The sequence below is a fragment of the Antechinus flavipes genome, chromosome 1 (genome assembly GCF_016432865.1).
Source record: "Antechinus flavipes isolate AdamAnt ecotype Samford, QLD, Australia chromosome 1, AdamAnt_v2, whole genome shotgun sequence".
Taxonomy (NCBI): domain Eukaryota; kingdom Metazoa; phylum Chordata; class Mammalia; order Dasyuromorphia; family Dasyuridae; genus Antechinus; species Antechinus flavipes.
In genome coordinates, this window is record NC_067398.1 from 707,866,972 (window position 1) to 707,992,707 (window position 125,736).

The 125,736-nt window shown below is 45.0% G+C and overlaps 1 protein-coding gene across 2 annotated transcripts; it reads right to left on the bottom strand.

Moving 5' to 3' along the window:
* Positions 1-4,576: 4,576 nt before the first annotated feature.
* On the bottom strand, positions 4,577-103,021 carry CORO1C (coronin 1C). 2 transcript variants are annotated; one of them, XM_051972976.1, is made up of 11 exons: positions 101,928-103,021; positions 48,942-49,141; positions 22,364-22,486; positions 12,480-12,609; positions 11,076-11,257; positions 10,106-10,225; positions 9,682-9,786; positions 8,458-8,603; positions 7,343-7,400; positions 7,011-7,259; positions 4,577-6,553 (listed from the first exon to the last, which is right to left on the bottom strand). In XM_051972976.1, exons 1-11 carry the CDS (start codon positions 102,874-102,876, stop codon positions 6,434-6,436), a joined length of 2,382 nt encoding a protein of 793 aa, XP_051828936.1. In that variant the 5' UTR covers positions 102,877-103,021; the 3' UTR covers positions 4,577-6,433. The 2 variants fall into 2 exon arrangements, with proteins under 2 accessions (XP_051828936.1, XP_051828937.1); XM_051972977.1 differs by lacking the exon at positions 101,928-103,021 and adding an exon at positions 87,222-87,338.
* Positions 103,022-125,736: the final 22,715 nt, after the last annotated feature.

The following is a 125,736-nucleotide window of genomic DNA, read 5'->3' on the forward strand; positions in this document are numbered from 1 at the left end:
TAGTTGCCCCCCTTGTAAATGTCTATGACTAAATAGCATACATCCCTTAACAGCAGATATCTGACATCTGGACTCAAAAAAGTCCCTTACCTTTTGAGTCTCAATTCAATATAACCTTTATTAAGGGCCTCCCATCATGAGTCACTGGAAAGACAAGATCTGAATTTGAGTCCTCGCTGGACATCTTAAATGATCTCGTTTCCTTATAACACCTATGAAACACGATCCTGTGGTTTGCTTATACTTCAGCCCTAGTTCTTTGGATCATCGCATGTATTTTGTTGTTCCCCCTTTTCAATAAACCTTAGTGGTTCCCTATCACCTCTAAGATCAAATAGAAAGTCTCTCTCTGGCTTTTAAAACCCTTCAAAACCCAGTCCCCTTCTACCTTTCCAGTCTTCTCACACTTTCTTCCCAGAGCTCTGCATATGCTATAGTCCAATGACACCGGACATCCCCTTTCTTCAAGAACCTTCCCCATTCCCTCTAATGCCAGTGATTATCTCCAACTTTAACCTGTCTATACTGTTTGCACTGTGTAGCCTCCCTTATTACAACTGGGAATAATTATCTCCAACTTTAACCTGTCTATCCTGTTTGCACTGTGCAGTCTCCCTCATTGCAACCGGCAACTCCTGGAGAGCCATGGCTGCCTTTTCACATTTTTTGTTAACATCCCTCCCCAAGATTAGTCCGCTATAGGTACTTATGTGGTTTTTTAACTTCTATCTTCCCATGCTGAGCACATTTCTAGACATATGATTGCTCAACAATATAATAATACATTTGTCCACAGAAACGATGTCTTACATCGGTTTCCGGGTCAACTCACAAAATCCAATTTATTCTAAAGCATCTGAAAGCTAGTTTTATGAAAATTATACTTAGGCATAATTTATAAATTTATAATTTATAAAATGACTTCTAAGGGATCAAAGCATCATGGAAAATTCTGACTCAGAATAACAAGAAATGATCCCCACCCCTTTCACTCCCCCCACCCCCCACTTCCAATCCCCAGACTAGGAGGGAAGACAAGTCAGGAATGATAGGGCAGTGTCTCTATTCAGTCATTACCTCCAGGGATTCTAGACAGTAATATAAAAGGTGTTTGTACTCATCAAATATATTGTACATCTACCTGTAAGCCTCCCACACACAGGAAGTACTATCTCTATTGAATTTGTATTTGTGCCGAAGAGCTTTATTTCCCACAGCCCTCTGACCCCCTCTCACCAAATACTCTTACTGGTTCCATCTAGTTGACTCTTGTTAAGAGCTTTCTTCTTCCAACTCTCCCACCCAAAATAATTGGTCAATCTGTTTTTCAGTCTCTCCTCCAACACCGTATGACTGTAGTTAGGAGTCACACTCTATGAGCCCCAGTTTCCTGACTTGTAAACCGAGGCAACAGCCCTGTAAATATTTACCTCAAAAAGCAGGTGAGAAATTGAAATGCGTTTTACTAATTCGAGTCACACTTACACACATGAGTGATTATCAGTCATGGTTCTTATGCTTTCTAGCTCTAGTGCAAACCACAGCTTAAAACTTTTTTCCATTCACGACATTTTTCCACCAGAGAAACTTTATGGGAGCTCAGACACAGAGGTATATAAACTAGGCACACAAATCATTTACTGACACTAAATCATCATTTTGTGATCCCCATTTTCAGTTACAAGACCCCACTTGAGGTTGCAGTTCAGGCAGCTCGGGTTAGAATATAAACACTTGTGTGTGATGATAATTTTCCCTTTTTCTTCTCAACACTGATCATGCCGTTCCTCCGGAACATTTGACAATTGAAACCGGTTTCCTCTTAATATTAACCTCACGTGGCTAAAATCAGATGATAAAAGAAATGAAGGTTTTTGACATTACTGAGAAGAGAAAGAGGGGGATACAGCATCATCTTTTTTTGTGGAAAACTTCTTCTGGCCAAGCTTTTGGTTATTTGTGACAAGTAAATGCCCTTTTTTTCATTAAAATGTAGCCATGTAGTTTTGCAAATTTAACATTTTGCAAATTCAGTATTTAAATCACAGTTGATTCATTTGTTCCAACCTTAAAAACACTGAAGAAAACATGGGATTATAAATCTGTATAGCCTGAACAAATCAATAATATTGAAAAACTAATTTTCCTACCATAAAGCCTTATCTGAAATTCCAAATTTAGTCCAAAGTTATGTTTCAGAATCCTGAACCGGTGGCTTAAGCATAATAAAACCTAGGGCTTTACCTCTAATTTCTACTAGACTTGTTCAGTAGCAATAATCTGCCCCATGGACTTGGAGGGGATTTTTTCCTGTTACATTCTCAGAACCCCACTTTCTGACAGGTCTGTTCTTTCAGCCTCAGCGTCTGAACTGGATTCCTTTTTCTCCTCCGAGTTAGAGCAGAGAGGGCAACGCCAGCCCTCTCACAAATCTTATTTTTTAACTTCCTTGCCAATGGGGAACCCTGCTCTCCAGTCCCCCCCCTAAAGTCTGTTGTCCTGCATCCTGTTTGTCCTACCCTCCCACTTATTTCTCTAAGCCAATATCCCAGTCCAGTTCTCAACCTGTGGTGAGTGAGCGGGTGCCGGTCCTGCTGCACAACCTAGTATCCCTCATTTCCCTTTGTGTGGGCTCCGTTTTCAGTATTTTCTAAGGGCCTCTCCCTCCCCGCCCCCCCCCCACCCCATATGTGGGGTCTGTTCTAGAATTTAGGTTTCTGACTTGGGTATCAAATTCTGAGAATCACTTCGTCCGTTTTCGGCCTCCCCCCTGCCAACTCTAAAGGCCTAAAGGAAGGACTGGTCCAAGATCACACGGGCACCGCCACGGATGGGATTCAGGCCAGAATTCTTGACCTTACCCACGCGACTTCTTTGAAAGCCGTCTCCCTTCCCCAATTTCCATCTTAACATGGGCCTCAAAATGCTACATTTCCCAAGGTCTCCGTGCCACAAACTGGGGTTCCTCGCACTGGATTCCAAGGTTCTCTTGCTGACTGGCACCCGTCGCCTTCCATCCCTCCTCTCTCTCCATGGCACCTCTCAACCTCCCGTGGGCCCCTGGTTCAGAGGGAGAAGAGCCGGAGGCCTTGGGAATTCACCTCTTGGTCCCGACACTCGGCTCCTCTCCGAGGTCACTGATCCTCCGTGGATGATCCGTGAGCAATATGTGGCTGACCCGGGGAGCGGATCCCTCTGGCCGGCTCCCGCCGGGCCATGGCTGCCACTAACCCCCTTCTCCCACTTCTGTCCAGGTGGGAGGTTCTGCTATTTATCCTGGCGTTTGGGGGCTGATCTACACCTGGCCCCCGGACCCACGTGGCTCCGAGGGAAATGATGTTGCACAGCCCCCCTCCCCCTTCCTGCTCCCCTGCCAGCCGAGCCATCCCCTTGCTGATCCCATCACTCCTTTTGGGCCTCTATTGCCAAAGTTAGCTCAACTCTCCTCTCCAAGCCCCGATTTCCCTACATCATAACCTCTCTCCAAGGAGAGAGGAGAACTAGGGAACTCCTGGAAAGCCTATGATTGATCTCACAGCAATGATCGATTAGGGGGGAAATGGGGGCAAAGTCAAGGGCTTTCTCTGCCTTTATTGGGCCACAGTCTGGAACGAACGGTCCCTAAAAAGCAAACGCAAGCAGCGCTGGCCAAACAGCCTTTTAATAGAGGGGGACTTTAAACATAGCAAGGGAAGTAAACCTGAGAACATGGAAGTGCTCCCCAGACGAGCTCTGCCCGACCGTCTGGCGCCCATGGCCAGCAGATTCCCTGAGGCAAACACCCCCTGGCCCAGAGCCGAGTGGGCTCCGAACCGGCCCCACTTTCGGCCACATTTGACCCTCAGAGCATCCCAAGGGCCCTGCCCGACCCTTCACTCGCGCCCGCCCCAGCACAGGCAGCCACAGATATTAGGGCCAGAGTAGCCGTTTGTACCGCCATCCATCCCATCAAACCAAGACTAACGGTGGGGGGGGGGGGGGGGGGGGGGGGGGGGGGGGGGGGGGGGAGGATGTCCTGCTACATCCTTTTCTGAGAGATTGCACAGAAAGCACCGACCGGGCGAGGAGGAAACAGGCCGCCCAGCGAAGCATCCTCTGCAGCAATGCCACGACATCCCATGTTCCTCCTCTCCCTGGATCCCTGCTTGAACTTCAGAGGTCCAGTCCCTCATATTTACAGATGGTGGAACCAAGGCAGGGTTGACCCTGCATCTGTCCCCACAGAACTCTCTTGAGCCATCGGGGTGAGAGCAGCAGAGGGGGCCTTCGCAGCCAAGACCCTGGACACTGGCCCCTTAGGGCTTCCAGGCCGGGGCTGGGGCCCCCCCACCCCGTGGTCCAAAGAGCCCCCGTGTGGCAAATGCTGACTTGGCTGCTTCGTGTTTCTTGCTCCTTTCCTCCCTGTCTCCCCAACTGTCCCTCTCTCTCTCTCTCTCTCCCTCCCTTCCTCCCTCATACTTACCCTTAACAGAGAAAAAGTGCAGCCGGCGTTCTTGGAAGCCCGAGAGCCGCTTCTCAGAACAGAGGCGGCGGCCACAAAAATCACAGCGGGGGCAGGAAATAAACACGGAGACAATTTTGTAATCAATGATTTTATCGTTGAAAATGGAAGCAAATATTTTGACAGAATACTATGGCCGCTCTATAAGAGCCGATCGTGGAATAATTCACTGGTTCTCCTCTGGGCTATCACAACTTAAGAAAACAAACAACCAGCCATCCCCGCGCACTCCCCTCCCGCCCCCCCGGCTTCAGGCACTGACTGTTTGTGCCTAGTTAGGCATCCATTCACTTAAATAAGACACAAGCAACAAATGAAAATCAGAGTGACTTTTCCTTGCCCTCTTCGCACCTCAGAACCACGTTCCCTCGAGCGCCGGGCCCCAGGCTGACCAGGCCCGGCCCAGCACGCACCTCTCCGCACCCCAGTCGCTCCACGGACTGCTTCCCTGTCACACGCCTCATCAGCCACTTCCGTACACCGGGGGACGATGCCCCGGCCCGTCCCCACGGCCCCCACCCCGCCAGCGCCCCCGAAGCTCCCTTTGCCGTCCCACCAGCAGACTTTCCAGGCCCGACCTGAGACACTCAGTCCTTCCGCAGAAGCCCGGCTCCCCACGCTATGAGACAGATGAACGCGGCCGGTCCCCGCTGCCCTGAGCTCGCCCCCCGGAAAGGCTGAGTGTGCCGGCTCATGCAGGCATGCGGGGCTGGGGGCGGGAAGGGCAGGAGGGGCCCCACCGGGCGCAGCCACTTTCTCACTCGTGTCACAGACCACTCGCTCCGACATGCATCAAGCACCATCTCCACGGATCTCAGAAGCTTAATGGGAAGTCTGTTTGAAATAGGGGGAGGGAGAACAAAATGCAGGGGGAGGGGGCCCTGAGTACAGTAACTTGTATGTGTGGACTTAGCAAAGGGAAGGGCGCTCGGTTAGTGGAAAGACAATTCCCTCTGGCACGTCATCAGAGCAAGACAGCGAACAACAGAAAAGTCAAGCCTACAGGATCCATGCTCCCCTTGGAGTTTCATGCGGTTGGTGCCCAAGCGCTGGGCAGGCGGCACTCGCCGCTCACCCACGTCTGTCCTGGGGCGCCCACGCCTGCCGGGCACTAGCCCCGAACCTGAAAACATGATGCTTCAAGTAAGAAACGCTCAAGATGCCAGCACCTGCGCCAGTCTGGGCAGAGCCGAGAGCCCAAGGCCTGGGACCCCCGGCCCCGCGTCTACAGCAGGAGGGAGGAGGAGAAGGGGGACCGGCCGGCTTCCCCCGAGGGCAACGAGAAGAGGCCCGTCCCGGGAGCCCAGAGGGGAGGCCGGGAGGGCGGGCCAGGCCGCCCTCGGGACTGCTCCCGGCACTGCTCCCGGCTTCCTTTCGCCAAGTCCTTCCCCGACTCCCTTCGTGCCACAGACGAGGCAGCACAAAGTGGCTACTGCTCTGATTGTTCTAAGATGAATGTTTATATAAAATAATATTTTATCTTCATTTTATAAACATACACAGTGCTGTCCCTTTCAAATTAAGGAAAAATACACACACACAAATACTGCAAAGTAGCAAAATACAGAGGGAAAAAAGCTACTTTTGGTTTTGGCAAGTTTAAAAAAACAAACTCTAAAGAGCGACGTGGCATCCATTGGTCCCTATTCTGCAACGACAACGACAACGATAATGCTAAAAAGAGGCCGGGCACAACACTGAATCTGAATGGTTTGGTTTCCAAAATTCAGAATATCTGGAACTTTAAAAGTAGCACTTTTTTTTTTTGTTTCTTTAAAGTTCAACAAACAGTCACGGAACACTTAAAACATCAGAAAGGCTTTTGATAAAAAGCTCCCCTTTTTAAATGGCGGATCCCTGGTGCGCGGGGGAAGGTGACCGATGGCTGGCGGCCTCCCACGCCTCCCGCCCCCTTTCCCGACTCTCGGGCCTTCACGCGGCTATCTTCGCCATCTGCTGCTCCAACTTGGAAATGCGCTCGTCTTGATTGCAGATCGTGTCTTTGATGGACTTGATCTCCTTCAGGATCTCATCCAACTTGGCTTCGTTTTGCTAAGGAAGGAGAAGACAGAGGGGAGCTTGTGAGATGTCGGGAACACGGCTTCGTGAGTGGGGAAAAGGCCCAACTCTGATATTCAAAACAGAAATGAAAGCACGGTCCCGCGGGCCTTGGGAAACCGGACTACAGGGACGGGGGAAGCTCCGACAGTTAGGAGGAAACTGGAAGGAGGAGCGTTTTTACGGGTTTCTGGAGGCAGGGCCCTGCACTACACACCCAAGAGTCTCAGTCCTTGCAGACACTTCTCCTCCCTGCACCCCACCATGGGGGGGGCCATGGGCCCAACAAGACCCCACACTGCACTCCACCAGCCCGTTTCCTCATTTGTAAGATGAGGCTGATGGACTCGATGACCTGCCCAAGGTCGCTTCTGGCCCTCGTGGTCTAGGTTGGGGTGGCCCCAGCCCCGGCGGCCACACCCTCCCTGGGCCTGTCGGCCCACCCACTCACCATGGCCCCGACGCCGTCGGCCATTCCCTTGGCAGGGCCTATCAGGCCCCCCTTTTTGTTGACCGCGGGCTTGTTGTCCAGCAAGTTCTTCTTGACCACCTTGAGGTCGCGGTTCTTGCCAGGAACGTAGCCGTGTTTCAGGGAAATGAGGAGCGGGTCGGCATTCTTGCCCTCAAACCACTCCTCCGCCTCCAGAGAGGCCTCCGGTCCCGCCGTGTCTGGGTACAGGTCATCCTGGAAAAGGTCGGACTGCAAGAGAAGCAAGGTGGGTGAGCCGGGCATCGGGGCAGAGCCGCCTCGTCACACCCACTGCCCGGAAACAGCCCCCTCACCTTCCTGGGAACAGTCATGATGATGGGCTCACACTTCCTCTCATGGAGTTTGAAGAATCTTCAAAGAAAGGAAAAGAAAGATGTTCAAGAAAGGGCGGCCACCGTGCCCCCAGAGCTCCCGCCGTGCCGAGGGAGGGGAGCGGGAGGGGTACGAGGGGGGGAGGGGGGGAGTCAGGCTGCAGCAGCGCCATCCCAGAGACAGACAGGAGGGGGCGGGGGAGCTGCAGTTTCAAGTCCAGGATCTCTTCAGAGCCCCGTGGCTGCTCAAGCTTTACTGATGTTCACGGGCAAAGAAAGCCCCGACTCCTCCATCCTGACCCCCAGAGACCTCCAGGCCGCCCTCAGCACCCGCCCTGACTGACAGTCAAACCCGGGGCGCAAGAAAACAAGGCTTTCAGAGGGTGGATCAACGAGGTAAAGGCCACTTCACAATCCCACGCCCAGAGACGATGGGGTCACACAGCCAGGAGCCCGCCACTGAGCGTCCCAGCCAGCCTGACCACCCAGGTTGTATCCCCCCCTTTATTCAAATAGCCGCCTTTTATTGGTGCTTTAAGTTTGCAAAGCACTCTGACATAGCCAGCAACAGGGAGGTGGTGCCTCCCCTGGCTCCATTTTACAGATAAGATAATTAAGGCAGATGGCGATGAAGTGACAAGCACAGGGTCACACCCCCCGGTGTCGAGGCCAGATCTGTACCAAGGCCCTCCTGCTCCTGAGCCTGGTCCTCCCCTTTGTCCCTTTTGGCAGAATTTCTACCCCAGTTAGGATGACAAAGGGGCAGCTGGCGGGCAGCAGCGAGACTGGGGTCCCAAAGACGGACCGTTCCAATGGCTCAGCCCGGAGCCCGGCCCCCGGGGGATCCTGGCCCATCTCCTGATGGCCGGCACAGCACCTCGCACTCAGTGCTCGGGGCCCTGCTGCCGGGGGCCAAGGAGGCAAAGCACGATTCTCCGTGAGATCAACTCAACCCAGACAAGAAGGAAAATCGCCGGGCAGGGAGTGTGGAGCCGCAGGGGCCGCGCCGGGCAGGGAGCGTGGGGGCCGCAGGGACCGCGCTGGGTGGGGGCCGTGGGGGGCGGGGAGCGCGGGGGCCGCGCCGGGCGGCCTCTTACCTGGCAATCTCACATTTGTTGACGTCGAGCCCTCTCTTGGGCATGTAGCCCATGCCCCTCTGGGGCTCTTTGCTGCTGAAAGTGTTGAGGTAGTGGACGTAGGGGGATTCATCCGTGATCTCGAAGTAGCGGATGCTGCTGTCTCCCTGCGGGGGCAAGAACAGGCCGTGGTCCCGTCAGCGGGCGAGGGCCAGTGGGCGGGGCACCTCTTCTCCCGGCGCTCGGCCCGCTAATCAGGCCGGCCCCGGGAGCCCCGGAAGAAGCGGCCACACAGACCCTTAGTCCGCGTTCAGGATGTTTAAGTGGGACACGGTTCTTGTCTTTTCAAAAAGAAAACGGGAATTAAGGCTGGTCACATAGGAAGGGGGCTCTGTTTGGCCCCGTGGGGACAAGAGGCTTCTGAAGACACCTGGCCAGGAGGTGACGCCATGACCTGAAGGGGAGGGGCCTGGGCAGGTCACGTGTCTCACCCTCCCCTCCAGAGCCATTGGGCTCCCCAGGCCCTATGGCATCAGAAGGCCTGGAAACAGCCCAGAAAGCTGGGGAGGCCTGGAAACAGCCTAGAACACAGGGGAGGCCTGGAAACAGCCTAGAACACAGGGGAGGCCTGGAAACAGCCTAGAATGCAGGGAATGCCTGGAAACAGCCTAGAACACAGGGGAGGCCTGGAAACAGCCTAGAACACAGGGGAGGCCCTGGAAACAGCCTAGAACGCAGGGGAGGCCTGGAAACTGTCTAGAACGCAGGGGAGGCCCTGGGAGCTTAAGCTAAGGTCTTTAAGCGTCTCAGTCAGACCAGGTGAAGCCCCTTCAGTGACTAAGGCTGGAAAAGAGACAAACAGCCCCTCACACTAGTCACACACACGGACACATGAGCCCATATATTCAAAATCTGGGGGGAAAGGCCAAACCAACAATCACTACTCGGATTCCCTGAGTCAGTCAGAGCCCCAGGACCCAGTGGGCGTGGCCCGGCCCTCTGGCCCCACTCAGAGACGAGGGATCGGAGGCGGAGTCCCAGCCCAAGGGTGAAGGCGAGGCCCGGGGGGCTGGGGGGAGGAGGCGGGGCTTGTGCTCGGTAGGGGGAGGGGAGGCACACTTTGGGAGGGAAAGTGTCCTCCCCGTGCTTGGGGGAAGGGAGAAAGGGCGTTTTCCTCCAGACTGAGCCAGCAACAAGGATGGATCAGACACCATCGCCCCCCCCCCCACGCCCACGCCCGCTCACCTTCCCACACAAGTAGATGATGCTGGTATCAGGGTCGTAGAAGGGCAGCAGGACGCCGTTGCTGGTGTCCATTTCATGAAGGGCAATGGGCTCCTGCATGTTTTTCTGCAAATAAACAGCTGAAGGTTAAGAGCGGCCGCTCGGGCCGGCGCAGCTCAGCCGGGCCGAGTGGGGGCGGGCAGTCAGCGGCCCTGCCTGGGAGCCTCTTCCTTCTCCGGGTCGCGGTTTTCCTGAGAGGACCCCCTTGGGCGCGTCTCCGACAGACCCTGACCCGCTGGGGAGGTGGGAGCCCCTCCCAGGGACGGCCGCCGTGGCCGGGCCGTCCCACTCGGCTCTAACGTTGTCTGCAGCAAAGAACCCTGCCGGCACCTGCTGCAGGGCAGAAGCAGGGGCCGGGGGGAGGGGGGCCTGGGGAGGGCCTTACCGGGTTCCAGAGAGCCAGCTGCCGCTCACTCATGCGGCTGAAACCGGTGGTGAAGACGTTGCCGTCCGCCAGGAAGATGGCTCTCATGGGCCGGGCTCCTTCGTGGGCCTTTTCCTTCTCCTGAAACACATTCACCAAGGAGAGTCAGGAGCGGCCTCCGAGAACGGCCCGGCAGGAGAGGCCTCGGCCGCCCGGGCAGGCGGGAGGAGGCCCCGGGGAGCGGCTGCTGCTCAGGGCCTAGTGAAGGCGGGGCAGCCCAGGTACGAAACCGGGGCCCGTCCTGGGCCGGCAGCCCCGCTCCCTCCCCCCCAGGTGGCAGGGCTCACTCCGCCTCGCCCCCGGCCCGGCCCAGATGCTGAGCAGCCGTGACAGACGTTCCCAAAACCGGCACTAACGAGACCAGCCCCTCTGGGAACCATCGGGCCGCTCCCGCCCTTGGACTCGGGGGTCCGTGACCCGGGAAGGCGACCACAGCAGCTCATGGCACGGGCAGAGGGAGGGACCGAGAAACGTGACCGGGCGTAGGACGGGGTAAGCCCAGCGAGGCTGCCCCCAAACCCACAGAAACAAGGCCGGGCCCTCGCTGGGGTCTGGAGGCAGGGGCGGGGGCAGGGAAGGGCAATTCCCATCCAATGACTGTCTTTGAGGGGTGGGGAGTTCCACTGTTTAGACTCCAATGAAAAAGAGACATGAGTAACTCCTTCAAAAGGCCGTGAGGAGAGATGGGCAGAGAGGGAGCCCAAGGGAAGGGGCGTCCCGGTGCCCCAGGGAGACCCTGCGAGCCACGGCGGGACGGCTCGGCTGCCTCGGGAGGGTTCCCACTTATGTTACGGCGACAGCAGGTGCCGACAGCTGCCATCACTACGCTAGGCAGTGACGGGAACTGACTGATGTCACATCAGAAATGGGGGTGGGGGGTGGGGGGAGCAGCGTGTGCGCCCAGGCAGGCGGCTCCCGGCCCCATACTCACAGCCACGATCTCCTGCTTGCGGGGGTCGATCACTCTCACTTTTTTGTCTTTGGAAGCCGTGCATATGAGACTCCCGTTTCTGTTCCAGCTCACGTTGTAGATCATGTCCGAGTGCATGTCATCCAGGTTTATGAGGGCTTCCCCCGTCCCCACGTTCCAGATGATGACGGCGTTATCACAACCTGAAGGGAACATCCTCCGTTAAAGAGGGAGCACGCGTGAGGGAAGCCTCAAGCAGAAAAGGAAGGGTCACAGGAACTGCAAAGGAGAAGGGCTCCATCACCAGGCTCTGGGCCTCCATTTCCCCAACGGTAAAAGGGAGGGCGGGAACCTGATGGTGTCAAAGGGTTTCCCAGCTCTTCTAATTCTGCAGGACCGATTACTCTGGTCTCAAAACAAGGACTTTTGTGAAGGAGAAGCCAGCGACGCTTGAACCATCCAATGTTCTTATTGACTCAGTTGGATATTTCTTGAATGATTAAAGGAGTTTTTCTGAGACAGCGAGCTTTATCTTCAGAGCAAAAGAAACATTGGAGCACTAAAGACATGTGTGTGTCTGTGTAAGTGTGTCTGTGTGCGTGCGAGTGTGTGTGTGTGTGTGTGTGTGTGTGAATGTGTGTCTGTGTGCAAGTGTGTGTGAGTGTGTCTGTATGTGTGTGAGTGTGTCTGTATGTATATGTGTGTGTCTGTGTGTGTGTGTGTGTGTGTGTGTGTATGAGTGTGTGAGTGTGTGCACGTCTGTGAGTGTGAGTGTTTACAGAGAAAAGAAGCAGGGACTGAACCACCACTGGAAGCCACTCAGCAAAGGGAAAGGGGACCTCGCCATCAGTGGCAACAGTCTCAAATGAGGCAGGGGATCAGTTATTTCTGAGAATGAATACAAGACAAAAAAAAGTTTACGTTTTGATTCACAATGGATCTCATTTTCAATCAGAGAAAGGAAGGAGCAAACTGACAACGGACAAGAACCCCCAAATTAATCTGGGAGGACTAGAACTGTCAACCATGACACCCTAAGAAATAAGCAACCCTAAAATGCCACGACTGACAAGCATTCGGAGAGCCTGTCGTTGTCGGGATATGAGCACATGGGACGGGGCAATGAGCAGGAACTTATTTCCAGCAAGACATCATCACCATGTGCGCAATGTACCTGCTATGTAACATGTTAAAAATTATATAATCAATGTTAATAATAAAGGGGCGCACTGTGGCAGTGATGAAGGAGACACTAGAAGGGGGTGGTCTTTGTTCAATGACAGCAAGGGAACACTCAGCCGTGGCCCAGAGCTCTGGACAGGGAGGAACTGAAAAAAAGAGCCAGCCTTCTGCCAGAAGGGAATGGAGCCTTCAGCAGCCCCGTGCCCGCAGAGGGCAGCCAAGCGAGCTGGCAGCAAGGAATACCTGCGCTGAGCAGAACATTGCGTGCGGTTGGATGCCAAGCCACTATGCCAACCCGCTTGGAATGGCCTTCCAGAATCACCACGGGTTCGGTCAGGGAGAGGGTGAGTCCATTTTCTGGGATCTGCCACACCTGCAGGAGACAAAAAGGACAGAAACACTGAGAAGGACGGCCAACGAGGCTGGAGTCTTCCTTTTTAGGAGCACACATGATCCCAGGATGACGCCACCGGCATGAATGGCGGGACTGGGCTGTGGCCGATGAGAGCACCAAGGCCTCCGCCTGCTGCATTAATACTGGTCAGGGGCCGCCTGAGAGCATTCCGCTCGGCTAAGGGCTCCGGCTTTGGAGGCCGGGGCTGGTCGGCGAGGGAGGACAAGGCCCCAGGCCCCTATGGCTCATGTAACAGCCCCCCATACGGGACACCGTGCAGCCTCAGTTAATATTAAGCAACGTGACAAGGCCGAAAGACTGCTCTACGCTTACCACCGACATGTGTGTGGCTTATTTATGCTTCAGTTCAAGAAAGAAATAAGAAAGCAGGCCCCGCTGATTCCGGAAACATCCAGGATCGCCTGAGCACTGACACAGGTGACCAATGCCTTGGGGGGCACAAGCCGCTGCTGCCGCTCCAGCATCCTAGCGCTCGGTGCTGGCAGAACAAGCTCCAAAGCCCTTACGGGAAGCTGCGCTCCCTGAAGCACTCACAGCCGAGCCCAGCGCTAGGCCCGATAACCCCCGGCCGCCTGCGTGGATACACTGACAAGGAAAAGTCGCCCCGTCTGCAAGAATCCAGGGTCACTGCCTGGGAGGGAAGGACAGAGAGGGCGGCCATTTTTCTTCCACGAGGAAACCCAGTCCCAGGCCCAGTTCTGCCGGCTGTTCACCAGTGAACGAGCGAGCACGTGGTCCTCCTTCCCTGGCCCACATTTTCCTCCCCTCGGTCTCTTCCAAGCTCACCGACCTCAGATTTGTGGGCTCCAGGGGATTAAAAGAATAAGCAGACTCAGTGTCGCAAGAACTTTGGGTGGGCCCAAGGAAGACCCTGCTGACGGCTAAGCTCGTTCCAAACTGATGGCACGGCTCTCCCGACAGCCTCGCCATACCCAGGTAATTAGACAGCAATTGTACAGTCACCTTCTGAAGCTACTCCCGTCTTACACACACTGAACTTTTTAAAAGTCCCTGATCCTGAAATGTGGGGAAAAGGAGCAGCTAGGGGGCAGCTAGGGGGCGCAGTGGATGGAGCACAGGTGAGCACGTCCCTTAACCCCAACTGCCTCATCAAGAAAAAGGAAAATGTGGGAAAAGTCTAGAGTTCACGTGACTCCTTTGTTTACGGCCAGATTCTAGGAGGCTGCACAACAGGCCACCCGTGGCATCCGTGGTGTTTCTCCTCACTCGTCTCTGAGACCGAACGTGGCTCCCCTTGAGCTCCCCTCTGGCTTTCTGCTTGAGGCCTCCGCCGTGGCCTCCTTGGCCCCTCCCTCCAAGCAGCAGCCTCTGTACCGCTGGGCAGCCTCTCATCCCAGCTCCGGCCTCTGCCCCCACGCACGGCTCCCTCTGCAGGTCACAGTGTCAGGGGGCGGGTGGAGAGATTCAGGAGACTCAAGAGCCTGAGGCTGCTGGAGAAAATAGAGCTTGCTGTGACCCAGAAGGGGATAAAGATCAGCGTCTTGTGGGGGCCGGAAGGTCTGGACTCCAATTCATAACCCCTGGTTATGAGCTGCATAACCCCGGCCAGACCCTCCCCTTGCTCAAGGGATGGAGAGGACCCCAGTCCTGCAGCCCAGCACTTGTGCTACAAGGCAACAGCCTCACAAACTTGGGAGGGGTGGTTCTCTGCCAGGCTCGCCCTGCTCTGCTCAGTGCCAGCCCACGTTTCTCCACCGCGTCTGGCACAGAATCTACAGGCACAGGCCCAGCAACCCGCAAGCTCTTTGTTGTGCCCAAGGCTCGAACCGGGCGCTGCCCCGGGGACATCGGTCTCGGGCTCTTCTGAAAACGAGGGTAACATCTGGAAGGAGCACTGGCTGGGAGGAGGGGCCGGGAGCCTGGAGGACTCGGGCCCGGGAGTCGGGAGGACTCGGGCCCGGGAGCCTGGAGGACTCGGGCCCGGGAGCCTGGAGGACTCCTTCCCCAGCACAGAGCAGGACTCAGAAATGATCTGGCTGTTCGGCCTTGGACGGGTCACTTCACCCTGCCGCTGGTCAGCTTCCTCATCTGTAAAACGAGCTGCAGAAGGAAGGGGCAGGTCCTTGCTGAGAAAGCAGCCAAGGGGGACACAGAGATTTGGGCATGTGGGTCAGCCCTGGGCCGGACACGACACCGTCTCCCACAACCAACGGGGAGCACCTGGGCAGCGCCTCAGACCCAGCGGGCCCCAGGGCTGTCAGCCTGGTCATGGCGGCCGGTGGCCTCCAGGGGGCAGCAGAGCTCCATGCACACTGCAGGCCGACTAAAGGCTGGTCTGCAGGCAGGAAGGGCGAGGGCCTGGGCCGTGGCGGGGCTCAAAGGGTCCTATTTGTTTGGGGCGGAAGTAATCGGGGCTCACTTAAAAACAATCCCTCAGCCCAGAAGGATCAACCTGGAGACTGTCAGTTCTTGGGAAAGTCGCCTTGTTAACCTGGGCTCCAGACCTTGGTAATCCCTGCTCGGCAGAGGAGCCCACGGGGTAAGCAAGGAGACAGCGGAGGGGGCCATGGGGCCTGTCACAAGGAGCCTTCAAGCAGGGCGGAGCCCAGCAGCTCCCCAGGCCCTTCTCTGGAGCCCCCAGACCGGCTCGCTGACCACCAGGGCACTTGATGAGTGCTGACAGGCCCCAGACAGCCCATGTCCAGGAAGCCTTCTACCCTTCTCTCCCAATCTAGTCAGTCAGCGCCGTTAGAAAGGGGATGTCAACTGACCATCCTAGACATCAAACTTCAGGTGCAATTGCCTTCTCGAGCTCATTTTACAGATGAGGAAACTGAGGCAAACAGGGAGAGGTGACTTACCAGAGTCACACAGCTAGTACGCATCTGGGGCTGGATTTGAATTCAGCGCTTCCTGACTCCAGGCCCGTGCTCTATGCTGCCACCTAGCTACCCATAGGAAAACGACATGCAAGAATTCGGTCCGTCTGGCGTGAGGTGGCTCGGCTCAGATCCGGCTCCTGCCCACCCTCACTCAGCCTCAGCTCCCGGATGACGCCTCCTCCGATGCCATCCCCTCAGCCTCCTCCTCTTCAGGGGCCCCAAAGAGTGCCCCCCGAGCCGACCAAGCGTAACCCCGGACCCCGGGGAGCTGATCAGTTCCCTTGGGGGAGAAGTTTGGCTTGGTCTCTGTCAAACAAGCAAACAGGCCGCGTTTGTGGGGACCGCCCGCTGAGACTCCTTCCCTTCTGCAGCCGTGGGAGGCGCGAACAGCTAAGCTTGTGCATGAAGAAGCTGCCCTGCTGCCGCCCCCGTGGCCACGGAGGCAGGCTGCCCAGGCTCCCCAGGCTGCCCAGGGTGGGCTGTCTCCTTTTCCGAGCCTGATCAGGCTGGGCCGGCTACTGAGGCTCTCCGGTAATCCTCCCTGGAAATAGGTTACCTGGGGTTACAGCTCAGACAGGAACAGCAGAAAGAGCTAACAGGGAAATCTCGGGGGAGAAAACTCTAGATTTGCTGAATTCCAGCCCCCAAACACAGATCGCTGCCCTTTTCATGATGGAGGCCGTGGCTTTTTCCTCTCACACGCAGAGTCTTCATGGAACAACCAAAAACATAACCCAAGGCCCCGGGGCCGAGCACAGGGGGGCCCAGCTCTGGCTTGTTTCCTCACCTTCTAAATGGGGACAATGACCCATGTGCTCAGTCGGCCTTAGGCAGAGACCCAGGGAACATCCTCTGCCCACGAGAGAGACGGCAATCACCTGGCAGGCCTGACAGGCCACCCAAGCCTCTTCAGGGTAGGAGCCGGCCAAGCCAATGGGAAGGCTTCTGATAGAAATTGTTAAAAACTGACACCTCCACGGCTGTCTCTAATAAATTTAGTGTCTTTTTTAAGACTCAACAAGCTTGTGAGGCAAGTCCTACATCAGATAAGGAAACCAAGGGGGAAAGGAGCGTACACCTGTCTCCTACCAGTAAGTCCAGTATTCTCCCCACTATGTCACGCACTTAATTTATTAGCCTTTCTTGAGAGGCAACGTCTCACAGGAGAACGAGAACTAGCCTCAGAGACCGGAAGGCCTGGACGGCTTCTTCAGCTCCCACTCGGATCAGTCCTGTAGCAGGGCAACCTCTCAATGCATATAAAGCCAGTCACTAAGACTCTAAATTACAGAGAAAGGGAAATAAATACCAAGGGCCAGCAAATTTGTGGGTTTTGCATTTTTCAAATACAATTTTATTGTACCCGTAACTATAAAAACCTTCTTTGATTATGTGCCAAGTAGGCGCTATTGCAGCCCCTGGTGTGTAGCTGCTAACCCCTGCCCTCACCCAGCGTGGGCCTGGTCCATAGCAGCTACTTAATGCCAGGCCCCACAGGCCGAGGAAATCACGAGTCCAGAGCCACTCCTCTACTGAATTTAAGTTCAGATATTTGTCATTCATCATTGTCTTATTATTCATACTGGACTAGAACCTCCTTAGAGATAGGACTCTGATCTTATCTCGGCCCCAGCGCACGCAATCACCAAGCAGTCACACAGGCAAAAGAGCACCAAGAGGATTCGCTCATCTGTGTGCTCTTCCGGCTTCGGGCTGCACATCGAGAACGGTCAGATTTCCTCCCTAGCTCGGCTTCAACTTCAAACACATGATTCTGTGTCTTTAATACGGAACACAGCTCGTTCTAGCACAAGTCCAAAAGCTGGTGTCTGCTCCAGTTTGGTGAAGCCCAAGTTAATTAGCCCTGGCAATTTGAGGAGAGTGCAAACGCGGTCAAGGTCATTGCTCTGCGGGTCTGTCCGAGCCTTATGTCACTGGCCTGCACTCACGTCCCATCTTTAAAAACAAGCAGTCCTAAGTGGCAGAAGGGGAACTGGAAGAAGAAAATCTATCGAGATAATTAAGATTTTTCTAGAGACATGGTGGACCACTATTATCTTTATCTACCAAGGTCAGAGGAATGAGAGAGGAGAAAACAAAGCAATAGTAGTAGCAAGACATGAAAGGCTCCTCCGGGTTGAACTTCAAGAGATTTGTGTTGGCCTCAATGGCAACATCTTCCAAAACTATTCAGATCTCCCCTCTCCCCACACACACACACACACACACACACACTCACACACTTTTGGGTTTCCTCTTTGTACACAAACTCTGGTTTCCTCTCTGAACCGTTCCCAAAAAATTACCTATTGTGAACATGCATTGGATTTCAAACTAACCCTGCCAGCCTTCAAAAAAGGTCTAAAACATAAAGCACAGCCAAGAAGAAAGCTTGAAACATGGTGAATCACACATGTGGCACCTTGTCGCAGCTGCAGATTGGTCCCGTCCCCTTTTGAAACCACCAACCTCATAATCTTCTTAGAAGTTAATTCCTAAATTAACCCAAAAGATTTCTTCGTCCGAAGGGTGGGGCCATATCTCTGAAGTTTCCAGGAAATAATTTTGAGGGGTGGGGTCTATGTAAGTCATCAATTCTAACATTTCCAGGATTTTTAGTTCTTGCCAAATAATATTGAAATAAATATTTTAACAGTGAGGATAACGATATAGTCAAACTGATTCTCCACATTTATTGGTGGCACTTGCCATGTATATCACATGTACGGTGTTGACACTTAAAACAAAGGGATTTTCACCGAATCAGATCATGGCAAGCGCTTTACAGATGAGGGGACTGCGGCCCAGAGAGAGGCAGACTTTTGCTCAAGGTCAAGAAGAGAGGAAGGACCGACAAATCCGAAGTCCAGGATTCTTGCCACTATATGCAGTATCTCTTGTTGGAAGGAGACCGTGACTGAGAGGACAGCTGTGGGCAAAGTACAGAAATCACATCCCAATTGGCCATGTCTCAACCCTGGATGATTCCCACCACCTGCTGATTCTGCTCAGGAAACTTGTGCTAACAAGTTAACAAACTTAACTTGTGTTAAGCTACAAATCTGGGTCAGATATTCACAACTGGGCCCTCACTGCTGCCAAGCAATCCCTTCCACCTTCCTCTCTAATCTCCCTCTCCCAACCGCAGCAGCTTTTCCAGACTTTTTCATCCTTCCTCAAACCACCCAGCATCCCCCCTGTTCCTCTCAAGAAACACCACCTAATCCGTAGGAGAAAACTGAGGCTGATCACCAAGATCCAATTCCAGCTGGTCTTTTCCTTCTGACTCCAGGCTCCCGGTACTGCTCCCCCTCCCCACTATCACCCTTTATCTCTTCTCCCTCGGCCGGCCAGATTCCTTTCCATGCCTCCACTTGCTTCTCTCTCCAGTCTGGCTTCCCATCCATCCGTGAAGCTGCTCTCCTCGGTTACCAACGACCTACTCACCATGTCCACTTCACAGGCTTATGTTGTGAACAAAGAGCTGAGTAAACTTTAAAACCCTCTAAAAATGTGAGGAAAACCTTTTATCAGCCGCAAAGTCCTATATTCATGTGACTTATTAACAAATACTTGAGGGAGCCTCTCCAAACTTCAGAAGACCCGAGAGAAAAATGCACCTTGGCAGGCCAGGTGGGTGGGGGCTTTGGGGGCGAGGCGAGAATGGCCTGAGCTTGTGTTCCAGGGCACCCTCCCTCCCCGTGTTCTGAGGGAAGACGGGGCCCGAGAGCCCCCTGGCAGACCACAACTTGCAGCAGAGGGGGAAATCTTTTGCTTTCATGTCCCCAGTGCCTGGCACAGGGCCGTGGCGTTTCTGAGTCTTCGTGACCATGTGAGATTTTCTTGGTAAAGACACTGGATCACCAGATCATTTTACAGGTGAGGAGACTGAGGCAAAAAGTGTTAAGTGACTTGCCCGGCATCACGCAGCTGCCAGATCTTCTGGACACCAGTGCTTTATCCGCCATGTCACCCAGTGGCCAACTTAGCACACGGGTTTAGTGAATGCTTTTTTGATTGAGATAAAAGTGATCACTTGTTTTCACATTTAATTAAAACAAAAATACAAAGCATAGACTTGGAAGGCAAGAAAGAAAACAATGGTGATTCCAGGGCCTCATCTCTTGAGGAGTGCTAGATTTCTGAAGGCCAGTGAAGAAACATCTAAGTACTTCATTTTTAAAAGTATTCATTTCCACTATTAAGCAACAAACTTTCTTTTTTGTGGCCACAGCAATGACAACGTATGATTTCTAAGTAATTCAGTTAGAGAACTTAGTGGGATGGCTAAAAATAAAAATGACTTTTTTCAGACCAAAAAAACAAACAAAAAAAGGAACTCATCAAAAAATCAAATGCAAGAGCAAAATTCTGAATCATACAAATCTCCATTGGGGAAGGGAGAAGCGGGGACAGGAGAAGCGGGACATCAGCCCTCACCAGTACTTGTAAGGTGGAATTTCTCCTCCAGCTTGGCCCCATGTGACCACTGACTGCCTCTATTGAACCTCTTTTCTTAAGAGATCTTTTCTGCAGGTGGCAGACTACCCTGCCTAAAGGACGCCTGTAAAATGAAGAGTTCTTCTGGAGAAGAGCAACCTAAAACTTTGCATGTTTTCACTACTGGTGAAGTCATCTAAGAAATACTCCATGTAGAAAAATGGAGAGTTGGGATAACTTCTCTGAGTCCACAAGACTTCAACCAGTAAAGCCTACAAAATGATCAGTAAATGTGGGTCTATATTCACAATGTAGAGAATAAGGGGACTTGGGGTCCATATCTGAACATGTTGCCCACCTTCTTTTTTTTTTTTTTTTTTTTTTTTTTGGAGGCTATTTTTTTTTATTTTTATTTTTTTTGTGTGTGGTTTTTTTTTTTTAATTTAATAATTACTTTATATTGACACTCGTTTCTGTTCCGATTTTTTTTTTCCCTCCCTCCCTCCACCCCCTCTCCTAGATGGCAAGCAGTCCTTTATATGTTTGTTGCCCACCTTCTGAGGCAAGAGGGTCCTCTGAGCATTAGGATCCCCATCTCACAGATGTGGAAACTGCCCGAGGTTGTGGCCCAATGGCTGCCATTATAAGAGGCAGGATGAAAATCCAGAAAGGTTTTCCTTACTCCAGGTTCCCCCAGGAAGCCCGTCCCCACACCTACATTTCTTCCTATGGCAGCTTTTTGAGCTCCTGCTCCTCCAAATGATCCCAATAAGCATTTTTTTAAATTAGAGCAAACCAATAAGGAGCTTACAAAAATGTAAGAGGAATGACAGACACCAAAGTCTTGGAATCATAGACCTAGTAACTTAGGGCAGCCTATACACCTCCAGAGAGACTAGAAGTGTAAAAGACCTTTAGGGGGTGAAAAAAATAGGAAAAAGTTGGGAAACTTTTAATTCGCTTTTACACAGAAAAAGAATGAGGCACATGGAGACCCATATCAGAAGCCTCAGGGTAAGAGGCACCAGCCTCTGGTGAAAGTCATGGCACCTTGGGCTCCTCATCCGTAAAATAAGCAAGTTGGCTTAGCTCATCCATGTCCATGCTTCCATGGCGGGGGCAGGAAATATCTATCCCGCGGACCGTATGGGACCTGTGAAATCATTTGCTAAGGCAACTGCAGGGGACGATGAGGTACAAGCTAGGAAAAACAACTTTCCACTCTTTTGAGTTCGAAGATGACAGTTTTGTACCTCCCACGAATAATTGATTAATATCCAAATGGCCCTGGGCAGAAAAAAAGATTCCTAAGCCCTGATCTATGGGAATTGCGGAAATGTGGAACCAGAGATTTTTTTTTTCTTTTCACAACACAAGAGTGCTCTATCGAGTGAGAAATGTCCCACTAAACACCAGTCATGAAGTGAGAAGACCTCAGTTCAGAACCGCCACCATCTTTGGCCCTCTCCTATACTACCTTAGGTGGAAGTAGATTTCTAAAAGCCTATGATTTATTATTTCAGAAGGAAAAATATCAATTGCACCAACATATTCTTGCAGGACCCTTGTCACACTGTGTAAAGATGACTGAATGCTATCCAGCCCTGAAAAATGACTTGCCCCAGATGGCACAACAGGGAGGCATCAGACGTGACCTTCTAATTCAGGCCCGTGGCCTTCCCGCCAACAGCACGCCGTGCTACAGGGCTCGCTGTGCACAGCTGTGTTCCCACAGCCACAAACCCTTTTGGAGGATAGGGGGGTGGGGGGAGGGGTCAGCTCCCAGAGATGGTCTAAATTTCAGTTTGGCCCAGCTTGGCCATCTCTACCTAACCTCTGCTCTTAACAAACTTTTGCTCAAGCCCCCAGCACCCCAACTTTAAAGATTCACTTAAAATTATGGGTTTTAGAAAGAGGAAAGTAAAAGTAGATTTTTAAAAATTCAGGCAAAGTCACTCCCACGTAACAGACAATACTCACATAATCACCTCTCAGAACTTTTGCCAGTAAGAAAACTTTAAAAGTTCCTTAGAACCAATTTGGGTGGGTATCCCCTGGGCTTAGGATAGTGTAGTCTTGTACACAGTAGGGCCTTTATTAAAGGTCTGCTTTGTTGAACTGAATCCAGTCCTTTTCTTTTCCCCACGCGACAATCTCTGAATCCTCCCTCACTCTAAGCGAAACTCTGAGAGCTCTGGATTTCTTTCCTATTTCCTGGCGATACCTGAACCAAAAGATGCCCAAGGTCCTTCCTAAGGCTCCTAGCGGGCTCAGGGGCCCTATAAGCATCCGGTCCTACTCGCCCTCCAGTGGCTGGCATGTTCATAACTGAACTGGCATTACTCAACATTATAATTAGGCAAAACATGGTCACCCACTTCAGAGGCCCAAAGGCCATGAAACGGTCCAGACCTAGCTGCCGCACTCACCATCACTGTGCAGTCCTCCGAGCCGCTGGCAATGACCTGGTCGTTGTGTGGACACCAGTCGATGTCGAGCACGGGTCCCGTGTGGCCACATACTGTTGGGTAGGATTTGTCGATTCTACCAGTCTGCGGCAAAAGAGAGAAAATCGTATTATAGAAATCTTTTCTTTATTTTGGATTCCTGTCAGGTACACATGCCCCGCCCCTGTCCCAAACCTGTAAAATTGTAATTAAAGGGGAGGAAGGGGGGAGGAAACACTTGAGGCAGACCCGCTGTTTAGATGTGGTGAAGATCAATAGAAACTATCACTGTCCTCACCAAGTCCTCAGTTCCTATGACCTCCTACGAAGACATAATAAAAACCAAAGGCTGAACGCCAAAGTTTTTACCCCAGGGACAGCTGTGCCCAAAAGGACCTGACTCCAGGGAGAGAGGGGAGCCCCGTTTTATACAGAGAGATGACCAATCTTTCTAGGGTCAAACAGAGATTCAAGCCAAAGGCCTCAAGGGCCACAACAGACCACAGTTGCCATTAAACCAAACTGTCTCACATAGAGCTAACAAAAAACAATTAGCATAAGTGGATATTACGCACAGAAGAGTTGCATCTTATAATTCACTGAGGGTTGTCGAGGACTTTTGGTTCTGGTGACAAAACGATGGAAAACTGTCAACAAAGAGCATCAAGTTCGCTGTCCCCTGGGTTGTCAATCTTCCAATCTATCCCCCTGCCACAACCTGCCCACTCTACCCACAATCTAGCGGCACCTACAAACCCAAATGAGGTCACTTGGTACCTTTTCCTAAATTACTAATGGGACATTTTTAAAAGAACAAACTTGAACACAGATCTCTAGGGTAATCCCCAGAGACTCTCAATGACGTTAAACCACTCCAAACACCTGAGCCCAACATCTAACAAGTTCTGAGATCACCTAAATTGTAAAGCATGACCGCAATAGATTTTATTTTACAAGAAAAGATTCTGAAAACCGATATCTCTTTTTGCCTGAACAAGTACAGGTGAAGGAAATTAAAAACAAACGAAACAAAAAACAGACAAAAACCAAGCTTCGATGAGGGGTGAAAAAGAAATGCAAGTGTCTCGTTTGTTCAGTCAAGCAGACTGCCAGTTAGCTGGGCCAAGAGCTGTACTTGAGATGTCCTCCATCACCCGATGTCAAATCTCAACCAGATTGAAATGAGTTCATGTTCCTAAAAAGGATCATTACCCTTTGTAGGCACCTCAAACGGCAATCTGTCCCACGAAGACAATGTTCCCATTTTAAATGTGACATCTCTAGGAACACTGTCACCAAATAAGAATGGTCTTCACACTAAAACAGCTAATTCTATCCATTAGATTATAAAGATCAGTCGAGGTTCTTCCTTGTGTATCTTATGTATCCAACATCCTGAAAGACCATGATGAAGGAAGGTAACTAACTCCTAAAGGCAGCCAGCAACACACTTAAAACGACCACCTTCTGGTCAGATTATCTTTTTTTCTGGTCCCATCTTTTTTTTTTTTAAGATGATATTTCATTTTCCAAATAGATGGCAATGTGTCAAAACAATGAGGCATTTCTTCTTGGCAATTCAAAACCTTTTAACATCGATAACAATCATTAAAGGGGAAGGGAAATAGAAGCTATCATCAAGTATAAATCAAAAGGGATGAAGAGACCTATCAAGCCTTTCACCCCAGATACCTGCAGTAAAAACAGAGCAAATCCTTCTCTTCTTCTCCTCCCCATTCGCAGGGGAATGAGAAGGAAAGGGACGGCCTTGCCTCCACTCTTGAAGACCTACCCTGTTCTCCTCCAAGTCTGCCCAGGCCACTGCTCCTCTGGGCCACAAGAGACTGGGTTTAAGTCTTTCACTCTCTCTTTTCCCTCCCCCAAATCCTGCTCTCAAATTTACATGAAGATAAGTGAGTTAACAAGATTCCCTGGAATTATTTGCATCTTAAAAGAGGTCTGTAATGCTTGGCCCAAAAGGAAGAGAGAGGTTGAAGCACAATTTATTCTAACTACCTTAAAAGCGGATTCAGATCTCATTAAAACTCTCCCTTCCCAGCTAGATCCGAGGGGTAGGTGGAGTAAATGGGAGGTGAGGGAATGTAAATTTGAATTGATTGTGGGAGAAAATCGGGGTAATCTAATTCAAAAGGGCAATAATCAAGCTCAGCAAGCCCATCAACTTCCTGTTAGGGAAATGTATCCTAAACTTGTATATTTATTATCAAGTCTAGTTAATGAACCATGTTAAGGACAGTAAGTTTTTAAATCCAGAAGCAAAAAGAAGGGGCCCTTGGTCACAGTCTTCTTCTAACATTACAAGTGCTTTAGAATCAACAGAAACATTGGAGATAACTACAGGCAAAATTTCTTCCATTTTAATTACAGTTAAAACTTCAATTGCCCCTCCCCCTCTCCAATCAATGTATTTTTAGAGCTTACAAAGCAAATACATAGAATCAATTTAAAACAGGGGCTTGGCAAGTTTCCCAAGCAGAAGCATTTCCCGGCATGCTCCTGGAATGCTCACCTATCTACAGAATACTGGAGCTAGAAGAGAGGCAAAAACCAGGGCTTGGGCCACAAGCCCGTGTGATCTTTCCATGACTTGTCTCTTAAGCAAAACATCTCCCAATTAAATGTGAAATTCCATTGGATTCAGACCACTTCCCTCATTCCGCCAACTACCAGATGACCTGGTGTTTTGGAAAGTCCTGAACAGAGTTCTGACCAATTTCAGTTCTGTTGACCAAGATTTTAAACTTCCTAATATATAAAATGACAGCCTTGACAATCTCTCCATCCCTTCCCAATCCTCAATCTGAAACCACCAAGTGAGGGTGGGCATTCTTTCTGGCCTTGGTGGTGCAAAATCAATACCGATAATCCTCATCTCGAAAAATATGTTCGTCAGCAGCATTCCCTTGAGAGACATTTAAGGACCCAAACTGTACCCTGGCTTTGCAATGGAAAGGATTCTGCCACCTGCCATATTTCCTAGATAAAACAATGGAGCAGCACCTTTGGAATAGAGAAGTCCTGCGTAGGTCAACTGGGGCCATCTCCAGATCAGAAGTAGAAATTCCCATGGCTAACTCCCAGATCTCCTGAAGAGCTCCCAGGAATCCATCCACAAACCTTCTTCTACAATGAACCTTTCCTTCTCTCACCTTCAATCATCTAAGCCTGACCAACCATTTCTAGTGCCGTTCATTAGCAGTTTCTCTCCCAACCTGGCAAGCTTCACGAGGGTAAACAAGCTGGATCTTCGACAACTGGCCTTTCTGTATTTCCCAGTATCTATCTCGGTACTTCGGTATAGAGGCAAGACTTATTAAGGGCCTCTGAATAATGGATAGGTAAGAAAAACAGATACAATTAAACTATCAAATAAAGTTGGATTTCTTTTTTTGTTTGTTTTTTTTTTTCTTTTTTTGCAAATGAGCAATTTTATATTTGGACAGCATTATTTAGAGAGGAAACGTTTAAGCTTGGGCTTTCAGGCTGAATATACTGAATAAAATGACCAACCTCTGCTAACACCAGTGTTCAATTCCCAGACTCACCCAGTTCCCAGTCTTTTTCAAAGCGGCAGAAGTAGCGCTGCCAGTTCTGCCAAATCAAGTCAGAGACTGCTCTCCAATTCATAGTCTGGAGGGGGTTTGTTCTGAATAAGGCTGCTCATAGCCATGTTCCCTAGACACAAGTTAAGGTCAAGTGACCAAGGATGAATCTTATTATTACATGAAAATAAGCTCTGGGGCATCTCAGAAACAAGAACATCTCGGGAAACAGAAATCACCCAGTTTTCTGAAATAAGTAGCGTGAATGAATGACTTGGGGGGAAAAAAATGCAGGTGTTCTCTTTTAGAAATGAACACAAGTGCAGTCCACAAATGCCATTTCTATGATTTTCAGAAGGGAGGACCTGCATCTCCCCCTCCATACTAGGGGTCCTGCTCTGACCCGCACCACTTCCCATTACCACAGAAGAGTGTAGATCTGCCCTTCTCCTGACAATCCATAGCTCATCCCATGGCCCTGGCTCCCAGGGAAGCTCCTTATTAAGGACAAATGCCACACTTAAGCCTTAAGCCTCCACACCAGGGAGCTGCCACCCCATGGGGCAAGTCTGTTTCAAAATGAGTCATTTCCCTCCCAAATTTTGCTTAAACACTTACACCATAGGACAAGTTCGGACCTGGAAGTTAGGAATTCTGGTTCTACATCTAACTGTGTAGCTAATGACTTTATTTCACATCTGTAAATAGGGACAATATCTACACAAAGGACCTGACATGGATCTAAGATTAGAATCCTAAAATTAAAGGGATGAAAAGGAAATTGCCACGGTCAATCAATCATTAAGCATACATTAAGAGCTTACTTTGTGCCAGGCATTTGGCATTCAAATACCAAAAAAAAGAAAAAAACATTGCTCTTGAAGAATATAAATTCTATAGAAGCGACAACATGGATAAGTATATCCACAATAAATACAAGATAACCACCAGGCTGTTAGGAAGAAGCCCCTGCTTTGGATAAATGGCTGGTGCTTGAGATGCATCTTAAAGAAGTATGGGAACCCAGGCAGACGGGCAGCAGAGCTAAAATACAGACAGAAGCTGGAGTGTGAGAAGGGAATGCTGGAAAGATAGGCAGGGGCTGGGTTGCAAAGGGCTTTAAAAGGCAAAGTTTCCATTTTATCCTGGAGATTACAGAAAGTCACTGAAGTTTAACAGTGTTATTGTGAGCTCCATAATAAAGAAAAATCCTGTTGGTTGCTGAGTGGAGGATGGACTGAAGGACTGAAGGGAGGAAAAGCATAAATACCAACTGAGAGTCCCCTGAAATGAGTCTAAGCAAGAGGGGATAAGAGTCTGACTAAGTGCAGCAATAATTGTGTATAGTAAGAAGGGGTCGGAAAAGAGAACCGCTGTGGAGTTAAAAGGGCAGCGATTTGGTGAGGGACTGGATGGACTGGGAGCTGAGGTTACAGACCTAGTAGCCTGAAATAATGGTGCTGCCTTCAACAGTCATCGGTAAGTTTAGCAGAAGAGATTTGGAGGCCAAAACGAGCCTTTTTTGACAGTTTCTTTTGACGTGACATTTTTGACATGATGCGAGGTTTGACGTGCCTCCAAATAACCCAGTTTGAATATTCAGTAGATGGTGATGCAGGACTGGAGTGAGGAAAGACTTGGCCTGGATATAGTTACCTGCATATTCTTTGCATAAAGATGATAATTCAGGAGAGAAAGAGAAGAGAATGATGGGGAAGCTCTCCACCAGTCTAAGGGAGCAGGGAGACTCAGGAAAGAACAGTGCCAGGTGGAGGAAAGGTGGAAAAGGTGACCAATAGTCCAATGCAGCAGAGCCAGGTTAGGAGAGCTCATCCCAACCCAACTCCCAAGCTCCCTCAGTAGCAAAGGAATGACAGCATTTGGGTCTTCCAGGCCCAGTAGAGGGCTCCTTCCTCTGCTAAAATATATTTAGGGTTTTGCATACAAAAAGGACTATGAGCAAGAATTATTGTTGGTTAGGAAAAGAGAACAAAAGTCCCAGGGCCCCAAGTTTTACCAAAGGCCTGGATATCCTTTCCTTGGCTAACCGACACCTGTGCTCTTCCTCCTGGTAATCACCAAAGCATAAAGGTTTAAAAGCCAGAGTCCACACTGGAACATCTAAAATCAGGGCTTCTTAAAGTTTTTCTACTAATGGCCCCTTTTTCAAGAAATTTTTATGCAGTCCTGGGGATCTAGGTGTACAAACCAGGCTTACATCTCAATTACTTACGAGAATAAATCAGAATTTCGTGACACCCCCACATACACACATTTGGTTACACAATTCCATAAGGGTCACACCCCACAGTTTGAGAAACTTTAATCTCAACCAGGCTGGGGAAGGAAGAAAAAGCCCAGGAAATGGGGAGTTAAAAAGATTGGCAGCCCGCCATCTCAGACACAGAAGGCCCGGGGTTAGAAAAACTATTTCCACTATTTGTTGATGGAGAGATTTCAAAAGCAATTGGGGGGGGGGGGGGGAGAGGAGGGAGAAAGGAGAATGTCCCCACAGTGTTTGATGGAGTAATTGAGTAATTGATCTGATCAGTCCTCCCAATTCCTGCTTGCTTTCTGTAAAATGGGAACACACAAAAATCAGCTATACCTCATATCCCTTACATGTGGCATTCTTAATGAAAGCCCCCATTCTGTGGATGAAAAAACTGAGGCACAAAATGGTTGTTACTGGCTCCAAGTCCCAAATCCAGTAACAAGGAACAACTACCTACACAGGAGCTGTAATGCTTGAACCACCCTTTCAAAACAGGTCACCCAAGTATTAAGGGCGGGTTTGACATTTTGAAGCAGAGGTGTGTGTGTGTGTGTGTGTGTTCATGTGCATGGTGTGCTCTCAATGTCTCTGGAGTTCTACCTGGCTCCAGATCAGGGATTTTATAAGCTATTTCTCAAATCCTCATTCTACTATTTTTTCCAAATCTCAAGTTTCCTCAGCTAGAAAATGAAGAGGTTTAAGATCCCTCTCAACACTAAGCCCTGTAGTTCACATTTTACAGATGTTGAAACTGAGGCGCAAATGTTCAGCACTTTCCCTTACATTCTTTACAATGTTACCTCCTCTCTATAATGAATCACATGGCCCAGTCACAAAGTGAATATACTAACTGGATGCAAAATATTCTACTGCCCAACTCTGCCCTTTCTACCTTACTAGGTTTCATTTCATTAAGTCAAAAAAATGGGCAGAAAAATGCAGAACTGGGCAAATGAACTGCTTAGGACATCCTCAAGCTAAAGCAAATCACTATGGACAAAACCTAGGAAAACTATATCTCCAGGATACGTCTACACACAGCTGGCTCTAAGGAAATGACCCAGCTCCCGGGGTGACCATGACAAATCTTTGTTATCACCCAGTAACTACTAAGGCATCTGCAGCTAATTCTGGAAATTCCAAAGGGCTGCCCCCTCCCCCTGGGAAACAGCCACTGGCACATGTTAGAAGAACCTGGTCGCTTACTCCAACCTCTCCATGGCCAAACCCAGCAAGTGCAAAATAAGATTTCGCTTCGGAGGAGTATTTATGGAGTGCTTGACAATGGTTTTTAGAATGTTTCCCCACTAAAATAAATAGGGTCATTTGTGTACAGAGTAATTTCATTTTACTTCCAAACTAATCTATTTTATTTTATTAAAAAAGACCTTTGACCCAGCAGGGTTCTCCACCAAGCCTGTATCCCAGAGAGAACCAAAAAAAGGGAAAAGGACCATGTGTGCAAAAATGTTTGGAGCAGCCCTTTTTGTGGTGGCAAGGAACTGGAAACTGAGTGGATGCCCATCAATTGGGGAATGGCTGAATAAGTTGTGGTATATGAAGGTTATGGAATATTATTGTTCTGTAAGAAACGACCATCGGATGATTTCAGAAAGGCCTGGAGAGACTTACGTGGAACTAATACTAAGTGAAATGAGTAGAACCAAGCGAACATAGTAACAACAAGATTATGCAATGATCGTTGTGATGGACATGGCTCTTTTCAACAATGAGGTGATTCAGGTCTATTACAAAAGACTTGTGATGGAAAGAGTCCTCTGCATCCAGAAATAGGACTATGAGAACTGAATGTGAATTGCAACATAGTATTTTCACCTTTTTTGTTGTTTGTTTCTTCTTTTTTCTTTCTCATTTTCCCCTCTTTTTGATCTGATTTTTCTTGTAGGCCATGTTTGGCTTATATTGGATGACTTGCCGTCAAGGTTTTGCAAGGGTGAATGTTGAAAACCATCTTGGCATATATTTTGAACATAAAGAACTATTGTTTTTTAAAAAGCAAATATTTATTAAATATCATTATACTATATTGCAGTTTATTTTATTTTCATTTTGTATTACCTCACTTGCTCATCACAACCATCCTGGGAGGCAAGTGCTATTTTATCATCCTCACTTTACAAACGTGGAAACTGAGGCTGAGAGAAGTTCAATGCCTTGCTTGGTATCAAAAAAGCTAGTAATTCATCTGAGGCAGGATTTTCATTCAGGTCTTCCTGACTCCAAGCCCAATGCTGCCTTGTTGTCTAGCTATGAGGACTTTCTGATGTTAAATATCAATAACATGACTGCTTATCTCCACAAAGTGCCTTACTTACCACAATTCTCTCAAAAGAAGGAAACATGATCCTCACTCTATAACTGAAGAAAACTGAGGCTCGTTTAGCTTCAGTGACTTGCCCACAACCACCCAGCTACAGTAGCCTAAGGCCACTGACCAGGGAATGTGAGCAAGTCTGGTAAGCAAGCGGCTGCGATCCAGCCGTCAGATTCTCGGAATTGTATTTGCACTGATCAAAGCCCTTTCGACACGCAGGTTTATGTAAAGGCTCCTGGGAGACAAAATAATTATACAAGTCAAAATGACTTCAGCCTCTCAGCCCTGGATTTACAACTGACCTAAAAAGGAAAGGACTAAGAACCCATAAGAACAGTGTTGTTTTCAGGAGACGACCAACTGAAATGACTGGCACGGGAGCCCAGGCTGATTTTCCACACAGATGTACGCAAGAGAAGCCCTTTCCAAGTAGGAATCGCATTCTAAACCGTCCAAGGTCCTCCAAGATGCTCTGAGCCAGCTGCTACCTAAACACTCTCAACAGCAGCACAGCTGACAGATGATACACAGGCAAGGTAGCAATCCTCCACCCAGGTTCCCCTTTATTTCTTAGCTAAAAAAAAAAAAAATCACATTTTTTGAAAAAAGAGGCCTCTTTGAGATAACCACATTTTTAATTCCAAGCTTTTATAGCATAGACACACTCCTGAAACAGGGAGGAAAATAATCAAACATGGCCCCAAGTCAAGAAAGTGTCTAAAAGAAGTTCAAGACTGAATGGAAATAAGGTCAGTAACACTGGCTTGTAAGAAGTATCAGAGAGATCCAGTGGCCTGGCCGGTGCACTGCAACCTGATCTTGCGGGGGATCGGATCGTGCAGCATCTCGGGCTTAAACAGCACAGCTGCTCAGCCAGGAGACAGAGACAGAGACAGAGACACAGAGAAATAGAGACAGAGAGAGAGAGACAGACTGTGTCTGTATAATTACATCTGTGGCTGGGATCCCTTCAGTCCTTGAGTATAGTGACCACAGCTCTTAAATACAGGTAGCTAAAAAGAAAGATGTCAAGTGACAAAAGGCATTTATTAAGTGCTTACTGTGTACAAAACATCAGGCTGAGCACTGGGAAAGGATAGTCCCTGTTAACAGAGCAGATGTAGCACACAGGGGGCAGTAACTTTTTGACAATCATCTCCCTGGACTTCAAAGTTGTTGAAAACTAAGAAACACTCAGACCTCATTTGGCAACTTCTCAGACAGAGACAGATACTTTAACAAAGCAAAGCTACATGCACAGGGGCAAAGCCCAAACAAGGCCCGCAAAAAGAAAATAAAGGCAAGAGTGGGAACTAAGAGGGCATCACGGATCGGAAGAGAACAAACCGTTACCAAGAGCTGGGGTTTGCTTTGGTGGGAAGGGGAGGAAAGCTGCCCAGACGCAGGGATGGCATAACCGGGTGCAGATGTTAAGCAGGGAGCTGCGAGTTCCCAGAAAGAGCAGCTGGCATCATGAGGGTCTGAACTATTAGCTCTGTCTGCCAGCGAGGCGGCATTTCTGCCATTCCACACCTGCCTCAGCCTCCTCACAATCACAACTACTAGAAACAGACAGTTCTCACTTTACATACATTTGCATGGCATAATTCCACTTTATGTAACTAATTCTCTAAGAAAGTCTGGTCCCCAAAGAGCCATGCTGACTTTACTGCATAGTACTGTGCTCCCTCTTTGTTCCCCTCCCTCGGCTCAGCACTGAGGCCCCTCCCAAAGCAAAAAGATAAGAATCAATCATTCCAAAGTCTTTCACATGAGAGCAGAAGAATGGAGCCCCAAAGCCGGAGCCCTTAGCACTATTCTGCCCATATGTCCTGTATCCGTCTTCCGTCTCTCCCGTGTCTGCCCCCGTCCCCCGTACTCCTCTTGCTTCGCTATCCCCAGCCCCGACACAGCTTTGAACCATGTGCAGGCCCCCTTTCTTCCTCTCACCAATGGGCAAACACATTAAGATTATTTTACATAGAGGTCTACAGAATGGTCCACTTGCATAAAGTGAGAACTGTCTATACCTAGAAAAGAAAGTTCTCAATGCCTTGTAACTGTGAAGATGTTTCAGCTTCAGAAATGACAGCTAAGAACGGAGAGCCTGAGCTGATGGTGAGGGAGGGAGCCTGCTGGCATACGTGGGACAGGGCGGAGGTACCAGGTACAAGTAGGCTCTGCTAGCTGGCAGGACTGCTGCACAGGACGGGGGCAGACGGGAAGCAGCAGAGCTAAGGACAGCAGGGGCCAGATCTGTGGAGGACTCCGGGTGCCAGGTTTCAGCTGAGGGGCAGGTGGTAGAAAGACTCCAGCTGTTTCCATTTACATCCATAAATCAGCACAGCCTCTCCAACCTGTGAACAGCTGCATGGGACCCCTGTGCTGAACCAGCAACTACTCATTTTTTAAATCCAAAGAGTACAAATATATAGCAACTGTCATTCCCTGGGGTTCTTTGCTAGAAGGTCTGCTAGGATCTGTTTTTTGAAAGCGCTGATGATATCTGCAACAACTTACACAGGTAGCCACAGAAATGATCACTGTCCCAATCTTCAAGGAAGAACATGAAGACATTAGGAACGTGTCCCTCACGGAACACGGTGGCTCATACGAAGAGGGTGAAAGGTCAATTTTCAGTGACCAGCCGTGTCTAAAAGTTGCCAGACAGTAGGTCAGGAGCATATCTGCACTGATTCAATTACAAGTTCCTGCAAGAGGGGATTTTATTGATTTATTTTTCTATTCTGAAGGACCTAACAGGAAATCTAGGCAACATAAAAACAAAGATTATCAATAAAAATCTCTCTTTTTTAAAGTAATAAGGTAAGCCCAGTAAGGGTGAACATTAAAGCTTCCAAGCCCTTTATTATTTACTCTACAGGGAACCTTGTTCTTTCTATCTCCTGTAGAGTTCAGTTAACATAAGGCCCAACTACTTCTGACAAAAGATACAAATCCCTCTCTCCGCAGATATCACAACTCCTCTCTCTTCTTCCAGTATTTTTCCCAGTTACGAACAACTGACACCTGAACTTCTCAAAGCTACTTCTAAATCCCAAGATGCTCCAGCTCCCTCAGGCTTCACTGCTTCCTGGATAAGACCCCATCATCTGGTTGGGCACTACCCCACTCCAGAAATAAGGTCCATCTGGAGGATGTTTTAACTAGTCATCTACACTGGGTCCCTTTTCTGACAAATTCTGATATTTAGAACAGTTGATGGTTCGAGAGTCACTGAGGCAGACCACATTTCAATTTAACTTTGTTAAACTATACACCAAACTGGGGCCTTTTGTTAGGTCTCAACAATAAACCCTTTGGCATTCGGGGCCATAAATTGTATAGAATTGTTAAAGTCCTCACAAAGAGAATAGCGAGCCAACATGTGCTGCGGAAATAAGAAGAAAATTTCTACTCAAGCATAAGGGCTCCATTCACATTGTACCAAGTTCAAAGGAGTCAAAAGGATGTCTATTGAAGTTGATTTTCCTTCTCCTCCAACATCCTTTTCTTCTTACAGTACTATTCATACTGACAAAGGTCATGCTCAACTCCAGTAAGGCAGAATCCGAGCTGGCTCTCAGGCCTGCTCCAAGGAGCCAAAGCGACTGAACGTCCCCAAATGTGCAGCAGAGCAAATCCAGCTTGGCTGCCCAAAGGGTGACCCTGAAGTAACATCTTCATAATTTACAAAATCCTTTGCTTACATCTGTCTCATGTGATGCCCTCAGAGCTGGCGGACCAAGTCTTGATCCTGACTATCTTTAAGATGGAGGGAGATAATTGATAAATGATGGACAGAAGCAGCTACACCCAAAGAAAGAACACTGGGAAACGAATGCGAACTATCTGCATTTTTGTTTTTCTTCCCGGGTTATTTTTACCTTCTGAATCCAATTCTCCCTATGCAACAAGAGAACTGTTCGGTTCTGCAAACATATATTGTATCTAGGATATACTGCAACATATCCAACATATATAGGACTGCTTGCCATCTAGGGGAGGGAGTGGAGGGAGGGAGGGGAAAAATCGGAACAGAAACGAGTGCAAGGGATAATGTTGTAAAAAATTACCCTGGCATGGGTTCTGTCAATATAAAGTTATTATTAAATAAAATAAAATAAAATATTAAAATAAAAAAAAGATGGAGGGAGATAGAAAAGGAGGGAGTGAAAGAGGAAGGAAGGAAGCAGAGAAGAAAGGAGAGGGAGGGAAAGGAGAAAAACAGAAAGAAGGAGAGAGAGACTGGGGGTAGGGGGGAAGAGGAGGGAGAAATCCAGCTGCAGCATCTCTGTTGCATTTGAATTCTAGGAATCTGAATTCTTGTAGGCTCTGCAGTTAAAGTACAAACTCTCTCAGGCCCTACTACATACACATGGGCCTGTCAATCCCCCTAACTAACCTTCAGAAAGATACATCAAGATGAATTCATAAAAAATGAATCTTCCTGAAAACAATCTATCTGCTGCGCTGTAGGGGGGAGGGGGCTATCTGCTCAGTGGAGTGGAGGAGCCCCAGTGATGAAATCGTAGAGCTCTCAAATATTCTAAAGACACAGGGGGTGGCCAGGGAAGGGAAGTGACCCACTGGCAATGACATGTGTTAATAAATGACACATCCAATGCTGTTTCAAAAGCCCCCAGAACTGAAGGTAACTGAAGAGACCTTGGAATCTGGGCTCTGGAAGCCATAAAATTCGTGTTCTGGGAGAAGTGGACAAGGAAGGAAAAGAGCAAGGGAAAAAGTCCCTACAAAACATGGGCCCCCTCAAGGCCAGCTGCCAAGAGGGCCACAGCTGAGGTTTCCTGGGAGAAGCGGAGATCAGGAGTAGGAGGCAGCAAGGATGAGACTTGTGCATTTGGGGATTAAGTCACTTGGTACTGCTGCTGCTCTGGGGGGAAAGGGGATTAAAAGAACTGCATAGACAGGCCATAAAGTTCTTAAAGAAAGTGCCAGAAGTTGGCTGTAAAAGCTCTACTACCCAACTTCCTTGCTTTAATAGACGTCTGAAAAAACGAAGGAGCTATTTTCCTGCACATTGTTTTATTTACACACACACTGCATTTCCATATGATGCCTTTGTGCAAACAAAACACCGAATAAAAAAGGAGGAACCAAGTCAAAATAAACTTTCCCCACTCTCGGAGCACGCTGGCCACAAAGCTACAGACTTGAGCAAAAACAGGAAATTAAGACAAAGTGTTCGGTATTAAGCCAGGAAAGGAAAACAAGCAGCTCTACCCAGCGGGCCCCGAGTGACCCGGCACTGGGGATTTCTTTCCCTGGGAGCCCTTCGTGACATAAGAGCTCCTTGTGGGGTTTGGCAGCCATCAGCCTCAAGACAAACCTTTTTCCTCCCCCTCCCCCCAGAGGAAGGGGTGGCCAGAGAAACTCCCAGTCCCCGGCGGGCCAAGGTGCGGAGTTAAAAGGAACGGGGAGATGCTTCTGGTGCAAGCCCTTCACTTGGGAAAGTGGGAAAGCGGGTCCCGGCCCCAAGGTGCGCCGCGCGCTGGCGGGCCGCTCCTGGCCTCCTCGGGGAGCCGCGGCTCTCAAGCCCAATTAGCGCTGCCAGGCCGGGGCACGTTCCGAGCACTGATCGCCCCGAGCCCTCCTGGGGAGAGGGAGGTCGGCCCCGGCCGCTTCCCCCGGCAGGGATCCCGCCAGCTGCGGGCGCGCGCCCGCCGCCGAGCTAAGCCGCTCTGGGCTCCGCACAGGAGCTGTCCCGCAGCACGCGGAGCGGAGGAAGCCGGGACCTCCGCGGGCGCCGCCCTTCCATTTCAAAGGCTTTTGCCCACAGGCCCGAAGCAGGAAAGGGTCCAAGGGTGGCCTGCACTTGACTCAGGGGCTCCCCTAGATCTCCCCAGCCCTAAGGCCGGGCCAAGAACAGCCAATCAAAGGCTCGGGAGGAAACCGCTCGGGAGGCGGACAACCTCCGAGCCCTGATGCCCATATAAGGTAAAAAGCAGGGCCAGAAGCCCGCAGGGCCCAGGGCGAGACACCAGGCTGCGGCCGGAGAGAGGGAGCCCCGAGGGAGGGGAGGGGAGGGAAAGGGAGGAGGCCGCTGTCTTCCCCTCCCCACCCCCCAGCAGCCCAAGGCCGCCGGGCGCATCCCCCGACATCCGGGGTCAGCGGGGCCAGCATCCTCGGGGTGGAGGAGAGCCCCCCGCAGCTCTTCTGAAGGCGCAACTCGAGGTGGCCCGCACCCCGCTTGCAGCTGACGTCATCATTCAGTAGTCATTGTTCTGCGCCCCGGCACCGCCCCAGTCACTCCTGGAGGCGCAGCCCACCCCGTCGCCCCTCGGCGCCCAGTTTTCACACCCGCCTACAAAAGAGCGCGGCGAACTACCGCCGGAAATGGGCTCCCCGACCACCACGAGGAGACCCCGGCACTGGGGGAGCCAAGACACCGGCTCCTGGGGCCCCCGGCAAAGGGGGAGGGGTGGACTCATTCAAGCCCCCTCCCTGCTCGGGACAGCCTGGAACCCTCTCTCACAACAGTTTCTGAATACAAAAATAACATACATAAAATGACAAAGAAAACCAGTCGTCCGGTCATTTTCCTCTCTGTGACCCCATTTGGGTTTTTTTGGTTTTTTTTTTTTTGGCAACGATACTGGCGTAGTTTGCCATGTGCCTCTCCAGCTCATTTGACAGATGAGGAAACTGAGGCAAACAGAGTGAAGTGACTTGCCCAGGGTCACCCAGCTAGGCAGTTTCCTCAACCAGAAACGAAGATAATAAATAATAGCATCTATGCCTGAGGTAATTAGGAAGATAATATGAAGACCCAAACTGTAGAAGGTTTATCAAACCTTAAAGTGCTAGATTTATTGTCATCAATGATAACAAACGTGATCTGTGACCCGGAAAGAGTGGAATCCGATCTCACAGAAGGTTAGCTCTCAAAGTTCAGCTGCTTCTCTACATAAGGGGGGGAGGGCATCCTCAGTCCCTGCCTTCCTCAAAGGTGTATGGGGGGGGGGGGCGGAAGAGGGGGAAGGATAAAGGGGAAAATTTCATGTCAATGAAGGAGAATGAAGGAAGGAATGCTCTAAGAACTGAGTGGAGGCAAACATTACTTACTATTAGGCAGGCCAGGGACTAGGATCTTGGAAAAGCAGATTGGGGGTGGGGAGTAGGAGGAGGTGGGGAGAAGAGTTCCCCGAGGGAGCACAGGATCCAGACAGGGGTTTAGAATGGAAGGCTTGGGTTTTTTCTCATCTTGCCTCTATAGGATGACCTCAGACACTCCACTTAAGAAGGGCAGTGACAAGATAATTACAAGGGTCCCTAATGCTTGAAAGGTTATAACCCTAAAATTATGAAGACCTAGAGAGATAAGTGAAAGGTATATTATTATGGATGGCTCCTATAACAGAACTACAGACACACACTTCCCCCAAGAAAATGCTCTATTGGTTTGGGGTAAGCCACAATTCTTCAGGATACACAGCCAAGGCTGGGAGGGCTCTTGGAAAGGAGCAGGCTGGATGTCTGGCTAATGCTCCTTTACCTAGCTCTTGCCCAGTTTCACCCTAGCACCTCCCTTGGAAGCCAGAAGGGAATTGAGCGACAACTCTTGAGACTTCACAGCCCTAGGTTTTTTTCCTCCAATTTTTAAACATTTTTATTTAAAGTTTTGAGTTCCTGATTTTATTCTTCCCTCCCCCTAAGCCAGGCAGCAATAAGATAAAGGTTATCCGTGGACAGTTATGTAAAATACTTCCATGTTCGTCATTTTGTACAAGACTTGAATAAAAGAAAAGAAAAATGAGAGTGAAAAAGTCTGCTTCATCTGTATTCAATCAATACCAGATAGTCCGCTTTATCATTGGTCCTTTGGGACTGTCTTGGATCACTGTATTACTGAGAACAGCTAAGTCATTCACAGTTCTTCATGGAACATTAATATTGCTTTCACTGTTCCACAGCCCCAATTAGCAGTCAAATAAACTACTAATCAACCCCTCCTCCTATCCCTTCACCTTCACCTCCAATATCCCAAATACTAGAGCCAGAAAAAACAAGCTAAGCTCCTCCACCCTCCCCCCCACCCCCAAGAACACCTAAGAACTGGTAGGAGGAAGGAGATTGAGGCTGAGCACCATAAGCCACCCAATAAGCAGGGGGACGTACCAGGAGGAAGGAAACACAATTTGCAGTACTCTATCAATAACATAATTTTGCAACAGTTCATATAATTTGAATTCAATTAATCAATGAACATTTGTTAAACATCTCTCCTCTGTGCCAGGCAAAATACTAAGTACCAGGGATCCACAGACAAAAAAGACAGCCCTGCCTTCCTTTTACAGGCAGGAATGGGTCCATGTTCATGTGTATGGATGGACAGATGGATGAATGAATTAACAGACTGATGTATGGATGGATGCACTTACCTACAAAACAAACACATTATTATAGGACGAATAATCAATATTAAGCATAGCACTATTGCGTCTATATCCCAAAGAGATCAAGAGGGAAAGGGATCCCGTGTGCAAAAATCTTTGTAGTTGCCCTTTTTATAGTGGCAAGGAATTGGAAACTTAAGTGGATGCCCCTCAGTTGGGGAATGGCAGAATAAGTTATGATACATGAATATAATGGAATATTACTCTTCTATAAAAAATGATGAGCAAGCTGATTTCAGAAAAGCCTAGAAAGATTTCCGACTTGATGCTAAGCGAAGTGAGCAGAACCAGGAGAACACTGTACACGGTAACAAGAAAGTAGTGATCCAAGACAATTCCAAATAGACTTGGGATGGAAAATGTCATCTGCATCCAGAGGGAGAACTATGATGACTGAATATGGATCCAAAGCATAACATTTTCACCTTTTTTTGGATGCTTCTTCTTTCTCGTGTTCCCTCCTCTTCCCCTTTTGGTCTGATTTTTCTTGCATAACATATCAAATATTAAAATGTGTTTAAAAGGATTCATGCTATACATATTTTATACATGCATATATAATATATTTATACACACACAGATGTACATGTATAACTTATAGCAGATTGATTGCTGTCTTGGGGAGGAAGGAGGGAGAAAAAAATTTGAAACTCAAAATCTTACAAAAATTAATGTTGAAAACCGTGTGTGTGTGTGTATGTATGTGAGTGTGTACAAATAGGATACTATTTACAAAAATTTTTAAAGAATGTTAAACACAAAAGCAGGTTTTTCTACACCTTATTACAAATGTTTAAAACAAAATCATATGAAACCAGTTTTGTCACATGGGCACAGGATTCCCTCTTGCTGTCAGTAAGACCCTCTGCATCTCCATTATAAGTGTCCCTTGAAGCTTTTTAACCAAGTGTCTGCTGCTATTTTGGAAAATAGCCGTTAAGAGACTCCAGATGTTGGAGGTTCCAGTAGCAGGGAAGCATGATGGGACAGGAGGCCCCCACACTATCAGGCTCTCAGAGGAGCTGGGGAGCTGCAGCCAGGCCTCTCCTCACCAGCCCAGTCAGAACTGAGCATCTCTGATGAGCAGAAAGGACAGTTCTAAGAGACCAGTAAAACAGGTTTCAATGATTGTAACAGACAACCTGTTATAAATAAATAAATGAAGGCAAAGGAGCTCCTGCCTGCTCTGCACACTGGCACAGATCTGTCCAGGGCACATGTGATGGGGCAACGAGTCAAAAGAATGAGGCAGGTGCCAATACCACACCCAAAGTTACCAGAAGGGGAGCAGTCAGGAAGGAGGTGATTCTCCCAGATGACTAACATGGATTTTCTATCAATGTACCTTAAGAAGCAGAGCTCATTAATGTCTCATCCTGACACACTCCCGGCAGGTGGGGGAGCAGGGAAGAGGAAAGCGGAGGCCAGGGAGGAAGCAGCCATGGGAGAACACCAGACATGCCCTTGCACTTCCAGGCGGAACCACAAAGTCCAGAGCAGTCTCCTTAGAGTCTGAGGGTGTGGAAGGATCAGCGTGCTATCAGGCTGCCCTATCTGCTCTCCTCAGTAAGGCACGGTGGTGAGTCAGGCCTATATCATCAACTCTAGCTACCTTCCATACAGGAAGAGACATGTTGCCAGCCAAACGAGGAAGAGTCCAGAGGGGGCTGAAAACCTGCTTATTCTCAGAGGAACAGGATTCTGCAGTTTTGGCAAAACACAAACAAAAAAATCCACCACCTAGATTTCAGGAGAAAAAGAAATCCCTCATGGCCAAAACAAAACCACAGATCAGAATTATGGTCAGGAGACCTAGACTCATTCAATGAAAATTATAAAAGTGTTAAATGCTTGCCATCTGGGGGAGGGAGTGGTGGGAGGGAGGGGAAAAATCGGAACAGAAGTGAGTGCAAAGGATAATGTTGTAAAAAATTACCCTGGCATGGGTTCTGTCAATAAAAAGTTATTTTAAAAAATAAATAAATAAAAATAATGGGGGGTGGGTGGGAGAGGAGGGAGTGTTAAATGTTTAAGTACCAGGTCTAAAACAGTGATCTTAAGTAGATTCAATGGGCAAAACACAAGGGGGGGGGGAGGGAAAAGAGCAAAGGGAGGGAAGAGAGAGAGGTATATAATGCATGTAATAAAGCCTTTTGTTCACAAAGTCTTCTGTGCTGAGCCAAAGCAAAATGCCTGCCTTCACTCCTCTGGGTGGAAGTTATTATTGGGAGAATATGAACAAGAACAGAAATCTGGTCTTTAGCAAAGGTAGGAAAACCAATACCAAGAAAACCGCAGAGCCACAGAAGTGCTCGTGCACAACCTTGGGTCTCCTGGCCTTATGGAGTCCAGGTCTCCACACTGTCTGTGTTTTTAAGGCCAAGATCCACTTGGACCTCTCAAAGCACTTGGCTACACAATGAATTGTTTATGGAAGTTACCATGCCAGATTTTGGACAAAGGAAAAAAGTCCCAACATTCAAAAAGTTTGTATTCTACAGGGAAGGGGATTTATAATCGTCAATTCCATCCAATATTTTTGTTTATATTTCTAGACCTTAAAATTATTTATTTTGTGCCTTTAAAAAAAAAAATAAATATTGAATTCCAAATTCCCTCCCTCCCTCCAGGCTCTCCCCTACTCAATGAAAAGGCAAGCAATATCAGTCATACTCGCCAAAAAAAAAAAAAAAAGAAAAAAGAAAAAAGAAAAAGGAAAAAAAAAGAAACAAAGTACAGGAAAAAAATAAAGAACAATTATACTTCAATTTGCACTCAGAGTTCATCTATTTTCTTTGTGGCAGTGGGTAGGATTTCTCATCATGAGTCCTTCAGAATTGTCTTGGATCACGTCTTTTTCAGAGTAGCTGCTAAGTCTTTTACAGGTAATCACTGTCCAGACTTGCTACTGTTGTGTTTTCTAGTTAGGCTCACTTCACTTTGCATCATTTCATATCCGTCCTCCCGGTTTTTCTGAAATCATCCTACTCATCGTTTCTGAGGCAGCACAACAGTATCCCAACACAATCAAATACTCCAACCTCTTTAGCTGTTCCCCAGTGGAGAAGCACACGGACCCATTTCCAATGCTTTGCCATCACAAAAAGAGACACTACAAATATTTCTGTACATATAGGTGCCTCTTCCTTTGGCTTTGAGCTCTTTGGGAAACAGACCTACTAGTGACATTGCTGGGTCAAAGGGTATGCATAGTTTTGTAGCCCTTTGGGCAGAGTTCGAAATTCTTCCCCAGAAAGAGCTGGACCAGTTCACAACTCTTGCAACTGTGCAGAAGTGTCCCAATTTCCCCTCTGTCGTGTTAGTCGATACAATAGATGTGAGATGATACTCAAAGATGTTTTCAATTTCTCTAATCAACAATGACTTAGAGCATATTATTTTAAGTGTTGATAGATTTTGTTTCTTTCTCAACAAATATTTCTATTAAGCACATTTACCATGTACAAGGAAGAGAGGCAGTGGAGCATTGTGGGATCTTGGGTCCAAGGCCTGCCTCTGATTGGACAAGTCCATGCCAAGCAACTGGATAAATTGTAAAGCTGATAGTCAGTATGAAAAACTTCCCATAAGCACGCTCCCACCAGGAGCACCCCTGCTTTTCCAAATTGAAAAAGCGCTGGCGCTGTGCTGGGCAGGAGATATTTTCTTCTATCTTTTCTTCTTAAAGCTTTTTTTTTTCTGGCTTATTAGTTTTTCATTATATTATATCTTGCTTTTAAATAAAGATCTCCTTTCTCTTCCTCTTACCTTCTCCCATTTCAAAAATCCCATAGTTAAGCCCCACCCCACCCCCAAAAAAAACCTATAGAATTGCCAATTGAAAAATTCCCTCCCCAGGGGCTAAGTGGTACTGTGTTTAAAGTACCAGCCCTAATGTCAGGAGGACCTGAGTTCAAATCGCCTCAGACAATCGCTACCTTCCTAGTTGTGTGATCCTGGGCAAGTCACTTTAACCCCAATTGCCTCAACAAACAAACAAACAAATAAATAACTCTCTCCCCTCAATTCAAGAGAACTGAAGCTTCTACCCAAACAATACCCAGACAAGTATGTATAGGCTAATTTGGAGAAGAAAGCACTAACAACTAGAGGGAATTCTAAGCAAACATGGCAGTGGGAGCCAAACATGGAGTTTGGGCAAGGCAAATAAACCAGTTTGGCCAAAACTAAAACAGTGAGAAGGGGAGTTAAGAAGAAACAAGTCTGGAAAGGAAGGCTGGGCCAGGTTTAAAAAAAAAGAGCTTATGATACCAGGTTAAGGAGTTTGTGTTTTATCCCAGAGACAATCAGGAACCCTTGAAGATCCTAGAGTCAGGAAAACTGGGGCAGAAGAGAAAGTACTAACCACTGGGGCCAATCGGGAGTGCTTCAGAGAAGAAGAGGCGTCCAAGCAGAGCCTCAAAGACAGACTGCTTCTGAGGAGGAAGGAAAGCTGGGATGTGGATTCTAGTTCCTAAAGAGCTGATGAGGGGGAATCATTCATTTGGAATCAAGACTGGGAAGGTCCTTCAATGTCAGGCAAAGCAGAGCCACAAAAGGTGTCAGAATAAGGGAATGGCAATTAGACCTGTACTTTAAGAAGACTGCTTTGGAAGTTATGTGGGAGGTAAACAGGGATAATGTAGACATCAATTTGGGGGAGACTAAATTGGAGTAAAAAGAAGAGGATGACTGCAAGAAGTGGCTGGGAGGAGGCAAGGACATTGAGGATAACTCCGAAGAATATGAAAGGGTAGTGAGGAAGCAGACGCAGACAATTCGTGGGTATCTGGCATTGGAAGGAGAGCTATAAGACAAAAACTTAAAAGAATGGCAGGGTCAAACAAAAAGGGGGGGGGGCAGGGAAAGGGGGAAGAGAGTGGCAATTATGTTGTAGAGAGAAAAACCTGTACATCTAAGTCACTGAAAATGGCAAAAAAGAATGGCCAGTGTCCAAGCCCCTAGATGAGGGAGGAAGACACTGGACAGTAAACTTAGCATTGGAAGATAGAGGAACATCTCAGAGATAGAGATAATGGAGAGGATGATGGTGGAGATGCAGAGGCGGGTTTAGGGGTAGGGAGCCTGGCTTCTATATCCTCCAACATGGAGATGTCTGGGAGTTGGAGGAGAAAAGGGGTGGGGAGTGGGGGAAGGGTGACAGACTATGAAGAAAGACCCTTTGCTCTATCAACTGAGAGCCTAATTGAAAAGAGATCCCATGAGTTGTGGCAGACTCATCGTGGTAGTGTGACTTCCTCCAGCACCATTTGGCAGCTTGGCAGATGGGCTCATCAAAGAAACCCATTCAGGCTCTCGCTCCTCGACCCCGATGCTGCCTGTAATAGCTACAGAGGTCACGTGCGTTGATCATGAGGAATGTGTTGCTATAGTATCACTATCTAATATATCCAGAGAAAACAAAGTCCAAGTGCCTAAACTCTAAGACGAGTATATTCCTTCTGAACAAGCTTCTGGTCGCTGGGCCCTTAAAAAGGGCAAGGGAATGGAAATCATAAAAACTTACGCTCAGGTACTTTGAAAAGGAAAGAACCTCCTCTCTGCCCCCAGCAGAGTCAATCCAAATAGAGCCACAGAACGAATGGTCTCAGTGATTTTCTTAACAAACCCCTACCTGAAGCAGAAATGCCCTGTAATTAGTCCCCAGCCTGCAATCTAGCTTCCCACCTCTTCACTCCATTGAAACTGCCTTCTCCAATGAGCTGTCACAGATCTAATGAATGGCCTTTTCTTGCAGATCCCCTTCTTCTTCAGGATACGTTCTCCTGTCATACGTTCTTACCACAACATCCCCTGGCTCTCCCCTCAATCTAAAATTTCCTCAGTTTCTTTTGATGGCTCTTCATTTGTCCCAACTACCTGTGAGTCGAGGTTTCTTCACAGCTCTGGTCTTTTCACTAGGAAAGCTTGGAAGTCTACAATATCATTAAAGGTTTCCTGTCCCCCTCTAATGCTACAGGGTTTTTTCTGGGTCCGTTATGGTCCAGCTTCTACTCTGATGCAGACTCTCATCACTTTATGGCTAGACTATGTTGCCCATGGTTCTCCCTGCCTCAAGTCTCTCCCCATTTCAATCCATCCTCCATTCAGCCACCAAAGTGATTTTCCTAAATACAGGCCCTCTCATGTTACCTCCTACCAATAAACTCCAGTAATTCCCTATCATCTCCAAAATCAAATACAAAAATCCTCTGTTCAAAGCCTTCATAACTTTCCAGTCTTCTTATACCTTATTACCCTGTGGTTTATGTTTTGGTCCAGCAACACTGGCATCCTTTGGTATTCCTCAAACATGACACTCCATCATCCTCATCTTCAGGCATTTTCCCTGTTCCCATGCCTAAAATGCCGTTCTCATCATCTCCACCTACTGCCTTCCTTGGCTTCCTTTAAGTCTCAATTAAACTCTATCTTTTAGAAGGGCTTTCCAAACTCCTCTTAATTCTAGTGCCTTTTTTTATTTTTAATTTACTCTTTATCCTACAAATGCTTTGTTTGTGCACATTAGTTTCTTTAGCAATCTGAGAAGGGCCTGTCTTTTGTCTTTTTCTTTTTCTTTTTTTTTTTAAACTCTCTAGGGCCTATCTCAGTGCCTGGCACACAGTACTGAGTGTTTAATAAATGTTTACTGACTGACGGCCCATATTCTTTGCCTTCTAGAATATCACATTCCAAGCTCTCCTCTCCTATGAAGTTGTGGCTGCTAAATAATATGCAATCCCTGGCTGTCAACTCTTCAGAGCCTTAAAGACTTTCTTTCTAACTGCTTCTTTGACCTGGGAACTCTGAATTTTGATGATGATGTTCCCAGGAGTTTTAATTTTGAAATGTCTTTCAGGAAAGGACTAGATTCTTTCTACATCCACTTTGCCCTATCCTTCTAAAAGTGCTAAACAAGTTTTTTGTTTTAATTTGCTTTTATTTTTTAAATTTCGCAAAACAGTGTCTGGGCTTTTTTTTTCCCCATCACAGCATTCAGATAGTTCAATGTTTCTTGCACTTTTTTTTCTCCTTGCTCTTTTTTCCTAGTTAGTAGTTTTTTGCTTGGGATATCTTATATATTCTTTTAGTTTTTCAGCTATCTGACTTTGTTTTAAATATTTCTTTGGAGTCACTCCAGGAGTCACTGTTTGGTTCTTTCTAATTTTAAGGGATTTTGTTGTCTGGGCAAGATTTTATGCCTCCTTTGACAAGCTGTCCAAGTATTTATAAATGAAAATTTTAATTTTTACAAAATTCTTGCTTCATTTCTTCCAAGGATTCTATTCGACTAAATGTGCCCAAGCTGTAATTTTTCTCTGAGGTTTTTGCTTGTAGATAGTTTAGAGTCATTCAACTCCTATCAGCCAATTATAAAGCTTTGTTGATTCAGTAACAGAAATGCAGCTTCCTCTTTGGTCTGAGACTTCTGGTCCTGGTTATTCCACTACAGGGAGGGCTAGATTCAGCAAGCTGGACCCTGCTCTGCTACAATACTACTGCTATTGATGCTGGCTTCTGAACTTTCTCCTTTCTCCATACACAGTTCAGGCAAGATTTTCCCATCAAGATTCAGTCTTAGTAATCATTCTTGGTGGTTGTGAACTGATCCAACCATTCTGAAGAGCAATTTGGAACTATGCCCAAAGGGCTATCAAATCATACATATCCTTTGATCCAGCAGTACCACTACTGGGCCGGTATCCCAAGGAGATCACAAAAAAGGGAAAAGGACACCTATGTGTGCAAAAACCTTTGTAGCAGTTCTTTTTTGAAGTAGCAAGAAACTGGAAACTGAGTGAATGCCCATCAGGTGGAGAATGGCTGACTAAGTTAGGATATATCAATGTTATGGAATATTATTGTTCTATAAGAAAAGATCAGTGGGATGATTTCAGAGAGGCCTGGGGAGACTTATAGGAACTGATGCTAGTGAGGTAAGAACCAGAACATTCTGCATGGCAACAGAAAGATTATACGATGATCAATTCTGATGGACTTAGTTTTTTTCAACAATGAGGTGATCTTATGGTCTTGTGATGGAGAAAGCCATCTGCACCCAGAAAGGACTGTGGGGATTGAGTGTGCATCACAATATAGTATTTTCACCTTTTTTCGTTGTTTGCTTGCATTTTGTTTTTTCTGATTTTTTTCCCTTTTGTCATCTGATTTTTCTTGTGCAGCAAGATATTTGTGGAAATATGTATAGAAGAATTGCACATGTTTGGCATATATTGGATCACTTGCCATCTAAGGGAGGGGATGGGAAAAAGGGAGGAGAAAAATTTGGAACACAAGGTTCTACAAGAGTGAATGTTGAAAATTACTTATGCATGTTTTGAAAATAAAAAGTTTTAATTAAAAAAAAAGATTCAGTCTCATATATTTTCTACATCTGTTTGAAAGCTTTTGTGGACAGGAGCTCACAGCACTACTTTCTAATAGTGTCTTTACTCCTTCTAACTGTGAATACCCCCCAAGGCTCTGTCCTGGGCTCTATCCTCTTATCTCTATACCACTTTGTAGCTTTCCCCAGCTCCAATTCAATTAGCATCTCCATGCAAATGATTCCACATCCAGTGTCTCTGCATGTACCTCTAACTCTCCAGGACAGGCTGTGCACCAGAGTAATAAGAAAACCACAGTCCACACAAGGAACCCCCACTCATATTCTCACTGCAGTCCTGTAGCATCAACTGCCTGGTGGACTGATTTCTCCACGCTAGCTTCTCAACAAACTTGAAAGCATTAGCCTGAGACTACTGAGTGCAATACCAACATCCTAGCTTCTTAAAAAATTTTCCACGTGAAACACACACAAAAGAACATTTTCTGCTGCGACCTTTCTGGGGCTTGATTTCATGCAGCAAGGCATTACCAAACCAAACTTGTGCATCTTGTTTTAGATATCAGAGATAAACTTCTCTAGAAAAGATGGGCCAAGTGGAATGGAAGAACGAAGATCAAGCCTTCAAATGCTATTCTCAATTGTGTAACTCACTGGTGCTATATCTCTAAACAAAATCCTTTTACATGGTGATAGCATTAAGTCCTTCTACTTAGGGATCATCTTGCTCCCAACTCTGCCCTCTGGGACAATATAGAAGGAGGCCAAATCTCCATTTCTCTACAAGACAACCAGCCCTCCATTACAATTCACTTTCCCACTTTCCATAGGCTACACTTTCCATTCAGGATACAAGTAGACATTTCTGCTCAAGTTCAGCAGCACAAATGACAAATTCATTTTTTCCCCTTAAAATCCTCAAGAGATCTTTCCTTGGCTCTCTTTTTCTTCACTAATTCTTCCATCATTCAATATTCTCTCATTGTTTCTAACTGTGGAAGCCAAAATAAATCTCGCTCTGAATGTCAGCAATTGTCCACGTGAATGCACAAAAACTGTTTCTCGAAAGCCACCTTGACTCTGAAGAAAAGGATGGAAAGTATAAAACAAACTTGGATTAAAATGAGCACCAGGCTTCTGCACTTTAACGTGGCTCCTCGCTGCTTCACAATAACAAATAAAGACAAAACTACAATCTCCAAGACAGCTTTTGGTTCCTTTCTCAAAAAGAAGCCTATTCTTTGTCCTTTGTGGAACTCCCTAAAAAGATGCTGACGGGCCCGAGAGAGTCCAACTCAATTTTATTGCATCCAAATGTTTTAAGATTTTTAAATTCAAAAGAAAAACATTTGTGAAAAGCAGAAGAGAAGTAACAGAAGCAGAATATTCCTCAGACTCAAACATTATTTCAATAAAGAGATGTTTTCATCTCTAGAACAAAGCTCAATAAACCACTTAACAATTAGTTCTATCATAGGAAAGCAGATATAGCTTCCAAAGTGCATGGAATTCATCCATCAGCACCATAGCACCCATCTAGGGTTCTCAGCATTCAATCAACTTCAAATATCATCCCCAAGACCCACCTGGGCCAGAGCAGGAGCTGACCCAAACAGCACCTACCTTGTGCAAGGGCAGCACGAGGAATGCCCCGCCCCCGCTCGCTTCTACGATGATGGCAACAAATCGAGGGTTGACCGCACAAAAGGAGCTATCCCAGGTGACTCGGGAGACCCGGATGTCATCATAGCATTGGTCATTTTTCACAGCCTGGCCAAAAACGTGTCTGAACTTGCTCTGTCGTACCACTCGCCTCATGGTGTCTGTGGAGGAAGAACAGGGGGTACATTGGTCAGTCAGCACCCCTGAAGGGCTAGGAAGTGGAGAGGAAAGGGGGGAGGGGGCAGAGGGAAAGAAGAGGTGAGGGGAGGAGAGGAAAAGAGGAGGGACTGAATCTCTCCTTAGGCTCACAAAATGCTCAACTTGCCACCTAAACTTCTTTCACTAGAAAATGCAATAAGTGAGCATTTTCTAAATTGGAATCCAGAAAATTCACCAGCAACACCACCCTAGAGAGGATCAGAGAGAGAAAAGAATCCAGGGGAACCTGAAAGCAAGGAGGTGGGGAGTTCTGCGGCTGCCCCGCCTCCCACATCCTGAGATAGCCCTTGGAGGATCAGGGTTCCTAACCCAAGTTTCTAAGGATCTCCCTCATGGGCCTAGCAATGAGCTCCAAATGTTAGAGGACAGAAATGAGTACAATAAATGTCCCAGCTCTAAATCACTTATGGGTAAACTGGGCAGACAACAGAAAAGCATGAAAAACAGAGATTAAAAGATTTAGATTCAGAGGCTGTGGCAGCTCAGAGGAGGAGGAGCTGGGACTGTGTGGGGTGGAATAAGATTGGAGCTGGGGCCTGAATGACAGGAGAAAGAAGGGCCTAAATCTACATTTGACTTCTCTAATGGTTGGTCAAAACAAGTCTTTCCTCCTTTACTGGCTAAATTAACATGAAGAGAAAGGGTTACCTAGAAGCTGGATTGATAAGAAATCAAAAACAAAATTTTTTTTTTTTAAAAGCATAAAATTAAAATCCTCCATCTGGTCGCTCCCATCACTCCCTCACTCCCATGAAAGGGACAAGGAGAGATAGCTGCCTTTCAATAAGAGAAAGTAAACACAATGGTGGAGTTTAAGAACACACACATATACACTTGGGATCCAGTCTTTGGATTCTCTTCTGAGATTTTTCAGTAGACTACCGTATACCCACTCTAAAGCAGATCAATTATTTCCACTCAGGCCTCAGTGTCTCAATTCGGAGTCAGGTACAAAGCAGGTCCTCTCCACTCGGGTGGCATAAGGCTGGGCTGTAGCCACAGATATGAGGGCAGGGAGCCAAATATCTGCTTTTTTCAAGCCGCTCAATGAGAGGATTTTAAAGTTGCCTACTGTCATCATATATTTTAAGTCCTTGGTAGCCAGGGGCTGCAGGGGACAGAGCACTGGGCCTGGAGTCAGAAAGACTCAACCTCCTGGGTTCAAATCAGGTCTCAACACTTCCCAGCTTGTGACCCTGGGCAAGTCACATCACCCTGCCTGCCTCAGTTTCCTCATCCGCAAATGAGCCAGAGAAGGAAATAGCAAACCATTTCAATATCTCAGCCAAGAAAACCCCAAATGGGGTTACGAAGAGTCAGACAAAACTCAAAAGATGAAAAAATGACAGTCAATTATAGACTTAAACATGTTAAAAATGACTTCTAATAAAAAGCACTGCTGAAACACAAATGAGTGAAACAGACCAACTTGCAGAAAGCCAAAGTCTGCATGGATCCACACACTCCAACTGCAAAGGGTACAAGGTAAGAGTCAGTTCTGAGCTACTGTGGACCTTCCATGAGGTACAGGCACACTCCTGGAATGAAGAAGGGATGTCTTTGGTCCCTCACAACAGACAAGCGTCCTTAGATCTCAGCCCGCCTTTCACAAGGATCCAGGTTCCACCTACAGAAAGCCTTCCAAAGAGAGTCAATTAACAAACAGCTCTAGTACAAAAGGGCAGCTGGAGTTCTGTGGCCATCAGCCCCTTCGCTGAAATCAGACGTGATGCTGGATGAACATTAGCTTTTGTCAGCACTGGCAATTCTGTTTAATTTCCTATTTCACAGCCATCACAACTGCCGAAGAGGCACTCTCTCACCACACTAGGCAAGAAGTGAGCTGATACAATGAGAAGTCAGAAATGAGAGGCCTTCTCCCCCAGGGCGAATACAGCAAACACATGTGACAGTCTCCAGTTATCCAGGAGCACTATCTCCATATTCAAAAGGCCCTTGGTCTCCTGGGGATTCAGTGCTGTCAATGATTAGGAGCACAATGAGGTGGCTCAGGTCACATAAGAACTACCAGAGAATGGCAATCGTCACCAATGGAAACCCAGAAGAGAAATGGTCCATGCTAAGGGGTCAGCAGCATTCTATTCACACAGGAAAAAGATGTGGACTGGAGCATGATGGGCCCTTCACCAAGTTTGGGACTGCCTCCTCTGAGCATGAGAATAGAGCACTCCAATAACTTTTAAGCCAAAGAGAACTACCCCCAATCGGAAAAGCAACATGGACATGCATGCAAAGAATGGAACACTCCCCACTCCTCCCTTTGCTAGGAAGTTGACCACATCTGAGAGTTCATTTTGGAGATTCCCTGTTTTTACTTAAAAATCTTTAGCTGCAAGAGTTGATTACCAGGAGACTTCCCAAGAGTCCAGTTCAACTTCCCCTAAACTAGCAGGGTCATGCAACGAACTAGGCAAATCTGTTTCTCCAAATTTGTCCCCTAATTTTGAAAGAAAATGCTACAAATGGAAAACAAAAAATTCTGAATCCAGAAAACTGGCAGATCTGGGGATGTGGCAGAACCATTTCAACCCACACGAGCTAATGTTCTGAGGGATTACAATAGCCTTCTCAATTTGCAATTTTCCAGGCACTGCCTCAAACTTAAAATTGTCCAACTCAGTCTTTCTATGGTTTTCTATTCAATTTGTTTTCTAGTTAGAACAAAGATTGAAAAAAAGATCGCCCTCATTTTTACCAATTAATTAAAATTAAGAAACCTAATTCAATCTGAAGAATGGTACACAAAGTACATACTGAGGTCGCCTACCCCCACTTACTGTTCTCTATAGGAATCTTGTACATTAAACACCAGCTAGAAAGATTTACTGGCACCAATTTCCATATCAAAGAGAATGATACTTGGCTTTGGATCAAGGCCATCTGGATTTGGCTCTTCTCCAGGAAAATAAAACAAAACAGAAAAGATAAGCAAGTTCTAATAAGTCCACTAATGAAAGGTCATTAATTTGATGGTCAAGATAACTAAAAATTGTTGGCTTTTAAGAGTTTTATTATTTAAGGTGATACTGCAAGTCAAGAAAGAGAACAGTACTGAAAATCCAGGAATCACCAATTTCAAACCAGGAGATAATCCTGTTCCTATTTTACCTTCAGCTAAAATTTTTTTAATCTCTAAATTGTCACCATTTTCCTCAGTCTTTAGAAATTATATATAGAAACAAACTGAGAAAGACTAAACATTTTTACTCAATAGAGGCCACTGCAGCTAAATGACAAAAGAACTCTTGCCTTTACACATGAAACTAGTTTTTATGTGATTTAACTTCTGGCAATAGCAGTTTCTTTGAGGAAGTGACTCAATATGGGTCTTTTTCATTTCCGGGACACTCTGCAGTCTTTCCATGCATTTCAGGAGATCCAGAAGAATATCAGCAATGCTCTAACAGACCCTAAGATATCAGCTTTGTCCAACTCCCCACAGGGACCAACCTCAGGGAAGTGACTTGCCTGAGTTCCCAAAGCTGTTCCCCAGCAGAGCTGCTACCCCGGCTGTCTGTACCTCCTAACCCAAGCCAGGTTAGATGCTGAGCCCTTACTTCTTACAAATCAGGGGCCATGAATCTGGTTTGTTGTTTAAACACCTCGATAACTGCATTTCGATAAACTGAGTTTCCGCTATAATCACACGTATTCTACTCTGTGGACTGACAGCCAGAAGAATTTAAGACAAAGGAAAAAAAAGTTAAGAAACCCTTGCTTTGGAAAAACATATGTGGGGGCAAGACAATGATCTGTCTTCTCTTAAACTGCACCAAAGAAACTACAAGCACCTGATGGCACATGTCTGCATATCTAACTTCCTTCTCTTCCTTCCTTCTCCACTTCCATCAAGGAGCAGAAACATGGCCACTGCTTCGCTGATTTTTCTGTTAACCAAAAATGTATCCATCTAAAGATTCAAACAAATGTACTTCTGGGGCTTTGAGAATTTTTAGTCTGTTTATTACAGAGGAAATGCATCCTGCTAGGAACACACACAGGAAAACCCCTCAGCTAATGGCAAAATCCTGCTTAGCATCCATGTCATTATTCCAAAGGTTCAATTATTCAACAGCACACAGCAGCAGGCTAAAAGGAGAGACTGGGTCGATAGTTACATTAGGTAAACCCCAAATCGCTTAAAAAGGAAAAAGTGCATCCTCCCTTCTTAAAAAACAAGCAGGACTAATCCCTTTTGATTATAAAACACTTTAAAAATGGAGGCTTATTTTTGTACACTCAGAGCAAGTGTGTATAAACATTAAGATCACTACTATGAAAAACCGATGTGAAGATCTGACATGTTACTGAGTCAAGAAGCAAAGAACACGATGAGATAGAACATTTTCCCATCGAGAAAAAAGGACTGAAGTCAGCAAGAGCCAGATTCCAACCTATCTCGGACACTTAGTGCCAGGACTGTGCCGCCCTATGCAAACCCTTTCAAATCTCCCAGGCTCAATTTTCCTCATCCATAATAGGAGGACGGTAATGGCACCAACTTCTCTGGGATACTAAGAGGTTCAAGGGAGTTGTATGAAAAGTATGTAAAAGCTTTGCAAGCTTTCATGCTAAGTAAAGGTAAAACTGCTATTATTCCATTATCACATCTGAGCTAGGGAACCCTGTCAGGTAGTCGACATCTGGATCCTCATCATTCAAATAAAGAAACTACAACACAGAAGTTGTAGTGAAACCCAAGAGTTCTTGGCGCCGACCAAGCAGAACCGGAGCCAATATGTGGAAGTTCCAAGAAGGCAGATTTTGGCTCAACGAGGAATCACACTGAATCCCGGAACGTCAGATTTGGAAGACCTCGGGGACACAGCGTAACTCATAGCTCAAAAAGAAATCAGTGACAACGTTCTCAAGAAGAGGCTCTGCTTGGAAACGTGAAACCTAAGAGCCCGAGCATCCCCTCCTGCCAGAGGCCGCCCGTTTCATCTGCCCACAGCTCAAAAATATCAGGAGGTCCTTCTTAACCTTAGACCAAAACTGATTGCTTTGGCTTGTAGCCAGGGCCTTATCAGTAATACTATGCACAAAGTGAACTTATCAAGGGCCAATTTCACCTCCCGTTATCCAATCAGGGCTTTCTGCCCCTAAGCCAGGGAGAGTAGAGCCATGTACTCCTCAGGAGAGACTTCTCGGCTGGCCTCACTTCCCACAGGGCTGCGCTCATTTTGGATTCATTTGAGGTTCTTCCCCCTACTCCCCCTTCAGTTGTCTTTTGGCTGTGGCCTAGTCTTCCCCAAGTGGAGGCGCTTCTGTTTCCTGGCATGGCGCTGGTAGACCATCCAGGTTCTAAAGGCATAATGAGGTCAGCACGACATCTCTGTAAACATCAGTCTGCATCATCTCAGGAAGACTGAAGATCACCTGGCAGGACAAGACACCAGGTCCTTTCTCAAACCAAACCACCGAGCATGCTAATTCTACCACAGAGAGCACAACTCCATTGGGCTGGCCACATTGTTCGCCAAATATACACTGGCAAAAACACGGCAAGGCTTAAAACAAGGTGGTCAGGAAAAGCAATTAAAGGAAACTCTCAAAATCTCTCTTAAGAACTTTAGAACTGACATGGCATACTGGCACAGTACCACCTGCATGGGGTGTCCGCCTCAGAGAAGATGCTGTGCTCCATGAGTAAAGTGGAACCGAATTAGCTCAGAAAAAACTCGAGATGCACAAAGTTGGAGAATCCATCCCAGATGTTCCTATGAACTATGTGTGTCCAACTGGTGGCAGAGCCTTCCTAGCTCGAACTGGTCTGGTCACAGTCGGACATCCTACTAGAGAATCTAACACAATGAGGTCACTTTGAGAATGAAGGACAACAACCAACTAGTCTTCCCCAACCATAAGTTCCCAGAAGGCAAGAACTGTTTTGGGATTTTTATGCCCAGGGCTCTGCATAGTTTATGTTTACTGACCCATACTTACCTCTAGGGCAAAACAAGTCAATAAGCAATTAGGCACCTTTCCCTGTACTATGCTAAGGGCTGGCAATACAAATAACAAAGACAGACAGTCCCAGCACCCAGCAGGAGAAACGAGAAATGGACAAACTGGAGACAATCCACAGAGAGAAGGACTGCACATGTATGGGATCGGAGAAACCGTCCTGCAAATGGCTAAAGACATACTTCAAGTTCCTCCAGGCTTCTCCACAGAAATGGAAGCCTTCCAGCAGATCCCCCTCCAGCACCGTTTCCAGGCTCGTAGCCCTCTCCACATGACCGCCTTTCCTAAACTGATGCACCCCCGGAAACTTCTCACAGTCCAAGCTGTACAACAATGTACTGGAGTGGGACAGACCTCTTGGAGGTGTGGAAGCAGTGGCTGAATGGCTCATTATTTATCCCAGGGGATAGAAAAGGGATTCAAGAGTAAAGCAGGAGTTTGGTCTAACTGAACAGCCAACATCTCTTAGGCTAAAGAGCATACAAAGGTAAATCCCCTAAAGCCAGTCAGAATTGTAAGTTCAAGTAAACACAAAAGAACATTTATTTATTAATTTTCGAAGATGGAATTTTAAATATGCTAAGACTAAATACGTTAAGACTATTCTGGATGGTGGAGTGTGGTTGTGCAGGACAATAATCACCATGTCAGGAGGCTCAAGAGGTTGGGGTAGGGGGAGCAGGAAGAGCCTGCTTGGGAGGGTTAAATGTGCCCCAGGATGGAAGAGCTTTTCAAGCCAAACATTCCTTCAGGAGACCCAATCTTAGAAAACAAAAAGATTATACATAATGACAAACTTAGAAAATTTAGATAAACTGTAGATAAACTTTAGATAAATTTAGAAAATGTTTTATAGGTTCTTAAGAAAAAAAAAAAGCCATCACTATTGCTTCCTAATGACCTTCTCCAGAACCTTACACAGTAACATATACAGCTAAACAAAGTAATGTATGTATAGAGAGTCTGAAATGGTCTTTCTTCAGAATCTCCAGAGACGTCTGGGTGCATGTTCCTCTATGAACGCTCTGAAGTGATCAGGGTATTCTGATTTCTAAAATCTTTCTATGTTATTCTCCTTTCGGTTTTCATGGTCACCATATAAGTCAAGGTTCTTAGTCTGATTCCCCTGAGCTGGTCTTAGCAATATTTTGACAAATATTTCTAATTACAGGAATTTTAAGAAAATTATAGGGATTTCTGAGAACTATGGAGACTGAATGTAGATAAAGCATAGTATTTTCACCTTTTTGTTTTTTTCTTTCTTGTAGTTTTCTCCCTTTTGGTCTGATTTTTCTTACATAACATGACAATTATGGAAATATGTTTTTAAAAATTGTATCTATTTAACCTATGTCAGATTACATGCTATCTTAGGATGGGAGAAGGTAAGGGAAAGAGAGAGAAAAATTTAAGTTTAAAAAAAAATGCTGAAAACTATTTTACAAGTATTTGGAAAAATAAAGTACTAATGAGAAAAATAAAATAAAATGAAATGAAGGCTAAATAAATAAAAACCTTCTGAGTGAGAAGCCTGCTAGTGGGGTTCACTCACAATACAAAAAAGGGCAAGACAAGGTAAATTATTGTCCTAGTTCTATTTACTTTAAACATCATCATTTCAAAAAGTTCTCCCATGTTACTTTGAATTGTATTTTGGTCATTTCCCACATGATGGGCACCTACTTTACTTACAATTAGCATTCCCAGTATTTAGGACCTCTTTTGCTCCACAGGGAGGAGATTGTCTTGCTAGAGTAGTGGTATCGCTGGATTAATGCATACCATTTTCTTTATTTTATTGTTATATTATTATAACATATTATAATTGTACAATTATATAACATAACATATTACATAATTATATTATATAATGGATATTATGAAATATAATTATAATAATATTATTATATTTATTTTCTTTTTATTCTAAAACAAAAAACTTTCCAAAGAGCATCACTATCCAAAGAAACATGGAAATGTTCTGCTTAGGATCACAGATTTAGTGCTGCAAGAAACCTTAAAGATCTTTCTAATCCATGTCTTTTATTCTACAGGTGAAGCACATGAGGATCAGCGAGGGTGATTTTTGCCTGATTGGCACTAGGACTGAAAAGCTGGGTTAGGATTTAAATCCATGGCTAAATCCGACTACAGTGTCTTCAATTACCCAAGCACTGAAAATACCATGTCAACCAATATTCGAATATATGATGGTACCTCAATGTCTATGTTTCATCCCACAATTCAAATTGCAGCCTGGATTATAAGAAGCCCTCTACTGTGCTAAGGGGCTCTTTCTCCTGACATGAGAGAATATAGGGAGATGTTCATCAATTGAGGAATGGCCAAACAAGCTGATTCTGATAGAGTACTATTGTGCTCTAAGAAAGAATGAACAGAATGGTTTAAAAAAAAAAATTGTGAAGACCTATAATGAGCTGATGCAAAGTGAAGTGAGAAGAACCAAGATTATCACTATCTACAGTAATAGCAATATGATAACGCTGAAAGTCTTAGTTATTCTTATCAGTACAATGATCCAAGGCAGTTTCAAAATATCCATGAAGAAAAATGCTATCCACTTCCAGAGAACTGATAAATTCTGCCCTGAAATATATTTTTTTCTTTTTGGCAACATGCTTAATACTGAAATATGTTGTTCACGATTTCACATGTATAATTTATATTATACTGCTTGCTTTCTCACTAGGTGGGAACTGCAGGGAGGAAGCAAATTTGGAACTTAAAAAATGTTTAAAATACTTTTTTAAAAATCTAGTACAAAAAAGCAAAACAAAATATACCAAGAGAATTTTTTTTTTTTAACCACCTTTTCAAAATTCTTCTGGGAATGTCTTCTCCACACACATACATTTCATGCCAAAATTGGGAGCTTCAAACCTCAAGTGGGATATTTCCAGTTTGTCTCCTGGTAGCTAAAAAGAAAGGAAGGCACAACCTATAGTATTTCATATAAACCACAACAAGGCAGGAAGCACGCCCTGGGAATTCTAATTACTGTCAGAGCATAGAGACATCAGAAAGAAAACCCACTTCTTTCTTCCTTTGCTCTAAGCCCTTGCAAGTACCATTTCAGAGTCACAGAAAGAGCTAAAAAAGGGATGGGGAAACAAGGAAGGAAATGAAGGACCAGAAAGGGGAGGCAGAGCTGGGCTTTGAACCCAGTCCTCTAACATCAAATCCAGCATTTTCTTCTATAATGAGTACAGATCTGACCAAGGAGAGAGAGGAGGCTGCCCCCAGCTTGCACTCCCACTACAGATTCAGCTTTCTACAAGAATGAACCATTTAACTACAGTAAAAAAAAAAAAAAAGAATCAAACCTCTGAGGTGCCTCAATATCTCTGTGCTCCTAAGGATCTGTCACCTCACAGAGATAGAGGTGGGCATTCCTGCCGTGAGAGCAGATCTATGACTATCCATCCAAGTATTTGTATTACCCAAAAGTTCAACATGAGGGTCAATATACTGTGGGTCATTCTTATGGTATCCTGGCACAGAATTGTCAGTATAGCATCTTCTTCAACATGCTATCCACTGTTTATTCACCACACTTTCCAATCCAACTACTCAAACTTCTTTTTGATCAGACTTTTGTCTATATAACGGATATCTTTTAGATCACTTGTCCCTCCTTGTTTTTTTGGGTGCTACAGCTTGTTTCTGTCCATCATGAGTCTCTCCTTTGCCCTTTGGGTGATGTTCAACTTCAAAGCATCAGAGACTGTGATGTCCCATGACTTGTAACCATACATCCTCACCAAGACTACTGGCATTCAAAAGACAGTCCTTCACATCAAGGAAAAGCTTGGGATCATTCAAAGAGCTTTACAATTTCCCAAAGGCGACCCAGCAACTATCTCCAGTCGAATTCTGGACCCAACTCATGGTCCATGTGCAATTTCTGACTAAGATACAGATTCCCCAGCTTGTTCATTCACTTGTACATACACTGGTATATAGTCTGGACAAGATGAATTCTTCATCCATTTGGTTTTTCCTGTGTGAAGTTGGGCCAAATTCTTAGAATACTTGAAATGCTGTCAAGATTTTACAGGCACCAAATAACAAGTGGAAAATAAAACATCAAAACATATTGAGGCTCCTAGAGAACACAGAATAGAATATCAGATCTAGGAAGGATAAAAGGTAATTTTTCATTTAATAAGTGAGGAAACTGAGGCTCAGTAAGAATGTGGGGAAAATCTCCCCAAGTTCAGTTGAATCTGCCTACTTAAACAGAAAACTGAAGCCAAAACAATATGTTTAAAAAAAAATCATACAAGAAATGACTCTAAATGCCATGATTCTACCTAAAATATTTATTGACCAAATTGATTTTTTAAAGATCAGCTACTTTAACTTTTTAAATGGCTACTAATAAGTTGAAATAAATATGAATGCTAAAAGCCAAAGATCAAGAGATCCCGAAGACAAAAGGATCACATCATAAAATCAATTATTTCTCTCATAAATTTTAAAACTAGGGAGGGAAAAAACAGCAGACTAAAAAAGGGGTTCCCAAGTTCAGGAGCCAAAGGAGTTGCCACCAATCATTCACAGACTATGGGCAAATCACAGAATTTAAGCTGAAATGAGCCTGTGAGTTCCTGGGGTACACCACCATCACTTTACACGGAGGAACCCAAGACCCAGAGAGGTAAACTGGTCTATTCAGGTCACACAGCCGGTAAGTGGCAAAGCAAGGACTTAAATCTAAGTCCTTCATCTCCAACCCACATTTCTTTCTGCTATTGCCAAATATTTCCTCCCTAGACTTCAACTTTTTCATCTTTAAAATGAGATTAGCTCAATCACTAAGTTTTAAGCTCCTACTATGTGCCAATCTCCTACAAAGACAAAAAAAAAAAAAAAAAAAAGAGTTTAAACAGTCCCCAGCCCTCAAGAAGCCTGAATACCGATCATGGAAAACAATGGAAATGCACACAAAATTTCCAAGGCCCTTTCTAACATTCAATGATCCCAAACTGAAATAAGGCTCTCCAAAAGCAATAAACATTAAGGAAAGATGTAAGCACACACTGAGTACAAGGAAGCATGGAAAAACTTACATGATCGGATGCAAAATAAAATCTGAAGAGCAAAAGTAAAAAATAGCAATGACCATTGAGTAGATGTTGCTTCATTTTTCCTGGACTGTTTTTCTCTTCTCTTTTGTTATAAGAAAATGGCTCTTTAAGAGCGAAAGGGAGTGTTAAGGGATAGGTCAATTCTCCAGGAGCCTCTACAGCTGTGGATCATAGCATCTGAAGGTGTCGCAAAGCAGCCTTTGCTGACACAGGTGTTGCAGACTGAGAATGACATAAATTGGAGTCAAAGGGAAGAGGAGAGAAGTCAGACAATGCAACAGCCTCTCAGTGAGAGAGGTCAGAGAACAGCAATTGTTTCTCAATCTCCTTGTATCATCCTCTCACAAGAGGACATCATTCTGGGTTGGATCTCCAGCAGCCACTGTTAGGTGGTTCTCATGTATTCCAACAGCTCTCCCGTATATTCTAACGAGGGAGAATGGAATTGCAGGAGATAGAAAAACAAAAAATAGGAATTTTAAGAAAAGAATGGCATAGAAAATCTGATTATAATTATCTTCTCATGGGAAATGAAAATTTGCACACAAGCAAAGTGCTGGTTGGCATCCAACATACAGAAATGTTTGACATATATACACATATATATGTATATACATAATAAATATTTATATTAAAAGAGATACTTCAAGGTGTAACGTGTGTTGACACATTTAAATTAACAAGTGGCAGAAAACATGAAGGTGATTTTTGTGTAAGGAAGGAGATAATTTAAAAGAACCACTCTTCTCTTGCATCATGTTAGCTTGCATAGAAGAATAAATGTTAAATTCAATAGAACATCTCCTTCAATTTATCATCTTATAAAATGGCCATTAATTCCCTGCGCAACTTCTCCCCAAGTCTTCACTGAAGGAGCTCCTTTAAGAATCCTCAGGTCAGAAAATTGATCCAGATGGCTCCGGGGAAAACTACTAACATTGCCAAAGCATTGGAAAATGCTTATGCTCTCTCTTTATAGCACTGCCTCAGATGTGAACCTCTGTTCAAAGCCCAAACTCTCAATTCCACTTCAAAAAAGAGAAAAAAGGGAAAAAAAAAAAAGGCCCTTCATAGTTCCAAATTAATCCTCAAAGAATTTTCCCAACAAATGTAGACCTTTCACAGTCATGAGTAATCCAAAAATTTCACTATTCTCATCCTACAAGTGGTCAAGAAACACAAACCCTCTTTCTATACTGATGACCTACTTTCCTTATCAACAATTCACTGAAGATTACAGTGTATAACTGGACTAGAACTTACAGTTCTCATCACTGTTTGTTTGCCTGGCTCAAAGACAGCTGTTTCTTCCTGAAATAAAATTATAATGACTCTTGGATAGTCTTTTTTTCTCTATTGTGAAATGAAGTCACTAGGACATTCAAAGTTCTAAAAGCTTCCCATGTAGGAATAAAGAATTCTAGAGAAAAAGTGAGACCAAAGTAAATGAGAGACAGAAACAGAGACAGAGAGACAGAATGCACAAGCACTTTTAGTTACCCATGCTCTAGAGGAAGCATCGATTTGCTGGTTAGGTCAAAGAGTATGAGAGAAGGCTTCCTGGTTTTCTCTGACTCTCTATTCTGCTCCTTGGAAATCAAAGTCTGGATACTTCATCTACTTTCGATAGGAAGGATCTGAGTTAAAATGATTCACCTACCTCGACAGTTACAAAACGAAGGGCAGAGAGCTAGGGTTAAATTCAAATTTCGGGACTTGAAACCAGGCCCTTTCCACTACTCTACTTGATTGCTCTTTCTTGGTCTCCCTTCCCTGCTTCTTTTACCTTCATATTCAAAAAAAAAGTGCTCCCAACTGTGGAAGCATTTCTGAAACTCCCATTCTAGTCTTAATCAGTGAGAACAAACTCAAATAAGCTACTAAATGTAGCTGGCCCCAGACCACAAGGCCCTCCTTGAGCCCCCTCCCTCATTACATCATAACTAGGAATCGAGTCTCCATTAGGCATTAACAGTACTGACCAGCAAGGGGCCCAAATTCCAACCAGGGAGGCAACCATGGGGTCAGCCACAGAATGCTCACTGACTGATAAAAGAGCAGGAAGTGATGAGGGAATTCCAATCATGGGGGAGGGTGCAGAAGAGAGTGCCCATGGGAAGAGCCTCAAGCAGCAGGCCAGTAGGAGGCGACAAGAGAGATCACGCTGGAATAACTGGTGAGAAGATAGGGTTTGTTCAGGTAGAGGAGTTCTAAAGGACAGATTTAATTCTGGAGTCAAAAAGGAGGTCCCGAGGTCAGAGCTGCACTTCCAAGAAACCAATAGGGGAGAAGAGGACGGGCTGAAGTGAAAGGGGCTTGAGGCAGGATTGTTATCGCTGTTCAGTGTCCAGCTCTTTGTGTGACCCAATTGAGGTTTTCTTGGCAAAAACACTGGAGTGGTTTGCCATTTTACAGGTGAGGAAACTAAGGCAGACTTGCCCAAGATGACAGTTAGCCACTAAGAATCGGAGGCCACAAGGAAATGCGGGGAGCTGGCTCTTCCTGGCTCCAGGCCCGGGCAGGAAGCTCTGCAAACAGGAGGTAAAAGCAATAGTTTAACTAAAAGGGAATGAGAATCAGAGGGCCTGAACTTCTGATTCCGGGCTCAGCAACCAAATCACTACTTCCATTATTCCCGGAAAGAGACTGACTACCAGAAGGATCAACTCATCACCCCTATGACCGTGACTCACCAAACAGTCCCTTCCCTTACCACACTCCCATATTTATATGTGTTTTCTTCCTCCATTAGAATGTTACATTGCGGGGAGAGGAGGGCAGAGAGTGGGGAAAAGGAGGAGGAGGAAGAGGGAGGAAGAAGACATTTCAATGAAACAATTTTTTAAATATATTGAGAAATGAAAAAGGAGACACAAGGAACTTTGATATCAATATATAATATATACTATGTAATAATAATAATATATATATATATATGTATATATATATATATATATATATATCTTGTGTGATACATACTTTTAACAATAAGCAGCACACTGGGTGTCCCAGAAGCTTTTTTTCTAATCATTGTATATGACCAGGGTTGTTCATGTTAATCAAGTTAAGAATAACAACCGAAAAAATGTTAGGTACTGCTCCCATCTCTGTTTGTCTCTCCAGTCTGAGCAGTGCCTGGCACATGTGAAATGTTATTAGAGGCTTAGTCATTCACTCACTCCCTGTAACATTCCACCACCAGCACCCTTGGCTCTCCTTCTCAGAGCCCCTTCTCTAGCTACATACATTCTCTTCCAGGAAGACTTCATCTACATCCATGGCTCCAATCATTTCTATGAATATTTTTTAAATTGTTCTCTCCAGTCCCAATTGCCCCCCAGAGCTCTGCTGGGCATCAGACTTCAAGTATCCAGGCAAGAGGGCAAACAGGTCCAAAGCTGAAATCTCATTCTGGCTCACAAAATCTTTTCCTCCCAATTTCCCTATCTCTTTGATGGGACCAGCAGTCTCTCTCCCCACCCTCACCCAGCTAAGATCTGATTTCTTCCTTTTCTTCATTGTCCCTGTCCTGTCAATTCTACTTCCAGGACCATCTCTCTGGGATCTCATGAAGTCTTAGGATCAGGGAGGATTCAGGTCTCTCTGAATTCAAATTCTGCCCCAGGCACTTTTGGTCATGTCCCTCCTTTCTGTGGGCTTCATTTCCTCCTTCAATGAAATGAAGGAATTGGCCTGGATCTGGATAACTTCTGGATCTCACTTGCTCTAGATGGATGGTTTCTCCAACATGGATCTGGAGGTGGGCACCTTAACAGGGTCTTTTGCTTAGCTCTGCTTTTCTTTGTTACAGGGAAGGACGAATTCAGGGCTATGGTATGCATTCAGAAATGGTGACCATAAAGACCAAAGGCATCAACAGAATTCTAACAGGGAAATAAGGTTTTTTTTAAAATAAAGACTAAATTAAATAGATGGCATTGGGCTTTGGGAAGCATGGGGAAGACACTCTTCTCTTCCTATTTCATTGTGAGCCCACACATCTTGTTCTCCAAGAGCAGGGTTTGTCCCAGAGAGAGGTCCTGATGGAGCAGCTATTTATAGACTCTCCATTCACTTTCTATACCCAGCTCCCACCACAACAATCTCCATCCAGATTGCAGGGGTTGCCTCCCCTTCAGTATGGAAACTGGCTGTGCTCACTGAGCAGCAGGAAACTCGTACTAAAAATCTGAAGGTCCCCATTTAGCCAGCCCCAAACTATGTTTCATGCACTTCCATCCTAGAGGTCTCGAAGTACCTTGCTACCTCCCACACCTCTGGCTCAACAGCACTATTCCTGATTCTGAAAAGTGTGTGACAATGGATTGGCCAACAGGTCCAATTATCATCCCTGTGGCTTTCAAGAACAAAACTCTGCTCCCTGGTATTTATTTCCCTCTGTTAAAATGTGCACAGGAACTCCCTCCCTCCTTTTTGTGCCTGCACACATCATTTAGGAGATTCTCTGGTTGCCCAGCAAATGTTAACAGCAAACAGGAGTCATCAGAGGGACCCAATCACTGTGAAATGAATCCCTTTGCCGTTCAAACTCTTCACTCAACCTTTTCCCACATTAGCATGCTTTTGGGTATGTCTGGTCCCATAGCCAGAACAGATGGGATGTTTGGCTCTTTGAAGGTCCAGCTCAGATACTACTTTCTGCATGAAGCCACGCCCTTAGCAAGCAACTTTACTTCCTGGAGAGTGCTTATTCTGCTGTGTTGAGCCTCTTATGCCCTTACGTGTTCTAAATTTTGCAATAATCATTTCATATTTCTTATCCATGAACTAAATTCTAAGCATCCTGAGGACAGAAGACTAGGTTACTTTTTCATCACTGTGCCCCCAATTCCTGGCACAGCCCCTTGAATGTTAGACATGAAAAGGACCTTTGCAATTAGTTAATTTAGGTTTCAAACTCAATGGAACTGGTGGTACATAAGGAACTCACATTGACTTTTTAAAAATCACATATTACTGTGATCTATGTCCCAGGGTATTTTTATTTATTTTGTTAAATATTTCTAGGCCAGAGTTCTTGCACTCTACCCCACCTTTGCTTCTCACTGAATAAGTGCTAATTAAATCAAAAGGGAAGAAGCATTCAATTTAGGACAAGAAGACAGGCTGAATCCCAACTCTGCCATTTTATGGATAAGCTCAGGAAAAGTGCCTCACTTGTTCTATGTCTAAGTGTCCTCAACTGTAAAATGGGCATAACATTCTTAACTCCCATCTCCCAGGATGTGGTGAGGAAAGTCTTTGGTCAATCCTAAACCCCCTTTAGGTTTTGGTCAAACCTAAAGGACTGAAAACCAGCTTAGAAAAAACTGTTGGCCACAGCACTAACAGGAAACAGACCAAAGGGAGCTTTTCCTTATTCAATAAGCAACAACTTCTGCTCTTCAAATCTAAGCTCATTGGAAGGAATTATGACCATTTTAACTGAGAACAAAATTATATGTATATACATACATACTGTGTAATATAACATACATGTAGGCATATGTACCTGATGCCTTTTACTAAGTTTTGCAATTATTATCTTATTAATTTATATTCCCCTTTATTTATAAAATACCAAAAACTTCAATAATATAACCTGTTGCTGGGAGAGACAAGTTTATGACTAAATAAATACTTTATCACTCCTAACACCTGACACGGGCTAGCTCTGCTTTTTTATAAGGGAAACACCACACCAGTTTCACCAAAGAAATAAAACTGAAGAAGTTATCTGCAACCTCCTCCAAGAGAAAGCTGGAAAGAGAAAAAAAAAAAAAAACCAACACAAAGATCAACTGCAGGTCACTTTCTGAGGAGGAACGGAGGAAGAAAGGAGGAAAGGAAAATTCCCATTATAAAACAATAGGACCAGTCTTTAAAACTGCAATCCTGACTACCACAAATCCATTTTCTTTTATATGTTATTATATCAAGACCCCCCCCAAAAAAAGTTTCAGCACCAAAATTTTCAAGTTAAAACTAAAAAAAAAAAAAAAAAAAAGTGGACTGGGCAGCATTAACCTAAATAAATAAAGATTTACTATGCCACAAAGAAAGCCAGTGGTTTCACACTGAAAAGATTTGAGTGGGTTCAAAGCCCAAAGCTTTGGGCACTGCCGAGAACTCATCCTCGCTACTGAAGTTTCTAGTCTCAAACTGTCACACACAACAACAAAAGCAAGGATTTTCTGGAAAACTATGCACTTAAAATATAAATTAATGCCCCACACTTTCTAAATGTTATTGTGGCACAGAAGCTGAGAGCTTTCCTAGAACATGGAAGAATGTGGAACCCAGCCTTTTCCTAGGCAACATGGAAAGGGCCTTGAGATATTAACCTAAACCAACTTCCTGATTTTAAAGATGAAGTAGGTATCGGAGACCCTGAAAGGTTAAGTTCATCCAGATCTCCAGGATTCTAAATAGGAAATTTAGAAGTGATATGGCCTGTCATGGTCACAAAGAGATGTGATGGAGTGGCAACTGGATTTCCCTCACTCCAAATTCAATGTCCTCCAAAATATAATCTTACTCACTGCCAATGGAGATTCTCTCACAGGTTTTTAAAAAAAGCCAGGAGGTTTTCTGGAAAACAGCACTGCCTCCCTTCACGACAGGAGCTGTGCTACTTTTATAAGCTATGTGGACAAAGGTGGCTTTGACCAGGAACCACTTCAGCTTCCTCCTCTAAGTAAAGATTTAGAACTGGAAGGTCATTGGGGAACATCATTTAGTCCAATTCTTTCATTTTTGAGATGAGGAAATTAAGGACTTATGGGTAAAATGACTTGGTCAAAGTCAAAAGCCAAGCTTGCATTTGAAGTCAGGTCCTCTGCAACACAGAGTGGTAACAATTCAGGGAGTTTTAAATTTGGTGTCAGGAGGACCAGTTTAAATCCAGCCTCAGACACTTAGCTATGAGACACTGGGCAAGTCACTTCCCTTCAGTATCCTTAGCCACAAAAGAAGTGATGAGAATAGCACCTGCCTCCCGGTTTATTCTGAGAATCAAAGGTCAAAGCTCTGACTGCAAAGATAGCATCTTGACACCTCAAAACAAAAAGGTGAAAATACTATGCTTCGATCCACATTCACCCTCCAAAAATCTGCCTCTGGATGTGGATGGTATTTTCCCTCCTAAGTCTATTGGAATTGCTTCAAACTGACATATTGTTGAGAAGAGCCAAGTCCATCACAGTTGATCTTCACATAATCTTGCTACTGTATACAATGTCCTCTTGGTTCTACTTGCTTCACCCAGCATCAATTCATGTAAGCACAATGAAGATTTTAAAACATTATCGGAAAATGTTGCTGAGCAAGGAAGACAGATGCTGGAGACCTGAATTTGAACCCTGTGCACATGTGACTCTTCAAAAGTTATAAGCTCAAAATCTTTGCAGGTTATCCCCATGGTGATCCCACCACTTTTGCTTCTTTGTATATTTTTTTAAACCTTACTGCCAAGACTTAACAGAGCTACCATTGACCCAATTTGGGATCTTAGCCTAGAATACAGTTTCAGTTTTCCACTTGCAACTGTGTTATCAATTTTCAAACTTTATTTACATTTCACTGAAGTAAGCTCCCTCTTCCATGACTGAGAGGCCTTCCTTCATTCATAAGGTGGCCCTTTTCACAAACCCTTCAACCCTGCGTCTTTCTGATTTCTCCAGCATATGTCCCAGTTCCCCAAAGTCAATCTTTTCCCATCTTCATCAAAGGGCTTCTCCTCTGCAAACACTATCAAGCCATCTTTCCAACACACTAAAAAAACACGTTACTAGAGTCGATCATTCCCTTTTGCCACTGCCTTTGATCTCTCAGTCCCTTCTCTGATAATTCCTAAAAGGAAGTGCTTCCCCTACTTTTTTTCTTATAACTGGCACTGATCCACTTCTCCCTACTTCCCTTCCTCTCCCTTTCCTTCCCTTCTCTTCTCCCCCGCCCCCCCACTCTCCCCATTGTACCTTTACCTGAGAGTATTCTACCCAAAGGCATGTGAAATCTTTTTTTTTTCTTCACACCTTAACTCTCCCAAGGTACCTTGGGAGTTTATAGACTAGATTTATTTCTTAAAGGAGCAAGTCAAAAACCTAAATCACCCTGCCTTTCATTGGTCCCAGACTGACCCAGAAACTACAAACCCTGAGGGTCTTCCCCTTCCAGATTGGATTTCTGGGTGAATTTTTGTTTTTGACTAGGCAAAAATGGCCATTCTTTGCCTCAATTCTTACTACAGTTTACCATAGAACAGGCATTGTTCTAAGTCAAAATGAAATCCCCTAAATGGTCTTGTGACAAAGAGCCATCTGCACCCAGAGGGAGGGCTATGGGGACTGAGTGTGGGTCACAACATAGCATTTTCACCTTTTTTGTTATTTGCTTGCTTTTTTTCCTTCTCATTTTTTCCCCTTTTTGATCTGAATTTTCTTGTGCAGCCTAAGTGTGGATATGTATAAAGGAATTGCACATATGTGACATATACTGGACTATTTGCCATCTAAGAGAGGGGTTGGGGGAAAGGGAGAGAAAAATGTGGAAAACAAGGTTTTGCAAGGGTGAATATTGAAAATTAACTATGCATATATTTTGAAAATAAAAAGCCTTAATTAAAAAAGAGATCTGTTAAAGACCTTAGCTTAAAAAAGCCAAAAGTTTCCCACTGCCTCCAGGGCCACCTCTACTCATCCATATCTCTATCTGTCCATCGTACCCAGAAGGTTCTGGAGAAGAAAGTAAGACTGGTGACTACACAGCCCTTCCTTACTTCAATCCAACTCACTTTCATGTCATGTCCTTGCTTCCCTGAAGTCATGTCCTCTTTGGCATAAAGGTCTTTTAAACTGCAATTGCCTAGGACCCTGTGGGATCTGGATACTCTGACCCTTTCCAGTTCCATGACTTCTCTCTCTAGTGGCTTTCCTCCCACCTGCCTGACTGTTCCTTCTGTCTCCTTGGCTGGTTCTTCTTCCAGGTCAGGCATTTACTAATGTCTAGTAGACTAGTTTGTCAGTCACTGTATTAAGTTAAGCACTAGAGATCTAAATAAAGGCAGAAGACAGTGACCTGCTCTGAAGAGTCCATGACCTAAAGGGTCTCCCCAAAATCTCTGTCCTAGTTCTTGTCTTCTCTTCCCATTCATTCTATCTCAGCTCCCATACACAATCATCACCTCTGCAGATGATTGCCAGGTTATATAATCCCCTCTCTCCCGAGCTCAGTCTTGCATCACTGTTTTTTGTCCATCTCAAACTGGACACTTAAGAGGCATTTCAAACACAGTTTGCCCCATAAATAACTTGTTATTCCCTTCCCAAACTCTTTTCTATGCTACTTTCTATTACTTCCAAGAGCACCGACCCCCTGCCAGCTCAGCTGCCCAATCCTGACGTCATTCTTGCTCCTTCATTTGAATTTCTCCCACATACCCTGTCTGTGGCCAATTCTCATTCTTACCTCCCTAAAGTCTGCCCCTTCTCTTGACTCACACAGCTTTCATCTGCCCTAACAGGCCCTAATCACCTTAGGCCCAGACTACTGCAGCAGCTCTGATTGGTCTATCTGCTTCAACTCTCCACTACTGTCCTCATCTGCTAAGGCTAGAGGCCTTTTGTGCTCTTGCTCTCTCCCTCTCCACAGGCCCTGCCCCTTTCTATTTGCTTCAAACCTCTCTAGTAAGGATTTTGTTAAATTCAAGTCTTTTCTCCCATTAACAGGGAGCACCTGAGGGCAAGGACTATGTTCTTGCCCCTTTTTGTATCACCCAGCAAACAGCAATAAATGCTTGCAGGCTAATGGCTGGACAAATGTTTCTCATTCTAGGTCTTCAAAACTTTCCATGAACCGCCCCTCCTCCACAGCTAACTTCTCCATTTCCCAATTCCACTTAAAGAACTGCCTCCTCTGAGTAGGTCAGTTTTTTGAACCCAAGTGTAAGGCTTTACATTTGCCTCTATTAACCTTCATCTTATAAACCTCAAAGACTGACAGTTTCAATCTGAATGGAGCCTTAAGAGATCTTTAATTCTCTTCTCTTGAGGCTAAAGTTAAGTGACCTGACAAAAGGAGTTGGGGGAGGGGGGGAGAAAGAAAAAAAGGGATTTAATCTTACATCAACGTATTTTGGGATCCTAACTTTCATGCAACTTGATAGCTATTTGTCCTAGCTTAGAGTAATTTGCAAATCAGATTATCAGATCTATACCTTTAACCAAATCACTGAAAAAAATGGTGATCTGTACAGGAATGAAAACAGATCACTGAGCCACTCTGCTGGAGATCTGCTAAGCTAACAGTGAAACACTAAAAACTATTCTTTGAGTTTAGCCAATCAGCTCCAAATCGACTGGTTTGTGTAGATCAGGGCTTCCTTAACTTTTTCCACTTGAGAAATTTGCACGTGACCCCAGGTATTTCGGTATATACAATAGGTAAACAAATCAAACATTTATTGATAATAAATCATAATTTTGCAGCCCTCATATTCGGTTACATAACCCACAGTTTAAGAAGCTTTGATCTAGACCACACTCTTCATCTTTCACAATGCCTCATCAGAAAAGAGTTTGAAAAATACTCTGCTAACATCTCCATAAATTCTGTCTAAACTAGAGCGTGTCCCTGATTCCCTGTTTGTATCCTATCCACAAGACCCAGCCTGTAAGTCTGCAGGATTTGGGTTCTTGACACCAGGAGAGCTTTTAGGAATCCTCCCCTCCTCACGTTTCACTGCCATCTCTAATCGCCATTATTAAAATTCTGCCAAGAATCCGAGTCAAGCTCACTTGCCAATAGAGTTTGCTACCTTGAATTGTCTTCCTAGACCCTTGGCCCATTTCTAGGTGTGCCCTACACCTCCCCATAATCTTTTGCTATCAGTGACTCGCACCTGCACATACCAGTTCATTCAGGACCTCCAAGATACATGTGATTCCTTGGGACCGGATAACTTGGATTCACTAAGAACATCCAAGGCCTTTTACAACCTCGGAGCTTATCTCGGTTACCAATTCCCTATAAGCCATTTTCATTTCATTCTTTTCAGCCCAAAGGTCATTCATTCTCCCAGGCAGAAAAAAAATGAGCACCTGGGCCTCCTAATGATCACACAGTCAGCCTGATCACCATCACTCACACAGCAATTTATGAAACCTTAATTCTCCTTTCTTCCAATAAAATCAAATAAAATTTCAAAAAAGATAAAAATCACGATCACCTTTTTATTATTCATTCTGGGCCTACGTGTTCCTAACACTCTCCACTAAGGTGTTTTTGGTATTGGTGCCTGCCCTGATTGCATCTTTGAAAATCTCCTTAGGAGCATGATAAGTTTTCTGAGCATCCACATCCATTCCTTTTCTTTTTCTTCTTCATTTAACTGGATTAAGACTATAAGATGGGTGGAAGTCAATTGCAGAGAGGTTTAGATGAAAATCTGAGGAGGGTGTATTTTATCCTAGACCCAATGGGGAGGGAGCCACTGATTGTTTTTGAGTAGGGGGAGAGGGTGATATGGTGAGATCTGTGTTTTAGGACTAATGGATGGATTAGAGGGAAGATACGGAAAGTAGGAGACCATCGTAAGAGTTTAGATAAGAATGAATGAGTCTGCAATGGGGTAGAAGCTGTGAAATGAAAAAAGGAGACAGATGTGAAAGGATTATAAAGGCAGAATGGACAAGGCTGTGGAAACTGACTGGATACTGGGGTTGAGTGGGAGAGAATACTGGGAAAAGGGCAGGATGACTCCTGAGTTTGGAAACGGAAGTCATGTAGAAGCACTTTGATGCCCTCAAACAAAGAGATGAAGGGGCTGTTTTAGGGGGAATAGGAGAGGGATAAACCTGGTTTTGTTTAGGACATGTTGAGGTTTAAGGTGCCTAAAGGACATGTAGAAATGTGCAGCTGGTAATGAGGACTGGAATTCAGATCTGAGGTTAGGGCTGAAGACTTAAAGACTTCAAGGCTCATACAGGGATGAGATCACTAAGGGAGAGACAACTGAGCTAGAAAAGCCCTAGAGACAGAAACTAGGGGATGCCCATCCTAGACTGAAAGGCAGGAGATGAAGAGAAACTGAGGCTCACGGGAGTCCTAATACTAAGCACTCTGGGGAAGGGCACCATGCCCTGGATGCCACCAGCTCTTCGCCTAAACAAATCTTACCCACTTACCTCTTAAGGTTCAGCTTAGGTTCCTGAGAACTCCAGCCTTTCCATACTGACTGCTCCCTTTTCTGAATCCCCGAGGAATGATATAATGCAAAGAGCACTGGGTTTTAATCAGAAGACCCATGTTCAAACTTTGGCTCTGCCACTCATGTGCGATGGACAAATTGTTTGGAAAGGGCCTCAGTTTTCGCAATTGTAAAATGGACAGACCCAAAACTAGACCCTAAGGAACCCCTATCTCCCAATAGGATACTTTTTGCATACTGTCTCCCTATTCCAATTTTCTTTCTTGTGTTCTCTTTGGTTCTATGTGCTATTCTGATCTGGAAGGTTCCCAGGGTCAGAAACTTGCTTTATTACAGCCTGAAGCAGACGTGCTGCCTTAGTTCACAGGTGATTCTAGCACACCACTGGATTTCAGATAGGCCTGGAACAAGGCTGAGGCAGTAGCCACGAAGCTCCTGTTGGCTCATGTCTGCTGTCCGAGGTCTGGTGAGCCTGGCCCCTGGCAGAGTGTAATTCCAAACTCCTCTACCCTGTGCCCACAAGCAGTCCTCTCCCCTGCTTAGGCTGGGGAAACTAATGAGGGGACAGCCAAGTCCTGGCTGCTTTCCTTCCCGGGTATTTCCTAGTGCCTTTGTCTCGCTGGGAGGCAGGAACTAAGCGTTAAGTAGTGGTGAGATCACTTTCTAATATTATTACAGGAAGACCTTTCAAGGGTATTTTCCCCCAAGCATCAGTTTTCCTGCTCCTTAAGTCTTTGCTAGGTTTTATTTTCTTTTATCTCTCCCCCACCCCAACCCTTCTCTTCATCAATAGCTTTGTAAAGAGTACAGGGGAAAAAAAATAACATTTATACCCATTTGTTTCCATAGCAACCACAACAAATCTGATCTAAACTGCCTTCTTTTAAAGATACAGAATCACAAAACCTGAGAGTTGGAAGGACTTTGAGTGGCCATCTGGGTCAATCCAGACACAAAGGACTATCTGCATTTTTGTTTTTCTTCCCGGGTTATTTATACCTTCTGAATCCAATTCTCCCTGTGCAACAAGAGAACTGTTCGGTTCTGCAAACATATATTGTATCTAGGATATACTGCAACATATCCAACATATATAGGACTGCTTGCCATCTAGGGGAGGGGGTGGAGGGAGGGAGGGGAAAAATCAGAACAGAAACGAGTGCAAGGGATAATGTTGTAAAAAAAATTACCCTGGCATGGATTCTGTCAATATAAAGTAATTATTAAATAAAAATAAAATAAAATAAAATAAATTTTAAAAAAAATCCAGACACAAAGGAAATCACCATCATATACAACAAATAGTAACTCCTGACTTTTTCCATGCAAGAAATTTTTACATGACTCCAGGCATGGAAGCACAGAAAATAGGCACACTAATCAAACATTTACTGATGATAGATCCTAATTTCACTTTCCCCATTCAGTTATGGGATCCACAGTTTAAGAGCATGGGATCCAGGAGAAGACCACCAGTGACAGCCCCAGACACTGTGGCACACAGGTCTAATTGCAGGAAGCCCTTCTGAACCTCAAGCCTAAATTAGCCTCTCTGCAGCTTCCACAGCCCAGCCCACCCCTCAAAAAATTATTTATGTAAAAATTCCTCTTCCATAAGATAGCCTTTCAGATAGACTCTTATCCCAATTAAACATCCCCATGCCTTACAACCAAAGTTCTTCTATGATATGGACACAAGGCTCTTCACCACGCTGGTCATTTCCCTGGAGAGAGTCCAGAACTGCAGAAGACCCTAACCATAGCAAAGGCCATTGGGCTCACAGCCTTCCCTAAACAAAATAAAGAATCCCACAAGCCTTTTCAGAACTACTACCTAGCCACACTTCCTCTATATTAGACATGTAAAGCTGATATTGTGTAATTCAAGGTACATTTTTTTTTAATTTTACCTCAGGAGACTGAGCCCAATGTTCCAGGCCATCAAGACACTTTTAGATCCCAACACTTGCCGAGATCCCCTATGTGAACCCAGACTCCAGTTAAAACATGCTGCTCTCTTGAAGGAGAATTCTGCCACATTTTCACCTTCCAATTTTAGTAACCGATCCCTCTGCAGAATGTGACTACACTCTAACTGAATGATCTCATCACCATATATGTCTAACAATCTAGCCAACCACAAGATACAAAATATACAAATGATTTCTAACCTGCAACAGTAGCAGAAAGAGCTTTCCCTAAAGTAGACTTTTATCTCATGCCACATCCAACAGGCTAGTTACTCAGTAAGTGTTTATATAAAGAAAGACAAACAAACAAAAACAAAAGGAGAGAGGATATGGGACTCCTGAGTACACAGGCTATTGAGATATACATTATTGCTCCAAATATTACACTATAAAGACAAGTAATTTGCAAGATTACATTTTCTCTTTATTAAAGGACTTTTTTTTTTCATATCAAGGAAAATAGTCAAAGGAGCAATACAAGTGTTTCATTCGTCCATCTTTTTTAGTTTAGTTTTAGATTAAGAAAGCCTGAAACCTTTTAAGGTCCCCATCAACTATCACTGGAATAATAAACTACCAAAACATCTACTTTGCAATATAGATCCAGGGGTTAGGGCATGTTGTGAAGTTAGAAAATAAACCAAGTAAATAAATTTCCTAAAATATCAGTATACTATACATAGCAATACTTTTAATATTTCAAATGTTGTATTGTTTTTATTATGTTAAAAAGACAAAACAAGGCATTCCATCCACTATATTCAAGACCAGGAAAATGACTTTTTGGTTTCCCTCCCACCCACCCCCCAAAAAAAAGACCACCAATGTCACTGAAACATTCATCTGTAGATTTCCAGCCAGGTCGGTGGTTTGAACCAAGGAACCTCCCCCCCCCCCCCAAAAAAAAAAAAAAAAAAAAAAAAACAACACATATCTACTCTAGCAAAAATCTAAAATCTATACTTGACTAATTAATGATTAAGAAATACATTTTTTAAAACTACTCCTCTCACTCCAGAACTACATAAAAAGAGCATGAATTGTACACACAATAAACAGCAGAGGCCAGAGACGAGGGCTGCATCGATACATGTAGACTACAAGACCCTGCGTCTCAGGCCAGTGAGGGGAGGAAGCCCAAGGGAGTCAGAAAGCCCCAAGGATGAAAACTGGAAGACTAATAATACATTGTTGGTAGAGTTGTGAAATGATCCAGCTATGCTGGAGAGCAATTTGGAACTGTGCCCAAAGGACTATCAAACTGTACATACCCTTTGATCCAGCAGTGTCTCTACTGGGCCTGTATGCCAAAGAGATTATAAAAGAGGGATTAAAAATCCATCTACATCCAGAGAGATAGAAGACTATGAGTATGACTCACAGCATGGTAATTTTACCTTTTTTGTTGTGTGCTTACTTGCTTTTTTTTTCTTTCTCATTCCCCACCTTCTAATCTGATTTTTCTTGTGCAGCATGATAAATGTGGAAATGTTTAGAAGAATTGCACGTGTTTAACTGTCTAGGGGAGGGAGAAAAATTCGGAACACAAGGTTTTGCTAGGGTGAATGTTGAAAATATCTTCACATGTATTTTGAAAAATAAAAAGCCAATTAAAAAATTAAGAAAGAAAGGAAAGAGAGCTACAAGCGCTGCACAGTGAAAAGCAACAAGAGGCACTAAAACCAAGACAGCAGAGCCTGGGGCTACAGGAATAAAGAAGGACCCTGAATATCCAACGTGTTCAACGGCAAAGATCCAGGAAGTGGAGGCCTGCACAGGAACTCGGAAGACCCAGAACAATGGCAGAGCACAAAGTCCAAATTCAGGAAAGAGATAAGGAGGTCAAAGCAAATGCAAGCCTATGTAAGAGAATTCTGAATATAGGGAATATAAACTGATGCAAAGTGAAGTGAGTAGAACCAAGAAAAAAATTTATACAAGAAAAACACAGCAAAGAAAAACTTGTAAGGACTTAAGAACCAAGTCCAGCTCCTGAGGACAGAAGGAACCCCTCTGTGACAGAGGGATGATAGGCTTTAGGGTCAAAGATGTAAATTTTGGGACACTGTATGCTTTAATCTGCCTGGACTACCCTTCTTACAAGGATTTGGTTTTTTTTTTTTTTTTTCCTTTCTCTTGGTTTTTAATGAGGGAAAGGAAATGAGGGGAGGCTGAAATAATAACCCCAAAGTGCTCTTTTTAAAAAATGCACCAAAGGGAACAAAAGGAAGTTCAAAAAGGCCAGCTGAAAGAACAACACATAGAATGTTCACCAATGTTAAAGCAAGGGGTATGAAATAAAGAATTACAGTTTCACATCCAGGCCTCTTTTTTGTTCTGCCTCTTATGTGGAAATATTCTTTTTCAATGCTTAAATTATGAATAAAAAATAAAATTTAAAAACAAAAAAACAAACACTTTGCAAAGTCTGCATTTTTTAAAGTGAACTGTTATTACATTGCTAATTTTTACAATATGTGAGGAAAAAAACTGGAAATGGGACTACTGAGCTCCCATCATTAGTGATCTTTGAGGATCATGGAAAACATGAGAAAAAACATGAGCATGACTGGAGAACAATGTCTTGACTCTCAAAAAAGGGAAGAGACTGGGGTCTGCCATCACAGGAAAGTGAGCTGAACTAAGATTCCAGACAAAATTCTAGAATAACCTAAGATGGGAGTAGGAATCAAATGTGGAAGTAAGTGTTGATCCTAAAGAGCCTGACTTCCAGGAAGACAAAATCCCATCAGGTTACCCTTAGTCCCTTTTTGATAATTACTGCCCATAAATCTACAAAATGGATTTTGCCAATTTACCGATTCAGAACAGCATTTAATAAGTCTTTCAGGCAGTTTTTTTACATTTCATTTTGTTTTTTGCTGAGGCAGTTGGAGTTAAGTGACTTGTCCAGGATCACATAGCTAGGAAGTGTTAAGTGTCTGAGGCCATATTTGAACTCAGGTCCTCCTGACTTCAGGGCTGGTGCTCTGTCCACTAGGCCACTTAGCTGCCCCATCGTGCAGTTTTTATGGAAAAGATGGAGTATATGGCAAAAGACAAATCAGATGGATTCAAACCTAGATGTCAGGTCTAAATGCCCAACTCAATGGATCAAGATAAGGCAAGGAGAGCTTTCTGTGTGCCAGGAACTGTGTCAAGGATTGAGGACACAAAGAAAATCAAGACAGTCCCTGTCCTCAAAGACCACAAATGAGCAAGGGAAGCAACATACAAATGGTGTACAAAGAAGATACAGAGGGGATAGATGGGAAGTAATCTAAAAGGGATGGTACTAAAGAGGACTGGGGAAAGGGCCACTTATGGAAGACAGACTTCTGCTGACAGTTTAAGGAAGCCAAGAGGGAGAAATGAGAAGAGAGAACGTTCAGAGCCCGGGGGACGCCAGGGAAAACGCACAGAAATGAGATGGAGTGTCTTTCTCTGAGAAGTGCAGGGAGGCCAGTGTCACTAAATCACAGAATCCATGGAGGGGAATAAAGAAAGTGTCAGGCTGGAAAGGTAGGAAGAGCAGCACTAAGTCGGGGGTTTTATGTTTGATCCTGGAGGTAATAGGGAACCACCAGAGTTGGCTGAAAAGAGGAACTGAGTGAAGAATGTACAGATGTCGACTCAGAAGCAGCTCTCCAGGAGAGTGAGTGCCTCAGGGATGGGGGAGGGGGGAGGAGGAGGGATCCTGTATACCTCAAGTTCAATGAGCTAATAGTATGACATGACATCCAAGAAAGTGAAACCTATTTGAAGACTATATCAAGGTAAGTGGAGCACCCAAGAATATGGCAGTGATTACCCTGTCTTCTGCTTGGGTCATTCCATATCTGGACTTGTAGGTTCAGTTGTGGGTGGCAAATTTTAAAAAAGACATTGATAAGCTGCAGTGTTCCGGGAGGAACAACCAGAACAGTAAAGGGCTTAGCTCAAAGTCAGATAAGAATCAGCTGGAAGAATTGCAGATGTTTACCTGGAGAAGGGGAGGAGGAGGAAGTAAAAAAGGGAGAGACAAGACAACTGTCTTCAAATGTCTGAAGGAAGGATATGTGGATGGAATTATTCTATTTGGTCTCAGAGGACCAGACTAAGGTTAATGAGTGGAAGCAGCAAAAAAAGCAAATTTAGGTCTGATTTATAGAGGGAAAAAAAACCTTCTGTTCAGCCTACTTCTGAGCAGACTGAGAGGTTGTCTTAGCAATGGGTTCCCAGTCATTGACATTGTTTGCTGAGGAGGGAATTCTTCTTTAGGTATAGGTTGCCCTAAACAGCTTCCAAAGTCCCTTCTACTGCTAAAATTCGGAGTCTGAAAGATGGAGAAACCAAGAAAGGGAGGGGGAAAGAGTTGGGTAATTTTAGATCAAGAAGCTTTTTGGAAACTCGTGGCAGATACTAGGACACAAAAAAACAGGTGGTGGAAAGGTTAACAAAGAGAAAAATTTGGCCTGTTCAAAATTCTGTCTAGGACCAGCTGTGCATCTAGAAAAGGCTGAAAGTCTCAGAGGCTGCTCCTGTGCTGAATGGGCCGTAGGATCCCAAATTTCACCAATTCTCACACACACACACACACACACACACACACACACACGCACAGCTAAACAGCCTTTTCCTGGCACAGCCTCCACTATCTGGTACCAGCTCGACTTTCCCACCTTATTTCTTATTTCAATCCTTTATGTATTCCACCATGGGTGTGGGACCAAAGCGAACTACTGTTGATCCAGAGATTCCTTGCCTCCCCCCCACTCCCAAAATGGCCTTCTGCCTGTTCCTCACTCCGATGCTACTCCCCCCTCCCTAATAAAGCTTTCCTAAATCTATAATCACTCGTGGCCATCTTCCTTCACTTGGCAAATCACGTGGCACTTTTCTGACAAGTTTCTCACGCTCTCATTCTGGGACACTGTGTAAAGCGTCAGTGTCTATGGCTCATCCCTCCACTAAATGGGCAGGTCTACGAGGGAAGAGTTGATGCTCTAATTAAACTTCTCCCCCCCCCCTCCATCAGAAGGTACAATATTGATGTATGTTTCAGATGTGAGTGGGAGATTTCAACCTCATTAGGGGTAAAGTCAGTTCCTGTGGCCTAGCCTACTCTACCCGCCATTGCTAACATGGTTTCAAAAGGAAATGATTCTCAGACTTCAACAACGGACTTACGAAATTGGTGGCTTAGCATCCATTCGCAAGCAGAGGGGTCACTGTTTGTCCAAGCTGCCTACTAAACAGTAACTACATCTGGGTTCTAGTATGTCCATCTTTACTGAAGAATCACGTGGTCCATACTTTGCCAGAGCAGCATGTAATTTCATTCCATAAACTTTACAATTTAATTCGGCAAATTTAAACTGCTTCATCCGTAGCCTTCCGGATAGGCAAATTGACAGTCTTGGGAAAAGCTCAAAAGCCACTGGGAATCTATTTAAAATCGATACTACCAAAGATTTTAGCTCCACTACTTTCCAGAGCTCAAAGAGCAAAGGAGAAGGGATAAGAAAGCTATAGGCCGTGAGGAAGGGGAAACGATGTCACTTTTTGAAATGCAAAAGGTCTAGTCCAAAGACTAAGGAACACTACTACTCTGCACGCTGCATGTAGAAAAGGGCCCCCCAGTACAGAATGCTGTGCATGTCCAAAGCAGCCAATACATTATTTCCTCAAGCACCACCTTAAAAAGATGAAACCAGCACAGAGACACTCTCCACTCTCTCTTGTTGGCCAAGAAAAACTGATATGCAAACGGCAAAGGAATTAACCACAAAGCTAATACAACATGGTGCTGGGCAAGGGGTAGAGCTTCCTAAGAGGTCCCCCATTTACTAAAAGTCTGACAACGCACGTGTACACGGTTACTGCTATGAAATGTTAATGGGGCATCAGATAACTGTATTTTTAATTAATAAATTGCTGCCCATTCTTTTAAGTTTCTGAGAATGAAAGGAATTAAGATCTTTAAGTAGGAATGTCTGACGATCAAGCAAAGGAATGTAAGTGGTTTTTATCTTACTAGGGAAGCAAATAGTGAATGAATTTTTACTTTACAAAAACCTATTAGCAAACTCCTATCTTATGCAGGTCTCTGGAAAAATGAAAAATAACTCCTAGACATTAAGATTCATTTAAACTCTCAACTAAAATGACACCAAACTACTGTTGTTATTTTGTTTTGTTGTTATTTGGGGGGGAAGGCTGCTGGAAGAGAGGAAGTATGAATTGTTTTAAGCTATTCCTAGGATCCTGGATAGAAAAAAAAAAAAAAAACTTGGAAGTCACATGTCACCCTTTTGCTTCCTGTACCTAAGTCTGTGTTTATAGTTATTCAGAATAATTCAAATGTTATGGCTTTGTGGGTCAACCTCAACAGTAGCTGAGATCTAGAAATACATATTCAACTCCATGTTGGTGAAAATTGCTTGATTCAAAGTGCTCCGATGCACAGACTACCTCGTCTGGTCTGAGTCCCTGGAGAGCGAGTCTGGTCCAGCTTTGAACCAATTATAATCTTTTACTAATCTCTGGTGGTTTTAATTATGTCTGTTACCAGTGGTATAGTTTGTCAGAACTGGACTTGAGCTGCTCCTGTCTGAGTTCTGATATATTTTTCTTATCAATACTACACAGCACTGCCAGCATGAGCACTCAGAGCAGGATCTATTAAAAAGAGATCCAAGAACCACACAATATCTTAAAGCTGTACAGGTTCTCTAGAGAACACAGAAATATCATCAGTCCTTTAAGTAACAAACAGGCTACGATTATTAACATGTTTGTGTGTGATCAGAATGTGGAATTAAGGAAATACTTCATTAAAATTAATTTGTGTATCCAGAAAAAGAACTAAGGAGACTGAATGTAAAGCAACACATGTTATGTTCACTTCCTTTTTCTGGTTTGTTTGTTTTTTTAATCTCTCCCATGATTTTTCCTTTTTACTCTGATTTTCTCTCCCAACATGATTCATAATGTGCTAAAAATCAATTAATTAATTTAAAAAACTAATTTGGTATATTTTGATCTGAACGCCTGTAAGAAAAAAATCTATGGTCTTAGTTCAATGTTAAGAATTTCTGAAATAATCTCTCTTCAGAATTCAGAATTCAACAAATCGCTTGAAAATCTGGATCAAAAGTTAGAATGAAATACAAAAATATAGTCATTTTCTAAAAATGATCGACCAACTGAAAGCCAGGAACTAAAGCAGGTGAACTAGGACTGAGAATGCTCTGAAGAGGGGGACTAAAAAAGTATACCGAGATTCAAACTGCACATGATGAATCAGTGAAAAGATACAAAGGAATCGACACTACCTAAGAAACAGTGTGGTGTGTTTTAAGAGCACTAAATGGTAGGGCCAACAGGAACCTGTAGTCCAGGATTAACCACAGGCTAATTGTCTACCTTAAGCAAGCAGCAGTTCTGGGGCCTGAGTTTTCTCATCTACATATAAAACCAAAGGGTTCATTCGGAGTATCTCATCCCATACTAGCATTCTAAGAGTCCAATCCTTCATTTAAAAATATTTACATACACGTGATACAACACATGAGTCATGACACAAAAAGGATAATGTACTTAGGCAATCCCACTCACCTCCCCCAGTTTATTTTATGTTTTATGTTTGCACTCCTACCTTTGGTTGTCTAACAGGGTCTACCCACCCTTTCCCACTGAAGCTTCTCATTCCTCTGAATTCACAAAAGATGTGAACATAGAACCTAATATCACTACCAGCCACCAGCCTGCATGTCTCCAGGGTTATATTAGGCTTCAGTCCAAGCTTGTGTGATTAGAACCCCAAATGCAGCTATCTCTCCAAGCTGCCACTTCCTGCAGAACCACAGCAGAATCCATTTTTTGCCATGATCTTAAAATGCATGTCCGTTCTCGGTTGGAGCCATTTGTCTGGGAGAAGCCTTTTTCCTTTGGGCCTACTGATGCATTGCAGACATGCTTAATATACTGTCCCATTCCCCTCATTTCTCCCCCTCCTTCATATTAAAAGGTTTTCCCTGCTCTCCCCCATATAATCAAATTCAGTTCTGACAGGAGGAGGGCTGAGATTTCATGGTTCAGAAAAAAGACATTTTTTCCCCTTATTCTGCTGGCTTCTAGAGCCCCGCGGGTTAGCTGTGTTATCATCTAATTTTTCAGCTTTCAAATGGAGGGGATGTTGAGCTGAGGTGGCCCTCGCAGCTCTAAAGGTCTATCATCACGACGCTACAAAACCCAGCATTTGCAGAATGCTTCACACACGACACGCGTGATCTCTCACTGATTCCTCGTCACAACCTTGAGAGGCAAGCGTAACAGATGCTATGATGCTCATTTTACAGAGGAAGAAAATAGGCTCAGGAAAGGGGAAGACTGTTCGGTGGAGGGCCATCAGGATGATACAGGGCCTCACGTCCATGCTATATAAGAACTGGCTGAAGGAACCAGGAAGTCTAACCTAGAGCAGGAGGTCAGCCAACTGGGGGGAGGGGTGACCCAGGAGAGCAATGTACAAAGAGACAAATTCAGGTTTGATGGAAGCAAAAATGAAATGGGTTATCTCGAGAGACAATGTGTTGCTGCCCCTCACTGGCCACCATTAACCAAAGGCTGGATAGCTGTGTCAAGTCAGCTGTAGAGGATTCTTTTTCAGGTTCTGGTGGGTCTAAATCAGATCATTAGCTGTCCTGGTGTCACAGACCACTGTGGAAGTTAAGGGTTTAAAATACATAAGATAAAATATGTAACATATCAAAGGAAACCAATTATATTGAAGTCATTATTTCAAAAAATTGGTTTTTGGCAAAGCAATCAGGGTTAAGTGACTTGCCCATGGTCATTCTACTATCAAATTTTTTTTTAAAGAATCACTTCTATGAAAAAAATAAATGAATAAATAATAAAAATTTTTAAAAAAGAATCACATCTATGAACCACAAGTTAAGAAGCCCTCTAAATAATCTCCCAAAATCCTTCCAAAATCAAATCTGAAGATGGCCCCAAGAGTATCCCTACAGGAAATATCAAAGAAAGAATTCACACCCAGGTCTCATTAAGCCCCACCTAAGAATGGGATCCTTAAGAATGATCACAATCAAAACGTGAACCTTCATCAGAAAAAGAAACTTTCCAAAAACACCAAAAATCCACCGGGCCCAATTTGCCAAAATGATGTTGGATACCTGGTATCCAATCACTTTAATGGACCGGAACCATCAGAAGAAAATGTGACCCCAAAGAAGCCAAATTGCTTCTCAGAATTCCCAGGAATAGGTTGTTCTGGGCAAAAGAACTTTTCTCGAATGGTTTCAAAATAGGCAATATAAAAAGTAAAACAAAGCAAAACACTAACAATGGTTTCGAAATGACTAAATCAACCCCACTCCTTCCCCCAAAAGAGAAAACATGCGCCTGCAAAATCCAATTTCCGTCCCTTGTGAAAAGGCTGAGATAAGACCAGGTGCGACCCCAGTGTTGGCCCGGGTGAGGGCCATCTACAAACGCCTCTCTTTAGTCACTGAAATGTGTCACATTCAATGTATTCCCTGGCAATCTGCCCTAATACAGGCTCCGAGCCAGTCATTACTGTTGATAAAGTGAAAAACACCTGGATATAAATCGGATTCCCGAGCTAGGGAAAATGCTAACGTGTTTGGTTTTTGCACCTGAATGATTTTTTCCCAAGTGCTGGTTTTGGCTGGTGAGGAGGGAGGCAGAAAATGGCAAGAAAACTGGGCCCAGTACCCAAGCTACTTCAACCTTAAGAAAGAAGGGTAGCTTATTCATTCATTAGTAATAGTCAGTGACGTCCACTGCCCTCAGGGTACGTATCCGGCTCTCATCTATGGCACAGCATTAAAATGAACCAATTTGAAGCCTCCTCTAACCCTAATGAAGTTCACATTTGGCTTCTGATCTCAAAGGGTTGATGAGGCTGTGATTTAAAGGTTGAAACAATTTCTAACCAAAGTACAAAGTGAGCCTGGAAAAGGAAATATGGAATCATCCTCTGTTCCTGTGAAGGATCTGAGCTGAACTAGGGCAAGGAAAATCCTGAGAGATGCAATTACTGAACATCCAAGGTACTAGGAGGTGCTGAAGTATTTATAAAGATTTCGAGGCTTTCATCTAGAAAATACTTCTTGGGTTTTAAAGGCTCTGTTTCTCAAGTATGAGACAGCATTCTTAAACAGAGGGAGTGGCATATGTTGAGATCACCAAATGGGATTGAAAGGTTTTTCAGGCTCTGAATAAGAACACAAATTCATCTTCACATGATAAATGGGAAAAGAGACAAAGCTGTGTCCAAAAAGCCACACATATGCTTTAAATGTTAAGTAATTAGCATCTAGGAAACTATCAAATAACATCTTTTTACATTCCTTGCTACAGAACTAGGAACTGATCATTTATCCTTCCTTTTGAGCATTCCATTTCACTGGCATTATAGTGAATCTCCACCTCATGCTTGGAGCAGATCCCAGAAGTGACAGATGCAGTAAGCATGAAGATTTAACGAAAAAAAAAAAAAAATCCAATAGCGTTTAGAAAGGCTATTTGCTAAAAATCTGACCCCAAACTGTACGTAAAGGGATAGACATAAATGCTGCTTAAAGCAATCAGCATGCGATTTAACAAAATGATTATTAAAAATTGGCTATCACGTGCAGTATTTCTGCAATCGATTAAAATCCAAAAGGTCTTTTTTACTTCAAGTAATCCAGACTCCATTCTGAATTTATGACAAATGGATCTGACCTTTAAGCCACTTTTTAAAAAAACCTTCTGTTAAAAAAAAAAAAAAGGCCACGATAAAATACTTCAGTTAAATATTTACAATTCAATCACATTAAGTTTTATTTCATTCTGTTCACCGATATTCTCATAATCACTGGAATCAAGGCCACAGGCTACAACACATAGCTCCAAAAGAATAAAACCTTTTCTTAAGTCACTTTCTTTTGAAATCGGTCTGTGGATTATCAAGAATCCACATACCACCATCCCCTTTAGTTTTATGGTGAATATAGATTAATATGGAACGCAAGAACTGCAATTGAGCAGACAGCACAAAGCAACAGCCTATACTTAATCATTTCCCCCTCTATTATATTAGATGTGTCCCCTCTATTATATTAAATGGTGTCAGGAGAGTGAGTGATCTGTAGGGTGAGGACAATGAAATTCATTCTTGGAGTGCCTAAGATTTCTGCCATTACTGATTTGGAGAAGACAAATGGGATCTCGGGCATTAAGTCTACACCATAAAAGGATCTGATTTTTTTTTTTAAATATATAACTACTACCCTTAGTAAATATCATCACCCCGTACCAGAGTAAAAGAAAAACCCCACAAAACTTAATTCTGACTAAAAAAAAAAAAAATATGTGTACAGAAAAAAAAAGGGGGGGAGTTTGCCTAATTCTCCTAAGGGTGAGCAAAAAGAACCCCTCCCAATTTGCTTCCAACTAAGACTGAGTCTTTCTTTAATATGCTGAGCCCTTCCACACACTCCAGAAATGGGCGGCCTACAGTAAAGCCAAATATAGGGGGGAGAGTGTGTGTATGTTCCACACTGAGATGCACACAGTACACTCAGCGGGGTTTTCTTTCCCAGGGCTCCAAAACCTCCCAAAAAGGACTACAAGGGACTGAGGCCTGGAAAGGCCCCATTTTCTCCTAAGGTTCTGCTGAGCCTGTCAAGCTGCTTCCCTGAACAAATTCAAATCACTGAAGCTAGGAAGAGAAATGGAGAGGGAGGGATAGGGAGGAGAGCAGAAGCACCGAGATATTAACAGGAGAGCTGGAAAGAGAAGGAGAAAGGTAGAAGGGGAAGAAAGGAAAGAGAGGAGAGAAGGGAAAAAGGAGAGAGAAAAGAAAAACGGAAGGGAAAAGAGAAAGGGTTAAAGGGAAAGGGAGGGGAAAAGAAGAGGGTACAGAAATGAGAGGGAAAAAGGAGGAAGGAAAGGAGAAGAGGAAAGAGAAGAGGTGGAGGAAGCAGGGAAAGGGAGGGGGAAAGAATGGAAACGAAAAAAGCAAAAGGAAAGCAAAGGAGAACGGAAAAGGGAGGGAATAGGAAAAGGTAGAAGGGGGAGAGGAAGAAAGGAAGGGAGAATAGGAAAAGGAAGGGAAGGGGAGAGAAAAGGGGAAAGAGAAGGGGAAAGGGAGCATGGAAGAGGTAAAAGGAAAAAGGAAAGGAGGTTTGGGAAGAGGAAAGGAGGGGGGAATGGAGGCTGGGAGGGAGGCTAGGCAGAGGGGAAAAGGTAGGGAAGGGGGAGAACAGGCTGGGAACGGGGAGAAGGAAGCCTGGGAACGGGGAGAGTCTGGGGAGAGGGAAAGCAGGCTGGGGAAGGAGTAGAAGGTGGGGGGGGGGTCAGGGAAGGCAGGCTGGGGAGGGGGAAGGCAAGGCTAGGAAGGGGGAGAAGAGGCTGGGGAGGGGGAAGGGAGGCTGGAGAGGGGGAAGAAGGCATGGGGAGGGGGAAGGGAGGCTGGGAAAAGGGAAGAGAGGTAGGGAAGTGGGGGAGGCGCTGGGGAGAGGGAAGGGCAGTGAGGAGCTTTCCCCCCAGAGCGAAGGGAGCGGCAGGAGAGCGGGACAGAGAAGGGGATGACCCCCACCCCAGTCCCCGCTCGGCCCCCCGATCCCCGGCCGCAGAGCCCCACCTGCGCCCACCCCCCAGCAGTAAGCCGGGCGGCCCCGCCCAGGCCCGACTCCCCGACCCCAGCCTCTCCGCAGCCCGCGCGGCTCACCTGCCTAGAGGTGCCCGCGCCAGGAGCCCGAGGCGCCGCCGCCGCCCAAGTCCCGCAAGCTCCGCAGCCGACGAGCGAGTGTCCAACCGCTGCCGCCTCCCGCCTGGCACTGAGCGCGGCGCGGCGCGCGGGGATGCGCGCGGCCCGGGGGCGGGGCCGGGACCGGCGGCGGCGCTCGCGCCCCTCTCGGCAGTCGGTCCCGCCTCCGGCCCGGCCCAAGGGGAGGGATGAGATCCGACAGCGCCTGTTCAAGCCCCGCCTCCTCCCCTAGGGCCACCGCCCTAGCCAAAGATCGCCCAGCCCAGAGGAGGGGGTGGGACGGAACAGCGCCTGCTCTAGCCTCGCCCCTGGACCGAGGGATGGGGAGGAGCCAGCCGCGCTCCGCCTCCCCATGCTCTTGCCAATAATAGCGCGCATGCGCTCCGCCCACTCTAGGTCTCTCCTTCCTCCCTCTAGTTCTAAGCCACGCCCAGAGCCGTGGAGCTCCGCCCAATCCCTCCGAAATTCCCTAGCCGGAGTCCGCTCTGTCTTCTCGGAGTCCCGCCCACTACTCCACAAACTCCTCCCGGTAGCCCCGCCTCTTCATTCTCTAATTGCAGCCTGGGGCAACCCGGAGGGCCCCCCCACTTGCCCCTGGGCTCAGGCGCACAGATGCCCCGCCGCCTCTTCCTTCCCGAGTTACGCAGAGGGCTCCCCAAAGCTCTTCCCCAGTCGGTGGGAAAGCGCCTGAGAAGCCCAGAGTTTGAATCCAGCCTTTGCTGCACGAGGCAGCCGGATGGCGCGGTGGATAGCGCTCTGGAGCGATAGAACCACCCGAGTTCAAACGTGAGCCAGGGAAAAGAAGCCACCTGCCTTCCAAAGTTGTTCTGAGGAGCAACAAGAGGTTATTTTCAACGCTTTACTTTTGCTCCATGTGTTACCTTGAGCAAGTTAATTAAGCTTCAGTTTCCCTTCTCTGGAAAATAAATTCTGCCTGCGATCGCCTTGTCGGGCGGCGACCAGACTTAGCTCAGTTTCTTTTCGATCTAACGGGGGTGGGTGACCTGGCCCTAAGTCCATTACCCCGCCTGCGCCACACTGTCTCGCCATTGGTAAGGTCTCTAGTTTTCTGAGCCTCAGCTTCTCCTTGTAAATGTGAGGGGGAATGGACTAGACCAGTGAAGTCAAACAAGCATATCAAAGCTAATTATTAGGAGATAGCCTGGCTATCCGGGCCAGAGGGTTTGTTTTTTGTTTTTTTTTTTTTTTTTTTTGCCTTTCTTTGTAACCCCAATAATTGGCTCAGCGCCTGGCATATTGTAGGTGTTTTGACTGACCCTTTGATCCTAAAACATGATGATGTCTAAGGTCTCTTCCACCTCTGACATTTAAAAATCCTCTAATTCTATAATCCCCTCTGAAACTAGAAAAGAATAGATTTGCTTTGTACCAGGCCTTCAGAGGAGGGGCACAGTTTCCCCTACCGGGCATTGTGGTAAATAGTGGTCTAGTGTGCTGGGTTTAGAGGCAGGAAAACCTCAGTGGGAATCTAACCTATGGTGCTGTTTGCCCATGGGCAAAAAAGCTTAGCCTTTCCTCATCTGTAAAAAAGAGCTCTCCCTAGATTATCTCCCAGGGTTGGATTGGGATTGAAAAGGGACGTTCCATACAAGGCATTCAGTAAGCATTAAAGGACCTAATAAGAGCTGATTATTATTGCCAAAGCCTGTTCTGGGCTGGCAGAGCTCGCTAACCCACATCTAATCATTAATTAAAGCAGGGCCTCTTAGGCTCCCCTGTATCATAGTTCAGCCAGTCTGGTGAAGTCCATGGAGCCCTTCTCAGAATGATCTTTTTTAATGCACAAAATCAAATATGGAGGATCACAAAGGACACCAATTATGCTGGAAAAGTTAGGGAAAATTTTTAAATGTTAAAAACCGCTTTATTAATTTAACATTTATTGATTCATGTTGTGATGTGTTGATTTTATTGATATATTATTTATTAATTTTATTTAAAAGATAATCTATTCCGAGCTGGAAGTCTAGTTGAAACCCCCAGATAAGTGTTTTGCCCAAGGTAACATAGGAAATTAATCCTCTGGTTCCAAATCTACAATTCTGACCTCTATACAATTAGATTGTGAGCTCTTTGAGAGCACAGATGGCTTTTTAACTTTTCTGGAACACAGTAGGCATTTAATAAATTCTTACTTACTGACATCTCTCCCACTAGATTGCAAACTCCTTCGGGATAAGAACTGTCTTTTGCCTTTCCTCCTATCCCAGATTTAGCACAGTTCTGGCACACAGTCGGTGTTTAATAAATGCTTGCTGACACCTCTCCCTTTAGATTGTGAGCTCTTTGAAGACAAGAACTGTCTTTTGCCTTTCCTCCTATCCCAGATTTAGCACAGTTCTGGCACACAGTCGGTGTTTAATAAATGCTTGCTGACACCTCTCCCTTTAGATTGTGAGCTCTTTGAAGACAAGAACTGTCTTTTGCCTTTCCTCCTATCCCCGGTTTAGCACAGTTCTGGCACACAGTTGGTGTTTAATAAATGCTTGCTGACACCTCTCCCTTTAGGTTGTGAGCTCTTTGAAGACAAGAACTGTTTTTTGCCTTTCCTCCTATCCCCGGTTTAGCACAGTTCTGGCACATAGTCGGTGTTTAATAAATGCTTGCTGACACCCCTCCCTTTAGATTGTGAGCTCTTTGAAGACAAGAACTGTCTTTTGCCTTTCCTCCTATCCCCGGTTTAGCACAGTTCTGGCACACAGTTGGTGTTTAATAAATGCTTGCTGACACCTCTCCCTTTAGGTTGTGAGCTCTTTGAAGACAAGAACTGTCTTTTGCTTTTCCTGGTATCCCTGCGCTTAACACAGTGGCTGGCACAGAGCAGGCACTTAATAAACGTTTACTGACTGTTCCAGGCTACCTGCTTCACATTTATGGCAATGGTATTTGAAAGGCTGGTTGGATGTTTTCACTCCTAATTTTAGGACATAAGTGTCGTTTCTGGTGATTTACTCCTGGCTCTGGCGGCTGCCCAAGGATCAGAGTGCCACCTCATCAGCGGGTCAGCTGAGTGGCTGCTTACTTACAGAGAGAGCAGGAAGAGATTGCACAATCAGCCACACCAGCGGAAACAGCACCCAGCCATCCAGAGCCTCCCAGCAAAGCCTCCATTGCAACCAGGAGGAAGGAAACACTTAGAAGAAGTGACAGTTGGCAAGGAGGCCCCGGAGGGTCCCTCTCCCTCTCTGTAAGCTGGAGCGCCTAGGACAAACAAGCAAGATGCTCTAGCCGGGCACGAGCTTCAGCAACCTAGATTGGAGATGGGCAGAAGGAACACTTTCTAAAACTGACATGCTTGCAAAGACATGGGGAATTCTGGGACCGTCCCCAGCTGACCGTCTACAAAACCCCACGCTCCTTCTCTCAAGGAAAGAAAGCCATGATCCCCGTTTTGCCATGAGTAATCTGGAAAAAAAGGAGTCAGTTACTCCTACTGAAACATTTATGGAAACCATACAAATCAGAAGGACCGGCAAGCCCCCAGAAGGAAGGAAAACAAAATGGGGAGCCCCCGGAGGTAGGGCCTGGAGACTCTCAGGGGAAAATGAAAATGCACTATCAGGAATATTGATTTTTGCACTGCTCTCCAGTACAGCATGCCCTGGGCATGGGCAATGGTGGCTAAGCCAGTGAAGAATTTGTAAGCAGGGAAGGATAATTGCCTCAAGTAAAGGAGAAAAAGGAGAAAAAAACCTCCCACCAGCCTTTTTCCGCACTGAAGGGAATTCAATCCAGTTTAACCAGGCGCTGTGCTAGTTCCAGCCCCAGGGAGTTTATATCCTCCAGAGTGGGAAAAACATAAACAGATCATCATAATATTAGCTAGCATTTACATAGCACTTGAAGATTTGCAAACTGCCTTGCATGGATTATCTCCTTGGATCCTCAGAACCACCCTGTGGAGTAGATGCTATTATTATTCCCATTTTTTAGATGAGATAACTAAGCCTGTGAGAAGCTTGGTGACTTAGTGAAGTGTCTGATTATAACTCCTCTAAATCCAGCTCACTTTCTGTTATATTATATGTTCCCCTCCCCCCCCCCCAAAAAAAAGGGACCAATCCTCGGACTTGCAGGTTGGAAATTTTTCTCTCTAAAGGAATGCTATGGGGGTGAATAAACATCCCACTGGAGGCCAGAGTAAAGGCCAACCAGTATTGCCCCAGGTCAGGGTCTCCACATCAGGAGGCCAGGAGGATAGTTGTTCACTTGTAGTGCATGTTCTGGTGTTCACCCCACACAATCTTTGCTTTTTACTACCAAATACTGAAAAATGACCCAGAAAAGGAGAAGGGGAAGTCGGTTTGGAGGGAAAAGGAGAATGGGGCCTGAGATAACTATAAGGGTGCCATCTGTTCCCCTTACTTCTTCCCTCCCCTCTTCCTTAATCATCTGGGGTAATATTCCCTCACAAACCACCTGCTCAAACTCTACTGTGAGCTTGTTTCAGGAACCAGAGACTATTTCCCTTCAGAAATTTAACAAACTGGGTCATCTCAGGTCAGACACTTGGGTCTATCTCATTCTTCTCATCTCTAAAACCAGACGGTTACACTCCATGGTTCCCAAGGTTCTAGCTCCAGATCTAGGCTCTTCCCATCCTCCTTTTCTGAGCCTCGACCTGAGGAGGGGTGTTTTCTTCCCTCCCCAACGCCTAATACAGAGCCTCAAAGAAAAGCCAGTCAGAGTTGGGGTTAAGGCCCTGACACCATTCCAAAAGAAGATCCCACATAAATCTAAGGTGTTTGACAAATGCCAATAAGAAAAATGACACTCTAGATAAACTCCGATGAATCCCTGCCAGGGGGTACTCGAGTTTGGATCCATCTTGGCAAAGAAGAAGGTTCTTTCATGCATGGATCTATCATCATTGGGATCATAAACCCTTGACCCAGAGGCTGCATCTGGGTTGGCCTGAGCTCACGACATCCAAGCCAGCCAAGTCCTCTCCCCAGTGAACACCAGAGCGTCCCAGCTACTCACAAACAGGAAATAGAAGGCACCAGAGCAGCTCACAACCACCATGAGGCTTTCTAATCAATGCAGTGAACTCCATGTACTTTGGACAACGGAAGCTCCTAATTCACAAGGCCCTCTGACCTTGGCTGCATGGCAGCAGAAAGATAGAACGGGAAATGTCCATCAATCTCCCCCACGCACACACTCTGGTCCTGTCCCATCAACAACAAAAAAGCCAAACGCTACATAAAAAACAGCTGGATGTTTGTGTGAATGTTTCCATTTTCATCTGGAAGTAGGACTGGTGTGGAGACATTCTGTGAACAGACATTCTGGACTTAAAATCAGAAAAAAAAATGGAAATTTAGGCTGGATGTCAAGGGGAAGCTTCCTAACAATCTTGCTGTTGTTCAGTCATTTTTCAGTCATGTCCCATTTTTCCTGACCCCCTTTGGGGTTTTCTTGTCAGAAATACTGGAGTAGTTTGCTATTTCCTTCTCCAGTTCATTTTAACCCGGAGGAAACTGAGGAAAATTGAAGGTGAAGTGACTTGCCCAGAATCACATGACTAGGGAAGATCTGAGGCTGGATTTGAATTTAGGAAGATCAGTCTTCCTGACTCCAGTCCCAACATTCTTTGCCCTAGGTCTTAAGCCCTATGTCTTTGTTTCTTGAAGACTGGGAGGAGATGCCATGACATGCAGATGAATTGGATTTAAGTGAGAGAGGGCTGTGCAAGGTCACAACCTCACTTTCCCAGAGTCATTAGAGCTGTCCAAAATGGCCCCAGCTGCTAAAAGGGATGATGGGTTCTCTCTCAAGAAGAACTGAAGTAGAGCTTCCTCCATGTTCAAATCCCACCCTCTTCAGGATGTTTCTAAGTTTCCCTCAACTGCTACTCTCTTTTTTCTGTGATTGCCTCCAATTTTTTCCTGCACAGTTCTTTAAAAAATTATTTTTATTATATTTTACACTTTTTTTTTTTTTTTTTTTTACTGAGATAATCGGGGTCAAGTGGCTTGCCCAGGGTTCCACAGGTAAGACATGTTAAGTGTCAGAACAGATCTGAACTCAGGTCCTCCTGATTTCAGGGCTGGTGCTCTATCCACTGCGCCACCTAGCTACCCCTACGTTCATTTTTCAAAAAAGAAATTGTTGAGTTGTAAATTCTCTCTTGCTCTCTCCAGCCCCACCCCAACCCATTGACAAAGTAAACAATATAATATCAATTATAAATGTGAAATCATCCTGCATTTATCTTGTACATAGTTACAGTTATTTTGTTACATAGTTATTAGTACATAGTTATTTATATATTGTCCTCCCTAGGTTGCACAGTGGATAGATTACTGAGCTTGGAGTCAGGAAGAGCTGAATTTGAATCTACCTTGTAAAATAGTAGGATAATAGCAGTACTGTATCTTCCAGGGTTATCCTAAGGACCAAATGAATTAATATAATTAATTTAGCACAAAGTCGGCACACAGTAGGTGATTAATAAATGTTTATTGCCTTTCCCCTTCCTACTTAGAATGTGGTTTCAGTTACTTCTCTATAAAAAAAAGAAAGATTTGAATAGGAAGGCCTTCTAATTGTAAATATGGAAGCTTTGAATGGAGCAGCTTAAAGGCAGGAACTGTCTTTTGTCTTTTTTTGACACCCACCCTCACCCAGCACTTAGTACAGCCTCTGGCTTAATAGGTGCTTAATAAATGCTTATTAGCTAACTGAACACTTGTCAGAATTGTTCTTTTCTGGGTCAAGTTTGGATGGAGGCTGAAGTACTATCCAATACTCAGTTTCTGGGATTCTGTGACATCTGATTTTTATTCCTAGCTCTATCACCAATATGATCATAGGTAATATACTCTCCTTTCTCAGAGAGTAAATTTATGCTTAAAAGGTAAATTTATCCTTGGGTAAAATGAGAAGGGAGGAGAGAGGGGGAGAGCACTGAAGGGAACAGGTTAGGTTCCTTTGCTGGTGTGATCACTCACTAACCTGCATCTTCCATCAAGAAGTAGATAGGGGTTGCCTGGCCAAAGTTTAATAACATTCTCCCTAAAAAGGAAAAATGTTATCATCATGAACTTTCAAGTTTCATCTGCAATATTAACACTTTCTTAAGTCTTAACAATCAACAAAAACAATCAACCAAGCACTGATTTACAGTATTTACTGATCTCTAAGATATAAGTGATTCAATGAAAAATTAGGAATCAGAGGATCTTGATTGTATGACTTTAGACAAGTCACTTCTTTAGATCTCAAAAATCACCTCTCTAGTCACATCTAGTCACCTCACTAGTCACCTCTCTAGGTCCAAAAGATTGATCTAATAATAATAGTTAGCACTTATAGAGCCCTTTAAAGGTCTGCAAAGTGCTCTACAAATTTTATCTCACAATCTGCACACAAAAATCTGGGCTGTAGGTGCTATTATTATCCCCATTTTACAGGCAGACATGAAGTGACTTGCCCAGAATCACATAGCTAGTAAAAATCAGAGACTAGGTTTGAATTTAAGTCTTTCCTCTTGAGTCCAGGTCCTTGGTGCTAGCCACCGAATTACCTCTAAAATCTCTTCCAGCTCAAGATTTATGTCTCCCGGGATGCCAAAGGCAGATTCATTTTTCTGTACCATATTAGGCTCTGAACTTACCCAACTTACCCAAGATTACAATATGATCTAGAATGTGACAGAGGTAAAATATGAACCCAGCTATTTCCTAACTCCATGTCAGTCCTTTCCAAGATACTATTCCTCCTTTCTGAAATAATATAGCTCCAAGTTTACTTTTCTGTTATTTTCCCCTTTTTTGAATTTGTATTGCTATCTTAACTTCTCCATTGCCAAATACAGGGTATCCCCCCAAAAGGATAAATGAACTGTGCGAAGATTTTTGGGGACACTCTGGAAAGCCTGCCCCAGGCTCTGTAGAAAAGAATTAAAAAATAAGAAAAAAAGATGGAAATCCTGCAAACTCAGCCACCCACTCAGGTCTTTCAGCACACATGCTATTATTAAGCACCCACCGACCACATCTCGGCAAAGAGGAAGGAAGGAGGTGGATTTTCTCATCTCTTCCTCAGGGTCAAGCTCAGGTCACTATAATTACCCATCATTCAGTTTTCAGGTTTCAAGGCTATTATTAATGCTCACTTTCCAAAGCCAAATATTGATTTTGCATTCTCTCTCTCTCCTCTCTCTTTTTCTTTCCTCTCTCTGTTTCCTCTGTCTCTCTCTCTCTCTTTCTTTCTCTCTCTCTCTTTTTCTTTCCTCTCTCTGTTTCTCTGTCTCTCTCTTTCTCTCTCTCTCTCTCTTTAAACCTCACCTGATCTAAAGCTCTTAAACAGAGGGATATGATCTCCCCTTTTACCTCCATCAGAGGGAGGAAGGACTGGTTTTATTTGCTCTAGATTGAGTGATTACACCAAAAGAGGATTGGGGTCCCAAATACCTCAAGCTCTTACACAAAGTCCCTGAATGTGGGGAAAAGCACTGGGTTCTACTGGGGAAACTCAAAGTTGGAGATATAGCTCTATAAGTGTTATCAAAAGTATTATCACCCTCATAAGTGTCACTTGAGGAAGAAAGGAAGTTTAGGGACTATCTGGCTCAACCCCGTTCTTTTTATTTCATTTTGGTTTATTTTTGTTCAAAGGAATGAATTTTTTTCAGAGGGTGGAGCACGGAGCACCCAGTATGGCATCTCCCTCCATCTATGCTTCTCTGTTCCTGAGTGTCCTGGAGAATATAAGATGTCAGTAGGACTGATTAATTTGTTTTTCTTTGTATCCCTAGCACCTAGCACAGTTTTGCATACTGTAGGTGCTTAATAAATGTGTGTTGACTTGAACTGAATTAGAGGATTGCTTTGGGTCACCAAGAAGGTGAATGATTCACTCAAAGTAACATAAGTATATGGCTTTCGAGCAATTGGAGGCAAAGCTCCAGCTCCAGTGATTTTCCTGACTCTAAGACTGACCTTCGGTCCTTTGCTCTCTCAGGCTTATTGGTTCTTTGTGATCGCTTTCAAACTGTGGGATCCTAATCAAGTCACTCTTTGGAGCTTAGTTTCCTCATCTATAAAATGAATGTGTCTTAGGAGACATAATCTGTGAACTGCCCCTTCCCATATCCTCTTCCAGCCCTGGAATAGTCACCGGATTACCTGCGCTGAAAATCCGGGCGTGGCCCAACATCTCATCCCCTGCCATAGTGTCAATCCCTGTTCTTTCTAGCTTCTCTCTCCAAATGTCCCTCTCAGGCCTTCACTCTCTTTTGTGAATTGAATCCCTTTCTTAGCACAGAAGTGTAAGACACAGAGTTCCTTCTTTCTTTCTTTCCATCTGAGCTAGGAAAGGCCTTAGAACTTGGAAGGCCAGGGCTAGAAGAGGACCTAAAACTGGGGATATCAAAATTGGGAGGGGCCTTAGAATAGGGGATGTTAGAACTTGGAAGGACCTTAATACCAAGTCTGAGCTGGGAGGGACATTAGAATACAGAGAATGTCTGAACTGAAAGGGGATATAGACACAGGAGATGTCAGAGCTGGGAGGGACCTTAGGACACAGAGAAGTTGTGAGCTGGGAGAGAGCTTAGAACAGGGGATGTTAGGAATAGGAAGAACCATAAAACACAGAGAATGTCTGAGCTGGGAGAGGCCTTTGACCAGGGGCATTAGAGCTGAGAAGGGCCTTAGAACACAGAGAAAGTCAGAGCTAGGAACAGCTTAGAACAAGGGGCCAATTCCTCATTTGCCAGCTAGAAAAACAACTGTCACTTGCATTTTTTCATTTGATTCTCAAAATGAGCCCCTCCTTCTTCCAATGCCAGGAGTACCTGCTCTGTCATTTATGTCCTAATAGAATCACCCAGGCCTGAAAAATCTAGTATCTTGCACGAGGTCCCTGGTCTTTCTGACGTGACTGCTGAAGCTGCTCCCATCCCATCCCATTATGGCACAGGGGATTTGCCACACAATGAGTGGCAGAGCTGAGCTTTGCCCCCTGCATTCCCTCCTGCCAGTACAAGGTGAGGAGGAGAGAACGGGTTCCTTTCATCTGTCTGTGGAGTATAAGCACTACCTATCCCAGCTGAGCGATCCCCAAACCCTCCCCTTTGACATTCTGCTCCTCCTGAAAGCAGACATAATTCCATCTATTTGTATATCCCACTCACCTAGCATAGGGCCTGTCTATAGAATGCATTTAATAAATATCCTTGGATCGGGGGGGGGACCCCAGTATAGCGGACAGAGTCGAAAGACATTGGCCTTGAGAACCAGAAAAATCAGGGTTCAAATCCTGTTTCAGATATTTGCTGGCTGGTTGACTTTGGCCGAGTTAGTTAACCACTCTGGGCCTCGGTTTCTGAATCTGTAAAATGAGGGGGTCGGACTCAATGGTCCCTAAGGTCCCTTCCACTTCTAAGTCTATGACCAGATGAATGAGGAGCCATCTGTTGGCAGGAAACCGACACTCATTTGTCTCCCCCACCCCCACCCCATGGGCCATTCGTGCCCCTTGAGCGTTCATTATTCCGGGATGGAGGCAAATATAAGCCCAATTCTCAAAGCTACCCATGCCCACATCTGCTCCCAGTTCCCAGAGGCTTCCATTTCTGACAGTGTTTTTCACATATGCAAATACAGACACTGCTTCAAAGGGGATTAGACCGCTCTGGGGACGAAAACAGGGTGGAATTACAAACCCAAACACCAAAGGCAGGTAAGGAGGCAGCTCCCAAGCCTCCTGGCCCTCCTGCAACGGGTGTTTGGAGGATCAAGGTGTTAAGTCTTATAAAGACAAACAGAAGGAGGGAAAGGGAGACACAGAGATAGAGAAACAGAGACTGAGACAAAGAGACACAGAGAGATAAAGAAACAGAGACAAGGAGAGAAAAAGAAAGAGAGAAAATCAGAGACAGAAAGGGAGCACATAGAATGATGGAGCATAGATTTAGAGCAAAGAATCATAGGATGCTTAAGACCAGAAAGAAACAAACAACAAAAACTCACCAAAAACGTTGGACCAAGAGAAGGTATTAGAACATAGAAATGTAAAAAATTGTCAAACACTGGATGTTAATTCTGGGAATGGCCTTAGAACAGGGAATGTCAGGAGGTGATTAAGAACAGGGAATATCAGGGCTGGAAGAGGCCTTAGAACAGGGGATGTCTGTGCTGGAAGGGTCTTAGAACATAGAATGTCAGGGCTGGGAGGGACCTTAGGATGTACTAAGGATTTAACATTATTATACCCTGTCAATAAAAAGTTATTATTTAAAAAAAAAAAAAAGTAAAAAAACTTGTTTTAAATGCAACTGGGGAAAATATTAAATAAATAAATTAAAAATTAAAAATAAAATAAAATAAAACAAAAACATTATTATACCATTAAAACCACCACTGCTGATGCTTATTACCTATGGAAATTGGGTAAATCACTTAAACTCCCCAAGTCTCAATGCCTCAGTTTCTTTATTTGAACTTGAACTCGATTGGTTATGTCTCCCCTCCTGCTTTAAATGAATTACTTTGTTAGGTAAGAACACTTCTTGATGAAATCCATCAACCAACTCGATGTGAACCAGGATTTGTATACCACCTTCATTTGAAAGACGGTTGCCTTAATTAGCCCATTTAAGCCCAATATTCCCACAGCTTTTGGAAATTAGTTTGATTTATTTTCTTTGAAAATCTTTTTTGAAAATTTTTTTTTTCAATAAAAATCCACCTCTCCCAACCTAACAAATTGTCTCCAGGTCTATCATCTTTCTGTCTGGAGGTAAGCAGCCCACATAAGATAGAGACTATTTGCATAGAGTTATAAATTCAAGCCATGTGACTCCAAGCCCCCAAATAGGAAAAGTGCTAGGCTCTGGGTACAAAGCTGGGCTTGCTGCTTTATTTAATATCCATCTATTTCTAGCTGTCCTCGTGGCTGAGTCCAAATTCAGTTCCTAGAGGGGTTTGGTATAATCAGGAAGTAGAGAAGGAGCTGCCCCATTTCTCAGAATTTCCCACAGTTCTAGCCTCCTCCTCTGAGAGGCTGCTAGTGTTGGGCTTCAGTTGTGAGCCCTCTTGGCTAGTTCTATTCTTAGCCACAGCTCAGGCGATACTCACGCTGCCTCCTGGACTGCAGACTGGCTCTAGCTCAGCTCTATAGGATTCGATTCCTTCCTCTTGGGTAGGATAGAGAGGAGAGAGACAGACAGAAAGGTAGAGAAAGACAAACAGAGAAAGGAAAAAGAGAGAAGGAAGAGAGAGGGAAGGAGGAGGAAGAGAGGGAGCAAGGAAAGGAAGGACAGAAAAAGGGAGGGATGGAGGGAGAAGGAAGAGAGAACGGAGAGAGAAGGACCCTTTGGACCTTCATCTGGTTCTGGGATCATTCCACCTTTTTGGACAAATTTCTTAGGATGCACAATGCTCTGGTGATGACTTGGGTGCAAGGAGGTATACCTCCTTACTCAGTTGAGCTTGACTAGTCCAGTCAAAGAATGTTCTTACTAAAAAGATCATTTCTTTTGGGAGGGGGAAAAAGCAGGATCCATGGATCCTTCCCCTTAGAGGAAGAATGGAGGTATCCTCTAAGGTCACCATCAGCATTGTATCTACTACAATGCCAGAATAAAACAAGGTAATCACCAGGAACTAAGGATACAGTTACAAAAGTGTGACAGCGCCAAATCCTCAAGTTTACATATTTACTAGGACAAGAGAAAATGTTCAGGCTGGAAGGGGCCTTAGAACAGCAGATGACAGAAGTGGGAGGAGCTTTAGAACAGTGGGAAGGAGCTTAGAACAGGGAATGTTAGAACTGGGAAGGGCCTTAGAACAGGGAATGTCAGAGCTGGGAGATACCTTAGAACAGGGGATGTCAGAGCTGGGAGATACCTTAGAACAGGGGATGTCAGAGCTGAGAGGGACCTTGGAACAGCTTTTGGAAGTTTGATTTTGTTTTCTTTGACAACATTTTTTGAAATTAATTTTTTTTCCAACTCTGCAACAAACTGATGTGGGTTAGAACAGGGAATGTCAGGGCTGGGAAGGGAATTAGAATAGGGGATATCAGAGCCCAGAAGCAGTTTCGATGCCTTGCTCCAGTATTTTCTAGTTATTTCTTTGGAAACTGAGGCCAGAGCAGTAACATTCCTTGTTCCTGGTCAAATAGGAAGTTCACCAATTGGACTGGAATGAACTCACTCTTTGGCTTAAAAATCAGCTTTCTGTTAGATTTGCACATTACCTTAAAACCGAGTTGAGAGTACAGGAAGGATTTAGCTGCGACTGTTATTGGAAAATGAATTTGGAGAACTCCTCAGTGACCTGACAAGCCCCAGGTGAATGTCTAGGTAACCACTGCCAGCAGACACCTACCGGCACCTGGACTATCTTTCCATCCTTCCTCTTTATTTGCATTTGATCTGTTGCCCGGGTTAATACCTTTGCTCTTATTTTTTAAAGGATAAAATTGTCCCATAGCAGCCATAATGACCTGAGCTGCCTTTATTCCACTTCTCCAGGTGCCCAAGGCTTTTTTTTTTTTATTGATTACTCCTTCTCTCTCTTTTCTCTCTTCCTTCTCCCTCCATCCCTCCCTTTTTCTGTCCCTCGCTCCCTCCTTCTTCCCTCTTTTTCTTTCTCTGTTTGTCTTTCTCTACCTATCTCTCTGTCTGCCTCTCTCTCCCTCCTTCTTCCCTCTTTCTTTTTCTTTCTCTGTGTTTGTCTTTCTCTACCTCTCTGTCTGCTTCTCTCCTCTCTCCCTCCCCTCTATCTCTCTCTTTTTCTGTTTCTCTCTGTGTCTCTCTCTCTCAGCTTTGTATCCTCAGCATTAGGACATAAAAGGCCTTCAGATCAACTGCCTCAAGATGGGGGAGGGGGAGAGGGGGAGAATCTCCAAAGTGAGCTAACCTTTAAATCTGACCACTTGCTAAGGAATATAAAGAGAGGAAAGTGTTCTCTCCCCCTCTCCCCCCCCCCCCCACCCCGCGTTCCCCTCTCCCTCCCCGCCTCCCACTTCGGAGGATTCTACTCCCAGAAAAGAATGAGGAGAAATGAAAGATTTCTGACCCAAAGGAGAACGAGTTATTAACTTGTCCATCCTTTCTCTACAATCAGGAATAATGGAGCAAGTCCAAGATTTGGGATAAGTCCTGGGTTCAAATTATTACACTTAATTACCTCCTGCGTAGTTTGACCTCTTCGGGCTTCCGTTTTCTCCACCAGAGATAGTGAGAGGTCAGAAACAGGACGATAGAACCTTTTTGCTTTTATGGCCACGCCCCCTCCCCCACAGTGAAATATTGGTGAAACCGAGGGACTCCTCAGAATGTTTTTCAATGCATAAAATACATGGGATGACAAAAGAAATCAATTATATTGAAATATAGTTATCAGAATATTAAAAAAAAAAAGTCCACAGACTTCTGGTTAAGAATCCTGGTTTTAAAGGAAAAGCAAATAACCATCCTCCAAAGCATCTCCCCCTCCCCTTGGCCTCTAAGACTGGGCCCAGAGCTATAGGAAGCGCTGAGCCCGGGTTACGAACCCCGGGCCTGAGGATCTCTTTCCTCTCTAAATCCAAAGATTTTTCCCCTAGTCTTTTAGCCCCTCCCTCTGTTCACCTGGTAAGTAACCCCTCCCTGCTGACCCCTCCCTCAGTCACTAGGCGACCTCTCACCTTTCCGGGCTAAGGGTGCAGATGGTGGGCGCGCTGCGGGCGTCTCAAAGTTCTTCTTCATGTCCAACACTTTGATTGGTTTGTCATCTGTTCTGGTCTGGGGAAGGGGCGACGATGTGGCGCGCTCGTCCCCTGTCCGGACCGGGAGAGAGGGCATTGAAGTGACCCGCTCGTCCCCGGTTCGGGCCAAGAGAGAGGGCATCGAAGTGACCCGCTCGTCCCGGGTCCGGATCAGGAGAGAGGGCGTCGATGTGACCCTCTCGTCCCCGCTTCGGGGCAGGAGAGAGGGCATCGAAGTGACCCGCTCGTCCCGGGTCTGGATCAGGAGAGAGGGCGTCGATGTGACCCGCTCGTCCCCGCTTCGGGGCAGGAGAGAGGGCATCGAAGTGACCCGCTCGTCTTCGGTCTCCCCCAGGAGAGAAGGCATCGAAGTGACTCGTTTGTCTTGGGTCAAGGCCAAGGGAGGGAGCTTCGGGGTGACCCGCTTGTTCTCAGTCTGGGCCAGAGGCTGCGGTGGGGTCACTTCTGGTTGCCTCTCTGAGCCCCGGATCACGGAGGAGGTCACAGAGATCTGCAGCCGTCGGGGCTCCGGAGTCCAGTTTCCAGCCAGGGCGCACGGCAGGCGGCTCACTTGCCGGCCGGGGTCTGGCGCCCCGTCGGAGGAGCTGCTCCCCTGGCGGCTCAGGCAGCCCCGGGCGCTGCTCACCACTGGGCTAGCGGGTTCGTGGGTCGCGGCCAGGCTTTGCACCCGGAGCTCGCTCTCCTCCCGGACGTACATCACGGGGCCCCGCCGGGATGCCCCTTTGAAATTCAGAGGCCGGCTCAGCCACAGAGTCTCACTGGAGACCTGCAGGAGACTGGAGGCTTCGGGGGGCTCCTCGTCCGGCCTAGGAGCCCGAGTCCTATCGCTCGGGGCGCCGCCCCGGGGGGGCCAGACAGAGGTCTGCATGAGGTGGCTAAGGGACAGATAGGAGGCACCCGCTCTTTTCTCCCGTTGGCTCCACGAGGAGAGCTCCCCGGCCCTCCGGTCAAGGCCAAACACTTCGGGTCGGCGCCCCGAAGTCGCGCATCCCCGGAGGGGGCGGGGCTAGGGAGCGGTGGCCCTGAACCCCCTCCCTCTCTACCCTTAGACTTGGTCCCCTGGGCGCCCGGCGAAGCCCTGGAGCTCCGGGTGCTTAAAAGGGGGAGGGGTGCCGCGGAGCTCCTGGCGGACCATCTGCTGCCCCTTGGGCGGAGGAGGGAGAAGAGGAGGAGTAAGGAGGGAGAGGGAGGCTCTCCCCCAAGCCCCTCCTAGTAGCGGTAGCAGCTGGGTTCCCGGGGGGGGGGGAGTGCTGAGTGAGGAGGGGCTGCTCCCCGCGAGACTCCGGCACTGGCGCTTAGCTCTAACGAGGAAGAGAAGGGGAAACGAGGGGTGACATCTACTAGGCAGGTGTCATCGACGGGAGCTCCCCCCCGGGGCACCAGGAGGCCGGGAGCCGCTGATCAGAACCTCTGTTGCCGCACTGGGAAGTCGACAGAGGAGCCGCCGAGGGCTGTGGGATCCCTGGGTGGACGTAGGGGAGGCGGCGGGGAAGGGTGCTTTGGGCTCCCCTCCCCCACCCCCGCCGACGCCGTGGCTTCTCCGGCGCAGCGAATTCTCGGCTCAGGGCCTTTTATGGTGTGCGAGGTGTCCTTTGGGGGGGGGGGGGGGGGGCAGAGAGTGGCGCCCGCGCAGAGGTGGGGAGGGAGGGAGCCCCTTACGGGGACTCGGGGGAACCTGCAGGGGCCTCCAGGCTCCCCAGGCTAACTGCTTCTCTTCTTCTCTCCCAGCCTGGTCCTGCCCGCGGTTCCGCCGGCTCCAGAGCCTGCTCGCCACAGCCCCGAGCCGGGCACCCGAGGAGATTCCCCTGGGGGATTCGGCTGAGCAGCTGCCCGCCCCCTTCCCTATCACTTCCCTCCCCTCCCCCAGCACTTCACTCACCCGGGAGAGCTTCGGCTACTTCTGCGACAGCTTGCCTTTCCCAGGAGCCACCGGACCTCGGTCTCCTTTTCTGTAAAAAGAGAGGATTGGAGGGACGCAGCCTGAAAGGATGCTGGACGTGGGGGTCCGAGCCCCCGCGAACGAAGCCTAATCCTTTCACGTGGGCGTCTTTGGGCTAGTCCCTCTCGCAGACCTAGTTACTCATCAGGGAAATGCGAATACAGACTTCTAAGGTGTCTTCAAGGGTAAATCTAGGATTCTGTCGTCCTACATTGAAGCCTTCGAAGTTCTAAGAAAGCCCCTCCCAGCTCTGACATCCCAGTTCTAAGCTCTCTCCCAGCCCTGACATTCCCAGTTCTAAGCTCTCTCCCAGCCCTGACATTCCCAGTTCTAAGGCTCCTCCCAGCCCTGACATTCCCAGTTCTAAGGCTCCTCCCAGCTCTGACATTCTCAGTTCTAAGGCTGCTCCCAGCTCTGACATTCTTGGTTCTGAGGTATCCTTCTGGCCTTGACATTATGTGCTTTGATATGGAGCTTTGATGTTCTCTACCATGCTGTAGCATGTATGTCTGCCCCAGCCTTCTAGTACTCTATCTTGTAGCAAATCTGACTCTGGAATCAGAGCAAAAGGGTTTCAATCCTGCCTTTCATGTGACTGTGATTTTGGGGTAGTCATTTGTCCCATCTGGACCTCGGTTTTCTCATCTGTAAAATGGGAGAGGCGATCTCCCATGTTATGATTCTAAGTAACAAGCTAAGGACTTCATATTCCCCTCTCAAAGTAATATCTGTAATTAACAAGGATCACTGACTTCACTATTCACACAATACTTCAGAAGACCTGAGTTCAAATCTAGATTCATCCACTTACTAGCTGTGTGGCCCTGGACATGTCCCTCAACCTCTCCCTGTCTCAGTTTTCTTATCTGTAGAATGGGGATAAAAAAAACATACCTACCTCCTAGGATTATTTCCAAAAAGTTCAAGAAGTAATTTCTGGATAACTAATCATTTTATTAATCATGTTAGCACTTAATTAACGGAAGAGATTATTGACACTCTTGAAGCCAAACCCTTCATGGAACTATTCAACATTTACATGCCCTTGGAAGAACAGCAAAGAATATGTCTGTTTTCAGATATTTGAAGGGATCTTTCCATCTGGAGAAAGGATTATATTTGTTCTGTTTCTACTCAGAGGTCAGAACCAAGAATAAACCATTGAGGTTGCAAAGAGACAAATTTCTGCTTGATATGGGAACAGGTTTCCTTGTAAAAACTATCCTGGAGAAGCAAACACTGCTTGGAGAGGAAACACATTCTTACTGACCATTTATGTTCCAGCAAAGGCTAGATGATCTCAGGTTGGGAATGTAGAAGGGTTTTTTTTGCCAAGTTCTGTGTTGGACCTGATGGCCTCAGTGCTTTTCCTCTTGATCAGTGTTCTGATGGATATATATATATATATATACATATATATATATATATATATATATATATATATATATATATATATATATATATATATATAATTATTTGTGGTAGCAAAGAACTGCTGGGAAAGGGAGGTGCCCATTGATCCGGGGATGGTGAGACAGATTGTTGTATATGAATTTAATGGAATATTAATTTACTATAAGGAAAGGACAAAAGCAAAGATTCAGAGAAGCACAGGAAGACTTAAATGAACAGAATGAAAGAGCCGAACTAAGAAAACAATATACATAATGACACACAGTAGGTGCTTAATGTTTGTTTTTTTAACAGTGATAAACAATATTGAGTCAGACAATGACACATGAAATAATATATTAGTATTTATTATAATAATTTCATTTGTGTAAATATAACTCTTACAAATACCTGCTCTATAAAAAGAAAAGTTATTGTACATATAAAATTTATGTAGATGATCATTACATAGACAAAGCGATGTAGGTGCTTTATGTTGATGGATGGTTAAATAATAACTCCTACAATGTAAACAGAAAGAGCAAAATAAATTGAAATTGAATTCTGGGTGATTATGACTAAATTTAGTAAGGAAGACAGAAGAGGTGAGAATATAGTTTTGTTTGGCTTTGTGGAACTGTTCTTGTTTTCTTTTTCACTAGGCTTTCACTTGTGTGTGGGCAGTCTTTTACCTTTCTTTGTGTCACTTAGCACACAGTAGCCGCTAAATAAATGCATGTTGACTTTACTCACTTTTTTTTTTAGTTCAAAACTTTTCTTTTTTCTTTTTTTTTTAATTGATTGTATTCTGGTTTTTCAACTACATGCAGTTTTCAACACAACCTTGCAAAACCCCGTGTTCCAAATTTTTCTCCTTCTCCCCACCCCAGACAGCAAACAATCCCATATAAGTTAAACATGTGCAGTTCTTTTAAACCCATTTCCATATTCATCATGTTGAGTTAAAAAAAAAAATCAAATCGAGAGTAAAAAAAAAAAAGCCACGAGAAAGAAAAAGCAAACAACAAAAAAGGCAAAAATACTATGTTTTGATCCACATTCTGACTTTACTTTTTAAATCTTTGCCACAAGGGGAGAGATATATTTTGAAATGAATGAGATACGGATACAAAAAGAATCAAACAAAATAATGTTAATAACATATTTCTAGAGCCCTTTAAATTCTATAAAGCTCATTTCCTACTAATAATTGCTAGAATTAATAACACTTTAAGGTCTGCAAAGCACTTTACCAAAATGACCTCATTTGATCTTTACAACAATACTGAGAGGGAGATTGTTTTATTCCCATTGTACAGATGAGGAAAATGAAATGATTTGTTAATTAAGTGTTAGAGGCAGGATTTGAATTCAGGTCTTCCTGACGATAGATCTACTTTTCTTTGTCCTTCAATGTGGGAAATGCAAACCTTAAAGTGACTATTTTATTAGGGGAGCAGGGATGAAAGTAGTTGAGTGGAGTTTGAGTTTTGATTCCACGTCTAGCAATCTTACCTTCGTATCAGACCACGAAGCGTGAATTTTATTGTTTTTATTTTTTGTGTCTTGAAATGTTAACCTTTCTTTTTTTAAAATTATAACTTTTTATTTACAAGTTATATGCATGAGTAATTTTTCAGCATTGACAATTGACAAAACTTTTGTTCCAATTTTTCCCCTCCTTCCCCCCATCCCCTCCCCCAGATGGCAGGTTGACCAATACACATTAAATAGGTTAAATGAACCTTTCCTTTCAATGACAGGAGTAGGTACTGAAGTCCCTGACTTTCCTTGTTGTCCTTTCGTCTCTTCTAAGGGGAGGAGTCCATGAAGTAGGGATCTGGTTCCTTTGCCAGGAGAGCTCCCATACAATGAGTCAGAGGCAGCTTCCCAGATCTCAGCATAAAAGGCAATATTGTTAAGGCTTTGTTTGCTGGAGGAAAGTGTATGGAAAAAAGAAATGGGTGCCGGAGAAAACAGTTTCAAATTCTCAAGGGGAGTAGGATTAACACAAAATGGACTGAATGGATCATAAGATTTATTTATTTATTTTTGTTTGTTAAACTGAATTTCTTTTCTTTTCTTTTCTTTTTTTTTTTTTCCTATTATAGCTTTTTATTTACAAGTTCTATGCATGGGTAATTTTTCAGCATTGACAATTGCCAAACCTTTTGTTCCAATTTTTCCTCTCCTTTCCCTCACCCCCTCCCCAGATGGCAGGTTGACCAATACATGTTAAATATGTTAAAGTATAAATTAAATACAATATAAGTACACATGTCCAAACCGTTATTTTGCTGTACAAAATTTGGACTTTGAAATAGTGTACAATTAGCCTGTGAAGGAAATCAAAAATGCAGGCGGGCAAAAATAGAGGGATTGGGAATTCTATGTAGTGGTTCATTGTCATCTCCCAGAGTTCTTTCACTGGGTGTAGCCGGTTCAATTCATGACTTCTCTATTGGAACTGTGGATCATAAGATTTAAACTATAAGACCTTATAGAGCAGGGATTTGGGTCCAAAGAAGGGAAGGAACAAAAGGGAACCGGAGCAGAGAGGACTGTGCTTGCAAATGGGAAGAAACAGAATTGAATTCCATCTCAGGACAGATGAACCTGGGCAAGTCATTTAACTTATCCCTGTTTCAGGCTTACATTTCCCGAGATTAGAATTTACAAGACAGGTAATTGTCTGCATTGGGTAGAAGGAAGGTTTCCTCATCCCTGCTAAGAAAGGGGCATTTAAAAATGTTTTTTCCTCAATAGTATTTTTTCCCCCAAATACATGTAAAGATCGTTTTCAAGATTCATTTTGGTAAGACTTTGTATTCCAAACTTTTCTCTTCTTCCCCCTCCCCAAGACAGCAAGCACTCTGATATAGGTTAAATATGTGCATTTTCTCATCTATTTGTTAATGGAGACAGCTCCATGTGTGCATAGGGATGGGTCAATGGGTAGAGAAGGAGTGGGGATATATTTGGAAATGGAAGTGATGTAAAAACAAGACAGCAATATATTTTTAAAAAATCATATGCATAGGGAAATGGGGAATTTAAAAAAATCCTTATTTTAACTTCTTCTGACTTCCCCTTTTTGAGAGGCCTCCTCCCCAAAAATTACTTTGTATTTGAGCAGTGAGTAGAAAGTTGCCTTGGAGACAAGAAAATCTGAGTTCATCTTAATTCTGATACATTTGGCTGTGTGATCTTGGACAAGTCACTGAAGCTCTAAATGCGTTGAAGCAACTTTCTACAATTGTAACTCGCACCAAAGATGCTGAGGATCATTGGTAGAAAGACTTTCTTTCTCCGGGAATTATTGTTAACAATGAAATCACAAGTCCACTTCCTATCCCTCCGGTTTATATCGTATTGTCTTCTCCAAAAACAATTTGTTTTCCCTCCCCCTAAGCAAATGACATAAAATGATTCACAAACTTCAAAAGATTATATAAAATGTTATCAGTTATTGTTATTAAGGGATAAGGTCCAAACTTGGAAAATCCCAGGTGAGGAAACTTCCTCTGTTAATGCAGATTGCCATCTTCATTACAAAGTATAATTTTATTTTTTCAAAATTTTCAATAGTATCTTATTTTCCAAATAAATGTAAAGATAGTTTTCAATATTTGTTTTCCAAATTTTTCTTCCTTCCTCCCTTAACTCTCCTCTCCCCACGACAGCAAGTAATCTGATATAGATTAAATATGTGCAATTCACAAAGTATAATTTTAGAACTGGGAGCCTTCATCTTTTTTGTGTGTTGTGGACCTCCTTTTTTTTTTTTTTTTTTTTTTTTTTAATGACGTGGGCAGGGTCAAACAGTAACTGTCAAGTGTCTAAGGCCCAGTTTGAATTTCTTTCCTCCTCGCTCGAGGGCTAGGGCTCCATCCACTGGACCATCTAGCTGTCCTTGTGGGCCTCCTTTTACAATCTGATAAATCCTATGGAACCCTTTTTAGAATAATATTTTTAAATATGTGAAACAGGATTACAAAGGGAGATTAATTATATTGAAATTTGTCTTGTTAAGTCTTTTCAGTCATGTTCAGCTCTTCATGATCCCATTTGGAGTTTTCTTGGCAAAGATACTGGAGTGGTTTGTCATGTCTTTCTCCAGCTCATTTTACGGATTTGAAAACTGAGGCAAATGGGATGAAGTGACTTCCCCGGGGGTCACACAGCTAGAAAGTCTCTGAGATAACATGTGAACTAGGGAAAAGGAGTTTTTTCTGAATCCCAACCTAGTGCTCTAGCCATTGTACTACCTAGTTCTAAGTATCTGAGGCTGGATTTGAACTCGGTCTTTTTGATTTTTGATCTGGTGCTCTATACACTGTGCCATCTGGCTGCCACCAACTAAACTGAAATAAAATTAGCAAAAAAAATTTTTTTTTGGCTTGGACATTCTAGGTCAGGAACCCTGTCTTACACATATGGAAATATGTCGCACATATTTAACCGATATTGCTTGCCGATGTGGCGGAGGGAGGGGGAGGATGAAGAGGGAGGGAGAAAATTTGGGCACACAGAGTTTTGCAAAAGTGACTGTTGTGGGGCAGCTAGGTGATGCAATGGATAGAGCACCAATCCTGAAGTCAGAAGGACCTGAATTCAAATCTAGCTTCAGACACTTAATACTTCCTAGATGTGTGACCCTGAGCAAGTCACTTAACCCCAATTGCCTCAGGGGAAAAAAGTAAATGTTGATAATTATCTTTGCATATATTTTGGGGAAAATATTATTGAAAAATATTTTTAAAAAATTTTTAAAGAATCTTAGAGTATTTCCTAGATCATTGAGATGTCAAATGATTTGCCCAGAGTCACCCAGCCAGTGTGTTTCAATGTGAGACTTACAGTTGGGTCTATCCTGGCTCTGGGCCTAGCTATCTAATCATTATACCTTGCTACCCATTCAATGTTATTAATATTAATATATATATTTTTCTTGTTGCTGAGGCAATTGGGATTAAGTGACTTGCCCAGGGTCACACAGGTAGGAAGTGTTAAGTGTCTGAGTCCAAATTTGAACTCAGGTCCTCCCAACTTCAGGGCTGGTGCTCTATCCACTGCGCCATCTAGCTGTTCCAATATTAACATAATTAATGATGTATAATGATGCTAAAATAATAATAATAATAATAAAAGTAGAAAGTGAGCTTCTTCGGGACATGGACACTTGGCATGGTGTCTGGTACATAATAGGGACTTAAATGTTTTTGAAATGTTGAGTTACCTTGATTATTTCTGATGCTAAGGGCTGCTTCTGTATATAAAGTGATTGTCTGGCTCCAGCCCACCCACCCCAACTTGCACATACATAACCTGGAGAACCGGCACATTAAGTGTTCTAGAGAGAAGGTGCAGACCAATCTGAAGCAGATTCCAGAGGCTCCAGAACATCTCCACGGGCATTAGAACATGGACACATTCTATAAAATTCCCCCACCCCTTGGGATGATACCAGAGAGCTCTCCTCCGTGAGAGCTGCCTAGGGAAAGAGGTATCTACCTAAATGACTTTTCCACCCTGATGTTCCACCTTCCTTTCACTTTTCCCCTCCCATCATTTCTCATTAGTAGAGAAGATGACTCAAGGCTCCAAGTATTTGGTCCACACACCCTAAACCACAAGTTAAAGGGCCATTCTTTTCTACACGTGCAATGCCTTTTCTGGCCCATGGCCCACTCCCAGGACTGGTGAAGATGGAGAAAGAGCTTGTTGTCATTCAGTCGCGTTTAGCTCTTTGCGACCCCATTTGGGGTTTCCTTGGTATTAGAGATATTAGATATTAGAGTGTTTTTCTATTTCCTTTTTCAGCTCATTTTACAGACGAGGACACTGAGACCAATAAGTGACTTGGTCATGATCACGTAACTACTAAGTGTCTGAGATTAAATTTGAACTGGGGAAGATTAGTCTTCCTGGTTCCCAACCATTAGCCACCCCTGGACAAAAAAAACAGCTTTGATTGTTAGGAAGTTTTTTGTCTGTCAAATCAAAAGAGGCTCTGGGGCAACATCTCTCTAAATTCCTGGTTCTGCCCTTTGGGGCCAAGCACAACAAGACTGATCCTTCTTCAATGAGACAGACCTTCAGATACTCAGAGATAGTTATCATCCTCTCAGTCAAAGTCCTACTAAGTATCAGGGATCATGTTAAGTATTGGTGACTAAAAAAATCAACTGGTTCCTGCTCTCAAGGAGATCACATTCTATTATTATTATTATTATTAACATTATTATAATCTTTTCCAGGCTAAAAACATATTCCAGGTCCTTCACCATCCTGCGGTGAATACTCTCCAACTTATCAATCAATCAATCAACATGTATTAGAATGAGATGAGAGGATGTTCATCAATTGAAAAATGGAAAGGATGAATCCATCACCAACGAAGATGAAATGAAATTAAAGTAATTATTAGGAGTAATTTTACCCAATTATTTGCTAATAAATCTGACAATCTAAGTGGAATGGATGGATATTGACAAAAATATAAAGTGCCCAGATTAGCAAAAAAGGAAATAGAATACTTAAATAATGCTATCTTGGAAAAATCATAAATGAGCTCCCTAAGAAAAAGTTCCCAGGACCAGATGAATTCACAAAGTAAGTTCTACTAAATATTTAAAGAACTAATTTTAATTTATTTGGAAAAACAGGCAAAGAAAGAGTCCTGCCAAATTACTTTTATGACACAAAAATGATGCTGATACCCAAACCAGGAAGAACAAAAACAGAAAAAGAAAACTATAGATCAATTTTCCTAATGAATATTGTTGCTAACATTTTAAATAGAATAACAGCAAGAAGATTACAGCAATATATCACAAAAATCATACCAGGTTGGATTTATACCAGTAATTCAGGGCTGGTTCAATATTATGAAAATTATCAGCAAAATTTCAGCAACTGCAGAAAAGGCTTTTTGAAAGAATACAATACTCATTCCTATTTTAAAAAAACACTGGAAAGAATGGAAATAAATGGTGTTTTACTTTATTTGTTTTATTTTTTTATTAAAGCTTTTTATTTACAAAACATATCAATGAATAATTTTTCAACATTGACCCTTCCAAAACCTTTTGTTCCAAATTTTCCCCTCCTTGCCCCCACCCTCTCCCCTAGCTGGCAGGTAGTCCAATACATATTAAATATATTAAAATATATATTAAATATGCTAAGTTAAATCATTGGATATAAGTATACATATTTATACAGTTTTCTTTCTGCACTAGAAAAATCAGATCAAGAAGAAAGAAAAAAACTGAGAAAGAAACAAAATGCAAGCAAACAACAACAGAGAAAGTAAGAATGCCATGTTGTGGTCTACACTCAGTTCCCACAGTCCTCTCTGTGGGTGGAGTTGGTTTGAATCATCTCATTGTTGAAGAGAGCCACATGTATCAGAAATGATCATCATATAGTCTTGCTGTTGCCGTGTATGATGATCTCCTGGTTTTGCTCATTTCACTTACCATCAACTCATGTAAGTCTCTTTAGGCTTCTCTGAAATCATCCTGCTGGTTGTTTCTTATGGAACAATAATATTCCATAACATTCGTATACATATCTTATTCATCCATTCTCCAATTGATGGACATACACTCCAGTTCCAGTTCCTTACCACTACAAAAAAGGCTGCCACAAACGTTTTTGCACATGTAGGTCCCTTTCCCTCCTTTAAGATCTCTTTGGGATAAAAGCCCAGTAGAAACACTGCTGGATCAAAAGGTATTGGGGCACTACTTTAAATAACAAGTAGTTTCTATATAAAACCATCAACAAGTGTTATCTGTAACAGGGATAAGCTAGAAGCCTTCCTAATAAGATCAAGGGTGAAGCAAGTTGCCTATTATTACTCCTATTGTTTAATATACTATTAGAAATGCTGGTTATAGCAATAAGAGAAGAAAAAGAAATTTAAGGAATTGGAATAAGCAACGAGAAAACAAAACTATCACTGCAGATCATATGATGGTATATCTAGAAAACCATAGAGAATCAACTAAAAAACTAGTTGAAAAAATTAACAATTTCAGCAAAGTTGTAGGATATAGAATAAATCCACATAAATATCAGCATTTTTATCTATTACCAACAAAATCCAGCAGCAAGAGATACAAAGAGAAATTCCATTTAAAAAAAACTGTAGACAATGTAAAATAACAATGTAAAAAAAATTTTACAATATGTAGTCTACCTACCAAGACAAATTCAGAAACTAATATAGAATGAATGCAATAACAAAACACTTTTTATACAATAAGAGTCAGATCTAAGCAACTGGAGAAATATTAATTGCTCATGGGCAGACTGAGTCAATATAATAAAAATGACAATTTTACCTAAATTAATTTACTTAAGCCATGCCAACCAAATTACCAAAAAAAAAATGTTGTAGAGCTAGAAATTTTTTTTAAATCATCTGACAAAACAAAAGGTCAAGTACATCAAAGGAATCAGTGAAAAAAAATATTAAGCAAAAAAGCCTAACTGTAGCAGATCTCAAACTGTATTACAATGCAGTATTCATCAAAACAATCTGGCACTAGCAAAATAACTGTATGGACATGTATACATATATTGTATTTAACATATATAACATGTATTAGTCTACCTGCCATCTGGGGGAGGGGGTGAGGAGAAGGAGGGGAAAAATTGGAACAAAAAGTTTTGCAATTGTCAATGCTAAAAAATTACCCATGCATATATCTTGTAAATAAAAAGCTATATGTATATAGCTTTTTATTTATTTATATTTATATATATATTTATTATATATATATATAAACAATCTGGCACTGACTAAAAAATAGGTGGATCAGTAGAATAGATTAAATTTACGACACACAGTAACAAATGAACATAGTTATCTAGTGTTTGATAAATGCAAAGATTTAAGCTTTTGGAACAAGAATTTACTATTTGACACACACTGCTAGAAAAACTGGAAAGGAGTTTGGCAGAAATCAGATATAGACCAACATCTCATACCATATATCAAGTTAAGATCAAAAAAGGTTCATGATTTAAGTATATACCATAAGCAAATTAGAGGAGCATAGAAAAGTTCAACTGTCAGATGTTTGGTTTAGAGAAGAATTTATGACCAAACAAGAGATAGAGAGCATTCCAGGATGTAAAATGGATGATTTTGATTACATCAGATAAAAAAAATTTTTTTTTTGTCCTAACAAAACCAATTCAGCCAGGAATAGAAGGAAAGCAAGAAACTAGGTTGGGGGTGGGGAAAAGTTGGAGAGGGAGTCAAGGGGACAGAACACAGCAAATTTCTCTGACAAAAACCTTCATTTCTCAAATATATAATCCAATTTTATAAAAATATAAATCATTCCCCAATTGACAAATGATCAAAGGCTATAAACAGGCAGTTTTCAGATGAAGACATTAAAACTATCCATAATCATAGAGGGAAAATTCTGATCACTATTGATTAGAGAAATATGAATTAAAATAACTCTGAGGTATCGCCTTACAGATTACTTAATACAACAACAACAACAAAAAAGACAAATGGAGAGGATGTGGACAAATAGGGACACACATACACTATCAGTAAAAAACTGATTCAATCATTCTGGAGAGCAATTTGGAACTGTGTGCCCAAAGCACTATAAAATTATGAATAAGCTTTAGCCCAGTAATATCACTACTAGATCCCAAAGAGATCAAAGAAAAAGAACTTATATATTCAAAAACATTTATAGCAGCTCTTTTTATGATAGTAAAGAATTGGACATTGAAAGGATATCCATCAGTTGAAGGCTGGCTGCACAAGTAGTGGGAGATGATTGTCATGGAATACTACTGTGCTATAGGAAATGACAATCAGGATGCTTTCAGAAAGATCAAGGAAGACTTACACAAATGATGCTGAATAAAAGGAACAACACACAGTAATAACAACATTGTATTATGATCAACAATGGTAGACTTACCTCTTCTCAGTGATACGATGATTCAAGACACTTTCAGAGGATTCGTGATGAAAAATGTTCTCCATTTCCAGAGAAAGGACTGATGGAGTATCAATGCATATTGAAACATACTTTCTTTTTTTCCTAAATAGTATTTTATTTTCCCAAATCCCCTGAATCACCTCATTATTGAAAAGAGACAAGTCTATCACGGTGGATCATCACATAATCTTGTTCTTATTGTATACAATGTGAAACACACTTTATTATTCTTGGGTTATTGGGTCTGCATGATCACTTAATTGAATGGGGTTGGGGAGTGGGAAGAATCAACAAGGGCAAATATATACAAAGCATATAATATACAGAATAGAGGAAGGAATTAAGAGGGACTGAGGAAGGCTTCCTGTAAAAGGTCAGCTTTTAGTTGGATCTTAGAGAAGGCAAGGAAATAAAAGAGGAAGAGTGTTTCAGGCATGAGGTTAGCCAGAGAGAACGCCCAGAACTGAGAGATGGCCTTGTCAGTGGAAGAGCCAGGAAGCCAGTGGCAGCCTCTCAGTTTCCTTGCAACACTGGTCCCCAGAACTGAACAAGAGGCTCCAGATGTAGCCTGACCAGGGCAGGGGAAAGTGAGCCTGTCACCTCCTCCATCCTGGACATTCTGCAGCTCTTAATGCATATCAAGATTATATCAAGTGGATAGAGCACCAGTCCTGAAGTCAAAAGGACCTGAGCTCAAATCTGGTCTCAGACAGTTTTCCTAGTTGTGTGACCCTGGGCAAGTCACATAACCCCAATTGCCTCGGGGGGGGGGTATTATAATTATAAGGTGACTGAGAACTGAAGCACTTTGCATGCTAAACAGTGGATTGATTTGGAATCTGATCATTAGGATTGTAGAGGTCCAATTTCATTTTACAGATGTGGAAATTGGAAACAGAGAGATTATGTGACTCGCCCAGGAGCCCACAGCTAAGAATTAACATGACCAGGATCTTTTGATTTCAATTACAGCTTTCCTTCCAGCATGACTCATGACTGAGTTATTTTACAAAAGAAGAAATGGAGACTGAGAAAAGTAAGAGTCTTGCTCAAAATCCCACAGTTCAGAAGCTACAATACTCTTCAAAAGCAGAAAATCATAAATTTAGAACTTAAAGATCAGCCAATCCAACTGTCTCATTGTACTGGCGAGGAAACTGAGGCTCAGAGAGCTTTGACTTGCCTAAATTCAATCAGGAAATAACATCATGATTTGAACCCAGGATCACCTCCAACTCCATATCCAGTGTTTCTTCCATGGCACTATGACTTGTGAAGGAGGAAAAGAGGAGGAAGAAAGAGAGGAAGAGGGGGGAGGGAAGGAAAAGAGAAATAAAGAAGAAGAGGAAGAAGAGGAGAAGGAAGGAGGGAAGAAGAAAGATGAAGAGGCAGCAGGAAGAAGAGAAAGAAGAAGAAGAGGGGGAGGGTAAGAAGAAAATGAGGGGGAGAAAAGGGAGGGAGAGAAGGAAGAAGAGGAGGAAGAAGAGAGAAAGGGGGAAGGAGATGAAAAAGGGGAGAAGGAAAAGAGGGGAGAGGAAGATGAAGAGGAGGGGGGAAGAGGGAAGAAGGAAAGGAAGAAGAGGAAAAGGAGAGCAAGGATGGGGAGGAGGAAGGGAAAGGGGAAGAAGAGGAGAAAAGGAAGAAGAAAGAAGAAAGGAAGAAGAGGAAGTGAGGAAGGAGGAAAGGGAGAGGAGGAAGAGGAGGAAGTAGGCAGGGCTCAGCCCTGCTAGCCCGCCCTGCCTCTTCCTCTATCAGTCACTTTTGGCTCAGGGCTTCAGGGGGCACAGCCCCATCCAGATTTCCTGAGGCCGGATTGTGGAGGCTGCTGAGAGGGAGGCAGCTGTGGGCATAGTCTCCCCCTCTTGGAGTGCAGGCTCTCTGTATTTCCCAGCTTCTCTCTCTCTCTGGGAGCTGCCAGCACTCAGGCCCTTGGGTCTCAGTTGGAGCCCTGTGATTCCAACACACACACACATACACACACACACACACACACACACACACACACACACGTCCCCCGCTTATCTTAGCTTTAACCTGCCATGGGGGTCACAGCTGTTGGCTCCCCCAATGGGAGCTGGCCAGGAGCCCAGCAGAGAGTTCAGGGATCTCTCTGATCAAAATTGTCCAAGACCTAAGCAACCTCATCTCTGTATGGAATCCAAGGATCAGCTTCTCTGCCAGAACTGGGTTGGGGTCACAGGGCCCATGGCTGTCCAGCTGAAAGAGGGCCTTAGAGACCACCTTTTGTGTACCCGGGCCCCCACTGGCAATCTGGTGTAAACCTGTGGATCCTTGCTAAAAATCATGTTTTGAAATGCACAGAATACATAGGAAATGAATTATATTGAAACACAGTGATTAAGTTGAGTGAGCCATGGCCTCAATTCCTGCTACGAGGGAGCCTGAGACTGCCAGACTGCTTGGGTTTAGGACTTCTGAATCCAGTAATTGTTGACCCTGGATAAGTCATTTAACCCTCTTTGTTTGCCTCAGTTTCCTCATCTGTAAAATGAGCTAGAGAAGAAAATGACAATCTACTCTAATATCTTTGCCAAGAAAACCCCAAATGAAGGATCTGACATGACTGAAATGGCCGAGCAACTAACCTAAGTCCAGAAAAGGGAAATGACCGACAAGGTCCCAATGGCAAAGCTGGGATTTGACCCTTGGTCTTAGGACCCCAAAGCCCATGTTATGTCCTCGTCACCCACTGCCTCTCTTGGTCCCGGTCCCAGAGGACCGGAGCCTTAGGTTTGAGGGATGAGGGTTAATCTGGGCCTCAGCCCCACAGGCCACCTGGTCAGGAGGCAAAGAGGATGTTCAGCTCTGGCAAAGGCAGCTTTTCAAAGGAAACTCTGAGCTGAGGAGCTGAGGCCGTAGTCGGTGACTCCCATCTTCTCAGTGTAGAGGGCTCTCAATGTCCTCATCTGTAAAATGGGATGGAAATGTCACAATACTAACTAACTTCCCTTTCCCGCATGGACAAGCCAACTTTCCCAGAGGCACTCTGGGAGAACGTAGAACTGTGAATTTGAATTCAGATCCTGCAATCGTCCCACGTCGGCGGGAAAGCCGTTTGACTCTCTCTGCTTGTGGGAACGTGAGAAAGGATCATCTGCCTCCCAGCTGAGGCGGAATAGCTGCCTTGACAGTAACTTCCAGAGACAGGGAGAAGATGGGACATCAGGGGGATCGGCCTGGACGGTCTCCAGCCCGAAAGCTTATGAACTCATCGCACTAGATTAGAGTAATCCCATCTGGGACACTCACTAGCACAAGTCGCAGCAGTGTGCGAAAATGCCCCAAATGGCAAAATGAAGGGCTAGTGGTGACATCTATAGTAAGACTGTCTGCAATTAAGCCCTGAGTTCAAATTCAGCTTCAGATACTTTCTAGCTGTGGGACCTTGGGCAAGTCATTTAACACCTGTTTATAATTATGTCATAATAAAGAAATTATTTTATTTCAATACTTTAATACATTTAAATAAATAAATTGTAACAATATTATTATTCTAGCTAATACTTGTTTAGCCTTTTCTATATATTAAGCCCTTTACAATGATTATTTCATTTCATCCTCCCAATATTTCTAGAAAGTAGGTGCTATTATTATCCCTATTTGACAGATAAGGAAACTGAGGCCAGAAGAAGTTAAAGGTCACACAGCTTGTCAGTTCTGAGGCTGGATTTGAACCCGGGGCTTCCTGACCAGCTGTTTTATCAATAATGATGATAAGAGCACCAATCATGGAGGGTTGCTGTGAGGATCAATGAGAAAATATTTGTTAAAAGCCCTGAGCGGAGTGCCTGGCGCGTAGTAGGCTTTATATAAAGCCTTACTCCTTTCATTCCTCTGGTCCCATAAAGAGGCGGGAACGGCTGAATTATTGTCGTTCTATTCCCCGCTCTTGGTATAGAGGATCATGGTAGCAGAGGTTTCAGGATGGAAGGGCCTTTGAAGCCCATCTGGTCTAGATCTTTTAGTTTACACAGAAGGGACCTGAGGCCTATGTTTAAAAAAAATTTCAGAGGCCTGAATTGAGGCAGAGGTGAGATTTGAACCCAGGACTCCGGGCTTCCGATTCCCCCTCCAACTGTCTCCTCAGAAGGCGGCCGCGGGGCCGTGTACGTTGCCCACTGAGAAGGGCCTCGTGGAGGTCCGCAGCCCCTCCCCTCCTCCCAGGTAGGGCCGGGACTTTCCGCCGGGGCAGCCGAGGATGGGGCCGAGGGCTCGTTGGTGTTCCAGGCCTTTGATGTGGGACCAGGCCTATAAATATCCTCTGCCACCATCCCGCAGGGGCGGGGCCTGCTCTTCCAGATGTTGTGAATCTCTGCCATGGCAACCCCATAACAGAATGTGACTTCTGCTCCTGACGGGAACGGGGAGGGCAGGGGTAACATGGTGTTCCCTGCTGCGGCTTGTCCCAGAGGGGCCGCCCCCTCCCAGACTCCGCCGTCGCCTCCTCGCTGGGGAGGAGCCCCGGAGCCAGGGACCCGGATGGGCCTCGGACTCTGGCCGCGGGCGACTGTGGGACCGGCCCCCGGCCCCGCCTTTTCTCGGGTCAGGACAGCGACATGGGCACCGGCCCCGGGTGTGCGTGAGGTCTGTGGTCCTGGACAAATTGCGGAAGCTCTGAGGCAGCGATGGAAACAACAGGGAAAAATCCAGTCCCACAGAAAAAAAGCGCAAGGCCCTGGGTGCGGATCCTCCTTCCTGGGCGCGGATCCCCCTTCCTGGGCGCGGATCCCCCTTCCTGGGCGCGGATCCCCCTTCCTGGGCCTCAGCTTTTTCATCTGTAAAGTGGAGGAGGAGCAGGAGATCGACCCTCCATCTGGAGCTACGAGAGGCCTTAGAGTCTAAGTTCAGCTCTTACCGTTTACTTTACAAATGAGGAAACTGAGGCTCGGAGACATTAAGTGACTTGACTACGGTCCCACAGACCAGACCTTGCCTCAGTGGGCAGAGTTTCCTTACTGTTCTTTTTTTTTTTTTTCTGAGGCAATTGGGGTTAAGTGACTTACCCAGGGTCACACACTAGGAAGTGTCAAGTATCTGAGTCAGATTTGAACTCAGGCCCTCCTGACTTCAGGGCTGGTGCTCTGTCTGCTGCGCCCCCTAGCTGTCCCTCCTGGGAATTCTTTATGGCCCTGAAATTGATCCAAAAAGGTGGCGGTACCGCAGATGTCACCTGAGGCGCAGGATGGCGAGAAGGGAGCAGGCCCCAGGTTCTAGATACACCAGACGCTCCATCTCATGGGATCCATACCTGGACAGGACCTCCGAGCTTGTCCCTCGGAGAGGGGCGGGAGTCACCCGCTGTTACCTGGCCAGCGTGGGCTCCGTCCATCACGCCTCGATGGTCAGATAGGTCGGGGTCCGCTTAGAGAAGGGATGACGGGCCCCTTCGTACGGAAAGATGGGCTGTGCCATCGGCAGAGAGGGGCTCGCTGGTGGGGGGGTGCCCTGAGCCCCGTGAGGCCCTCCCCCAGCCGCTCACAGGGCGCCCACGGGAGGAACTGGACGAGGGCCCACGGACCCGGGAGCCGCCTCCCCGGGAGGATCCAAGACGAGGGGTCAAGGGAAGCCCCCTTTGCTGGCCGGGCCCCTCCTAAAGCACCAATGGGGACCGAGATAAAGCAGGGCTCCTGTCTCCTCCAGGGCAGATGAAGCAGAGAAAAGTGATCCTGGGCAGGGCCCTCAGTTCTTTCCGTTGTGTTTGACTCTCCCTGACCCCCTTGGGGTTCTCCTGGCAAAGCTACTGGAGCTGGGATTTTTGCCATTTCCTTCTCCAGCTTATTTTACGGATGAGTAAGCTGAGGCAAGCAGAGGTCATACAGCCAGGAAGAGTCTGAAGCCAGATGATCCTCCTGACTCTAGGCCTGGTGCTCATCCACTGGAATTAAATGGAAATAATCTGGTTCCCTTTTGGGGTTGCAATTTTCTCCTTTCCAAAATTAGTGGGGTGGACTGGGTGTTCTCTCCCATCCCTGGGCCTGTTCTAGGCCCCTCCTAGCTCTGACATTCTCTGTTCTAAGCTCCTCCCAGCCCTGACATCCCCTGTTCTAGGCTCCTCCCAGCCCTGACATCCCCTGTTCTAAGCTCTCTCCCCCATCCCTGACACTCCCTGTTCTAAGCCCCCTCCTAGCCCTGACACTCCCTGTTCTAGGCCCCTCCCAGCCCTGACATCCCCTGTTCTAGGCCCCTCCCAGCCCTGACATCCCCTGTTCTAAGCCCCTCCCAGCCCTGACATCCCCTGTTCCCAGAGCTCTTCCATCCCCTTATTTCTGCGTCCTAAGGTCCTTACCAAAGTTGGACCTGTTGGTCTCTCAGGGATCATCCATCCGAGCTGGATACATCAAACTGACAAGCCTCCCATGGGCCATTCTCTTAGGTGCCAAACCTCCCAGCGCCCTCAGACAGAGCCCGGCCCTTGCCAATGTAAACACCGCCACTGTCTTTACTGCAGCAGCTAACAGAGAGAACCATTTCAAGGCCCAAACTGGCCTCCTTACAAGCCCCGGAGAAGCCGCACAAGAGCTTTGCCTTTAAAGGCAGAATGCAGGGCCCGGGCCTGAAGGCACCGTGCAAAGGGCTCAGGCGGGGATCAGGGGTTCTGCCCATCCCCTCCCCTCCCTCTTCCTGGGGGTGGGAGGGGACTCGGGGAGGCTGGCCCCCAATCCTTCTTTCTGAGGCAGGTGACGACAGATCCCAGGAGGCTTTGCAAAGACCCCGCTCTGATCCCCCACTGCCTCTCCAACACTCCTAGATCTGGGGTGGGTAGAAGCTGCTGGGTCCGGGCAGTGCAGAAAATAGCTCCCTTCCGGGAGGAGGCAATGAGTCTAGAGCAAGGAGGGCGGGAAGACTGAGACACCATCCATCCCTACTTCTAGTCTTATATGACAGGATGTCAGAGGGCCTTAGAACAAGGAATGTCATTAGAACAGGGGATGTCAGAGCTGGGAGAGACTTTCGAATAGGGAATGTCAGGGCTGGGAAAGAGAGGTGAAAATGGGGCAAACTAGCACCTGCTGGCAGGGGAAGCTTCCTAACAATGAGAGCTGGGCTGCTGTCTCATGGGATAAGGGGACGCCCTCCTGGAGGTCTTGGAGCAGAGGCTGGATGCCAACCTGCTGGAGTTCCTTCTTTCGGAGGGACGGGATGGACAGTCGCCACTGGTATGAAATTTAGAGCTGGGAGAGTTTAGTGGCTAATGGAGGATGGGGTGGCTTGGGGAGAGATCGTGGAGCCCCTTGCTCCTTCCCCGCTTGGAACTAGAGTCAAATCTGACTATAAATACTTGGTAATTATTAGCTATGGATCCGGGGCAAGTCATTGGACCTCAATAGCCTCCCCACCATCCCCCTCCCCCCAAAAAACCCCAGCAAAGTGCCTCATGTGCAGGACTTGTCATCCCTCTATTCAATTACCAGAGATTCTCTCACCTCCAGGATTAAATACAAAAGCCTCTGGCTTCTAAAGCCCTTCACAAATTGACCTCTTCTTTTCTCCCCCCTCCTCCGCTTCTTCCTCCTTTCCTCTTCTTTTCTTTCTCCCTTCTCTCTCCATTCTCCTCTCTCTGCTCCTTTCTCTCTCTCTCTCTTCCGCTCTTCCTCCTTTCCCTCCTCCTCCTCTCTCCCTCCTCCTCCTCCTTTTCTTTCTTCCTTCTCTCTCCATTCTCCTCCTCTCTCTGCTTTCTCTCTCCCTCTTCTTCTTTTCTTTCTTCCTTCTCTCTCCATTCTCCTCCTTTCTCTGCTCCTTTCTCTCTCCTCCTCCTCCTCCTTTTCTTTCTTCCTTCTCTCTCCATTCTCCTCCTTTCTCTGCTCCTTTCTCTCTCCCTCCTCCTCCTCCTTTTCTTTCTTCCTTCTCTCTCCATTCTCCTCCTTTCTCTCTCCATTCTCCTCCTTTCTCTGCTCCTTTCTCTCTCCCTCTTCCTCCTCCTTTTCTTTCTTCCTTCTCTCTCCATTCTCCTCCTCTCTCTGCTTTCTCTCTCCCCCTTCTGCTCTTCCTCTTCTTCCTCCTCCTTTTCTTTCTTCCTTCTCTCTCCATTCTCCTGCTCTCTCTGCTTTCTCTCTCCCCCTTCTGCTCTTCCTCTTTTTCCTCCTCCTTTTCTTTCTTCCTTCTCTCTCCATTCTCTTCCTCTCTCTGCTCCTTTCTTTCTCCCTCTTCTGCTCTTCCTCTTCCTCTTCTCTCCTTCCTAGCTTCTTTTGCTCCCATCTAGTCTTATCTCAAATCCCATCTTCTACAAAAAGCCTTTCCCAGGCTCCTGCCACCAGAGGTAGTCCCTTTCCTCAAAGGTGCATCTTTCACAACAGTTCTCTGCGTATTCTTACCCAATTAGACCGGAAGCTCCTTGAGGGGAGGACTGCACTTCCTTTTTTTTTTTTTGTATGCTTCACTTAGATGACACCAGGCATACAGAAGGGGCCTAATAAATGCTTGTCGATCTTATTTGACTTGACTCTCAGGCTTTATACTCTACATTCTTAGGTGAACTGGATCATTTCCCATTTCAGGCCTTTGTTCTCTACTGTTCCCTTCAAGTGAAAGCGCTTTCTCCTGAGTTCCGCCCCTTCAGGTCCAGAGGAAAATGTCACTTCCGGGCAGCTCTCTCTCTCTCTTGTCTCCGAGAAGGCTCCTAACATTTCTCTTGCTAAATGCAAGGTTATAAAAATGAAAACATTAGTAGCCGCCCACAAGAAGCCGGCACTTAGACTGCAGAGCAGTAAGGACACAGGATGGAGCGAAGGGAACAAGGTGCTTTGGGAAATTTTGAGAAGGAAGATAGAACAGATAGAGGAAGCATTTATTAAGCACTTACCACGTGGCGGTTATTGCGCTGAGCCCTCTGGGGATGCAGTAGAAGAGAAAGACAGAGTGCAAGGGATAATGCTGTAAAAAATTACCCTGGCATGGGTTCTATCAACAAAAAGTTATTAAAAAAAAAAAAAAAAAGAAGAGAAAGACAATCCCTGCCCTCAAAGAGCTTTCCCACTAATGAGGGACGCTGACATTTCTAGGGGAGATGTCCTGGTTCGGAGCAGGCCGGGAAGCTGCTCGGGAGCCTGCAAAGGCTGCAGGAGGCCCTGGAATCTCAGACAGGGCTGGATTTTCCTGGGCAGGGGAGGGGAAGAAGCACGGGGAGAGGAGAAAACTGGGAGGAAGGCCGAATCGGCAACAAGATGGCGGAGGCCCTCAGGATGCCCTATGAGAACTGGTTGAAGGAACTAGGGATTCTGGGCCTGGAGAAGGCTTGGGGGCAGCATTCTCCATCGACATAAAGGGCTATCTTGGGAAAAAATCCCGCTTCCCTTCAGAAGGCTGGACTGGAAGCCATGGTGGGAACTGCAAAGTGCTAGATTTAGCTTTCTCATAAGGAAACACTGGGCAGCGAGATGGGCCCTCGTGCATGGAGTGCCAGGTCTGGGCTAGGAAGAGGTGAGTGCAAATTCAGCCTTGGAAACTTACTAGCTGGGTGACCCCAGGTAAGTCCCTTAATCCTACCTCAGTTTCCTTATCTGTAAAATGAGCTGGAGAAGGAACAGGCAAACTACTCCAGTATTCCTGCCCAAATGGGGTCAGGGAGAGCTGGACGGGACGGAACAAAGAGAAGGAAACCTTTCCTAACAATTACAAATACCCGAAGGAGGCACGAGAGCCTTGGGGGGCAGCGAGCTCTCCCTTACTGGGCGTCATCTTTAAGCCGAGGCTGGTTAGGGGGAGAAGTTGCAGAGGGGACGCGTTCGCAGAGGGTCGCTGGGCTCCCAGGCAGTTCCCAGACTGGGAAGTTGGGGGTTTGGGGGCAGGAGTGACTGTGGGAGGGGAAGGTGATGGTTAAATCTTGAATTTTCCTCCCAAATCTGGAGCTTCCCAAGAGTCCCCACGGAGCCTGACAGCAGGAGCCTGCGGGGGACCGTTAAGCTTGGATTGTGCCCCGTTCTCGAGGATCACCACGACATCCTTGACATGCGAGCGAACTGGATTTAAGCGAGGAAGGGCTGTGCTAACCAAAGTTCGTGGAACGACTGCTGGATGTGTCACGAGCTGCTGAGAGCCTGGGCTTCCTGCTAGCAGAGATATAATTATCTGTTCTGGTGCTTAGGGGCGAACAGCACTTAACACGTCCTCCAATCTAGTCCTTAAGCCAAATTTAGTTGAGCAGGGTGTGTGTTGTGGAGGATGGAGGGAATCCTAAGACTTCAGGAATAGAAGGAACTGGGATCCTGTCGTAATGACAGGGGTGGGGGGGGGAGGTGTGCACCTCGGGAAGCCATTGCTGGGGGGCTCTGTGGGGCTAGGGGTGGGGTTAAGATTGGGGAGGAATCCATCTGGGATACAGTCACCTGAGGCTGTAAGACAACCTCTGGTAGCTACTCATTTTAATTCATTATTTTTGCTTACTTTGGGG

Bases quoted from the DNA above. Each gene is read 5' to 3' on its own strand.
- CORO1C (XM_051972976.1), bottom strand. From the start codon at position 102,876: ATGCAGACCTCTGTCTGGCCCCCCCGGGGCGGCGCCCCGAGCGATAGG. The intron at 49,142-101,927 runs GTGAGAGGTCGC...CTTCCTCCACAG, and splicing joins TGCACCCTTAGCCCGGAAAG to ACACCATGAGGCGAGTGGTA. The intron at 9,787-10,105 runs GTAAGGCCCTCC...GTTTATTTGCAG, and splicing joins AGCTGGCTCTCTGGAACCCG to AAAAACATGCAGGAGCCCAT.